This window comes from Pelodiscus sinensis, unplaced genomic scaffold (genome assembly GCF_049634645.1).
Source record: "Pelodiscus sinensis isolate JC-2024 unplaced genomic scaffold, ASM4963464v1 ctg39, whole genome shotgun sequence".
NCBI classification, from domain to species: Eukaryota; Metazoa; Chordata; order Testudines; family Trionychidae; genus Pelodiscus; species Pelodiscus sinensis.
This window is the reverse complement of record NW_027466048.1, coordinates 339,452-460,100: the sequence shown is the minus strand read 5'-3', so window position 1 is coordinate 460,100 and position 120,649 is coordinate 339,452. Positions and strand designations below refer to the sequence as shown.

The 120,649-nt window shown below is 56.3% G+C and overlaps 1 protein-coding gene across 1 annotated transcript; it reads left to right on the top strand.

The window, feature by feature from the left end:
• Positions 1–21,003: 21,003 nt before the first annotated feature.
• Positions 21,004–112,968, top strand: LOC102462598 (alpha-2-macroglobulin-like protein 1). The gene is made up of 35 exons (XM_075918666.1): positions 21,004–21,877; positions 22,428–22,617; positions 23,617–23,779; positions 24,269–24,321; positions 24,866–24,886; positions 25,659–25,812; positions 27,386–27,470; positions 27,691–27,811; positions 48,147–48,261; positions 49,008–49,123; positions 49,399–49,563; positions 50,103–50,333; positions 59,520–59,583; positions 59,701–59,846; positions 60,209–60,358; positions 72,364–72,567; positions 74,113–74,230; positions 74,670–74,814; positions 82,785–83,010; positions 83,262–83,388; positions 98,505–98,626; positions 98,765–98,816; positions 99,236–99,310; positions 99,645–99,821; positions 100,244–100,325; positions 100,879–101,035; positions 104,472–104,546; positions 104,932–105,091; positions 105,773–106,272; positions 106,385–106,509; positions 107,717–107,807; positions 108,221–108,289; positions 108,590–108,692; positions 109,667–109,708; positions 109,999–112,968. Exons 1-35 carry the CDS (start codon positions 21,807–21,809, stop codon positions 110,031–110,033), a joined length of 4,530 nt encoding a protein of 1,509 aa, XP_075774781.1. The 5' UTR covers positions 21,004–21,806; the 3' UTR covers positions 110,034–112,968.
• Positions 112,969–120,649: the final 7,681 nt, after the last annotated feature.

The following is a 120,649-nucleotide window of genomic DNA, read 5'->3' as shown; positions in this document are numbered from 1 at the left end:
TACGGCAAGTGGCACTGAGACCACTGCAACAGTTAAGATCAAGAGACCTCTACAGGATGGCCTGAGTGCCAGCTGGCTTCTAGCTCAGAGGGTAGAAGCTCCTGGAGTCAGCTCCTGAGGTCCCAGGTTCAAATCCCAGGTGTTGATGATGGTTACAATACCACACAATTACAGTATATATTCCAAATTAATCTCTAACATGGGCTGTGGAGGCACATGACCCCCACTGGCAGGGTCTGACCAGGTCCTTTTCCATGGAAGGGTTAATGCAGAAACAGAACCCCCCACAAAAAGAATCCAAACAGTGAACCCAGAGCACAGGGGGAGTTTGAAGGACTTGTTGCTGAGCTGTGGGGTTCAGCATCAAACCAGCTCCCACCTGTGGGGCCTGGAGCCTGGAATTGTGGGGGAACCTGGGGACCTTGCACCTGGGCACCAGCCAACAGAGTCTGGCCAGCCACAGAGACCCCACCCTGCTGGGCTGACTGGGCCTAGGCCCTGCAGCTGAGCCAGTTTCTCACCTCCACACAAGCTCAAAGGCTCAAAGGGGAGGGAGAAGCCCTGTTGTCTTAGGGCAGGGGAGGAAACAGGAGGCTGTCTGCACTTTTTGGGCTGTGTGTGCCTGGCTCTGTCACGGCAGGTCTGCCCCTCAGCACAGTTTGCTCTTCTTGCTGCTCCCCTTGGTTCTCTCTCCTTTCCTCAGAGAGACCCAGAAAATCCCAGCTCACACGGAGGACGGGACTTAGCCTTCTAATTCCCTCATTGATCTGTCCAACTTGTCAGTGAGGCTGACCTGGAGCATTGGTCTCTTCCCATTGTCCCTGGGGTCTGTCGGTCTCAGGGCCCTGATTTCTCATGGACCCTTCCCCTTTTGATACTGGGAGCTGGACAACCAAACACTCCCACTGTGTTTTAGTAAGTGGCTAACAGACCCCTCACATTCTGGCTGAGCAGAGGGGGGTAGTGGGTGGGGCTGCTAAAGGAAGCTTACAAAAAGTGGAAACTTGGACAAATGACCCGGGAGGAGTGTAAATGTATAGCTTGAAAATGCCGGGGGGTTATCAGGAAGGCGAAAGTGCAAATGGAATTGCGACTGGCTAAGGATGTGAAGGATAACAAGAAAGGTTTCTACAGGCATGTTAACAAGAAGAAGGTGATCAGAGAGGGTGTGTGGCCCCTAATGGATGAAGGAGGTAACCTAGTGACGGATGATGTAGGGAAAGCTGAAGTACTCAATGCGTTCTTTGCCTCTGTATTCACGGACAAGGTTGGCTCCTGGACTTCTGTGCTAAGTGACGCAAGATGGGATGAAGATGGACAGCCCGTGGTGGGTAAAGAACAGGTTAGGAACTATTTAGAAAAGCTAAACGTATACAAATCCATGGATCCGGACTTAATGCATCTGAGGGAGTTGGCAAATGTCATTGAGGAGACTTTGGCTATTATCTTTGAAAAGTCGTGGAGATCGGGAGAAATCCCGGATGATTGGAAAAAGGGAAATGTAGCGCCCATCTTCAAAAAAGGGAAGAAGGACGATCCAGGGAACTATAGGCCAGTCAGTCTTACCTCGGTTCCTGGAAAAATCATGGAAGGGATCCTTAAGGAATCCATTTTGAGGCACTTGGATGAGAGGAAAGTGATTAGGAATAGTCAGCATGGATTCACAAAGAGCAAGTCCTGCCTGACCAATCTGATTAGCTTCTATGATTAGGTAACTGGCTCGGTGGACATGGGAAAGTCAGCGGATGTGATATACCTTGACTTTAGCAAGGCTTTTGATACAGTCTCCCACAATATTCTTGCAAGCAAGTTAAGGGAATGTGGATTGGATAAATGGACGGTAAGATGGATAGAAAGATGGCTAGAAGGCCGGGCCCAGCGAGTAGTGATCAACGGCTCGATGTCAGGATGGCGGTCAGTTTCTAGCGGAGTGCCCCAAGGTTCGGTTCTAGGACCAGTTTTGTTCAATACCTTTATTAATGACCTGGATGAGGGGATGAATTGCACCCTCAACAAGTTTGCGGGTGACACTAAGCTGGGGGGAGAGGTAGATATGCTTAAGGGCAGAGATAGGGTCCAGAATGACTTAGACAAATTGGAGGATTGGGCCACAAGAAATCTGATGAGGTTCAACAAGTAGAAGTGCAGAGTTCTGCACTTGAGACGGAAGAATCCCAAGCATAGTTACAAGCTGGGGACCAACCGCTTAAGTAGCAGTTCTGCAGAAAGGGACCTGGGGGTTAAGTGGATGAGAAGCTGGATATGAGTCAACAGTGTGCCCTTGTAGCCAAGAAGGCTAATGGCATATTAGGTTGCATTAAGAGGAGCATTGCCAGCAGATCCAGAGATGTCATTATTTCCCTGTATTCAGCTTTGGTGAGGCCACATCTGGAGTACTGTGTCCAGTTCTGGGCCCCCCACTACAAAAAGGATGCAGACGCACTGGGGAGGGTCCAGCGGAGGGCAACCAAAATGATTAGGGGGCTGGAGCATATGATTTATGAGGAGAGGCTGAGGGAGTTGGGTCTATTTAGTCTGCAGAAGAGAAGAGTGAGGGGGGATTTGAGAGCAGCCTTCAACTTCCTGAAGGGAGGTTCCGAAGAGGATGGAGAGAGGCTGTTCTCAGTAGTGACAGATGGTGGAACAAGGAGCAATGGTCTCAAGTTGTGGTGGGAGAGGTTCAGGTTGGATATTAGGAAAAACTATTTCACTAGGAGGGTGGTGAAGCACTGGGATGGGTTCCCTAGGGAAGTAGTGGAGTCTCCATCCCTAGAGGAGTTTAAGTCCCGGCTTGACAAGGCCCTGGCTGGGTTGATTTAGTTGGGATTGGTCCTGCCTAGAGCAGGGGGCTGGACTTGACGACCTTCTGAGGTCTCTTCCGGCTCTATGGTTCTATGATTCTATAATGCCTGGGTGGGGTTAGTTGCCAGGGGAGTTAATGGCTGAGGTGGGGTGGGGGGAGCGGTTACAGGCCAGGAAGGTTAGTGGCTGAGATGGGGGGTGAGTGGCTGGGGGGGGGGTTATGACAGAATGGGGGGAATGAGCAGTGTGGGGAGCTACTAATAGCTGAGGTGTGCTGTTAGCAGTGGTTAGCAGCTGTGCTTTGTGTGTGGAGGGATGTTACAGGCCAGGAGGGAAAGTGGCTGAGGTGGGGGGGTAAGTGTCTGGGGCATTTATTGGCTACTGGGGAGAGCTAGAGATCAGAGGGGTTAATGTCTGATTTTGGGGTTTCGAGGCCAGAAGGATCAATGGCTGAGTTGGAGGGGGTTAGTGGCCGGGGGGTCAATGGCTGAGTTGGAGGGGGTTAGTGGCCAATGGCTGAGTTGGAGGGGGTTAGTGGCTGGGGGGTCAGTGGCTGAGTTGGAGGGGGTTAGTGGCCAATGGCTGAGTTGGAGGGGGTTAGTGGCTGGGGGGTCAGTGGCTGAGTTGGAGGGGGTTAGTGGCCAATGGCTGAGTTGGAGGAGGTTAGTGGCCGGGGGGTCAGTGGCAGAGTTGGAGGGGGTTAGTGGCCAATGGCTGAGTTGGAGGGGGTTAGTGGCCAATGGCTGAGTTGGAGGAGGTTAGTGGCTGGGGGGTCAGTGGCTGAGTTGGAGGGGGTTAGTGGCCAATGGCTGAGTTGGAGGAGGTTAGTGGCTGGGGGGTCAGTGGCTGAGTTAGAGGGGGTTAGTGGCCAATGGCTGAGTTGGAGGGGGTTAGTGGCCAATGGCTGAGTTGGAGGAGGTTAGTGGCCGGGCGGTCAGTGGCTGAGTTGGAGGGGGTTAGTGGCCGGGGGGTCAGTGGCTGAGTTGGAGGGGGTTAGTGGCCAATGGCTGAGTTGGAGGGTGTTAGTGGCCAATGGCTGAGTTGGAGGGGGTTAGTGGCCAATGGCTGAGTTGGAGGAGGTTAGTGGCCGGGCGGTCAGTGGCTGAGTTGGAGGGGGTTAGTGGCCAATGGCTGAGTTGGAGGAGGTTAGTGGCCGGGGGGTCAATGGCTGAGTTAGAGGGGGTTAGTGGCCAATGGCTGAGTTGGAGGGTGTTAGTGGCCAATGGCTGAGTTGGAGGGGGTTAGTGGCCAATGGCTGAGTTGGAGGAGGTTAGTGGCCGGGCGGTCAGTGGCTGAGTTGGAGGGGGTTAGTGGCCAATGGCTGAGTTGGAGGAGGTTAGTGGCCGGGGGGTCAGTGGCTGAGTTGGAGGGGGTTAGTGGCCAATGGCTGAGTTGGAGGGGGTTAGTGGCCGGGGGGGTCAGTGGCTGAGTTAGAGGGGGTTAGTGGCCAATGGCTGAGTTGGAGGAGGTTAGTGGCCGGGGGGGTCAGTGGCTGAGTTTGGGGTGTTAGTAGCTAGGGAAGTTAATTCCTGAGATGGTGGGGTTAGTGGCTGAGTCGGGGGGAGGGTTAGCAGCAAGGAGGTCCATGGTAGAGGTGGGAGGGGGTGAGTGACTGGGATGGTTCATGGTTGAGGTAGGCGGGGTTAGTGGCTGGAGGGGTCAATGGCTGGGGGGAAGGGTTAATGGCTGATGTAGGGGGGTTAGAGGCTAGGCAGGTTATGCTGGAGGTTGGGGGTTCAGCGGCTGGAGGTGGGGGGGTGGGTAATGGCTGAGGGGGGCAGGTTAGTGCCCAAGGGGGGTGCTCAGATGACGGGGAAGGATCCGGGCTCTGGGGATGAGGAGCGGCTGGATTCCCAGAAGGGGCGGCACGTGTCCTTCTTCCAGCGCTGCCTGCAGACCCTGCCCAGAGACCCTCGTCCCTGGACTCCCCGGCTACGGGCCCAGCTGGGGAGGTGATGGGAGCGGGATGCCGTTTCTGTGGGTCCTGAGCAGCTGTTAGGTGGTGGGTGCGAGGCTGAGGGGGTCACCAGGCGACACAGACCAGGCTGAGGGGCTGCTGGAGCTGTCTCAGGGCCTGTCTGGAGGGGTGTGAGTGGGGGGCTGTACATGAGTGTTCTGGGGTGTTCTGTGAGTTTCCTTCTTGGGTCTGTCCTGCAGGAGGTGACTTCTGGGTGCATGTCTGGTCCTGTCAGTCTGTGTCCTCCCCTCCCCAGGCGCATGGTGCAGTTTGCAGAATGGCTGGCCCAGACCCTGGGGGTGTCTGTCTCTGACAGACTGGAGCCCGTGTGGGTGTGTCTCAGGGCTTGGCGTTGGACATGGAGCATGTGATGGGTCCTGGATGGACGCTGGAGACACGTAGGAAAGTAACAAGGACGTGGGGTTTGCCCTTAAAAGTTGACGCCCAGATAAATCCATTAGTCTGAGGTGCCACTGGAGCCCTCATTGTTTTTATAGACACAGACTGACACGGCTCCCACTCCCCCAATACCTGTGTTTTTAATCTGGGTCTTATAGACACAGCCATTCATGGTGAGTAAGGACCTTGCCGGCCCAGTGCTCAGAGCACTAATCTGGAAATGGCTTTGTGTTTTCCCTTGAAGCCCAAGTTACGGTCGGACCCACAGAGACATGGGACCCTGCCAGCTGGTGCTGGAACACACTTGAAATAGGATTTCAGCCTGGGGATGGGGAGGCTTCCACAAAGGGTCCCGGCCCTTGGAAAATGCTATTTCAGGAGGGGGAAACTATGAGTGCTCATCTGCAGCAAGGCAGGATTTCGGTGTAACGGGGCGGCGGGAGACTCCAGCAGCAGCTGGACGTTGCCCAGAGGCTGCACGACAGGAGAGATGCGCCAGAGCTGGTCGGAAGGTGCCCAAGGCGGGGATTGCTCCTCGCAAGCTCAGCGTGTGGCGGTCGGAGTCCCTGCCCAACGGCCAACAGAGCCCGGGGCTTGGACCCAGGGTAGCGGGAGGGCCCGGGTCCAGCTAACCCCACTACCCGTAGCAAGGGAGTTCTCTGGAAGTTTGCACTCACCTCTGAGCTAGGCCCTATTGCTCCTGATAGAAGGGACTGACCTATGGACTGGACCTCTTGGCCATATGTCTCAGGAGGGAGAGGAGACTCACTTCTCAACGAGGCCTCTGGGCCTGGGAGCCTCTAACCGAGGGGACCCCTCTGGGTGCCAGGCCGTGGAGTCACATAGGTGTTAGCAGACACCCCTCGAGACGTGGCTGACCAGCCAGGTTAACACTGAGTGTGGGGAAAGGGCACGGCCTTGCAGTAAAGGCAGCACAACGCCCTTGGAAGGGCTCATCTCGAGGGGTAGCCACCCCCCGGCTGTGCCCCCGACACGGGGGCTCAGGCAACTGGGAGTCAGTGTGAGCGTTTGTGCTGCCCAGCTCCCATCCGCAGCCCTTGAACTCACGTGCGTGGGAGGAATTAGACCGGCTGCCCTGCGCTCCGCAGAGGGAAACGTGGGCTCCCCGTGCTGAGCGGCTCCAGACAATTCTTTCCCCGCCGTGTGGCTGGGGGCTCCGGCCAGAACACGCCTGCGCCGACTGATCCCATGTCTGGGGGTGGGAAGGGACTGTCAAGGGGGAGATGTGCAGAGCCCGTGGGGGCAGGGTGGACGAGGCTGCCTCCCTCTGCAGTGTGGGGCAGGGTCCCAGGCTGGGATCAAGTCGTGTCAATGGGGGATTTTCCATCCCTCCCCATCGCTGAGCCGTGACGTGAGGGCGTCAGTAACACAGCCAGGGAGAGTGGGGCTGGACCGGAGGGGTGGGTGAGGTTCTGGGGTCTGCAAGGTGCAAGGGGTCAGACCAGGTGCTCATGATGGTCCCTTCGGCCCTTCAAGTCTGAGCCCGGGAGACCGGCCTTTCAGCTGCTGAGGGACTCCTGAGCCCAGCTCTGACCCACAGCCCCTGCTCTGACTGCTAGGCATGACTGCTCCAGCCAGAAGTCTGGGAGGGCTTTGCCTGGGGAGGGGCTGTTGTCGTGGCAACAGAAACACCCCCGCTGTGCCTGTGGGCTGCATCCCAGTGAGGGGGCTCTGCTGGCACCGCTCTGTCCCCACAGGCCCTGGGGTGTAGCCGCCCCCTCGGCTGTCATGGGAAAAGTGTTTCAAGTCCTCCGGTTTGCAGGGAATGGCTGAGACGGACCCAAGCGTGCGCTTAGGGCCCAGAAAGCAAAGCTCATAAAAACATAATTTGTGTATTTCTCTGTAATGTATTTATTTGAAACCAATCTCACAATTTTTTATTTGGCTCCTGCTGATGCTACCCCTGAGCTGGGTGGAGATTTTGGCATCGAGGGAGCATCTCTTGGAGGTCTCGAGTCGCTTTTCTTCTTCCAGGCTACACAGGAAGAGGCAGCTGGGGCTCTCAAGTCATCAGGAGGCTGGATACATCTGGGCTGGCCCCAGTGGCCGGGAGACACAGAGTTCTGGGCCTGGCTGAGCAACAGGTTCCCTGCCGCGGGTGCTGCCGTGTGAGCCCTGCCCTGGCCCTGGGCGTTCCTGGCCAGGCCCTCCCTTTGCTCCTCCACTCTCCATCCAGGCAGATCTCTGAGTCGGGGAAACCTCCCCTGAGAACCTGCCGCCTCCTCCGTGGAAGTGGTGGGAAAGGGGCTGCCGGGAACTCCTGGCCGTGGTGGCCCTCGGGGTCGTAGAGGAATCCCCTAGTGCAGCGTTTCTCCCCCTGGGGGTCCCTGCCCAGAAGGGGGCGGCAAGGCGAGGGCAGGAGGGTCGCTCACGGGGGCACCGGACGTTTGGGCTTTCCCAGCCGTGGCCTCGTGTTCAGTCCCCAGGTCCCCATCCCGGCGGAGTTTGGAAATAAGAAGAAATGTCCCTGATCTCTCCTGGCCTCCCCAGCTGGGCGGCTGGAGGGGCAGCTGCTCTCTGCCCCCAACCTGGCCAGCAGCGGCGCAGACGGACGGGTGGCAACGGCATCGCTGCCTCCACTTCTCCTGCGCTGCTGCTGCTGCTGGCACTGACCCCACTGGGATCCCGCTCGCTCTGGCCACCCAGCTTGGAAGGGAGCGATGCCCCCAGCAGGGGGCAGAGGGAAGGATGCAATGGCAGCCACTCCCCCTTCCTTCTGCGCTGCTGCTGGGAGCAGAGCTGCCCTCCGAGCTGGGCACCTCCCCTGTGGCCCCTGCTCTGTGGTCCCCAGCGGAGAAGGCAGCCCTGCCAGCAGCAGTGCGGAAGGAACGGTGGCAACAACATGCCAGGCCACCCTGCCTCTGCGCTGCTGCTGGGGCGGCGTTGACTTCTGAGCTGGGGGACCCGTCAGTGACCACCCCTCACTCGCTGCTCAGTGGGGCCCCCTCCGAACTGGGCCCCACAACAGCAGCCGCTGCTCTGCCGCCGCCCAGGTCCAAAGGCAGCGCCACCGCCTGCAGCGGCACAGAAGGAAGGGCTGAGATACCAGACCAGGCCTCCCTTCCTCCTGCGCTGCTGCTGGCGCTGACTTTGCAGCTGGGTGTCCTGCCAGCATGGGCCACTCGCAGGCCACTCAGGGTGTGTCTAGACTACAGGGTTTTGTCGACAAAAGTGGACTTTTGTCGACACAATTATACCTGCGTCTACACTGCTGCTTAGTTCTGTTGACTCCGCTGTTTTGTCGACAGCTGTAAACCTCATTCTACGAGGAATGACGCCTTTTGTCGAGAGAGTTCTGTCGCCAGAAGGCGCTATTGCATCTCCACTGCCCTTTGCGTCTACACTGGCATGTTGACAAAGCGGCTTGCTCTGTCTACAGAACTGGACGTAGTCTAGATGCTCTTTGTTGACAGAAGCTTTGTCCACAGTATCTGTCGACAAAACTTCTGTGGACAAAAGCCTGTCGTCTAGACGTAGCGTCAGTGTGGCAGGCAGGGCTGCCCCCAGCAGTGGCACGGAAGGGAGGGTGGCTCTGCTGGGTCAGGCGGCCTTGTGCACATGGTGCCTGCGCTCTCTAGCTGCCCAGCTGAGAAGTGAGAGGCACGGCCAGCAGCGGCACAGCAGGGAGGGTGGCGATACCAGACCAGCTCCCCTCCCTCCTGCGTTGCTGCTGGCGGTGGGGTTGCCATCCAGGTTGGGCACCTGACACCTTATAACTGCCCCCAGCCATCCCGTTAGTAGGCAGAGTCTCTGCCCGCAGCAGTGCAGAGGGAAGGGAGGCACCGCCACACCAGGCCGCCCTCCCTTCTGCACTGCTGGTGGTGCTGGCGCTGCCTGCTCATGGGAAAAGGTGTGAAAAGGGGGTTCTCCAAAGGAGCAGCGCCGCATGGACCTCGGGGATGCCAGGGGTCTGAGTCCGCTGCTGACTCCAGGCTCCATGCAGGTGCTTCCACTCAGAAATGCACAAGAGCCTCCAGGATCCTGAGCCTTTCAAAGCGGAAGGACCCTCGTAAAGCCGAGTCAGTGGGACTTCCTGCTGGCCCCGGGCTGCACACGGAGTTCCCGTTTTGAAGTGCACAGGAGGCCCTGCTGGGGCCCTTGTCCAGTTCAAAGTGCAGAAAGTGCCCATCGACTAGTCGAGTAGCCAATGGAAATTCCATCGACTCCTCAACTTGTCCGTGAATCGTTATTTAACATCCTTACCCAGCAGCAGCGGCACGGAAGGCAGGGAGGCAAAGCTGCAGCAGCCCACCTGCCTTCTGCACTGTTACCGGAGACAGCACGGACTGTCCAGCTGCCCGGCGGGAGTGGCGGCGCTGTTGCCAGCGAAGGCAGAGAAGGACGAGGGGAGCACCGTCCAGGGCCCCCTCCCTGTTTGCTGGGGATGTCAGACAGGGAGTCACTGAACAATCATGTCACTGCATCAAACTGTAGCAATTCCACGATTATTCGATAGTCCCTGGTGCCTGAGTCAGCAATGAGGGGCTGCACCGGCATCCCACACAGCAGACGGAGGCTGCACCGGCATCCCACACAGCAGACAGAGGCTGCACCGGCATCCCACACAGCAGACGGAGGCTGCACCGGCATCCCACACAGCAGACAGAGGCTGCACCGGCATCCCACACAGCAGCCTCTGTGCGACGAGAGCTTGTGCCAGCCCCGGACAGAGGCTGCTCTGCAGCAGCCTCCTCTGGAGCGTGAGAGGCAGGAGCAGGCAGCTCCGCAGAACTGGTGCTCATGGAGAACTAGATCTCATCTCATGTCTGCCCTGCCCCCACGCTGATAGGGAGGCAGCAGTGGAGGGGGATGGGTGAGACGTGGTTCCACAGGAGCTGATACACATGGGGAGCTGTCTTAAAAGCTGCTTCCCGTGTGCACCAGCTCCTGCCTGACTCCCTCACCCTCCGTGTGGCTGCATCTCTATGAGAGGCAGCAGCCCATGGTGCGGGCCAGGCAGCTCCATGGGATCTGGTGCTCATGGGGAGGCAGCTTAATAGCTGGATCCCCGCAGACACCAGCTCCCACCTTCCCCCCCTCTTGCTGCTTCTGTTCCTGAGGCAGCCGGGGGAGGGGTGTGTGGAGGCGACAGGATTAACCAATAAGCCCAGACGTATCGGTTAATCGTGTAGCCAGCTACACACGTTGACACCCCTAGTTTGTGCTGCTGCTGGTATCGGCGCTGCCCTCTGAGGTAGCCCCTGGCCAGTGGCACCCGCTCTCTGGTCACCCGGTGTGGGAGGCAGGGCTGACACCCGCCGCGGTGCTGAAGGAAGTGCTGCAATCCCGCCCCTCCTGCACTTCCTGCTGCACCGCTCTTGGGGCAGCACTGACGGCCGAGCGGGTGACCAGAGAGTCGTGGCTGCTCCTGGGGTGCCCAGCTCGGAGGACAGGGCCCCCGCCAGCAGTGGTGCAGAAGTAGGAGTGACACAACACGGAGCCACCCTGCTTCTGTGCTGCTGCTGGCAGGGACGCCGTCGTCTAAGCTGGGCCCCTGGCCAGCAGCCACTGCTCTCCAGCCACCCGGGTCAGAAGGCAGCCCCACACCCTGCAGCAGTGCAGAAGGGGAGGAGGCAAGACCTTATCATGCCCCCTTCCCTCTGCACTGCAGCTGGTGCTGGCGCTGAATTCTGAGCTGGGTGACCTGCCAGGGGCCGCTGCTCTGCAGCCACCCAGATGGAAAGGCAGCCCCCCCGCCAGCAGCAGTGCAGAAGGAAGGGTGGCAACACCGGACCAGGCCTCCCTTCCTCCTGTGCTGCTGCTGTCAATGGGGCTGCCCCCAAACCGGATGGCCAGACAGTAGCCGCTGCTTTCCAGCCACTCAGCTGGGAAAGCCGGGAGAAATCCGACAGTTTTTAATATTTCCAAACATCTGCCCAGAGGAAGATTTGAGGCCGAAAGACGAGGTCATGGCTGGGAAAACCCAGGCGGCCAGTGACCCTGCTCGCGAGCCCCCTCCCCTGGCCCTGGGACCCCCTTTTGGGTGGGGAGCCCCAGCTGGAGAAAGGCTGCACTAGGGGATTCCCCAATGACCCTGGAGACCAACAGGGCCAGGAGTTTCTGGCAGACCCTTTCCCACAACTTCCAGGGAATACGCCGGAACTAGGGCCCCATCGCGTCCCCCTGCAACCTCGCCCATTTCACAGCCAGACCGTGTCCACGCTGCTCCCTGGCACACTCCCGGGGGCTTCCCTGGGAAATTTCCCGGCTCTCCGACCGGCTGGGTCCTGGCCCAAACTAGGATTGTGTGCAATGGGGGTGGGGGCGTCCCAAGAGTGCCAATTTCACTTCCCAGCAGCCTGTGGGGCAGAGCTTGAGCCGTTCCACCCTCACTTCTCCCTGCCCCTCAGGGTGGCTCTGATCTGCTCCCTCCGCGAGTGCCCGTGTCGGGGCAGGACAACTCCTGTCCCATCCCAGCCAGGTCAGGGAGCAGCTGACGCCCCAGGCCCCTCACCACGTGGGGAACTCAGACTCCCCTCGCCATTCCCCCATCCCCTCCTCTCCCCCCGTTGCACGTCTCCTGGCTGTGAAATGGGTGGGGCCCTAGTCAGGTACCCAGGGACCTTTACCCCCCACAGAGCAGGGGTGGGGAACCTTTGCTGGGTCGGGGCTAATTACCCAAAGAGAAATCTATGGGGGGCTGCCCACAAGTGAGAAACAGCCCCCCCTCCTCTCCCCAGCGTGGGCCCCCAATGCAGGGGGGAGCCCTGACCTTCAGGGGCCGGATCCCCGCCAGCCGGGGCTGCATCCGGCCCCCATGCCTGAGGCTCCCCACCCCCTCCATAGGGATCTGCACTGGATGGGAGTCTCCCTGGGAAAGGCCTGGCCAGACCACGAGCGCCCAGGGTACGGCTGCGAGGTGCCGGGTTCGCGGTGGCTTCTCTGCCTGAGCTTGTCTTCCGGGCGGAAGCGGCGCGACGGGGAGGCCCCTCCGTCTATTCCAGATTCAGCCGGTCCCCGAAGTGCAGCCTCCATCTGGCCTCTCTGCTCTGGCCAGCCGGTTTCCTCCTCCGCTGCCCTGGTCCTGGCCTCTGGGTGAGTTCTTCAGCTTTCAGTCTCTGCCACGACACGCCCCATCCGTGGGCTGGAATCGTCACCATCCGGCCCCTGGGTCCAACTCGCGCCTGGTGCCGAGGGGACGACAGCTTCTCTGGCCACAAAGCCTGCAGGCTCCCAGCTTCCCTCTGGCAGAGCCCGGCATAGGGCAGGGCAGCCTAGTGGGTGGAGTCCGTAACCGCAGTGTGGCCCGATGGCCAGTCAGTACCTTGCGCCTTTTCTAAGGGCAGTGTGGCCCAATGGCCAGTGTCAGTACCTTGCGCCTTTTCTAAGGGCAGTGTGGCCCAATGGCCAGTGTCAGTACCTTGCCCCTTTTCTAAGGGCAGTGTGGCCCAATGGCCAGTGTCAGTACCTTGCCCCTTTCCTCTGGGCAATGTGGCCCAATGGCCAGACACCACCTTCCCCTTTTTCTAAGGACAGTGTGGCCCAATGGCCAGGGTTAGCCCCTTGCCCCTTTCCTCTGGGCAGTGTGGCCCAATTGCCAGTGTCAGTACCTTGCCCCTTTTCTAAGGGCAGTGTGGCCCAATGGCCAGTCAGTACCTTGCCCCTTTTCTAAGGGCAGTGTGGCCCAATGGCCAGAGTCAGTACCTTGCCCCTTTTCTAAGGGCAGTGTGGCCCAATGGCCAGTCAGTACCTTGCCCCTTTTCTAAGGGCAGTGTGGTCCAATGGCCAGTCAGTACCTTGCCCCTTTTCTAAGGGCAGTGTGGCCCAATGGCCAGTGTTTTGCCCCTTTAGTCAGGCAGTTCAGCCTAACGGCTGTAGTCCGTAAGCTGGCCTTGACTCACGAGGCTGTGCAGGTCCCTGTCCAGAGACAGGAGATGGGTGGATGGTTCTATCCCCAGCGGTAGGGGGGGGAAGCCCCTCCCTCTCCCCGGTGCCCGGCCGCGGCTGCGGCTCCACTCCCAGCGTGAGCAGGGAAAGCGAGGTGCTGATATCGCAGGCGGCTCCCTCCCCAGCTGTCGTCACCTGCCCTGGGGCAGCCCCTGCCGAGCTGCAGGCACCTGGGGCCAGGGTCAGACCAGGGGAGCTGGCGTGTCCCCGTGGCCGGGCTCCTCCTGTCCCAAGAGAGCAAGGGCCTGTCAGACGCGGTGCCTGGGAACCAGGGGGTAGGGGGAGCTGGCCCTGGGATGGGCGTAGCACCTCTCTAGTGCCCCCCAGGGCCAGACCCCTCCGGGGCTATCAGTGCAGGAGCTGGTGATGCCCCTCTCCCCCGAGCTGTTCCCCTGCAGCGTCCAGCTGCCCTAGGGCCCTGGCTGGGGCTGGGTTCCCAGTGGGCTGCATCCCTGGCCCCACAAAGAGCAGGCGCCTTGGGGCCTGGGGAGGGGCTGGTCCTACATGGAGTGTGGGGGAGGGGAGAGAGACAGACTCACCCTCCGTGGGGCTGGTCCCAGAGGGTCTGGTGTGTAGCAACCAGGCTCCCATTCCCGGGGGGGGGGCAGGATCAGGGGGCTACACTTCAGCAGGGCCCCCGGCCTGGCGTCTGTCGGTGTCAGTGCTTGGGGGCCCGTTGCCCAGCGGGGTCCCTCACCTCTGGTGCAGCAGCAGTGGGCACAGGGGTCAGGACCCTCCCTGGCCGGCCGGCCGGTGTCCTCGGCTGGGCCCCTGAGGGACAGTCCCAGCTGGGCCCCAAGCTCCCTAGTGGGGGCTGTGCTGAGCTGGGATGGAAGGGAGGAGACGGGGCCCATCAGTGTCCTGCTGCCAGCTAGGGATGGCAGGTGTCCAGTTTTCTACTGGAGAGTCTGGTTTTTGACAGTCCTGCTGCCAGCTCCCAACCCCCCTGGGCCAGGCGCCTCCCTCCCCACATCCCTCCGCTGAAGCCACTGGGGAGAGGAGCTAACGAGACCCCCAGCTCCTGGGGCAAAGAGCGGTGGGCAAGGCCCTCCAGGGGGATTTGCACCCCCAGATGCTCCAGGGGGACAAGGAGGGACCCAGGTCGGGGCAGGAGTCTGGCTGGAACATGGGCCCCTAACGTCCCAGGGTCTCCCCTGAACTGGGCCTAAGTCTGGCTCAGGCCTGGGGTTGCCAGATGGTCTCAACAAAACTACTGGACACACTTGACATGACATCACAATCGACATTCCGTCTCCCCAGGGAAATCCCGCCCATTCCCATTGTCTCATTTCTATTGTCTCCATTTCTTTCCCACACAGAAACCTCAGATTCTGGCCTGTCCGGTTCCAAACCGGACACTGGCCACCTTGCTCAGGCCCGGCTCGGATTTGGCCCTCCCCAGGGGTTGCTGCCAGCCCGCAGCCCTACCGCTGCCGGCCCTGCGGGAGCCGCCTGCCCACCCCAGGGTCCGGGGCCGGCTCAGAGGTCACTCTCCTCCCATGCAGAAATGCGGGGGGGGAGGTTACAACCGGCTCTGTTGTTCCCTGGGCCTTGGCTCTCCCCTAGGACACCGTGGGCGTGATGCAGGAGCTGACGTGCTGCGGGGGAGAGAGGTAGAGCCGGGTCAATAGACCAGTGCCCAGGCTGTGCCAACAAGCCCCCTCCCCTCCCCGCCAGGTGTATGGGATTTGAGGGTCCCTATCCCAAAGCCAGCCAGGCCCTGACTTCAACATCCATCCCCTTCACCTGTCCCGGATGGAGAAAAGGCCCAACACAGCCCTGTCCTGCCGGCCCTGCCCCAGGGTCCCCATGCCCCCCTACCCCAGTGCTAAGGGAAGACTGCCCCCACACCCCTGCTCATGCTCACCTACCAGCTCTCCTGGCACCTGTGTGGGGCTGTGCCTGCCGGTCCCCCTGCAGGGCCAGCTGGAGGCCTGGACCCCGGCCGTGCAGAGCCTGCAAAGGAAGGGCCTGGGGGTCACACCCGGGAAACCTCCTCCCTGTCCGTGGCCCCCGGCTCAGCCAATCAGCAGCGAGATTGGGAGAGGGGGGCGGGCGAGAGGTCTCCGGGGACGTCCCAAGGGCTGGCCCAGGTCACCCCCAGCAGGGCCGGTCTCAGAGCGATTCCAGCCCCGCCTCTTTTGGGGGGCTCCCACACAGCCAGAAAGGGCTGGGGGGTGTCTCTGAGGCTGCCCTGCCGTGCAGCTGTCAGGGGATCTCCATGAGCTCAGCCCTTCCCTAGCCCCTCCCCTCCATAGGCCTTTGTGGTGTCATTGCCCCCCCAACCCCAGTCAGGCTGATGTCCTGCCCCCAAGCACCCCCTTAGGACACAGAGAGGCCTTCCAACCGGCCACAGCCCAGCCACCACTAATGGGCACCAGCCATCACGGATCATTGGGTCCAGCCCCCTACCCTTCCGGCAGGACCAAGCACCGTTAGAGCATCCCTGACAGGTGTCTGCTCTGAAATATCTCCCGAGTGTAACCCCCCTCACAGGAAGTTTTTCCTCATGTCCAGCCTAAACCTCCATTGCTGCAGTTAAGCCCATTGCTTCTTGTCCTCTCCTCGGAGGCCAAGGAGAGCAATTTATCTCCTCCTCCCTATAACCCCATTTTAGGCACTTGAAAACTGCTCTCGTGTCCCCTCTCAGGCCTGGTATATACTGCTGTATCCCAGAAACACGCCCCCCCCCCCCCCCCCCCCCACACACACCTGCCCATCCCCGCCCCCGCTACATCCAGGGAACACGTTTGTCAGCTGGAAGTGGAAACCTACTCTTTTGGAAGCCCAGTCTTCCTCCTCCCATCAGGAAGAAGGGAGCTTCCGAAAGAGGGCTTTTTGTGACATTTGGCCCCAGAAATGCCTCTTCAAAAAACAAAACAAAAACAAAACCCCGCCCCGGAAGAAAGGTATTCAAATTACGGTTCACAGTTTCCTTTTTTTCCCCTGGAAGTAGAACACGCTCTCTTGAAATGCAGTGCCCAGAACTGCAACAAAACTCCAACAGAGGCCTAATCAGCAGCGAGACTCCAACTGAGGATTAATCAGTGCACAGTAGAGCAGAAGAATGACTTCTCGAATCTTGCTCACGACATGCCTGTTAACGCCTCCCAGAATCATGTTTGCTTTTCTTGCAACAGTGTCACACTGTTGACTCCTGTTTCGCTTGTGGTCCACTCTGACGCCCTAGATCCCTTCCTGCAGGACTCCTTCCTAGCCATTCAGCATGTGTGAAATGGGTGGTTCCTTTCTAAGTGGAGCGCTTTGCATTTCTCCTCATTAAACTTCATCCTGTTTACTTCAGCCCATGTCTCCAGTTTGTCCAAAGCAGTTTGAAGTATGACCCTGTCCTCCAAAGCACTTGCCACCCTTCCCAGCTTGGGGTCATCTGCAAACTTAATAAGCAGACCCCTGTGGAACCCCAGGTGTTAGGCACTTCCCGCATGGCTGGGAACTGTTAATAATGACTCCCCGAAATCGGTTTGAAAGAGAACGAAAGGCTGCAAGTGTCCTCCGTCAGTAACCACCCGCTTGGCCATTCGGGAGCAAGACTCTGGGAGCTAGGAGGTGGGGGGTGGGTCTCAGCACACGTCCAAATGGAGGGCCAGGTCGCCTGCTCCGAGAACTCTGCCAGTCTGAGTTCTGTGTGAGGCTTCCCACTGTCCCAACTCCCCAACACTTCCTCCTGCTTGGTGGGGCAGGGAAAGGGAAAAAGACGCAGGAGAAGGCGAGACAGAGAGAGGGAATGGAGCAAAGGGGAACCAGACTGAGCAGGCTCCAAACCTTTCCGAGGCTCCTACCTTGTCACCTGGGACGACAGGACCAGCTGCAGGGAAGGAGAAAATGTCGACGAGGCTCCTGCCCCCGCCCCTCGGTCCCACTTCTCCATCCGGCCCCTGCAGAGACCCTGAGAAGGGGCCATGCTGCTGCCAAGCCGCAGGAAACTCGGCGTTTGCCCCGGCCGTGCACCTCTGTCCTGAGTGCTTGTTGCCAGAGACTCTTTGTGAGGTCATCACTGTCCCCCAATAGGCTGTGGTCATACAATAGGCCCTTTGTGATGTCACTGCCACCTCCCACCCATCCTCTGCTAGGCTGGTGTCCTGGCCCTGGCACCCCAGAGGCTGCTCCCCATCCAGCTTTATTTCCCGAAAGATCCCGTCTAGACTGGCGCTTTTTTCCGGCAAAGCCCCGAGCAGGAAAAAAGCGGCAGCCATGTTCATGCAAATGCCAAGGGAAAATTTAAATCCCTGCAGCATTTGCAATTCGGAAGTGTCTCATTAGCATCCCTTTTCCAGAAAAGGGTGCCAATGTAGACACAGCCTATATGTGTCTGTAACCCCAAGGAGATGACCTAGATTCCTGGGGCTCTGTCTGCTGGCAGCTCAGGGACAGGCGCACGGAGTTTGCCTTGGCTCCCCCTCCCTACCAGGGACAGAGTCTGCCCGGCAACCCATAGGGAGTGAGATGCCCCTCCCAGGGAGTTCAGGAGGGGAAGGAGGAGCCATTGGTGGGAGAGTCTGGAGCCAGCCTGGGAAGGGGAAGCTGGCTGTGTGGGAGCTAGTGAACCCCAGGCCTGCATGCAGGGTTCCCCCTGAGAACTAGCCTCTAGGGACCGGAAGGCAGGATCCCTCAGCTGGGTGTTATGTCTCCACTGTTGATTCCCAGTTTGTGGAGTTTGCTGGGAGGCTTCCCCAGCGAGGCAGAGCTGGCTCTCCCGCTCCCTGGGTGAGACCAGCCACCATGGTCAGCTCTTTCCCGTCTGCTGGTTCGGGGCTGCTGCCTGCTGTGTGTGTCTGAATGCTGGGCTAGGAGATTATAGTTTGAATTTTGGTGCAGTTGTGTGGCCTGCACCTTGAGCCTGGCACCCCTTTGTGGTGAGGGGAAATTCCGGGATTGAAGCAGCCTGATTCCTGCCTGAGGAGGATCCCTGCCAGAAGAGACCAGCCCCTCTGCAGTGACCGAGTCATCTCTGAACCTGAGCCTCATCCATGGAGTGTGTGAGTGCAGCATCTTTTAGTTAGTAAGGCAGGGTACGTCTACACTACAACGTTAGTTCGAACTAACTTAGTTCGAATTAGTTAATTTGAACTAAGCTAATTGGAACTAACGGATCCAGACTAAAAAACTAGTTCGAATTAGCGTTTTGCTAATTCGAAGTAGCATGTCCACATTAAGTAGACCCTGAACCAGGCTTAAGGATGGCTGGAAGCAGTGCCGGCAGGGCATCAGAGGAGGACTTAGAGCGTGGAGATGCTGTCTCAGGCTAGCTGAGGGCTGTGCTTAAAGGGTCCCGACCCCACCCCGGACAGACAGTTCTCAGGGGTGCCCTGCTAGCAAAGCAGTCCTGGCTTGGAGTTCCCGGACTGCCCACACTGGGCACATCACAGCACTCGGCCATCAGCCCGGCTGCACTTGCCGCAGGCTGCCATCTGCGGAGAGGAGGCAATTGGGGGGCTGCAGGAGAGCTTCCACCCCCAGAAGCCCGCAGAGCCAGCCCAGTCCTCCCCATCGGGAGCGCGTACCCCATTCCTCCCTCACCTCCTTCCACTTACCCTTCCCTAGCCCCCCTTCCTGATGTACAAAATAAAGGACAATTGTGTTCAAAAATAGAATCTGTCTTTATTGAACAAAATTGGGGGAGACTGGGAAAAGGAGGTGGGAGAGGGGAAGAGAGAGGCTGGGAGAGGGGAGGGCAACTACAGTGATCAGGGGTTGGGAACAGGTCCCATATGAAGAGAGGCTAAAGAGACTGGGACTTCTCAGCTTAGAAAAGAGGAGACGGAGGGGGGACAGGATAGAGGTCTCTAAAAGCAGGAGTTGGGTGGAGAGGGTGCATCTAGAAAAGTTCTTCATTAGTTCCCATAAAGAAGGACTAGAGGACACCAAAGGAAAGGAATGGGTAGCAGGCTTCAAACTAGTAAGAGAAAGTTGTTCTTCACAAAGCAAAGAGTCAACCTGTGGAACTCCTTGCTGCAGGAGGCTGTGAAGGCTAGAACTAGAACAGAGTTGAAAGGGAAGTGAGATCAAGTCATGGAGGTTGGGTCCATGGAGTGGTATTAGCCAGGGGGTAGGAGTGGTGTCCCTGCCCAAGATTTGTGGAAGGCTGGAGAGGGATGGCACGAGACAAATGGCTTGGTCACTGTCTTCGGTCCATCCCCTCCAGGGTCCCTAGGGTTGGCCGCTGTCGGCAGTAAGCTCAGGGTCGGGGGTCTCACTGGTCTCCCTTGATTTTCATGCACACCTGCTCCTGGGTGGCCAGGCTGGCAGCTCTCCTGCCCTAGACGGCCACTTTCCTGTGCCTAGTGCGGAGGTCGTGGACAAGGTCCACGATGTCCGCACTAGCCCAGGAGGGTGCCCGCCTCTTGCAGTCCCGGGCAAGCTCCCAGGAGCCGCCAGCCTGGTCCCGGGAAGAGGGGGAGGGCTGGGGGGCATCGGGTGGGTGGCTCGATCCGTGCCAGGTGCAGGGTCTGCTGGCTGGGTGCTGGCAGGCTTGCACCTGGCCCGGGCACCGTAGCCAGCCTGTGCCCCTTTAAGGAACCCGGGGCCGGGAGGGGGGCAGACGAGTTTCCCTGGTGTTGGCCAGAGTGGCCACCAGGGAAAGCTGGGGAGGGCTAGCCTCCCACTAGTTCGAATTAAGGGTCTACACAGCCCTTAATTCGAACTAGTAAGTTCGAACTAGGCTTAATCCTCATGGAATGAGGATTACCTAGTTCGAACTAAGTGCTCCGTTAGTTCGAATTAAATTCGAACTAACGGAGCGCTAGTGTAGCGCCTATGAAAGTTAGTTCGAATTAAATTTGAACTAACGGAGCGCTAGTGTAGCGCCTATGAAAGTTAGTTCGAACTAACGTCCGTTAGTTCGAACTAACTTTGTAGTGTAGACATACCCTTAGTTAGTAAGTCAGGGAATTTGCTTGGGGATTTTATTACCTGCTGCATATTAAACCTGTGCGGGATTTACCACCTTCTCCCGCTTATGAGTCCTTTGGGCTGTACTGGACCCAGTCAGCCCTACTGCTAAACCACTGCAGAGAAGAATTTTGTGGTCAAAAGTCATCAAGGGCCCCAACAAAGTGCACGTACCAACGGGACACTAACCTTACAGTTGTTGGGCACCGGTGAACTTAAAAATAGTGTTTTACCCTGTTCTGTTATATTTGTCTCCTGTTTAATATAACTGTGTTTATTATAGTGCATGGCTACGTCTACACTGGCATGATTTTCCGGAAATGCTTAAAACGGAACAGTTTTCCATTATAAGTATTTCCGGAAAAAGAGCATCTACATTGGCAGGATGCTTTTCCGGAAAAGCCCTTTTTCCGGAAAAGCGTCTGTGGCCAATGTAGACGCGCTTTTCCGGAAAAAAGCCCTGATCAACATTTTCCCGATCGGGGCTTTTTTGCAGAAAAGACTACTGTGCTCTCTACACTGGCCCTTTTCCAGAACAGTTTTCCGGAAAAAGGACTTTTGCCCGAGCGGGAGCAGCATAGTTTTTCCAGAAAAGCAGCTTATTTCTTACATTAGATCGTCAGTGCTTTTCCGGAAATTCAAGGGGCCGGTGTAGGCAGCTCGCAGCTTATTCCAGAAAAGCAGCTGATTTTCCGGAATAAGTGGCCCAGTGTAGGCACAGCCTATGTGTTTCTGGGAGTCTCCAACTATCTGGCAAATACATGGGGATTACCCTGGGTTAGAATTTTTCTCCCAAGCTGCCCTGGTGACCCTGCCAGGAAGGAGTGAGGGGGGTGGAGGCACCGCCAAATAAATCCATTGGAAAAAATAAAGTTGAGTGGGTGGCGGAATCCAGAAGAACCCAGACCTCTCCATCAAAACCTGTAAGCAGATTGGCCTTAAAGAAAGTAACCAGGTGGAGAGGGGCGCTACATGTATATTTAGTACTAAGCAATTAAAACAACAATACTTCCTGCAGTGTAGACAGAGCCAAAAGCCGAGTCAAGGCACTTCGACGTCAGCTATGCAATTAACGTAGCTGAAATTGCATATCTGAATTCAACCTTGCCCTGTAGTGCAGACCTACCCCTAGCAGACCTAGTTCTGGTCCCACGGGCAATGGTGCAATAAACATGGCTTCACAGGTCCCTCTTCTCCAGCACCCACCCAGACTGAGCTGTCTTGCTCCCTTTTGTGCTAGCCCAGCACTTGGAGCTTGCCCAGTGTGGCTGGGAGGGCAGGATTTCCTCAGGCCACAGTGGATGGACCCCTTCTGCCCAGAGCGGGGTGTGCAGCCCCCTCACAGACGTTTTCATGGGACGAGTTCAGCCCCCCCCCCCGTTCTCCCCATTGGCATGGCTGTCGTGGGTCACTGCTAGGGCCCATTTTAACAAACTCATTTCTCAGCGAGCTCCTCCCCCCACTCCTGCCTGGTCTGTCCCAGCATCCCGGCTACTGCCCGGCCACTGACCCCAGGGGTCCCGCCCCCAGGCCTGTAACCAATGCGAGGGGCCCCCTGGCCGCCTGGGCCTTTGCCAGCCAGAACCGTCAGACTCGGATCCAGCAGCTGGGTTGGTGGGTAAATATTGTCCTAGGTGCGTGTGCCAGCCCCTGCCAGAGACCTGACCCGACCCTTCTGTGCCCGGCCCACAGGCGAAGCTCCGGCCCCAGAGTCTATATCAGGGCCCAGCAGGCTGGTCCCCGGCTCAGAGCGTGGGAGGGAGGAAGAAGGACTCAGAGGGGCGTGACGTGTGTGTGTCCCTTGTCCCAGCACGTCTGCCTGCACCCAGGAATGGGGGCCCCGGTAACCCCGGCTGGCCTGCTGCTCCTCCTGCACCTCACAGCTGGGACGTCTGCAGAGCCGTAAGCCCTGTCCGTGTCTGTCTGTCTGTCTGCGTGGTGGGCAGTGTGGGGGGTTGGAATCAACCCAGGGCACTGGTGAGGAGGCTGCTTGACGGGAAAGTAAGGGGACAGATCCATTCTCCCCGGGAGCTCAGTCCCCGATGCTGGGACCCTCCTGTCCCCCCCCTTGTCCTACCCCCAGAGGCAGACACCCCCTCTCTGTGCCTCAGCCCCTCTGTACCATGGGCTGGTAATCCCCTGGGGCCACCGGCTCCCTCAGCCACAGATCCAGTAATGGGTCTGTTCAGCCCCAGCACAGGGGCAGCTGAGAGGCCAGGGATGGACGGGGACTCAGCTCCTCTCTGTGCCCTGGGGGGCCTCCAGGTCCGTGGGGGGCAGGATGTGTGTGTGTGGGGGGGGGAACAGGAGTGGAAGGGCCTTGCCCTGCAGCTAGAAAGATCAATCAGCCTCAAGCACCACGGACCCAGCTCTGCCTCCTGCAGAAGGGACCTTCTCTGGGCTCTCCCCTCCCCGGCTCCTCCCCCCTCCCACGGTGCTGCCCCCTCCCCAGGCACTATGTGGTGGTGAGCCCAGCCCAGCTCTACCACCCGCACACGGGGACGGTGTCAGTTCATCTCAGCGACCTCAACGAGACCGTCCGGGTGAGCGTCCGGCTGGAGAGGGGGGAGGGGCTCAGCAATGTCACCCTGCTGGAGAGAGAGGTCCAGGAGCCCCGTCTGCGCGAGAACCTGAGCTTCCAGGTGAGCCCCCCCCACCCAGCCCGGCCCTGGCCATGGGCACCGAGCCCGTCAGCCCTGGGCCTGCAGCCCCAGCCCGGCCTCAGGCCTCAGGCACAGACTGATCCCGGCCCTGGCCATGGGCAGCTGTAGCCACAGAGCGTCCTTCAGCAGCGACAAGCCGGAGGGGGCAGGGATGGGGGCGCAGACGGAGCCTTGGCTTTCAGCTCCACCGAGCGCCTGCCTGCTGGGAGGTCCCTGGCTGGGCGGGAGGGTCCCACAGTTTGGTGAGGGCTGGAGCAGGGACTCGCGAACAGCCCTGCCTCGGGTGACCAGACGTCCTGTTTTTAAAGGGACTGGCCCGTATTTCAGCCCTCCTGGAGGTGCCTGACTTTTTCTTACAAGCAGGCAAATTGTCCCGTGTTTCCTGTCTCTCTCTTCCCTGTTCCCACCAGCACCTGCTGCTGGCCAGATCCCCGTTTGCTGGCTGCTGCCCCCCAGGGATGGTGGGGTCCAGTGGTCGATGATGGCAGTGGGAGTGCAAACCCCAGCCTGCCGCTCCCCCTGCTGTGTCCTCTCCCCGTGGGACCCCTCGAGCTACAAAGTGGAGAATCCAGCTCCGCTGTGTGTGTGTTAACTGGGGCCCAGTCAGCTGATTGCTGTTGAACTCCCCTGAATACGAGTAGTTTCACCAGGCGTCCCATATTCAACACACGCTGCCAATGCCCCCCTGTGACAAAGTTTCATTCCCCTTGTGAGGCTGCATGTGAATCTTGAGGTGTTATAATAACCCCAGGCGTGTGCCTCAGTTTCCCTGGGCACTGCACCAATGACTAGATGGGGGATGGGTATTTTGGATGTTCTACGCACTGACAGAGTCACATCTGGCTGTGGATGGGGGGTGCAGAGACCTCTCACTCTCCATACGTGTCAGTGACACCCCCCACCCCGCGCAGTAGTGGGTCTGCGCCCCGACCGGCCCGTCACTGGTCACTGTGGCCTTGCTGGGGTTCCCCTGTGCAGGTTCCAGCCCCGTCTCGGGGGCAGCAGGAAGCCGCAGAGCTGCACCTCTCGGTGCGGGGGGACACCCTGCAGTTCTCGGAGCGGACGACAGTGCTGCTGCGGGTGCTGGAGCCGGGGACCTTTGTGCAGACGGACAAGGCCGTCTACAAGCCGGGACAGACAGGTGAGGGGCAGGGGCTGCAGGAGGGGTTTGGTGGGGCCCCAGGCCCTTGGGAGGGACCCTGGGCTGTGGGGAGGGGAGGGGGGCTCCGGGGATACGGGACTCTCACTTGTAGGGCCCTGTCTGCACCCGGCCCAGGGGTGAGAGGCCCAAAGCCTGAGCCCGTTTGGGGGCCTGCATGGAACCAAGGGTCTCAGCCCATCCTTGGTGCTGGCTGCAGGGGCCCCGATCGGCCTCCTCTGGCAGCCTCCGCAGGGAGGCCGGGGTCTGGCCGGGCCCTGGAGGCTCAGCTCCCGGCAGCCGCCCAGGGCAGGGCCCCGGCCCGTGGGCAGAGGCAGCGTGGGGAAGCTCGCGCCGCCCTGCCCGGGCTGTGCCCGTTGCGAGGGGTCACAGAGGCCGTCAGTGCCTGGGCGTCCGGCTGGCACCGTCCCCCGGGAATCACCCAGAGAACCAGGCCGGGGCTGACTCCCCTCTGCCTCTGCCCCTTTGCAGTGAAGTTTCGAATCGTCACTTTGGACAAAGACTTTGTTCCCAGCGCCAGGCCGGTGAGAGCGGGGGTGGGGTGAGAGCGGGGGTGGGGTGAGAGCGGGGGTGGGGCAGGCCGGTGGGGGCGGGGGTGGGGTGAGAGCAGGGGTAGTGTGAGAGCGGGGCTGGGGCAGGCCGGTGGGGGCGGGGGTGGGGTGAGAGCGGGGGCAGGGTGAGAGCGGGGGTGGGGCAGGCCGGTGGGGGCGGGGGTGGGGTGAAAGCGGGGGCGGGGCAGGCGGGGGGAGGGGGGAGGGCAGGGTAACAGGGTAACTCGTTACATGTGGCCTGTGAGGGTGGGGTGGGGCGGGGTGAAGGGGGTGAAGGGCAGGGTAACACATTCCACCAGGCATGTGAGAGCGGGGGCGGGGCAGAGCAGAGCGTGGGGGGGAGGCAGGGCGAGCAGGCCGGTTAAAGGGGGGTGGGGGGAGGTATGAGGGCTGGTGAGAGTGTGGGTGGGAGGGGGGTATCAGAGGCACTCGGGCCCTGGGCAGTCCCAGGCAGAGCCGTGGGGGGGGGGGGGGTCCTGTCCCTCTAACCGGCATCTCCTGTCTGTTTGCTTTGCAGCTGCCCCTGGTGACCCTGCAGGTCAGTCTGTCCCCCCAGCCTCCTCCTCCCGTCTGGCTCAGCCGAGGGCAGTGGGGGGGGGTTCAGTCGTGGGGATCCCAGAGGGGTCTGGGCTCTGACCACAGGGTCCAGCAACCAGCCTAGACCCCCTGCCCGTGGGGTGCACAGGGTCCCAGAGCAGAGGGTGTTTCTGGGCTGGGCCATGTGGGGGTGGGGAGGGACATTTGTGCCATCGGGTTACGTCCTCCCCACCCGTGTTTGCATCATCTGAGGCTGTCCAGGGGCTGGGGGGTGGGGCCCTGGCTGGGATCCCTGCCTGAATCACTCATCCCGAATGTTCGCAGCCCCCACACGCTGGGTCAGGCCAGTGGGGAACTAAGTGGGGGCTCCCTTGGGAAGGGGGGGTGTCTCTGGGAGCTGCAGAGCAGGGGGGTGGAGGTTTGGGGAGGCTGCTTGGGGGAGGGGAACAGGGAACGTTACACAGAGGCCTAGAGCTGAGATGGAGACGGTCCCTAGGGCTGTTCCCTGGGCTTTGTCCAGGCTGGAGATGGGAAGCCCACGGGAGCCTGTTCCCGAGCCGGTGCCCTTGGGTCAGGGTTGCAGGGTGTTGGTGGGAGGTACCGTTGGGGGTGGGAACTTGCCCAGGGCTACCCGGGGGTGCCTGCTCCAGGCTAAGGAGAAGATCTGAGGCCCCGGCCGTCGATCCAGCCCCGCCAGCAGCGCCAGGCACTCGGGGGCTGCCGGGTGGAGCCGTGTGCGGGCAGCGGCTGAGCAGGGCGTGTCCGTGTGCCAGGATCCCCACGGGAACCGCATCGCCCAGTGGCGAGATGTGACTCCGCAGCAGGGCATCGTGGATCTGTCCCTCCCGCTGGCTGCCGAGCCGGCCCTGGGGCCGTACGCCATCGAGGTGCAGGGGACCAGGCGTTCGTTCAGCGTGGAAGAGTACGGTGCGCAGCGGGGCCGGGGCAGCGACTGAGGGTGGGGGGGAGGATTCATGAGTCTCCTGGGGGTGATGTGTCTGGGGGTCCCTGGGAGCTCAGAGCCGTGGGACTGACCCAGCCAGCACCATGAGACCCTGCACCTCTGTTCTGGGGTGTTGGGATTCTGGGGAGAGGAATTCAGGGTTCTTGCCCCTCGCGTCCCTGCCCCATTCTGCTCTGGGGCCTGGAGGAGGGGAATTGAGGCTCCCTGTTCCACTCTGCAGCTGGTTTCAACTTCATTTCATTTGTGGACCCCTGGGGAAGTCTCGGGCCTGTGGACACGGTTGCCTTTGGTGCAAGTGTGAAGCGCAAACAGCAGAATGCAGAGCATGGGGCACATGGCTGTTGGGGTACTGACCCACCCCCGGGTTCGGCCTGCCAGGGGGCGTTCCTGAGCTTGGGACGGTCAGAGAAGCAGATCAACTCTTCTGGGCCTGTTCCCTTCCTAGTTCATGGACCCCTTCCATATAGTCTTGCCCCAGTTGGCCATAAGCCCTGCCGGAGGCCTCAGATGCTGCTGCTGAGCCTGATCCCTGTGGGTCCCAACCAGTCCCCATCGGCCTGCAGCCCCAACACCTCAGCGCTCAGACACCCGGCCAATGAGACCCCCAAGTGGCCCCTGCTCCCGGGGACATTAGGGATGTAAAAGTGTAACTGTGTAAACGGGGAACCAAGGAGCCTGGGCCCATTAACGTTTACGGTCACACGGGGCTCCCCACGCTCACTGGCTCCTGGGGAGCCTCCCGCTGAAACTGTAGTTACTTAATTACACACTGTAGCATCCCCACTAGAGACCTTGCCCCTGAGTCCCCAGCCCCCCCGCTCCCCAGACACCCTGCTCCAAGCCCCCCAGTGTCACTGACCCCAACTGTCCCCCTGCGGCGTAGAACAGACTTGTCAGCACAGTAACCGGGAACATGCAGTAAATGCCTTCTTGGGAAAGGGGAGCCCAGAACCTGGCCCTCCCCTCTGTGCCCAGAGTCCTCTCAGACCCCCAGCTGCCTGGTCCCAGCCCCTCCCCCAGGAATATCTCTGCCCTTTGTCCTGCTTCCTGGGCAAAAGGTGTCACCTGGTCACATCCCCTCCTGGGTCAGGTGACAAAGGCATCGGCCATTGTTTACATGCAGGCAGATGGGCAGCCTCTCTGTGGCAGTCACACCCAAAATTCCCATCACCATCTAGGCAAGGAGTAGTACCCAGGGAAACTGAGGCACACCCACGGGGTTATTATAGGACAGCAGAACTCACAGGCAAGAGAACAAGGTGAATAACATCCCCCCTTCCTCACATCTCGCCCCCTTCAAGGCAGAGCTGAGCGGGGTCACTTCGTCCTGCTCTTCCTTCTCCCAGTCCTGCCGGTGCTGGGGGCCGTGGGAGCAGCCAGAGGGAGGGGGCTGGGGCAAACAGGGCCATTAGCAGTGGCTCTCAGGGTGCCATTTCTGACAGCTCCCCCCACCCCAGCATGGAGCTCACATCTTGTGAGGAACCCCCCGAGCTGGGGCTGTGGGTCCTTTCCACCCCCTCCCTCTCTGCCCTCCAGAGCCGCCCAAGTTCGAAGTGACCCTCCAGCTGCCCCCCGTGGTGACGGTGCTGGACGAGACGCTCCACCTGCGGGTGTGTGGCCGGTGAGTGTGAACCCAGCCCTGCCGGGCCAGTAAAGGGGGAGTGACTCCCCTGGAACTGACTCCCCTCCCCTGCGGCTCTTTGACCAGGTTGTGACATGTCCCTGTCCCCCCCCCCCGCCTTTGTCTCTGTGCTGGGGGGGTCACCCTGCCACCCAAACCCCCACCCACCCCAGCAAGGGACCCTCTCCCACTTCCCCTTTCTCTTCCCTCTGCTGCACAGAGACACCGACGGGAAGCCCGTGCTGGGGAGGGTCCAGGCCACCCTGTGTCGGCTCAGAAATCAGCGGTTCGATTATTTTTATGATACGTTCCCAGGCGTGTGTGTAGATCTCGCGGGCCAGGTGAGTGCGACTGGGAGGCAGAATGTGCCGCGCTGCTGGCTGCCGGGGCGGGGGGGGGGGGGGCGAGGAACTGTTACTTGTGAGTCTCATGAACATTTCTCTGGGATCCTTCATCCTCCCTTTGCAGCCTGGGGCCTGATCCTGCTCTCATCTGCCCCGGGGGGTAAAATGGGAGGGGCCCAGGGTTGAAAATAGAGAGACCCTGGTGTAAGGCTGGTGTAAGTGCAGGTGAATCAGGCCCCGGATCCCTTGGGGCTCCCCACTTTGGGTAGGGGGCTGTCACAGAATCATAGAGCTGGAAGAGACCTCAGGAGGGCATCAAGCCCAGCTCCCCTGCCCAAGGCAGGATCAGTCCCAGCTATGTGGCCAGTGTCCCTGTCTATTTTCCCCTTCGTGGGTGGAATCACTGTTGCTTGTGCAGCACCATGTAGAGATGTGCCCCACCAGCAGACACACAAAGCCTCGAGTTCTTCTTCAGGTGATGTCCCCGTGGATGCTCCACTGTGGGTGTTGGGTCGTCCCGGAGCCACAGGTCAGAGCTTTTCTAGCAGTTGTTGGCACCTCATGCCATTTGTGCACTGGCACTTTACACACAGCCCGACACTCCCTCTCCAGTCCCTCACTTACTGCCCTCGGTCTCGTCTTTCACCTCAGGCGCTCATCCTCCTCACGTAGGTCGTTAGCTTAGTTTGTAGTTTTCTTAGTTAATTGCTTATTTGTTCTTTATTCTTGTTCTGGTTACCTATTTAAAAAAAAAGAGTTTTTCTGTTGCTAAGGGAGCTGTGGGGCAACTCCCAACTGAACGCCAACTCGCTTGACTAATCTCAGCCCTTATCCGCCACTTTTCTTTCCCCCATTTAAAGAAAAAAGTCTGAGAAGAAGCCGAGGGGGCCAATCCAGAAAATTAACCACTGGGCCCACCATCAAGCTCAACGGGGATCAAAAAATACAACACATGTCAGGACTGCAACCCTGTTTTGGATGGCCACTCAGCATGTATTCATTGTCTTGGGGAAGCTCATGTCCCTCAAAAATGTGAACACTGCTGCAGCCTCAGGACTAGGGTCCGGAATGACAGGGAGCTTTGGCTCTGCGTGATCCTCTTTGAAAAGGCTACGCAGCCCACTTGCAAATCACAGCCATCTAGACCTCCTGTGCAGGCTGTTGAAAAGAGGGCTGTCTCCTCCTTGCCGAGAAATCACTCAAAGAGAGCCTCTCCTGCAAGATCTCTCCCCCCCCACCCAGAGTGAGTGTCAAGGCTTCTTCCCCTCTCTGGCATGATAAGTGCAGAAGTGGGGGGCTGCAAGTACCCCAAAACCTTATCTTTCCAGGCTTTGGTATAAAGCTTCCCCCCTAGATTTTGGGGATAAAAAAATCCACTGCCACCACCTAAGTAATGATAAGGAAACCAGGGAGAGACCACTTGGAAATCTCAGCCCCAAAAGTAAAACCAGGACACAAAAATTAACCAGTACCAGGTTAATAAAAAGAAAAGAGAAAGAACTGTAATTATCACCACAATATTCCTGTTGCAAGCATAATGACTAGATGGAAACGTCACAAATTAATATACTCATGGAGGGTATGACGGGGCGGCAGGGGCCGCGGATGCTAGCCCTGCGCCCCGCACTCAAGCGCCGGGCGACGTAGCTGCCGGGGAGACGGGGTGGCTCTGCCGAGCCTGTTCGGAGACGACTGACCGCGCAGGCGCTGTCGGCCCCCGAACAAGCGCCCGGGGGCGGGGGAGCGGAGGACTCAGCGCGCTGGCGCTGGCATCCCTGGAAAGGGGCGCCGGCTTCAAAAGATGACTCCCGACCGGGAGCAGGGAGGTGGAGGAAGGCACGGCCGAGGTGGACCGGGCCAGCAGAGACCCGGACCAACACCGACAGGGCGCCGGAGGCACCAACGGCGGATCAACGCAGCGTGAAGAGGTGAATCCCCTCCCCTCCCCCGAGAAGGCGAGGATGGACAAGGAATAGCCGAGATGGAGGAAGTAGCCCAGGACAAGGTCAGGGAGACCCGGGGACCGGCGAGTTGTGGTCATGGCCCCCCCCGGTCGGGCAGCGCATCGAGGATGCCTACCCTTAAGGTCCTGGGCTGGGACCTGGAGAGGGGGAGGGCCCAGGTCCCCCTCCGCCTCAGAGAACCCCTATAAAGACTGACAGTGCAGTTGCGACCGGCGGCTAAGGGTTCCCCCCCTCCCACGGGGGAGGGCCCCCACACGGGCCAGACGGGTCGGTGTGTGACAGAGGGATTCCACCATGGGCCAAATCTTAGTTACAATGTAGAGGAAAACCCATTTTTAAATGCACAGACATCAGATTCCCATTCCCAAACCATAAAACAATAAAACCTAATGGATTTATCTAAACTTTACCCTACTTACAGTCTTTGAGAGAAACTGCTCCGAGACAAAGGAGGGAAAACCCCCAAATTCCTTTGTCCCAGTTTGAAGTTCCTACCTACATTCCTATTGGCTGACTCTACCTGGCTTAGGTAAGGGACATAGTTAACCCCTTAGTCCCCAGGCTGCTGGCTAACCCTCATGGTCATGACAGTGAGCAAGGGAGATACACTGGGCACCTCTGGTACTATGGCGCTGAGACCATCTAGCAGTGCTGCTTCTGCAACCTCCTGCACTGCTTTGGTGCTGACCCAGTCTCCTCGGCATTGGAAAGGTCCCGCTCACAGACTGTGACACCGGTGCTCGCGAGATCACAAGACTCGGCACTGGCAGAGGTGATGGCACCGGCACCCAAATAGCTGCCCCAAAAATCATTGGAGCTACGTTCTGTGACATCGGCACCGATAAAAGACCACCTGAATGACAAACGTGCAGCTCCGCTGAGACCTGACTGGGAATCCTTGGCACCGGGAGACATGACAGACGCTATTCTTCCCTCCCTCTATCTAGGGAACTCTTCCCGGTACCGTTTTCATCCTGTGCTTCTTGGGGCTCTGTGAGATCTCCAGTGTTCTCTGTGCATACCTCTCTCGGACAGGAAGCTCGGAGAAGTGTCTTTTCCTTACAACGCTCCTCCTGCACTACATCTCCCGACACTCTTCTCGCACTACAGCTGTTATTCTGATCGCAACAGACCTGGCCACCCGTCGTGGTAATCAGAGTGGCCACTTCCTCCACCTCACTGTCCACTCCACTGGCCACCATGGGAACACTGTGGTTCTTGTAGATTTAATTCTTCAGTTCCATCTATCACACCAGCCTCACCCTCTCACCCTCCCAACCACGGTGGATTCAGAAGAAGAGGAGGGCCAAATCCAGGATGAACAAACTGAGACACGTGCTCCTGGGGATTCTCCTACAGATAATTCTTCCTCGTCCCCTGATGAAGCTGTGATCCCAGAGGATACGTATCCCACCGATGACTTGAAACAGTTTACAAGAAGTTTTTCAAAGGGGAGCCTCGAGCCAAGAGGTGCAGCACCAGGAGCTGGAGGAAGAACAACTCGGCCTCCTGAGAAATATCAGCCCTGCTTCTCAGGGACAGATCGCGTTGCCCATCGATGAGGCCATTGATCACTCTGCCCATTATGGGGGTATTGGTCGAGATATGGCGAACCCCAGTTTCCACCCAACCCACATGCAAAGGAGTTGGCAGGAGTATTTTGTGCTGCCTAAGGACTTAGTCTTCCTTTCTTCTCATCTGCAACCCAACTCTTCAGTAATGGATGTTGTTAATCATCGCTCTAGGGTGTCATTCAGTAACGCGGCTGCTGGGCCCTATTTCTGTTTCAAAACTGGAGTGGAGCGAGGAAGCTTCAGGAGTCACTCCTGCCCCCAATGGGAGCATGTTTGAATACCAGGCAGTCAAGAAGAACCACGCCCCCCTCTTCTGGCTCAGTTATTCACTGAAGCACACGGCCAGGCCAGCAGGCAGGCTGGCTGGGAAACATTTTAAGCTCTGAAAACCTTAGCTCTGCAGGCAGGCAGGCTGGTTTGGCTGCTGGCTGATAAGTCTCCTGGCCACAGCCTGCCTCTGACACCCCAGCCCCTCCCTGCCCCAACCCTTTGCCCCTCACTCAACATATCCAAACCCTCTGTCCCCTTCTTGCACCCGTACCCCCTCCCAGATCAGCTGCCCCAATCTCCTGCTCCAAATCACAATCCCATTCTACCCTGAGTCACGTCCCAAACCCCTGCACTCAAGTCCCCTGCTCTAGGTCACAACCACCTGCTTTACCCAAACTCCTTCCCAGACTCCAGTCTCCCTTCTGCACCCCAATCTCCTACCTAAAGCTCCCCTCTGCACCCAACCTCCATCCCAGACTCTACACCTCCTCCATTAATGTCATGGAAGAGTGCGGCCCTCAACCGCTTTCCAAAATATTGGCATGGCTCCCTGTCATAAATTATTGCCTACCCCTGCTCTAAGGCTACACAATTCAAATCCGTTCTCAGTGACAGAGAGCACAGGAAGCTAGATTGTTTGGCAGGAAGCTACATTCCTCTGCCACATTGCAGCTTAGAATCACAAACTATTCGGCACGTCTAGTGAACCATGACTTTGAGAAGTGTTACAAACTAGCTGAGTGAACGGAACATTTCTCGGACTCCAGGAGGCCCGTACTCAGATCGGTCATCCACGAGGGCCACACCATTGTCCGTACCGCTTTACAATCCTCACGTGATGTGGCTGACACGGCAGCGAGGCCGACAGCTCCAGTGGTCATGAGGCCCAGGGCTTCGTGGCTTCAAGCAGTGGGAGCGCCCAGGGAGTTGCAGTCTAAGATGGATAAACAGAAGCTCTTCGCAGCCAAGATGGTCGATGTCCTCCATAGCAGCAAGGACTCCCTAGCGCTGGGCATGTGTGCACCACTGTATCGACAGGAGCGCTATACCCCTTAGAACAGGAACAAGGACAATTATTACAACCAACACAGCAAGGGTCATATGACTACAACGGACCTAGACAACGGCCTCAGAAGACGCGCCCACCCCAATTCCACTCCTCAGGCTCCCAGGCTGCAAAGCAGCAGATTTGAACCTTTGGTCGAGGGTCTGCCTGAGCTCCCCATGCATCCAGTGCCAACAGGCCAGTATCATCTTTTTGCCCACAGACTCTGGCCCTTTTTCCTCCACTGCAACTCCATAACATTGGACCAGTGGGTGCTAGAAATCATTCATACGGATACACCGTTCCTTTCACTTCACTTCCCTCTAATGTACCTCCGCCCCGTCCCTCTTCAGGGACTAGGTATGTTAAATATCAGTTAATTAAATAGTTGAGTAACCTCATGAATTGCTATAGGTTAGTCGACTATTCTATAGTCCCCAGGGGCAGCAGCGTGGAGTAGCAGCAGCCCCTGTCCGGGGTGTGGGGGAGGATCTGAGCTCCTGGACCTGGAGTGATCTGGAAATAAGCTGGGCTGCCTGCCTGCCTGGCCACTAATACACTTTAAATGCAGAGCTGCAGCAGGGGTGGGTCCCAGACCCAGTGTGAGCCAGGACTGAGCTGGGTTGTTGGCCAGCCTGTTAAAAAAATTACTGGTGGTGGTGGGGTATGTGTGAAGAAATGTGTATAGTCTATAGCATTGACCTATAAGCTTTTGCTTATCAGACATTACAGAGTCCTACCGCTTGGCCTATCCTCCACCCCCGGGTCATTTCAGAGGTCCTCACAGTAGTGACAGCTTACCTTCGACAGCAGGGGGTCATGATTTTTCCCTACCTAAATGACTGCCTCATAAAGGGCGGCTTATGTACAGAAGCAACCAGCATGGTCTTTAGGACCAGACACCTGTTCCATCATCTGGGATTCCTGATAAACAAACAGAAATCAACTCTGGATCCCGTTCAGGACATAGAGTTCATTGGGGTTCGCCTCAACTCCTTATCTGCCTGAGCCCTTCTACTACTGTACTTACCTGTTCTGAGTTGATGGTCCATATGGCCACTACCATACATTGTCCAACATGTGCACCTACATTTCCCTGCCCTGCATCACTGGCTAGCATCAGTCTATACGCCATAGAATCATAGAATCATAGAATCATAGGACTGGAAGGGACCTCGAGAGGTCATCGAGTCCAGCCCCCCGCCCTCAAGGCAGGATCAAGCTCCGTCTACACCATCCCGTCACCCCCTTCACAAGCTAGTTACCATCTCCAAGTACATGTTGGACTCTCTGAAATGGCGGACATCACCCGACAGTCTTCTTATGCGGGTCCCCTTCCCTCGACCCAAATCAACTGTACTGATCACGATTGACACCTCCCTGCAAGAGCACGCCTCTCAGGTGATTGCCACACAAAACTGTTCTACCCATCAATCTTCTTGAGCTCAAAGTCGCAAAGAATGCACTCAGACATTTTGTTCCCACCATTGCCAATCGCTTCGTTCACATATTCACAGACAATATGATTACCATGTTTTATCTCAACAGGCAGGGGGGTGCCTGCTCTCCATCCCGTTGTGTAGAAGCATTCCACCTTTGGAACTGGTGTATTCATCATGGGGTCACTTTACGAGCATCATACCTACATGGTGTGAACAATGCTATGGCAGATGCTTTGAGCCACAAGTTTCCACTGACCACGAGTGGGAGTTGCATCCAGTTGTGTTCGCCTCTGTCTTCCACCGGTGGGGCTATCCATCAATAGACCTTTTTGCAACCCTCCACAACGCCAAGTGTCCTTGCTTCTGTTCCCACACAGGACTGGGTGAGGGATCGTTGGGCAACACCTGCCTAATCCATTGGAACAAACCACTATATTCTGCTTTCCCACTGGTTCCACTTATCCCAAGCATCTTATGCAAGATTCAGTCCGATAAAGCTTGAGTCATCTTGATAGCTCCTTCATGGTCCATGCATATGTGGTTCCCATACTTCCAAAGCATGTCCATCGAACCACCATATCCACTTCCACAATGCCACAACTTCCTCTCCCAGAATCAAGGCAAATTACTACACCCTCAGCCTCAGACCCTTCACCTTCTCTGGTTCCACGGTGCTGAATCCCTGGGCTGGGAACAGGTGAGAACAGTTCTTCTCCCCAGCAGAAGGCCATTTACCAGAGTCATTTACCTGCAGAAATGGAAATGGTTCTCTTCCTGGAGTCAGCAGATTCAGTCTGATATTCGCACTCACTGCTTCCTTGTGTTCTTAACTACATGTTCCACCTGAAGGGTGGGGGCCCATCCATTTCTGCTGTCAAGGTACATCTCACAGTGATAGTGGCCTGGCACGAGTAGGTTGACAGATCATCTGTCTTAGTTCATCCTATCACCAGGAGGTTCCGTAAAGGCCTCTAGAAACTCTACCCTCTGCATAGGGCCCCAGCGCCCTCCTGGGACTTGAACTTGGTTTTAGATTGCCTTATGAGGCCCCCTTCGAGCCCTTGGTGACTTACACATCCCTTTCTTTCTAATGAAGGTGCTGTTTCTGATAGCCATTACCTCTGCAAGCAGGGTTAGCAAGACTGGGGCTTTGACAGTGGGCCTGCCTTATAGGGTTTTTACCAAGGACAAAGTAACCTTGAAGCCACATCCAACTTTTTTAACCAAAGTCTGCACCTTGTTCCACATCAATGAGCCCATAGTTTCACCTGTATTCTTCCCCAAACCTCATGCATCCCCCAGGGACGCTATGCTCCATACCCTGCATGTTGAAGGGCATTGGCCTTTCACATAGACAGGACTCAGGCCTTCTGTAAGTCTCCACGTCTTTTTGTATCTATCACAGAACACTCAAAGGGCACAGCGATTTCAGCCCAGCGGATTTCTAAATAGGTATCAGCCTACATAATACGCTGCCGTTCTCTCTGCAATAAGCTGTTGGCAGCTCCACCGAGAGCACACTATACCCGCACTACTGCAACTTCTATGATTTTTTTTGGACAATGTGGCCCTTAAGGATATTTACTGGGCAGAGACTTGGTCATCTGACCACACCTTTGCCAGGCATTACATCATTATGCCTCAGCTGACAGCTGGCACAGCAGTGGCTACAGCTGTCCTGATCTCATCCACCAGGCAGTGACTCCGAGCCCCACCATCCAGGCTGAGTTCTGCTTTGTAGTCACCCATAGTGGAGCACCACAGAGGCATCACCCAAAGAAGAAGAGGAAGTTACTCTGTGCAGTAACAGCTGTTCTTCAAGATGTGTGTCCCTGCGGCTGCTCCACTAGCCTCCCTGCTCAGAGTCTTGGCTACTCGGGACAGACAAGGAACTGAAGGGGAGGGTCAGGCCATGCTCACGAGGTGCCAATGGCACCAGGTGCCTTTTGTGCATGCATGGCCCAACTGACAACTGTAAGGAAAGCTCCGATCTCCAGCACCAGGACGCTGCGTCACCGACAGTGGCGCACCCGCAGGGACACGCACCTCGGAGAACAGTTGTTACTGCACAGGGTGAATAACTTCTTTATCGAGTTTCAACTGTTACCATAGGAACGAGCAAAATGGTGCATGTCCAGGGGATTGTAACAACTTCCTGGGGTCTGACAGTTAGGTACAGCCCCTCCGCTGGTTCACAGCAGCCACAAAGCCAGGGAACGATTTGGATTTACACCGGGGGAGGACAGGCCCCTCCCTGCGTGTCAGCTTAGAATGGCTTCCTCGTCGCTCCTGCAAACAGGGACTGATGCCGCAGGCACGTAACAGGCTGCTCCGAAGGACAGAAAACCATGAAGCCCCATAAAGTGCAGCCCGTATTTCAGCAGGCAGTTCCCTTCGTGCTGAATTGAAGCTGGTGGCTGGCCCTGCAGAGCTGAGTCTAACCCTTGAGTCCTCATGCAAATGAAATGGAAACTCTCTGGTGTGGTGCAGGCATTCTCCTTTGGTTACAGGCAGTGATGTGCGCAGGGGTGAATTATTACAGGCCCTGTCCTATCGCAACCCACCTCTCAGTGCCGGGGTTGGGGGCAATAGGGCAGTACCTGTGCGAAATGTAACTGTGGGATGGCTGTGGCGGACTCAGGGCAGGGGGTGGGGATGTGGGGCATGCAAAAGTCAGGGCAGCAGGGTGGGAGGCTCAGAGAAGAGGAGGCTGCTTCAGGGAAGGAGGTGGAGTGCAGGAGTTAGGAGAGGGGGTGGAGGGGTCTTAGGGCAGGGCATTGGAGGAGAGGCTGGGGGTGGAAGGGCACAGAGCTGGACCCTGGTGCTCTGTGGCCATACAGTGCAGGCCCACACTATCCAGAGCCCCACCCTCAGCCAGTCTCTTATCAGTGTTCCAGGCTGGGATGCAGTGGCTTACTGCTACCTGTGTATGTGGGGAGAACGGCAGATGTATGTGAGGGTGTAGGGGGGTGAAAGGCAGGTGGGGGAAAGGTAGGCGTGGGTGTGGGGGTGAAAGGCAGGCAGAGGCATGGGGGGTGAAAGGCAGGCGGGGGCAGGTGTGTGTGGGAAAAGGCAGGAGTGTGCAGAGGGGAGATAAGTAAGCATTTGTATCTGTCAACATTTGCTCAGTTATGTTAATTTTGAGGACTGTACTTGCTTTGGTGAGTCTCTTTTCTGTTTAGCTTTCATAAAATCCTAGAATCCTAGGGCTGGAAGAGCCTTAAGCAGTCAAGTCCCCTCCCAGAGCAGACCAATCCCAACTAAAATATCAACTTTGTCAAGCCAGAACTTAAAAACCTCTAGGGATGGAGATTCCACCACCTCTCTAGGGAACCCAGCCCAGTGCTTCCCCACTCTCCTAGGGAAATAATTTTTCCTTGTTCTGCCATCCATCACTACTGAGAACAACCTCTCTCCACGCTCTTAGGAACCCCCTTTCAGGGAGTTGAAGGCTGCTATCAAGCTCCCCGTCATTCTTCTTCAGACTAAACAAGTCCAAATCCCTTAGCTTCTCCTTGTAAGTCATATTCTCCAGCCCCATAATCAATTTTGTTTCCCTCTGCTGGTGTTTCTCCAATGCATCAACATCCTGTCTGCAATGGGGGACCCAGAATTGGATGAAAAACTCCAGATGTGGCCTTACAAGGGTGAAATAAAGGGGAATAATCATTTCTCTAGATCTTCTGGCAATGCTCCCCCTAATGCACCCTAATATGCCATTGGCCTCTTCAACTACAAGGGCACATTCTTGACTCATCCCCAGATCTTTTCCTGCCAAACTGCTGCTTAGCCAAAAGCTTCAGAGGGGTAGCTGAGTTAGTCTGTAACTGGAAAAGGCAGGCAGGCTTCCCTTCTTGGCCAGGCAAGGTTAGTTTTTTGGGATCCTAACTGCTGCACATCATGGTCGTGCAGAGGAGTCCTGGCAGCTCTGGTCAGGCGGTTCTTCCAGGTCTTCACTCCTTCTGCTTGCTGTTCCTTTCTTCTTTCCCTTCCTCTTTCCTTTTTTCTCTCCTGGTCTCCTTGGACCCCAGTTTATATAGTGAAACTTGAGTCCTGCTTAGCTATACTTCAACCAATTATTTTAGTATAATTTTAATAACCAATCATAAGCTATTGTAACAGAATTACCTAACCAGTCATGCACCACCACCTTAGTTGATTTACACCTAGCAAAATTAATTATACAGCAGACAGAACCAGTTACAAACCAGACAGAGATCATACAGACAAACAATAGGAAATTGAGGGCAATAATCATAGAATGAGGATTCCACACTCTCAACTATGGATAAACAGTTTCTTGCCAGATGAAATGCCGGTAAGCTAAGATTTCTCTACCCATCTTGAGATCTGTTTCTTTATCTGGTGACAATGGGAGCCGTTAGGACAGGATCTCCTTAGCAGCCAGGTACGACATTATTTTAATGCAATTTAGATGCAGTGTGAGTATGTGACTTCATAATAGAAGGCCATTAGCTGTAAAACTTGGTTACAGGCCTTCTAATATGGCTACAGAGAAAACATATTGTTACAGTCCCAAGTGCAGGACTCTGTGCTTGTCCTTGTTGAACCTCATTAGATTTCTTTTGGCCCAATCCTCCAACTTGTCTAGGTCACTGTGGACCCCATCCCTACCCTCCAACCTATCTACCTCTCCCTCTAGCTTAGTGTCATCTGCAGACTTGCCGAGGGTGCAATCCATCCCCTCATCCAGGTCATTAATAAAGATGTTGAACAAAACTGGCCCTAGAACTGACCCTTGGGGCACTCCGCTTGATACTGATCACCAACCAGACATCAAGCCTTTAATCACTACCAGCTGGGCCCGACAATCTAGCCAGCTTTCTATCTACCTGACAGTCCATTTATCCAATTCAGACATCCTTAACTTGCAAGCAATAATACTGTGGGAGATAGTATCAAAAGCTTTGCTAAAGTCAAGGCAAATCACGTCCTCCTCTTTCCCCATGTCCTCAGAGCCAGTGACCTCGTCACGGAAGGTAATCAGGCTGGTCAGGCACGACTTGCCCTTGGTGAATCCATGTTGACTATTCCTGATCACTTTCCCCTCTTCCAAGTGCTTCAAAATGGATTCCTTGTGTGTCCCCTCCATGATTTTTCCAGGGACTGAAGTGAGGCTGATTGGTCTGTAGTTCCCTGGATGGTATGTAGTTCTTCCCTTTCATAACAATAGGCACTTAATTTGAACTTTTCCAATCATCTGGAACCTCCCCTGTTGGCCATGAATTTTCAAAAATAACAGCCAATGGCTTTGCAGTCACATCAGTCAACTCCCTCAGCAGCATCGAATACATTAGATCCCAGTCCCATGGATTTGTGTATGTCCAACTTTTCTAAATAGTTCCTAACCTGTTCTTTCTCCACTGAGGGCTGCCCACCTCCTTCCCATACTGTGTTGCTTAGTGCAGTAATCTGGGAGCTGACCTCGTTTGACAAGACTGAGGTAAAAAGGTACTTCACCTTTTCCCACATCATCTGTCACTGGATTACCTCCCTCATCCATTAAGGGTCCCACGTCCTCCCTGATCACCTTCTTATTGCTAACATGCCTGTAGAAACCTTTCTTATTACCCTTCACATCCCTTGCTAGCTGCAATTCCAATTGCGAGTTGGCCTTCTTGATGACACCCCTGTATGCTCAAGCAATATATTTGTACTCCTCCCTAGTCGTCTATCCAAGTTTCCACTTCTTGTGAGCTTTCTTTTTGGGTATGTCTACACAGCAAAGTTATTTTGAAATAACTTTCCTAGTGTCTATGCAGCCAAACCGCTATTTCGAAATTAAATCAAAATAGCGGAGTACTTATTTTGAATTTGGTAAATCTCATTTGGTAAATAGCTATTTTGAAATAAGTGCTGTGTAGACACTTATATCGAAATAGGGGGCCTCCAGCCTTCCCAGGGTGCCCTGGTGGCCACTCCAGCCTCAACCAAGAACACTTCTCTCCCTCCCCCCTCCCTGGCGCCCTTAAAGGGGTTGACTCTGGCAACAGTGCCTGTGCCAGCTCCAAGCCTGCCAGCCCAGAACCAGCAGTCACTGCTCCTGACCCAGTGGCCCCAAAACATGAGCCAGCAAGCCACTGGCAGCCAGCCCTCCACTGATCCCCAGGAATAGTCTGGCAGCTCCCAGGAGCCTGCCAGGATCAGGAGAACGTGGGTGGTTTCCTGGTCCAGGGTGGAGATCATGGACCACATTCAGGTTTGAGGGGGATGCTCCCACACCACCTGTGCAACCATGCATTCTCCTTCAAGTGGTCCCCGTGGGTGCTGCACTCTGGGTGCTGGTGTGTCCTTGCGCCGGCGACCGGAGACTTTTTCTAGCAGTTTCTGCCGTGCCGCGCAGGCGCCGTAGCACCCTCTAGTGCCATTAGAATTGTTGGGCGCCTGCGCAGCGCGGCTCCTCAGTTCCTTCTCTACCGTCCTCGGCAGCAGATGGAGCCAACGCTTCTCCTATCCCTGTTTAAAAAATAGATGAAAAATCCGTGTTTAACCTATAGTTTCCTCATACTCCAAGTTTTTTAGCCCTCCTCTCCTCCCGTCAGTTTAAAAAAAAAAAGTTTCCTTGTTGCGCTTGCCGCTTTTCCCTGACTCCTCATGCCCGGTTCCCCAGGCTTCAAGAGGTGTGAGTCATGTCGGGATGCTATGCCAGCCTCAGACGGGCATTCCAAATGCATTAAGTGCCTAGGGGAGGCGCATCAAACTCAAAAGTGCCCCCACTGCTCAAAATTAACGGCGCGGGCACGAAGAGACCGAGCAAACAGACTGAAGACCTTGCTCTATGAGAAGTCTCTTCGCCCATCCCCGCAGGACTCTCCTACAGCCTCAACATCAACTCAGCCAAGTAAGGGTATGGAGAAAAATCCTCCCTCTACCCACTCTGGGGCCGCGACCTCAAAATGGGGTTCAACCCCGAGCCCATCACGGCCCTTGGCGCTGTTGGCCGCACGGGTTACCACCGAGCCCAGGCCAGGAACTTCAGGAATAGCGCTGCCTAAACCATCGGCACCGCACAAGAGAAGTCACCCTGAGCCGTCACTGGTATCGACGGCACCAACTGGTTCGGCACTGGAGACTCCCTCAGTGCCAACCGCACCGACAGGCGGCCACACAGATCGGCCAAAACACCATGGGAGGCCGGCGCTGGGCCCGGTGCCGAAGAAGCACCGCACCGACATGCCACCGCCTGGCACTTCGGCACCTGAGCGGCCCCCGGCACCGTCATCCCCGCCACCGTTGGGACTGACCCCGGCGCCGCCTACGCCGCACTGTGCAGCACCGACTGCGAGGCACGAACGGCACTGATCTCGGACCTGGAGCTGTACATCCTCGGCACCGCCTTCTCCTGGTTCTTCCATCCATTCAAGGAGGTCCCGTCACTCTTCGGTCATCTCTCGATCCCCCAGCGAGATTGGCACTGATTCAAGGAGCAGATTCTCCTCCCAGCACTCTAGTCCAGAGTATAGATCTCCCTCTTGGCAGCCTGCGATGGTTCAGTATGCATACCCTCCTCCTCCACACCCATGGTATGCCCAACAATATGCCTACCCACCACTACCATACGCCAACCCATGGCAACCCTGGGAGCGACGTTAGAAAAAGGACCACCATCGAGCGCCTTCAACCATTTCTAGACCTCCTCCTCCTGATACTCCTGCCGCCACTGAGGTGCTTTCTGTCACCGAGCCAAACTCCCCGACCCCCTTGGTAGCACACGACTCACTTTCAGAGGGAGAAACTAGATCGCCGCCTAACTTCTTGTCCTCATCGCCTGACGAAGCGGTCACACCAGAAGCTCCACCATCTGGGGATGATATTAGGAAATTTCAAGACCTTTTTAAAAGGGTGGCTGTAGTTCAACAAAGAGATCTCCAGGAGGTGCAGGAGAAACAATATTTCCTTCTCCACACACTACAACCTACAACTACCTCCAGATTAGCTCTCATCATGGACGAGGCTATTATGGATCCGGCCGATAACATCTGGCAAACTCCAGCATCCATCACCCCAACAAACAAAAGGGTAGATCGTAAATATTTTATTGCGCCAAAAAATATGGACTTTCTCTTTACGCACCCACCCCCGAATTCCCTGGTGGTGGATTCGGTTCGACACGAGGGCAAACAACCCAATCTCAGGTCCACCCCACAGGATAAAGACCATAAAAAAGTGGATATGATGGGGCGTAAAGTCTATTCATCAGCCACGTTACTCTTGAGAGTTGCGAATTACACAGCTATGCTAGCAGACTACGATCATTCCAACTACTCGAAATTACAGGATCTGCTCCAACAACTACCAGAGCACAAAAGGCCAACCTTGCTTAACATCATGCAAGAGGGTCATAACATCGCTCGTACGGCCCTACAGTCCTCCATGGACGTAGCGGACACTGCCGCTCGCGTGACAGCCTCTGTGGTGGTCCTCCGCAGAGCATCCTGGCTACAGGCATCAGGCGTACCAAGGGATCTGCAGCAAAAGGTTGAGGATCTACCTTTCTATCGAGCCAACCTGTTTGCTGCAAAGACGGATGAAGTACTCCACTCAATGAAGGACTCTCGCACGACTCTCAGAAGTCTGGGAATGTACACTCCCCCGTTCAAGAGAACAAGATATCAGCCATACCAACGCCAGAGAGACACCTTCAAGCAGCAACCCAGAACCGACTTCCACCCGAGACAAAGACCACAGAGGCGTAGACCCCAAAGACAGCACCAACAATGCATCACAACCCACCCACCAGCAACCAAACAGCAGGTTTGAAGGTCAGGTCAAGAGCCGCATAGCCAATCCACCATTATCGCCAACCGACACCGTTCAGTTCCATCAACCCCTCCGGATCTTTTTCCACCAATGGTCTCTCATCACTTCGGACAAGTGGGTTTTGGAACTGATCCAGTTCGGTTATTCGATCCCATTTATCTCCATCCCTCCCACCCACCCTCCTACCCTGTCCATTTTCAGGGACCCATCTCACAAGGCAGTTCTCCCACAGGAGGTGTCATGTCTTCTCCAACTCGGCACAGTAGAACAAATACCTCCTCAATTCCACGGCCGGGGTTTTTATTCAACCTACTTCTTAACCCAGAAAAAGACGGGAGGATGGCGTCCCATCTTAGACCTCAGATACCTCAACAAGCACGTGGCATACCACCACTTCAAGATGATTACTCTAGCAACAATCATCCCCGCTCTTGATCAAGGAGATTGGCTATCAGCTCTCGACCTCCAGGATGCCTACTTTCACATTATGATTCATCCAGCCCACAGACGTTTCTTACGGTTTACGGTAGTCGATCAACACTACCAATACCGGGTACTTCCATTCAGCCTATCAACTGCCCCGAGAGTTTTTTCAAAGACCTTAGCAGTGGTAATGGCATCACTGCGCCGACGAGGGACCATAATATTCCCGTACCTGGACGACTGCCTTATAAAGGGTGCCTCTTTCCACGAAACCAAAACCATGATGGACAACACAGTAGCCCTTCTACTCAGCCTCGGTTTTCACATAAACTATACAAAATCCACCTTACTCCCAACTCAGAGGCTAGAGTTTATAGGCCCTCTCGTTGACACAACTACGGCGAGAGCTACGCTCCCCGACCACAGGTTTGCCACCATTCGGGAATTGATCTCGTCAGTGTAATCAACTCCAACCGTGACGGTCAGACACTGTCTCAAGATCCTTGGGCATATGGCCTCCATGACCTATGTCATCATCTTGGCCAGGCTCCACATGAGAGCACTTCAGTCGTGGCTCGCAACGGTTTACAATCCCTCCAGAGACCAACTCTCCAAGCTCGTTGCTATCCCACCACGTAACCACAGTTCCTTGCTTTGGTGGACAATTCCACATAACATGCTGCAGGGCGTTCCTTTTCAGCGTCCTCCTCCCATACTCACAGTTGTAACAGACGTCTCCCTTATGGGTTGGGGGGCCCATCTAGGAAACATCACAGCCCAAGGGAAATGGTCTTTCACGGAGCAAACCTCCCATATCAACCTCCTCGAATTACGTGCAGTCAGATACTCATGCCAACACTTCAAACAGTAGATAATGCACAAGTCCATTACCATCATGACAGACAACACTACCTGCATGTACTACGTAAACCGACAAGGGGGGGCTCGATCCCCGTCCCTCTGCTCGGAGGCAGTCAAGTTTTGGAATTGGTGTCTCATACACCAAGTCACCCCATTGGCCGTTTACCTCCTAGGTATCCTCAACGTCACAGCGGATGCTCTAAGTCGTTCATTCCAAGATCAGCACGAGTGGGAGCTCGACAGGCACGCCCTGACTCTACTATTCTTTCGGTGGGGCCAGCCAGACATAGACCTCTTCGCCACGAGGAACAACAGGAAATGTCATCAGTATTTCTCCAGAGGAGCCCAGGGAAGACATTCCCTCGGAGTCGCATTTTCCATCACATGGAACGCCCCTCTCCTCTATGCGTTTCCTCCCTTCCCACTCAACAAAATAAGGACAGAGTCCTCAACAAAATAAGGACAGACCAGGCGTGGGTCATTTTAGTGGCTCCTGCATGGCCCAGACAGATATGGTACTCCTACCTTCTCAAGTTGATGCTGACAGACCCGTATCCCTTCCCTTTCCACCACGATCTCCTGTCCCAGAATCACGGCAGGACTCTCCACCCGGACCTTCACAAGCTTCACCTTCATGCCTGGCTCCTTCATGGCTCCAGGATGCCGAGATTACCTGTTCGGAACAGGTGAAGGACATACTGATTAACAGTAGGAGGCATTCTACCAGAAGGGCTTACTCATACCAGTGGAAGCGATTTGCCCACTGCTATAGTCGACTACATGCAACTCCTCCACAGTCAGCCTCTATACCTACTTTGCTGGACTATCTGTTATCCCTCAAGCAATCTGGCCTCACACTCAGCAGTGTCAAGGTCCATGCTTCCGCTATAGTGGCGTTCCATCACCCTACGGATGGCATGTCCTTCCTTGCTAATCCATTGACCAAACGCTTCTTTAAAGACTTACAAAACACATTCCCGTCGGTCCGTCCTCCTGTTTCTGTCTGGGATTTGAATCACGTTCTAAAAAGTTTGACAAAGCCACCATTCGAGCAGATGGCTACCTGTTCTTGGTCTCTCTTATCCATGAAAGTATCCTTTCTTGTCGCAATTACCTCCAGTAGGAGAGTGAGTGAATTGGCAGCCTTGATGGCGGACCCACCTTATACTGTATTTACAAAGGACAGAGTAATACTTCGAAACCACCCGAAGTTTCTCCCCAAAGTACCTTCACCCTTTCATGTGAATGAACCCATGTACTTACCCGCCTTCTTTCCAAAGCCTCATGCCAACCCAATCCAGGCAGCATGGCACACTTAGACATTCGACGCACTCTGGCGTTTTATGTCGACCGCACAAAGCCATGGCGGGCCTCACCTAGGCTTTTCATCTCCTATGCCAATAAATCTAGGGGACAAGCGATCTCGTCTTAGAGAATCTCAAATTGGATTACTTCTTGCATTCGAACTTGTTATACCTTGTACGACAAACACTTACCGAACAACATCACAGTTCACTCCACCAGAGCAGTGGCTTCCGCAACCGTCTTCCTTCAGAATGTTCCACTCCAAGATATCTGTAACGCCCCCACTTGGTCATCCGACCACACTTTTGCACGGCATTATGCACTCTCTTCTTCTATAGCTTCGTCCATGGCGGTGGGACACGCAGTCTTGTCCACAGTCACTACTACTCCAAACCCACCTCTGCGAGCCGACAGCTGCTCTGTAGTCACCCAGGGTGTGTCTAGACTACATGCCTCTGTCGACGGAGGAATGTAGATTAGACAGATCGGCAGAGGGAAATGAAGCCGCGATTAAAATAATTGCGGCTTCATTTAAATTTAAATGGCTGCCCCGCTCTGCCGATCAGCTGTTTGTCGGCAGATCGGGGCAGTCTGGACGCGCCGCGTCGACAAAGAAGCCTTTCTTGATCGGCACAGGTATGCCTCGTGAAACCAGGTTTACCTGTGCCGATCAAGAAAGGCTTCTTTGTCAACGCGGCGCGTCCAGACTGCCCCGATCTGCCGACATAAAGCTGATCGGCAGAGGGGGGCAGCCATTTAAATTTAAATGAAGCCACGATTATTTTAATCGCGGCTTCATTTCCCTCTGCCGATCTGTCTAATCTACATGCCTCCATCGACGGAGGCATGTAGTTTAGATGTACCCCCAGAGTGGATCACCCACGGGAACCACTCGAAGGAGAAGAAAGAGTTACTCACCTTGGTGCAGTAACGGTGCTTCTTCGAGATGGGTCCCCGTGGGTGCTCCACTACCCTCCCTCATTCCCCTGCTTTGGAGACTTGTACTCTAGCAAGTAGAGAAGGAACGGAAGAGCCATGTCGTGCAGGCATCCAACAATTCCAACGGCACTAGAGGGTGCTACGGCGCCTGCGCAGCACGGCAGAAACTGCTAGAAAAAGTCTCCGGTCGCCGGCGCGAGGACGCACCAGCACCCAGAGTGGAGCACCCACGGGGACCCATCTAGAAGAAGCAAGGTGAGTAACTCTTTCTTCACTTCCACGATTCGACGATCCCTCCCTGGACCTTTTCCTTCAACAGGGAGGATGGATGAGAACACAACTTGCACCTCAAACTCCTTGATCCTTCTTCCCGGTGCTACGTCATTTGCAGTGACCCGCTCAAGATCATTCCTGGCCGTATCGTTAGTTCCCACATGGAGAAGTAGGAAGGGGCAGAGATCTGAAGGTTTGATCAGTTTGGGAAGTCTCTTGATCACATCCTGAATTCTAGCTCCTGGTAAGCAGCACACTTCTCGAGATTCCAGGTCTGAATGGCAGATGGATGACTCCGACTACCCCCACCCTTCTTCTCTTGAGAGTGGTGGTCACGGAGCCCCCATCCCTTCATCTTCCTTGATGGAATGCAGGGTTGATACTTGGGCCTCTAGTCCTTTAATTTTCTCTTCCAATATGGAGACCAACATGCACTTTGTACAGATGAAATCACTTCTGCCTTCAGGGAGGAAGACAGGAGTGGAACATGCTGTGCAGGTCACACCAGCTGATCTTTCACTCTGCATCCTGTCTTCTTCTGAGAGACTCCTCCGAGGTTGTTTTTATTGCCCCTGGAAGCCTGAAGAGGAGAAGTTAGAGAGAAAAAAGAAAAGACCAAAAAAAAAGAAAAACACCAACCACTGTGGGGCTGCCCCCACTGTGAACTCCCAGGCAAACCCCCCTGTTTGCTGCTCACTAAGGGTTCAGACTAGGGATGAAAATGCAGACGAACGAAGTAGCTAATGAAGCCGGGATTTAAATATCCCGCGCTCCATTAGCATGATCTCGCCGGTGAGCTAGTTTGAATCACAGCTGATTCGAACCAGGAAGTGCGTGCTGGGACGCATTAATGTAAACCAAAGCCCTTGGTTCGAAGTAACGTTACTCCTCAATGAGTAATGTTTTGTTAGTCTATAAAGTGCTACCAGACCATTTGCTTGCTGGGTTTTTTTTCTGTAACAGACTAACTCGGCTACCCCCTGAAGCTCCATTTAGAAGGAGTTCTTGATCAATTAGGCAAGCGGACAAACAAACTCTAAAATGCAGACTAGATTAGATACAAGTCTGCTGATAGCTAATTGCTAAATTATTTGCCAGAAAACTGACATTTTCAGGTACCTAAGTAGCCCCATCATGGTTCAAGTTGGTCCCCCTAACAAAATTGGAAATGGTGCACTGCCACTAGCACCACTCCCCTTCCCAGGGCGCAGAGCGGAGCCCCACCTACCAAGGGCTCTGTGACTTGTTGGCCCAGCACTAAGACCCCAGGAGACTAGCTCCTGCCAGGGAGTATTTTCAGTTTCAGCTGAGACCCCCTGGGCATGAGCTGGCATCTTCTCTGTGAGTCTCCCTTCCCAGTGCTCCCCCGGCCCAGCCCGATTAGAGACCTGCTGGCTGACCCTGCGGGGCCTGGGGCCGGGCTGCTGCTAACGGGCTGCGCTTCTCTCCCTGCAGACTGAGAGCGACGGCTGCCTTTCCTGGGAGGTGGGGACGGCTCCCTTCCACCTGACCCGCTCTGGCTACCGGATGAACCTGGAGGCCATGGCCTCTCTTGAGGAGGAGTGGACAGGTGGGCCTGAACCCAAGCAGACCTGTGCACAGGCACCTGGAGCAGGGAGCCCAGAGGCAGAGGGGTCTTCCTGCACAGTGACAGGGCCAGTGCTAGGCCAGCCCTTTAGAGATGGGCCCGGGGCAGTGTTTGTGGTGGGTGCTGGAGCCCTCATGTGAGCTGAGATCTGGGCCCAGCCCTGAACTCCCCACAGCTTGGGGGGCTCAGAGCCGGGTTCTGGGCCCATCTTTAACACTGGCTGATACAATGAGCTTCTCCCCAGCCCTGCCCCCAGCCGGGGTCTGGACAGTTTCCCTGCCAAGGCACAGCAGGGCACAGCCCCTTCCCCGGACGTGTCCAGCCCCAGCTATTGCCAGTGACGGGCCCCTGAGCTGGGCCCATGCTTGGGTCTGGCAGCACAGGAGGTGGGATGCAGGGCTCCTGTGCCCTGTCACCAGACACACACAGGCAGGGGACTCTCTCCGGAGGGGGGGGGGGGAGAGCATGTCCCGGGTCAATGCTCTCTGGCCTCTGGATGGACCAGTTGCTCCAGCTGCTCCCTGGCAGACACGGGCTTGGCTTCCTGGAAAATCCATCCCTGCCTCATTTAACCCCCCACCCCCAATTCTCCCCCAATGGCCCCTGCAGCCCTCGGCTAGCGGGGTAGAAATGGCTGCACAGATCGGTATGGAGAGAAATCCGGGATTCAGCCTGAATTGGGGGGTGGCTCCCGGCCCCGTCTCCCATCGGCCTCCCTCTCCTGCTAGGGGTGGTGATCAATGCGACCAGGAGCTGCCACATCAACATCGTGTCTGAAATCGCCACGGTGACCTTTGAGGAAGCTGACGCTGCCTACAGGGCTGGGATCCCCTGCACTGGCCAGGTAATGGGATCCCTGGCAACACACGTGCTCACCCCAGCGCCCTGCTGTTCCAGTCCTGCCCCACACCCACCCCAGCTCTCCCCAATCCCGACCTCCAGCGGCCCCTGCTGTACTGTTCCTGCCACACACCCACCCCAGCTCTCCACAGCCCCATCTCCATTCCTCCCCGCTGTTCCAGTCCTGCCCCACCCCCACCCCAGCTCTCCCTGGTCCTGACCCCACTGCCTGGTACTGTCCCCAGAGTTTCATGTCTCTCCCTTTATCTCCTGGCTCAGATGCTCCTGGAGGCGGCAGACGGCTCCGCACTGAAGAATGAGACTCTGTGGCTGTTTGTTAGCTCTGGAGACATTCGTGAGAACCAGACCTTCCTGACGGATGAGTCTGGCAGAGCCTCCTTCGCGCTGGACACCTCCGGCTGGACTGGGACAGTCGATCTGCGGGTAAACAATGGGCCTCTGAGCCCAGTGGGGCCCCTGCCCTGCAGGCTGTTGTTGTTGTTCTGTGGCTCATAGTAGTTACTATGGAAGTGTCTAAGGAGAGCCAAGTTTGGGCCCTGAGGTGCTAGGTGCTGCACACACCCAGAGTATAAACCATCCCTACCCAGAGAGCCTGCAGGCTGAAGAGCCAGGGCAGAGGTGGGTGGGGAAGGGGCAGGACCCAGCATCAAAGCCATCAGAGGGGTGGTGCAAACGGCATCCTAGTGCTGCCACTTCTCTTCTCATGACCATGTGTGGTGCAGTTTAGTTAGGAAGGTCGCCCCCTTCGGGCTGCTCTGGGCACCCGCACCCACCAAAGACCCCCAGCCTGGGGCCCTACAGCTCAGGGCTGCCCCATTGGAAGCACTGGGTTCTCTAGGCTCCTGTTACATATGCAGGGCGCTGAGATCAGCCAGCAGAATCAGCGCCAGCCCTGCCCTGCATTATCCCTATCCTGTGCTGGCACTCAGCACCCAGCACGCCCCCTCGCTCTCGGTCCCCAGGGGCACTTCAAGCAGGCGGGTCCCAGTGAGGAGCATGACGGAGTCTCTCCCCGTTACCCGGATGCCCATCACCGTGTGGAGCCCTTCTACTCCCGGAGCCGGAGTTTCCTGAAGATCCGCAGGCTGGGCGGGGAGCTGCCCTGCAACCAGGTGCAGCAGCTCCACGTGGATTATGTCCTGGCGAGGGAGGCCCTGCGGCGCGGGTCCAAGAGCCTGGATTTCATCTTCCTGGTGAGCCCCAACCTGGGAAGCTAAAGTGTGTGTGTGTGTGTGTATCATGTGTGTGTGTGTGTATCGCGTGTGAGCATGAGTGTCACATTATTGGACTTTAACAGGAAAATGCAGATCATTGTTGCACCCACTGGTGTGTGTTTGCCCCAAATGTAGAGCAAAGTGAGGTGTCTAATGAAAGCCAATGCCATGCGGATTCTGTTTGTGCTGCTCATGTACACAGGTGATTTTTGTATGTAAAATTATGACATGGGCAGGTTAGTTGATCATGTGATCAGCTCCATTTTGGGAGGCACCATCACTCAGGAGAACGATGGATTTTCCTCCGCAAAGGCAAGAGTATAAAAGGATCGTGGGGATTCCTCCATCTTGGTCTTCGCTCCTGCCCTCTCCAGATGCACCTTTGCTAAGGACAGAGAGCCCGGAAGAATCCTAACATGGATTCTTTTTCAGGTGATGTCCTATGCAAAATCCCCTCAGGGCCATCCCTCCAGTCCTTTACCTCTGCAAAGGGGGGTGCCTTTCCATCCGAATCAGCCATCCAAACAGATTACTATGGACGCCTCACTGGGGAGCACACTTCCAACAAGTAGTCATACAAGGGAAGTGGTCCATAGACGAGTCCAGACTCCACATAAATCTGCTCGAGCTTTGCACAGGTCACAACACGTGCGATCACTTCCTCCCAGACATCCAGGGCTCTTCGGTGCATCTCCTCATGACAATATGACTGCTGTGCTTTATATCAACCCCTAGGGGGTTGTGAGATCCCAGTTGTTCTGTGCAGAGGAAGTCAGGCTCTGGAATTGGTGTATCCGCCACAACATAGCCATCACGGCAGCATGCTTACCTGGGGACGAGAATATTATGGCCGATACCCTCAGTGCAACTTCCTCACAAAACACAAGTGGGAGTTGCACAATCAGATCACCCGCGAGCAGTTCCAATGCTGGGGTGTACTGCAGACAGACCCTTCTGTGACCAGACAGAACTCCAAATGCCCCCAGTACTGTTGCAGAGCGGACATAGGACACAGCTCCCTGGGAGATGCCATGCTCCTCACTTGGGGGCCCATCTATCATACACCTTCCTGCCTATTCCTCTCATTCCCAGAGTCCTCTGGAAGATACAGGCAGAAGGGGCCTGGCTAATTTTAATTTTAATAGCCCCAATGTGACCTTGACAGACATGAGCGATGAGGAGTCCTGTGGCACCTTATAGACTAACTGAAGTGTAGGAGCATAAGCTTTCGTGGGCAAAGACCCACTTCGTCAGATGCATCTGACGAAGTGGGTCTTTGCCCACGAAAGCTTATGCTCCTACACTTCAGTTAGTCTATAAGGTGCCACAGGACTCCTCGTCGCTTTTGCAGATTCAGACTAACACGGCTACCCTCTGATACTTGACAGACATGGTTCCCCTGTCTTTATCAACTGTCTCTACGACCTCTCTACCCACTTCTGACCCACCTGGACCTACTCTCCCAGAACAAGGGCTCAACACTTCATCCCCAACCACAAGGCTATACTTGATGGCATGGTACCTATCTGAACATAAGAACAGCCATACTGGATCAGTCCAAAATCCATCTAGCCCAGTACCCTCTCTGCCGACAGTGGCAAATACCGGATGCCCCAGAGGGACAACCGGTAATCCTCACAACAGGTAATCCTTACATGATCCCTCCCCTGTCACCCACCTCCAGACAAACAGAAGCCAGGGACACCTTTCTGTCACGTTACTGAATTTGAGGGGAGCAGCCAGATCACTGCTGCACCCACAGGTGGGGGTGTTGGCCCCAAAAATGGTATAAAAGGGGGACATGTGGGGTGTTGAATAGAAGCTCACTGTCTGCTAATCCTATGTACGCTAGTCATGTGATTGTATAATGTCTGTGTGTATAGTTAGGAATATGTAATCTGTGTGGATACTGAATATTTCCCTGCAAGTGGTTGAGCATTGGGCAGAGCCCGGGCCTGTGGACATGCTAATCAGCGAGGCCCTGTGGGACAATGGCACTCAATGGGCCAAGGACACACCTAAAGAATGAGTGGTGACTCATACCTAGGTGCTACCAGCAGGGAACAAAGGGATAAGCCGTTAGCCAGGTGACCTGCTGTAGCCAAGAAGAGACCAGGAAGGAGGGATAAATAGGCCATGTGGTCAACTCCATCTTGGTCTTCAGCTCAGCACTTCATCCCAGAGGCAGCAGTGCAGAGATCGAAGAGCCAGGAAGAACTGTGGACCCATCCTGATCCTAGGATGCGCAACAAGGACTTTTAAACCAGCAGCTGTAACTAACATCTCTGCTAGAGCCTACATCGAGAACTGGGGGTATGTCTACACTACCACCCTAGTTCGAACTAGGGTGGTAATGTAGGCATACCGCACTTGCAAATGAAGCCCGGGATTTGAATTTCCCGGGCTTCATTTGCATAAGCCGGCCGGCGCCATTTTTAAATGCCGGCTTGTTCGAACCCCGTGCTGCGTGGCTACACGCGGCACGGGCTAGATAGTTCGAACTATCTAGCCCGTGCCGCGTGTAGCCGCGCGGCACGGGGTTCGAACAAGCCGGCATTTAAAAATGGCGCCGGCCGGCTTATGCAAATGAAGCCCGGGAAATTCAAATCCCGGGCTTCATTTGCAAGTGCGGTATGCCTACATTACCCCGCTAGTTCGAACTAGCGGGGTAGTGTAGACATACCCTGGGAGATTTGATGCATGTAATGTACTATTCTTCAACAACCTTACTCTCATGCTTTTCTTTATTGTAGTAATAAACCTTTAGATGTTAGATGCTAAAGGATTGGCTCAGCATGATTTGTGGGTAAGGTCCAGAGGGTAAATTGACCAAGGATCTGTGTCTGGTTTCTGGGAACCGGACAGAACTTGTTTGGGGTAGGTGGGATTGGGTTCTAAGACCCCCCACCGGTGTATGAGGCCTGGGGCCATCTGGGGCACGGATATTGCTGGGGTGTCGGAAGGGTTTTGCTCATGAGGCTTCAGGCAGGCTGCTGAAGCGCTCTGTGGGACTGGTTTGTGGCCTGTTTGGAGAGGTCACCAATCTGGGGACTGTAAGGATCCCTGAAGTTGAGTAATTTGCACTAAGTGGACGCCCTCAGCTGTGCCCAGACACGGCCCGGTCGGTCACACCTTCCTACCTATCCTCACAAGTAGCCATTGATGGTCCTCTATGACTCTATCTAACTCTTTTTTGAACCATGAGTCCTAGTCTTCACAACATTCTCTAGTGAGGAGTTCCACAGGTTGACTGCTCTGCGTGAAAAAAACTTTTTTTGTTTTAAACCTGCTGTCTATTGATTTCATTTGGTGACCCTTAGTTCTTATACTGTGGGAATAAATAAATAACTTTTACTGATACACTTTTTCTACACAAGTCATGATTTTATAGACCTCTATCATATCCCCCTTAGTCTCCTCTTTTCTAAGATGAAAAGTCCAAGTCTTTTTAATCTCTCTTCAATCTGGATCTCAGAAGCGCAGCAACAGTGCTCCCAAGGAGTGAAAAATGTCCAACTCATAGTAGGAAACAAATGACACGCAAGACTTACCTGTACAAATGGCAACAGTTTACACACACAGGGGAGTCCAGCCATCTATGGCACCTCTCCACCTAATACTGGAATACATTATACACCTGAAACAACAAAGTTTTCGGCTTTCATCACGCTGAGTGCACCTGGCCGACATTATGGCCTTTCACCCTCCCATTGATGGGTTCTCCATATTTTCCCACCCCATCTCTAAAAGATTCTGGAAGGGCCTACAAAACCTGCACCACCTTGGACACCCCATACCCCCCACGTGGGACTTAGACTTGGTCCTTCACTCACTCACAAAACCACCCTTCGAACCAATGGCAACATCATCACTTACCTGTCTCACCATGAAAATGCTGTTCCTGCTGGCAGTTGTGTCTGCAAAGAAGGTTAGTGAACTTGCAGCTCTCATGGCCTCACATCCATGCACGACCTTTCACTGGCATAAAGTTATTCTGTGGTCACATCCGTCCTTCTTACCCAAAGTAGGTTCTGAATTCCGTATCAACGAGCCAATAGTCCTGCCCATCTTCGATCCAAAACTGCACTGTCCCAGGGAAGAAGCCATATTACACAGTTTGGACATTAGAAGGGCAATTGTCTTCTATATTGATAGAACTCAGCCCTTTCAACTATCCCAGAGATTGCTGGTATCCCTGGCTGAAAGGTCCAAGGGAAAACCACTATCTTCTCAGCGCATATCAAAACTGATCACATCATGCATTACTACCTGCTACTCGCTCCAGAACAGGGCATTCCCAACGACTCCAAAGGCCCATTCCATCAGAGCAATAGCCACATCAGCTGCTTTCCTCAAATGGGTCTCACTCCAGGAAATACACAGAGCAACAACATGGTCGTCCAGTCACACCTTCATAAAGCACTATGCCATTCCACCATGCTCCACAACAGATAGCGCAGTAGCCACTGACGTTCTCTCCACAGTCTGCAGCAATTATCAAAGCCAACCGTCCATCGAATTGGGCACTGCTACAGTCACCAACAGTGGAGCACCCCCGGGGACATGACTCGAAGAAGAAAGAGAAGTTGCTGACTCTCTGCAGTGATGATTGGTCATTTGTGTGTCCCCCGTGGGTGTTCCACTCCCCACTTTCCTCCCCACCTCTTTGGGCAATAATAACAGTCCACAAGGGTATCAAAGAAGAAATGGAGGGGAAGAGGGCTGCGCGCGCTACCACACCACTCTCCCCTCATGCATGCTCAACTTGTCTGATCACTGCTTGAAAGTCTCCAATCCGTAGCGCCAGGACGAGCCTGACACCAACAGTGGAGCACCCACGGGGACACACATCTTGAAGAACAATCGTTACTACACAGAGTGAGTAGCCATTTTTTCAGATCCACACTCTATGACAAAGATCACAAAAAACTCAACCTCTTTGGAAGAAAGGTATGTTCCTCCACCTCGCTACAACTGCATATTATGAATTATTCAGTGTTCCTGGCCAATCAAAACTTTGACGGTTACTCAGAATTGAGCACGCTCCTTGAGCATCTACCAGACTCCAAACATCCAATTCTATGGTCCATCATCCATGAGGGCGACACTATTGCAGGTACGGCCTTGCAGTTCTTTCTTGCCGTGGCTGATATAGTGGCCAGGGCAACCACCACGGTGATCGCAATGTGTAGAGTATTATGGCTGCAAGCAGCAGCAGTGCCCAAGGACCTCCAAACTAAAGTGGAGGACCTTCCCTTTGACAAGGCTAAACTCTTTTCCGCCAAGACGGATGAGGCCCTGAACAGTAGTAAGGACTCAAGAAAGACTTTACATACCCTGGGCATGTACACGCTGCTGTACCATCAAAAGATATACACACTCTACAATAAGAACAGGGACAGTTATTATAATCAACCCCAACAGAGCTCTTACAATGTTAATTGCCCCAGACAACGCCTGCAGAGAAGATGTCTGCCGTAATCCCGCTCCTCCACTTCTCAGGTAACCAAAAAACAAATTTGAGGATGTGGTTGAGGGTCTTCCCAACCTCCGCATCAATCCAGTGTCAATAAACCATTTTTTCACCCACAGATTGTCTCTTCTTCCAACGCTGGGATGCCATAACATCAGACCTCTGGGCCTTAGCGATTATCCACACAGGATATACTGTCTCCCTGCTTTCACTTCCCCCTATTCCTCTCCCTTCCCTGTCTTTCTTCAGGGATGCCTAGCACGAGATCCATCTCAGACAAGAGGTTGACAGCCTCCTTCTTTTACGAGCAATAGAGAAGGCCCCAGCACATATCAAGTCGTTTTATTTGAATGACTTCCTGAGGCATACAGGTAGATGGAGATCTATTCTAGACTTCTGCAAATTAAAGAAATTCCTGTACGAACAATGTTTCAAGATGGTTACATTAGCATTGATCGTACCAGCACTGACCGAAGGGGACTGGCTTGCAGTCCTCAACCTACTTTCATGTCACTATATGCCCAGCTCACAGATAATACTTATGTTCCACCATTGGCGATGGCCACTTTCAATACAGAGTCCTCCCCTTGGGCTGCCATCCACCCCCCATGTTTTCTCAAAGGTCCTTGCAGTGATGATGGTGCACCTTCGACAACATGGGGTAGTGATATTCCCTTACTTAGACAACTGCCTCATAAAAGGTTGGTCCGACACCGAGGCAGCCAACATGGTCTGAAATATCAGACTTTCGTTTTATCACTTCAGGCTCCTAATAAATGACCAGAAATCAACTTTAGATCCTGTTCAGAACATAGAGTTAATTGGGGATCCTCTTGACTCTCTATCTGCCTGATCATATCTACCATAGCTCCGGTTCTTGGCCATCCAAGATCTCCAAACTGTGTTGGTCGTAGTTGCTTCCACCACCATTTATGCCTTCCTTCAGCTGATGGGTCATATGGCAGCCACCACATACATGGTATACTTCGCACAACTCACTTCCATGCCCTACAGCATTGGCTGGCAGCAGTCTACACTGCTGCCTGCCATCCGCTCTGCAAGCTAATCACCATCCTGAGGAAGGTATCGGACACCCTCCAATGGTGGATGTCTTGGGAAATCTCTTAGCAGGTGTTCTCTTCCACCAGTCCGAGCCTACAATACAAATCACTACTGATGCAACCTTACAGGGCTGGGGGGCTCACCTCAATCACCAGACTGCTCAGGACAGATGGATGCTGCATGGAATGATGCTACATAGCAATCTACTCAAACTCAGAGCAGTGAGGAATGCTTGTGTGCACTTCACAAACATCATTACCAACTTGGCCATCCACGTACTTGCGGATAACATGACTACCATGTTTTATAGAAATAGGCAGAGGGGAACCTGTTCCCCATCCGTCTGTGAGGAGGCCATATGACTGTGGAATTGGAGCATTCATCACGGAGTTACCCTGAAGGTGGCTTACCTCCTGGGGGTAAACAATGTCACACGGATGCCCTCAGCTGCAACTTCACCACCGCTCAAGAGTAGGAACTACACCCTGCCAAGTCCACAAGTATTCCACCTTTGAGGCCAGCCATCAACAGATCTCTTTGCCACCTGGCAGAATGGCAAGTGCCCTCGTTTCTGTTCCATGGCCAGTCTGGAACAGGACACCTTGGCAGATGCTTTCCTAATCTGATGGGACCAAGTGCTTCCACCAATCCCGCTTATCCCCAGGGTCCTCCACGAGATCCATACTGACAGGGCTCAGATTATTCTGACCATCCCATCATGGTCCAGGCAACTCTGGTTCCCATATCTCTACCGCATGGAGAAAGCTGCACCACTCCAGTTTTCTCACAGCCACAACCTCCTCTCTCAGAACCAAGCAAGCTACTCCATCCTCAGCCTTGAGCCTTTCACCTTCATGCCTGGCTTCTCTCTGGTTCCATGAACCTGAGTCCCAGTGCTCTGAACAAGTGAGATCTACAGTAGGAGGCCATCTACTAGACTTTCTAACCTGCAGAAATGGAAGCATTTTTCCCTGTGCTGTCAACAAGTTTGCCTCATCCCCAATACTACTTCACTTCCTTTTGTCCTGGACTTATGCTACATCTAAAGACCGCTGGGCTATGCCTCTCTTCCATGAAGGTACACTTGGAAACTATAGCAGCCTTCCACAAACCAATAGATGGGCCATATGTCTTCGCACATCCCACTATGAGGAGATTCCTTCAGGATCTCGTGAATCTCCCTCCTCTTCATAGGCTCCCAGCGCCCTCAAGGGAGTTGAAATTGATGCTAGATTGCCTCATGCAGCCTCCATTTGACCTGTGTCCACATGCCCTCTGTCCTTCCTTTATCATGAGAGTGTTATTCCTTGTTGCTATCACCTTGGGCTACCTCCAGACTGCATCCCTCTGTCGGCAGAGGGATGCAAATAAAGCACTTCTAAAGTGTAAATGAGCCTGGGATTTAAATATCCCGGGGCTTCAGTTGCATACCACGTTCCAGCACTGTGCCAATCATGCGCCATTTCAAAAGTGAAAGTGCTGTGTAGCCACGGTTCTGCCGACAATGGGGAGATTTTCAACGGATCCTGTACTCCTTACATCCACATTCTGCATCTATACCAAAGATTAGTACCTCATTCCATATCCATGAGCCCATAGTGTTGCCCATCTTTTATCTGAAATCTAAGCATCCCCTACAGAGGCAATGTTGCACTCCTTAGACATACGGAGAGCATTAGCCGTCTATACAGACAGGACTCGTGACTTTCCTAAATCTCCGTGCCTCTTTATCGATATCACCTAATGACCCAAGGGCACGCCGATTTCAACCCAGCACATCTCCAAGTGGATCTCTTCCTGTCAAGTGAGTTGTTACTCCCTCTGGAGTGAACCACTCATCTCCATTCCAAGAGCACACTCCCTGCATACAACTGCAACCTCTGTGGCCTTCCTGAACAACGTACCACTCACAGATATTTACTGGGCAGCTGCATGATCCTCTGACCACACCCGCACCAGGCATTATGCCATCAGGCCTCAATTGTCAGCTGATACAGCCATGGCTACAGAGGTGCTAGTTTCTGCCGCCAAGCAGAGACTCCAACTCCCACCTTCCATAGTGATGGGTTTATAACCCCTGATATGTGAAAGGAGTGGGACTGGTGGTGGCACATCTGGAGTGTCTAAGGGACTTATGAGACTTCTTGCTTCCCAGAGTGGCAGCGGAAGTGCTGGGTGTGACTTGTTTTGTGCTTTACAGAGGAGGACCCCAGTCTTGGGCTGTACGTAGGCCTGGTTCTAAGCAATTTGCCCTGATTTGACCCTCACAGCGATGCCCCCAGCCGCCCTATTGAATGACAAGGGGTGTGGAGTAGAATGGTTCCTTTGAACTCTGGGGGGGGATAGATCAGGACGGGGCTTTTCCTCCTTCCCCACTAGGGGCTCAGGTTCCAAACTTCCCCCAAAGTGGGGGCTGCCGGGCCCAGAGTGCTGGGGAACAGGACACGGACCTGAGAGTGCTCCCGTGCACCCCCACCTCCGCTGGCTCAGTCTGTGGTGGGGGAGGCTGCCCCCGCCCTGACTCCAGCCAGTGCGGCATCCCCACGTCGGGGCGTTCGCCAGCCCCTGTGCTCAGTGGCTCAGTGACTCCCGTCTCCTCAGCTCAGTGACTCCCGTCTCCTCCTCCGCAGGTCGTGGCCAAGGGAGCCATCGCCAGGATCCTCCACAAGGGGCTGGAGCTCGGCGAGGGGGCTGGTAAGTGGCGGGGGAGGGGTGCGTGTCGGGGATGGAGACCCTGGGCAGGGACCGGGTGGGGGGAGGGGCTCTGCTGGCTGCCCCTGACTGCCCCCCACTGTCCCCCACTGCCCCTAGGACTGAAGGGCTCCTTCTCCGTGGAGCTGCCCGTCGGCGCTGAGCTGGCGCCGGCTGCCAAGGTGCTGGGTTACACGGTGCTGCCCGACGGAGAGATGGCTGCCGACAGCGCCCTGCTGCGCGTGGCCAAGTGCCTCCCCAGCAAGGTGAGCCCGGGGCTCGGGGCCGAGGGGCTTTGGGGGAACCGCTCCTGCCCCGTAACCGGAGCCCTGAGCAGGGAGTCACTGGCTGCCCTGGGTCCTTCTGCCCCTCTCCCCTTCCCCCTCCCCTGCCGTCTGTCTGGGGTGTCTGTAAATAACTGCAGCTCCATGTGCTGTCCCACGGGGGCACTGAATGAGCCTGGGCTGCCTCAATCCCCCAGCCCCACCCCTAGCACCGAGTCCCAAAGCCCCACGGCCAGTGGGGCCTAGGGCCAGAGTGACACTCGGTGCCTGTAGCTCGTGTCCTGCCCCTTTCCTCCTGCCCCGGGGGTCTCTCTCCCCCACCGTGACACCCTGTGCCTCGCCAGGTGAAGCTGGCCTTCTCGCAGGACCGGGCCCTGCCAGGCTCGGAGCTCCAGCTGCAGGTGCAGGCTGCCCCTGGGTCCCTGTGCGCCGTCCGCGCTGTGGATCGCAGCGTGCTGCTCATGAAGCCTGAGGCCGAGCTCAGCGTCGACACGGTGAGTCCAGAGCAGCTCGGCCATTCACCCCAACCCTCCCCCGACAAGTCCTCCCCCCTCGCAGGGAGGGGCGATGCACGGCCACTGGGGGACACCCCTGGAGGCCACCTCTCCTGGTCACGGGGCTGCTCCAATGGCACTTGGCCCCCTGACTCTGTGGGGTTCCCACTTCCCTTGTCTGATCTCCCATCAGCCCTTGCAGCTCACCCTCCCAGTCCCCCCGCCCTCCCTCCGTCCTCCCGTCCTCCCGCCATAGCTCTCACTGGGCACATGGAGCTCGGAGCTGAGATAATGGTCAGGGTAACTGGAGCTCGCTTTACGGAGCAGAGCCGGTGCCCAGCAGAGGATATCTGGCCAGGGGCATTGTTGGTCCAGAAGCTGAGCTACGTGTCCTAACAAGGCCTTTCTGTGGCCCAGACAATGTTGCGGAGGGGCAGTAAGAGCCATTCTCTGCCCCACGGAGCGATGTCACCTCTCCTTGCCCTTCCCAGGTTCTCCCAGGGCATCAGGGGCTGCGTGTCCGTTTCCTTGGGTTGCAAGTCGGGGGGTGCAGTGACAGACACCTGTGTGACGCTGTGGAATTTGGGGACCCTTTATGAAAGTCTGTGTTCTAGAAAGGCCAGGGGTTGTGCCAGGTCTGCCACTTACGATATCTGCAAAACTGTTATGATCTGCCAAGAGGACGATCTCACCTGTATGTGTGTATCACCTTTGTACTGTGGGTTATGGAGATGTCTGTCTGTCTGTCTGTCCGCTCTGCACAACTTGTGCTGTGCTTCTGGGGGACACTCACAGACAATCCAGCAATGCACTGCCAGCCTGTTCCACGGACCATTAAGGACCTTCAGCTATTCAATTGTCCCATTGAGGGTGTGTCTAAACTACATGGCTCCATCAACGGAGCCATGTAGATGAGGCTGATCGGCAGAGGGAAATGAAGCTGCAATTTAAATAATTGCAGCTTCATTTAAATTTAAATGGCTGCTGCGCTCTGCCGACAAGCTGATGATCAGCTGTTTGTCGGCAGATCGGGGCAGTCTGGACTCTCCCCTGTCTACATGAAAGCCCTTTGTCGACCTCCCGGTAAACCTCATCCCACGAGGCATAAGGGGGAGGTCGACAAAGGGCTTTCATGCCGACGGGGGAGCGTCCAGACTGGCCTGATCTGCTGACAAACAGCTGATCATCATCTGGTTGGCAGAGCGCAGCAGCCATTTAAATTTAAATGAAGCCGCGATTATTTAAATTGCAGCTTCATTTCCCTCTGCTGATCAGCCTCATCTACATGGCTTTGTCGATGGAGCCATGTAGTTTAGACACACCCTGAGAGAAGAGACGGGCCGAGCCTTGTGCCTCAACAAGGCAAGGAGGGGTGTGTCTATGGACAGAACTCTGAGGCTTCCAGACCTTGTGCTCCATGAGCTGGGCAGCCTGTGTCTGGGACAAAGGAAGTAGAAGTCACATGGCAAAAGGACCGTGAAAGGCAGCTGCATCTTCTCATAGAACCCCAGGGCTGGAAGAGCCCTCAGGAGGCACCAAGTCCAGCCCCCTACCCAAAGCGGGACCAACCCCAACTCAATCATCCCAGCCAGGGCTTGGTCAAGCCAAGACTTAAAAACCTCTAGGGACAAGATTCCACCACTTCCCTAGGGAACCCATCCCAGGGCTTCCCCACCCTCCTAGGAAAATAGTTTTTCCTAATATCCAACCTAGACCTCCCCCACTGCAACTTGAGCCCATTGCTCCTTGTTCTGCCATCTGTCACCACTGAGAGCAGCCTCTCTCCATCCTCTTTGGAACCTCCCTTCAGGGAGTTGAAGGCTGCATCAAATCCCCCCTCACTCTTCGCTTCTGGAAACTAGACAAGCCCAAATCCCTCAGCCTCTCCTTGTAAGTCATGTGTTCCAGCCGTCTAATCATTTTGTTGCCCTCCGCTGGACCCTCTCCAATGTGTCCACCTCCCCTCTGTAATGGGGGCCCCAGAACTGGACACAATACTCCAGATGTGGCCTCCCCAGTGCTGAATAAAGGGGAATAATCACTTCTCTGGATCCATGGACAATGCTCCTCCCAATGCCCCCTAGTATTCCATTCGCCTTCTTGGCTACAAGGGCACCCTGGTGACTCAGATCCAGCTTCTCATCCGCTGTGATCCCCAGGTCCTGTTCTGCCAAACTGCTGTTTAGCCAGTTGGTCCCCAGCCAGCAGCAGGTCTGGGGATTCTTTCATCCCAAGGGCAGGACTCTGCACTTGTTTTTGTTGCACCTCATCAGATTTCTATTGGACCGATCCTCCAATTTGTCTGAGTCACTCTGGACCCCGGCCTTTATTCCAAAATAATGTCGAGCTGGAGGACTTCTTACTCCAACTCCTGTGACCCTCCTTCCACGAGGAGTAGGGGAAGTTGGAGGAGGAGTGTTCTTCCTTCGAGTCCCTGCTCTGTAGACAGCCCCAAAAGCCAAAATAAGCTATTTTCACTTAAGCGAAGTTGCATAGCTTAATTCGACTTTTGCCCTGCATTTTAGACGTGCCCTTACTGTATAAACTGACTGTTTGCTGTTCCCCCCTGCACCGGGGCCTGGGCCACATTCTGTGGGTTTTCCGCCCCTCCCTGAACCAGAGCCTGGGCCTTATAGAGCCTGGACTTTTGACTTGGCCTGAGTATTGACCTGAGCCCTGAAACTAGAGACTGCCAGCCCGAAGAGGGCAATTGAGTTATTAACTGCTGCTCTGGTCTGAGCACAGGTCTGAGACCAAGAATTCCAGGGACTCAGTGGAGTACGGTGGTGTGGCTACCCACTGACCTGGAGGGGGAAAAGCCCCATCGTGAGCCCTGATGGGCTACAAGGTCCCACACTTTCCCTGATCACCCTCTTACTGCAAACATGCCTTTACACACCTTTCTTGTTACCTACCCTTCACATCCCTTGCTAGCTGCAATTCCAATTGTGCGTTGGCCTTCCTGATCTCTCCCCTGCATTCTTGAGCAATGTATTTATACACCTCCCTAGTCGTCTGCCCAAGTTTCCACTTCCTGTCAGCTTCCTTCTTGTGTTTCAGCTCCCCAAGGGTTTCTCTGCTAAGCCAGTGTCCCTCTACTGTGCCAAGTCCAGCTTCACAGGTGATTAACCAGCCCCACCCAGTCAGAGGCTCAGGGCACCCTGCATGCAGCTGAATGACTGGGCGGGGCTGGTTAATCTCCTGTGAAGCTGGGTTCCCACACATCTTAGAGAGTCACTGTCACCTACCATCACATCAGAATGGTTTGTTCTTCTTTAAAATACTGACAACTCTCCGGGATTCCTTTCCCCTTCAGGCCTTAAAACCTCTAGGGAAGGAGATTCCACCGCCTCCCTAGGGAACCCAGCCCAGGGCTTCACCACTCTCCTAGTGAATAATTTTCCCTAGAGTCCAACCTAGACCTTCCCCACTGCAACTTGAGACCCTTTCTCCTTGTTCTGCCCCCTGGCACCCCTGAGAACAGCCTCTCGCCAGCCTCTCTGGAACTTTCCTTCAGGTAGTTTAACCCTGCTACCAAATCATCATCATAGAACCCCAGGGCTGGAAGAGCCATCAGGAATCATTGAGTCCAGCCCCGTGCCCAAGGCAGGACCAATCCCAACTCAATCAGCCCAGCCAGGGCTTTGTCAAACCGGGACTTAAACACCTCTAGGGATGGAGATTCCACCCCCTCCCTAGGGAACCCAGCCCAGGGCTCCCACACCGTCCTAGGGAAATAGCTTTTCCTGATATCCTGCCTAGTCCTCCCCCTGCAACTTGAGACCATTGCTCCTTCTTCTACCATCCATCATCACTGAGAACAGCCTCTCTCCATCCCCTTAGGAACCTCCTTCCAGGGAGTTGAAGGCTGCTACCAAATCCCTCCTCATTCTTCACTTCTGCAGAATAAACAAGCCCAGTTTCTTCTTCATAGAACCATAGAGCTGGAAGAGACCTCAGGAGTCACCAAGACCAGCCCCCTGCTCTAGGCAGGACCAATCCCAACTAAATCAACCCAACTCCCTCAGCCTCTCCTCGTAGCAGTGAGATTGCTCACATGCATTCCACTTTAGGTGTGCGTGCACCGTGTGCACAGTTTCCAGGAAGATTCTCTCTAGCTGGACACGGTAGGTCGGTAGGGGAGACCATTACAGTGGTGCCAGTATGGGTGGGTACATAGCACCCTGCCGACTGCCCTCTCCCTCAGTTCCCTCTTGCTGGAAGTGACAGTTGTTGGAGCTAGTGTCTCTCGCCTCGGGAAAACACGTTTTCCCTGGTTGCTTCATACTTAGGTAAGAGACTTGAGGGGTTGTGTCCTGAGTCAGAGCAGCCTCATGGCGCCTTGGGCTCTGACACCTCCCCTGGTTCCGTCGAGTCTGGTGCAAGTGGACTCCCCGTCCTGGGAGAGCCAGATGGGAGATCCACCTCCGAAACATGTACGGCTGCACACGACTTGATCAAGCTAATGTCTAGCTGGTCAGTGTCCCCCGGTGAGTCTCCGGCGGTTCCACTGATGCCATCACCGGTTCTGGGCCCAGTGCAGTCGAGAGGCAAGACTCCAATGTTACGAGGGTCCCTTTCACCTTAGCACGGTTCACTGAGCCAGGACCGTTCACCTCAGCACCGATCTGGTGAGGATTCCCGTACCAGGCGGCAGTATTGAGGTCATGAGCACTTGTTCGGATGGATGCCATCACAACACCCAAGTTATAAACCTCTCCCTTTTCTCCTCTGCTGCCATGTCTCCCACCTTCCCCCCTCTGCTTCCCTGGTGCCTGCTGCCCCCCACCCCTCACCTTCCTCTGCTGTCCTGGCTCCTGCCCTTCTCACTCCCCTCAGCCCTCCTGGGATGTGCCCCCTCCCCATCCTCTATGACCCCTGCACCTGCCCTTCCCCACTGTGCCCACTCCTCCTTTCGGTCTCCTCCCCATCCCCTCTCCTAACACCTCCCTCTACCCACTTTCCCTGCCTTTCTCCTCTGCCCTCTGGTGCCTGCCTGCCCCTCCACTCCCCTCTCTGTGTCTGCCCTTCTGCTTCACCCCCGCAGCTGCCCTGGTACCTGCACCTTTCCTCGCTACCCCTCTTTCTCTCTGGTGCCCACCCCCTCATCACCATCTGCCCCAGTTCTCCTCATGTCTTTCTGCACCCTGACACATTACTTACTCCAACCCACATCTTCCTCTTACCCCATTGCCCCTCCCCAAGCATCACCCTGTCCCCTTCCCTCTCCCACCCCCTCTGACACCTCTGCTCCCCTCCCCTCCTTCTTCCTCTTGCCCCCATTGCCCCTCCCCTCTCCTTACACCACCCTGTCCCCTCCCCTTTTCCACCCCCACTGACACCTTCCTATTCCCCCCACTCCAACTCCTCCTGCCCTTCCCCCTAATTGTCTCCTTTTTGTCCCCTGGCATTATCTCTCCTCCACCCTGCCCCTTGGTGCCTTCCCCTTTCTTCTCCTGTTCTGGCTCCCTCCTCTCCCCACAACACAAGCCCCTTCCTCTACTCACCCCCACCTTTCCCTTAGTTCTCCACCCTGCCCCTTCCCTCACATTCTGCCTTCCTGACACCTGCACAGTGAGGCAGCATGGCAGGTGGCTGCCCTGTGTGCTGGGATCTGAGCTGGGGCTGTGGTGCTATTTTTAGTACCACAGTCCCAACCCCAGCAGCTGCCATGCAGCTATGGCCCCAGCTGCTCCTAGGGGCTGAGCCATGTGGAGGGTGGCTGCCCCATGTACCAGGACTGGAGCCAGACTGTGGCCCAGGCTCCAGCTCCAATAGCCGCCACTCAGCTGCATGGTGGCTTCCCAGCTGTTCCTGGGGTGGGCAGTCTCCCGCTATGCAGCTCCACCCCTGGGAGCGGGGGTATGTCTACACTTAACTAAGATAATTCGAACTAACGCATCTAGAACTAAAAACTAGTTCGAATTAGCGTTTTGCTAATTCGAACTAGCACGTCCACATTAAGTGGACCCTGAACCGGGCTTAAGGATGGCCGGAAGCAATGCCGGCAGGGCATCAGAGGAGGACTTAGAGCATGGAGATGCTGTTTCAGGCTAGCCGAGGGCTGTGCTTAAAGGGTCCCGACCCCCACCCCGGACAGACAGTTCGCAGGGGTGCCCCTCTTGCAAAGCAGTCCTGGCTTGGAGTGCCCGGACTACCCACACTGGACACATCACACCACTCGGCCATCAGCCCGGCTGCACTTGCCGCAGGCTGCCATCTGGGGAGAGGGGGCAATTGGGGGGCTGCAGGAGAGCTTCCTCCCCCAGAAGCCCGCAGAGCCAGCCCAGTACTCCCCATCAGGGGCTCGTGCCCCATTCCTCCCTCACCTCCTTCCACTTGACCCTTCCCTAGCCCCTCTTCTTGATGTACAAAATAAAGATAACGTGTCTTCCAAAATGGAATCTGTCTTTATTGAACAAAACTGGGGGAGACTGGGAAAAGGAGGTGGGAGAGGGGAAGAGAGAGGCTGGGAGAGGGGAGGGCACCTAAAATGATCAGGGGTTTGGAACAGGTCCCATATGAAGAGAGGCTAAAGAGACTGGGACTTTTCAGCTTAGAAAAGAGGAGACGGAGGGGGGACAGGATAGAGGTCTCTAAAAGCAAGAGTTGGGTGGAGAGGGTGCATACAGAAAAGTTCTTCATTAGTTCCCATAAAGAAGGACTAGAGGACACCAAAGGAAAGGAATGGGTAGCAGGCTTCAAACTAGTAACAGAAAGTTCTTTTTCACAAAGCAAAAAGTCAACCTGTGGAACTCCGTGCTGCAGGAGGCTGTGAAGGCTAGAACTGGAACAGAGTTTAAAGGGAAGTGAGATCAAGTCATGGAGGTTGGGTCCATGGAGTGGTATTAGCCAGGGGGTAGGAGTGGTGTTCCTGCCCAAGGTTTGTGGAAGGCTGGAGAGGGATGGCACGAGACAAATGGCTTGGTCACTGTCTTCGGTCCATCCCCTCCAGGGTCCCTAGCGTTGACCGCTGTCGGCAGACAGGCTACTGGGCTAGATGGACCTTTGGTCTGACCCAGGACGGCCATTGTAAGCTCAAGCTCAGGGTCGGGGGTCTCAGTGGACCCCCTTGATTCTCTTGCACACCTGCTCCTGGGTGACCAGGCTGGCAGCTCTCCTGTCCTAGACGGCCACTTTCCTGTGCCTAGTGTGGAGATCGTGGATGAGGTCCACGATGTCCGCACTAGCCCAGGCGGGTGCCCACCTCTTGCGGTCCCGGGCAAGCTCCCAGGAGCCGCCAGCCTGGTCCCGGGAAGAGGGGGAGGGCTGAGGGGCATCAGGTGGGTGGCTCGATCCGTGCCAGGTGCAGGGTCTGCTGGCTGGGTGCTGGCAGGCTTGCACCTGGCACGGGCACCGTAGCCAGCCCGTGCCCCTTCAAGGGGTCCGGGGCCGGGAGGGGGGCAGACGAGTTTCCCTGGTGCTGGCCAGAGTGGCCACCAGGGAAACCTGGGGAGGGCTAGCCTCCCACTAGTTCGAATTAAGGGGCTACACAGCCCTTAATTCGAACTAGCTAGTTCGAACTAGGCTTAATCCTCGTAAAATGAGGTTTTCCTAGTTCGAACTAAGTGCTCCGTTAGTTCGAATTAAATTCGAACTAACGGAGCGCTAGTGTAGCGCCTATGAATGTTAGTTCGAACTAACTTTGTAGTGTAGACATACCCCAGCTGAGGCCACAGCTGTGCAGCTCTGCTGAGGGGGTGGGCAGGAATGAAATTCTTGGTGTGTGCTGCCAGGTGGAGTCCTCCCAGTTGGCATCAATCATGGAGGTGGGACCATTGACCTCTCATCCACTCTGGTGACAGCTCCTGCACAAGTTGGAGTCCTCACAGGTGGCACCAGTCAATCAGCGGGGATGGTTCCCTTCAGCACCGGTGCTGGGAGAGCACCTGTATAAGCAGCATCCTCCCAGTGACCGTATACCTGTGCAGAGACTTCTCCATGGTCCCCATGTTCCACATCCATGTCAGAGTCGGAACCTGAGAGCCACCGATCAAAGAGGAGGTGCTGCGCTCAGCACAGGTCCCTCTGGATAGGAGACAGGAGTTGACTCTACAATGACTCCTCAGTGGCACGTCTCGACTCAGTGGCCAGTCTGGACTCCCTGGGCCTATGACCAGACACAAGCTGGGGGCTCCAGTTCAGTCTCCATTGCTTCAGGGAGCAGGGGCCTTCCTTCAGAGGCTCTGGGTCCAGACCCTACCGTAGGGTTACAGTCGTCTCAGACTATGTTGGGGTCGCAGATACCTGCTATGCAGCTGCTCAGGGCGCCGGTGGAATCCCGTTCAGCACTGAGCTCCCAATCGGAGCACTCCCCACTCTGGGGAGGACCAATGGCACCACGTTGCAGGGATGTTTCTGTGTCCAGTGCTGCCCACTTCACTGCACTCTGGTGCCGGTGACCAAGGACATGTGCCCACAGTACCAGTCCTGGACCCAGAGGGGGAACAGGAAGTAGGGGAGCTGTGGCATCCCTCCTCCCCATCGTCACCTGATGAGGTGGTATCTGGGGTTGAGATGTTGCTGCCCCTTATACACAAAAGGGCACTTCAAGACCTACTGAGGAGAATGGCCCAGAATATGGGTCTACAAATAGAGGAGGTGGGGGAGGATGCACATCCTATAGTGAAAATCTTGTCTCCTCCACTATGAAAACCCATTGGCAGAACCCTCACTTCACTTCATTCCCCCAACCACTAATGGGGTGGCTTGGGGTACTTTGCCCCTTTGAAGGAGTAGGAGCACTTGTATACACACCCACAACCGGGAACCTTGGTGGTGGATGCAGCTAATGCTAAGAAACTCCAGGATCACCACGGCCCTACTCCCAAATCCAAGGACTCTAAGAGGTTGGACTTGTTGGAGAGAAAGTGTCCTCATCCGGTTGCCTCCAGCTGACGGTGGCTAATCAATAGGCGGTGTTGGCCCACTGCAATTTTAACATGTGGGCATCCATGAACAAATTTAAATACCTCCTCCCATTGACTCTCGGTCTGAGCTTGCCGTTCAGGTAGTCTAATCAATTGTTTGTTGCAATAGCAGAGAGGATGAAGGGGCTGCCTGTTACTGCCCAGAGGATATCCCCCTGGACCACAGGGTGTACTTGCACTTGTTACAAATTAGCGAAAGTGCCAGCCCCTTAGCTTTCTGCCCACTTGATTCGAGTACAGGCCTCATCAACAGCCTTCCTGGTGCACGTCCCCATCCAAGATGTTGGTCGAACGGCCACGTGGTCCTCGGTACACAGGTTTACATCCCACTTTGCCATTCAACATCATGCTAGGGAGGATGCCACATTTGGATGGATAGCGATGCAGATGGCAGACTGGTGACCTCTGACCCCACCATTGGATAGCTGCTTGGGAATCACCTACATTGGAGTGCTCATGAGCAATCCTTCGGAGAAGAAAAGTTAGATACCTTTCATAACTGATGTTCTTTAAGACGTATTGCTCATGTCCATTCCAAAACCTGTGGAAACAGAAATTTCCTTGCAATCAATGCTCAATACTATGAAGAAGGAAAAGATGAAGCTGTGGTAAAAACCTTGGTTATAATCGACACTGAAGGGCATCACAATTCTTCCTATGGGAAAAGTCAAGTAAAAGCTATTTTAGAAAAATTTGGGGTCCGTGAAATGCAAGTGCTGAGCATCTGCATTGACAATGCAGCAAACATGATGTGTGCCGTCAAAAATTTCAGTGAGGACAATGAAACCATTTCTACCTCTGAGAACTGAAGCTATTTTGCCTGATGAAGGAACTAAAGGAATGGATTAAATCAAACTCAGCATGGATGCTGCTGCTCAATATGCTACCCTAGTCTCATACTTCCAACATGGCTTCATGAGGACGACTCAAAAGTCCAACTGATGAGGTGTGGTATTCAGACTCGTCAGTTAGCAATCTGGGATGGATTGAACAAAGAACAAGCGAAGAAATTTCTGGCAAAAATTTGACAAGTCGTTGTCAAACTACGAACCTCAAGTATTCTAAGTGTTCTGCTTGATCTACATGGGGTAACTTAATCATTGGATACTGTGACTCGCTGGGGTTCAACATTTGTGATGGTTGATCGGCTTCTCGTTTTTCAATCTTACTGTGAACAAGTGGCTGCTGCTGGAACAAGAGAACTCAAGTTAACAAAAGCTGAATGGGACAAAGTGAAGGACCTGTGAGACCTCTTGGCAAAGCCAAACCAAACAACCGTGAATCTTCAAGCTGTTGATGTAACCTCGGGGGTGCGTCTAGACTGGCAAGATTTTGCGCAAAAACTTGCTGCCTGTTTACATTGGCCGCGAAAATTTGCGCAAGAACACTGACGTTCTAATGTATGAAATCAGTGGTTCTTTTGCAAATACTCTGACACTCCCACTCAAGGATAAGCCCTCTTGTGCAAGTATTATTGCACAAGAGGGCCAGCGTAGACAGGCAAGTTAATTTCTTGTGCAAGAAAGCGTCTAGACTGGCATGGATGCTTTTGTGCAAAAGATGTCTTTTGCGCAAAAGCATCCGTGCCAGTCTAGATGCTCTTTTGCACAAACACTTTTAACGGAAAAACTTTTCCGTTAAATGTATATGCGCGAAATCTTACCAGTCTAGACGCAGCCTGGGAGTTTTAATGAAGGAATGGCGAAAACTGTCAAAGTTCTTGCAAGAAAATGGTGGACAAATATCCTCCAGGCAGAAACACGAAGAGAAGCTTTTTGACAATATTAATTTCCTTGCTGGAGTTTATGTTGACCTGTGGTATCAGATTCTTCTTACGTCAAGGGAAATACCAAAGGCAAAAGAAGGGCTCCTTGATATTGCTCGATTACTCAAAAAACAAAATCTATTGCTACATTTGAACTCAGCGAATGAGGTTGAAGAAAATGCAACACAACAAAAGGAGTCATCAACAATCGAATTTGCGGTTTCAGAAACTTCACATTGTTCAGAAATAGCAAGCTGTTCTCAAACTTCCATCTCCACTCTGATCTTGTTCAAGCGTCCATCCCTGAGACTTCTTCAACCATCGCAGGGAAATGCAGATAATTTAAGCATCAATTCTTCAGAAGATGACGACTTCGAAAAGGAATTGGATAAACAAGAAAGACACCGGCGAGTTTTTGCAATTCATAATTGTAATGAAGCATTATTCGAGAGAAACTTTTGGGAAGATTGTGAGGTGATGGAGTCTATTGGTAGGCTAAAAGTAAAGTCTGTTTTTGAGGCCATTCACAGCTGCCTCTAGAATTGCTTCAAGTATGCCAACAACTCAAGCTAGTGTAGAGAACTGTTTTTGGCTTTCAAGTTACTTGTAAATGATCTGCGTCAGGTTATAAAAGACAAATTGATTACTGCAGTATTTTTTTACAGATTGGATTATGAATGATTCTAGTTTGTATTGTTGATGACATTTAAATTGTTTTAAAACTCTGAATAAAAATAGTGTTTTTTTCAAAATTTCAGGATACACTTTTTTATTTAGTTAAAAATTAATTTGAGTTGGAGTGTGGAACCTGCTAGGAACCTGATGACTTCAAGTCTTTTTACTTGTTTCTTTATAATAAACCTGTAGTTTAAGATGCTAAAGGACTGGCTGGATGGATGGGATTTTGGATAGGATGCAAACCCAAACTGACCTGGTAACAAGGCTGACTTTTTGGGATCCAGAGAACGTTTTGTATCATGAGCAGAGTTTTAAAATATCTTCTCAGTGTATTGGAGCTGGGTGCTAATGGTGAGCCAGAGAACTGGAAGGCAGCAAGGGGGGGGGGGGTGCGTGTAATGGATAGGGTGAACCAATGAGCCCAGGCTTATTGATTAATCATGTAATTGACTACACATTGACATCCCTAGTGGGAAGGGGCTGGGTGCTGGGCAGAGTGTGGGGGAGTCCAGGTTAGAGATGTGACTGGGAGGTTTGTGGGGTGATGTGTTGGTGAGAGGAGGGGCAGGAGCTGGCCATGGGGAGGCTCGTACCTTGGTCTCACGGCAGCCCTTGTCTGTGTTTGTCTTTAGGTCTATAACTTGCTCCCTGATTTTCGCCAAGGAGACTCCTATCAAGGGCATAAGTCATGTTACTGTCAGTACAATCATATAGTTCGCATTCTAACTACTACTTTCTACAATGTGCCAAGCGAAGTCTGGCCATCCCGGAGGCCGCGCAGAGGGACTAGTGATGGGCCTGACCCGCTGACAGTTTACCCCAAGAGCCTGTTTCAGGTAAGGTTGTGCCTGACTCTACCTCTGTTTTTGGTGTAGACTGAAAGGACTAAACTGGCTCCATCATGCCCAGGCTGCCGGCCTCCCGGGGTGACATCGCACCAAACAGTCCGGCCTGTTCTAGTGACTCTCCGGGAATGCTCCTCGCAAGATCAGGACTGGGCTGCACCTCCCCCGCCCCCTTCAGACCCATCTCAGGCCCTGGGACAGATCCCCAGCATATCCACAGAACAGGAATGTTACCCCCGGCTCCTGGGCGCAGGGATCTGACAGGCGGGGGCAGCGCCATGGCCAGTTACGGCTGCCTGGCAGTTCCTGTTACAACACATCCACACTATACGTACAAGAGACAATCCAAAAAAACTGAACTTAAAGTGAAATAACTTAATGTGGGGAATTATTTTCCCGCGGTTGACTCCTATTTGTGCAAATTGGTGTTTTTGGTGCGAATTACATGGGAGCTCTTTCACTGAAAAACTTCCTGCCTCAGAGCAGAGACTTGACCCTGGGAGGTGCCCTTTGCCTTCCCGAGAGCTTCAGCTCCCACATGGCTGGGAACCCCAGGAATGGCGCAACCCACATGCCCAGCAGAGGGTTGGAGTGCGGCTGCCTTACTGGGCGAGGAATCGCTCTGGGCTGAGCCTGCTCCATCCCCCCGACGTACCGACCGAACGTGCCCCTTCGCCACAGAGCGGCTGAGCCTGCACGAGTCTGGGGCCCCCGGGGCTGAGCAGGGTTCCTGAAATGGCCCCCCCCGCAGGTCCCCGCCCAGTGCGAGCCGGGGCTGAGCGCCTCCCCCACTGACGGATCGTGCCCTCGATAACAATGTTACTGACGACTCAGGGAGTGAAATGCTTCTTCACGTCCCTAGTCACAGGCAGCCCTGCCAGGCGGCCCGGCGAGGCCCTGCCCCGGCGCACCCAGCCGCAGCCACCGCAGGGCGCCCGGCCACAGCGCTGCCTCGGCTCCAGGCGTGTCCCCCCCAAGGGCCCGTCTCCTTGTCATTCCTCACGTCCCTGCCCAGGGCCCCCCTCGGGCACCGTCCCTGCACCAGCCCCGGGGCAGAGCTGAGGTGGCCCCTGCCTGACCCCTTCACTGCCTGGTGGTCAGGGGTTCAGGGCCAGGGCTCCCCTCAGTCTGGAAGGGCAGGGCCCCGCTGGGCAGCGCCAGTCTGTGCTCAGGTCATGTGGGGGCATTGAACAGACAGTCAGAGACGCCCCCGCGAGCTCCCAGTCTGAGCCCGCAACGGGAGGAGGGACCAGAGAGGGGAGGGGCCCTGCCCAGCTCCCCCAGCAGGTGGGTGGGGAGGGGAGGAGCAGAACCCAGGAGTGAGCGTCCCAGCCTCAGGCCCACGCAGCCTGGCATGGGCAGAGCGAGGAGTGCTGTAAGGAAGAGGGGGTGGGAAGGTGAACCAAAGAGTCTTTCACAGTCTTTGTGAATTCTGCTCTGGCGTTGGCCTGTCGCCCTGTGCCCTGGCCAGTAACAAGGGCCTGGCGCCGCCTCTGGTGCTTTAGCGGCTCCTGAGGCTTTTTCCTTCTCACCCAGGATTCAGCTTTGAAGCTTCTCACCAACACCCGCATCTGTGAGCATCAGTTCCAGGAATCAGACCATGACTCCAGAGACCTGCCTGTTGGCCTTGTCCGTGTATTTGCCCCACATTTTGGTCAGTGCTCCAGGAGCTTCCATCCCCCTTGGTCAGCAAATCCCAAACCCTATTGGCCCCCAGGGGAGATGGCCCCGCGGGCTCCTGCATCAGGCCTGGGTCCTGGGTTCTGATCCTGGTTCTGACAGTGCCCATGGCAGATCCATTGTTCTCCATGGACGGCAGAGGGGGTTCTCCATTGTCCTCAATGGGCCTCCTTGTCCCAGATGCTCAGTGTGGCTAATGACTGGCCTGTCTGGCTCGTGTCTCCTGGGCGGGCTCTGGAGGGCTACTTTAGTCCAGGCCAGACCTGGGCAGGGGCCAGTTCTCAGACCTCCTGGTGGCCACGTCCATCCCCAGAACGGCCCCAGGAATCGAGACTTTGCAGGTGCAGACACATGAGCCACGTGACCCCCAAAACAGCGTGGGGTCTCCTCACCCCCCTTTGGATCTTTGCTAGGCTTCGGTTGGAACGTATGTTCCTGTGGGGGGGAGCAGCCCCCACAGATCGTCGCTCAGCCGGAGCTCGTGCCCTGTGCCCAGGTGGAGCCGGCGCCGCGTGCGTACTTCCCAGAGACGTGGCTGTGGGACCTGGTGGCTGTGAGGTGAGTGAGGGGCTGTCACACACCGTCCCTGCCAGGCCTCTGGGCCAGACCTTGGGAAGCAGCTGCTCCCGGATGCAGCGCCCTGGCGGGGGGGGGGGGGGGGGGGCTGCCCACGTGGGGCTGGTTCCAGCGCCTGTTGCCAGCGGAGAGGAACCCAGCACAGCGGCAGCAATAACAGCCCAGCGCCGAGGGAGAGCGAGGCAGGGGGCTGGGAGCCTGGGGAGTCCCGGGACCCTGCATCTCACCAGCAAAGCAGGGTTCACCCCAGCTCCTGCCCTGCTGTTCCCTGCTCATAGACTTCAAGGTCAGAAGAGACCATTATGATCATCTAGTCTGACCCCCTGCACAGTGCAGGCCACAAAATCTCACCCACCCCTCCTAGAATAATCCTCTCACCTATGTCTCAGATATTGAAGCCTTCAAATACTTTGAAGACCTCAAGATGCAGAGAATCCTCCAGCTGTGACCCGTGCCCCATGCTACAGAGGAAGGCGAAAAACCTCCAGGGCCTCTGCCAATCTACCCTGGAGGAAAATTCCTTCCCGACCCCAAATATGGCGATCAGCTAAACCCTGAGCATGTGGGCAAGACTCATCAGCCAGACACCCAGAAAGTTCTCTAATAATTCCTAGCATCCCTCCAGTGACCTATTTCCCACTGATAATGAATCGTCAATTAGTTACCAAGATCATGTTATCTCATCAAACCATCCCCTTCATAAACCCATCTAGTTTAATCTTGAAACCAGATAGATCTTTTGCCCCCACTACTTCCCTTGGAAGGCCGTTCCAGAACTTCACTCCTCTAATGGTTAGAAACCTTCGTCTAATCTCAAGTCTAAACTTCCTACTAGCCAGCTTATATCCATTTGTTCTTGTGTCCACATTGGTATTAAACTTAAATAATTCCTCTCCCTCCCTGGTATTTATCCCTCTAATATATTTAAAGAGTGCAATCATGTCCCCCCTCAGCCTTCTTTTGGTTAAGGTAAACAAGCCAAGCTCCTTGAGTCTCCTTTCATAAGACAGGTTTTCCGTTCCTCGGATCATCCTAGTGGCCCTTCTTTGAACCTGTTCTAGTTTGAATTCATCCTTCTTAAACATGGGAGACCAGAACTGCACACAGTATTCCAAATGGGGTCTCACCAATGCCTTGTATAATGGCACTAACACCTCCTTATCCCTACTGGAAATACCTCGCCTAATACATCCCAAGATCTTATTTGCCTTTTTTTGGCCATGTCACAATGGCAGCTCATAGTCATCCTATAATTAACCAGGACTCCAAGGTCCTTCTCCTCCGTTACGTCCAACTGATGTGTCCCCAGCTTATAACTAAAATTCTTGTTATTACTCCCTAAATGCATAACCTTACACTTCTCGCTATTAAATTTCATCCTATTGCTTTCATTCCAATTTACAAGATCATCCAGATCTTCCTGTATGATATCCCGATCCTTTTCTGAATTGGCAATACCTCCCAACTTTGTGTCATCCGCAAATTTTAATAGGACACTTCCACTTTTGGTGCCAAGATCAGCAATAAAAAGATTAAATAAAATTGGCCCCAAAACTGATCCCTGAGGAACTCCGCTAGTAACCTTCCTCCAACCTGACAGTTCACCTTTCAATATGACCCGCTGTAGTCTCCCCTTTAACCAGTTGCTTATCCACCTCTCAACTTTCATATTAATCCCTATCGTTTCCAATTTAATCAATAATTCCCCATGTGGTACTGTATCAAATGCCTTACTAAAGTAGAGGTAGATTAGATCCACTGTATTTCCTTTATCTAAAAAATCTGTTACTTTCTCAAAAAAGGAGATCAGGTTGGTTTGGCACGATCTACCTTTTGTAAAACCATGTTGTAATTTGTCCCAATTGCCATTAGCCTCAATGTCTCTAACTACTTTATCCTTCAAAAATTTTTCCAGGATCTTACATACTACAGGTGTCAAACTAACAGGCCTATAGTTACCCGGGTTGCTTTTTTTCCCTTTCTTAAAAATCGGAACTATATTAGCAATTCTCCAGTCAAATGGTACAACCCCTGAGTTTAGAGATTTATTAAAAATTTGTGCTAATGGACTTGCAAGTTCATGTGCCAGTTCCTTTAATATTCTTGGATAAAGATTACCTGGGCCCCCTGATTTACTTCCATTAAGCTGTTCAAGTTTGGCTTTTACCTTGGATATGGTAATATCTACCTCCTTATCTTTAGTCCCATTTGTTAAGTTACCATTATCCCTAAGCTCTTCATTAGCCTCATTAAAGACTGAAGCAAAATATTTGTTCAAATATTGGGCCATTCCTAGATTATCCTTAACCTCCACTCCATCCTTAGTAATTAGCGGTCCTACTTCTTCTTTTTTAATTTTTTTCCTATTTATATGGCTATAAAACCTTTTACTATTGGTTTTAATTCCCTTTGCAAGGTCCAACTCGACCTGACTTTTAGCCTGTCTCACTTTGTCCCTACATGCTCTAATCTCAATAAGGTAGCTTTCTTTACTGATCCCTCCCATTTTCCACTCCTTATATGCTTTCTGCTTTTTCTTAATCACCTCTCTGAGATGCTTGCTCATCCAGCTTGGTCTAACACATCTGCCTATATTTTTTTTCCATTTTCTAGGGATACTGTCTTCTGACAACTTCTGCAACTTTAACTTAAAATAATTCCAGGCCTCCTCCACTTTAAGGTCCATAATTTCTTTAGTCCAATCAACTTCACTAACTAAGGGTATGTCTACACTAGAAAGTTAGTTCGAACTAACGGACGTTAGTTCGAACTAACTTTCCTATGCGCTACACTAGCGCTCCGTTAGTTCGAACTTAATTCGAACTAACGGAGCGCTTAGTTCGAACTAGGTAAACCTCATTTTACGAGGACTAACGCCTAGTTCGAACTAGCTAGTTCGAACTAAGGGCTGTGTAGCCCTTTAGTTCGAACTAGTGGGAGGCTAAGGCTTCCCAGGTTTCCCTGGTGGCCACTCTGGCCAACACCAGGGAAACTCTATTGCCCCCCTCCCGGCCCCGGAGCCCTTAAAGGGCCATGGGCTGGCTACTCACTTTGTGCCAGTTGCAAGGCTGCCAGCACCCGTGCCTGCACAGCCTGCACCTGCCACACAATGAGCCAGCCATCCGAGGGCTCCCAGCCCTCCACTGCTCCCCACGACCAGCCTGGCGGCTCCCAGGAGCCTGCCCGGGGGCGCAAAAGGCGGGCGCCCGCCTGGTCAAGTGCGGAGATCGTGGACCTCATCGAGGTTTGGGGGGAAGCCTCCAATGTCCACGATCTCCGCACTAGCCACCGGAATGCGGCCGTCTATGGACGCATGGCTGCCAGCCTGGCCGCCAGGGGCCACCAGCGCAGCCGGGAGCAGGTGCGCTGCAAGATTAAAGACTTGCGGCAGTCCTACTCCCGGGCCTGCCTGCCAGGGGCTGACCCGGAGGCCTGCCCCCACTTCCACGCCCTGGACCGCCTCCTGGGGGCTCATGCCGTCCCTGCCCCCCGGGACGTGATTGACCCCGGGGCAGAGGGACCGCTCCTGGACACCGAGGAGGAGCAAGAGGGCTCTGAGAGCCAGGAGCCTGCTGCCAGCCTTCCCAGGACCCGGGACCCCCGAGGCACCCCACAGAGCCGCTCGCCTGCATCATCAGAGGCCGGGGAGGCGTCCACCTGTGAGTACCCTCGTGTTCCCCTTATGTGTACGGGGGGCTGGGGCGAGAGGGAGCCCCGGGACCGTGCGCCTGGGCCTTGCCCACCACGGAGCAGCAGCTGGGGATCCTGCAGGGGCCCTGGCCTTGCAGAGGGGAGCTGGGTTTCACACACCTGGGCCCCTGGGGTCATTGACCGCTGGTCTTCTTGCACCACAGCTGCAGCACCGGGGACTGCAGGGCGCACCACACCGCCTGCAGCAGCCGCCCGCGCCCGGGCAAGCAGGACAGCCAGGAACCAGGAGGACTACCAGAGGCGGCATCTCCGGTTCCTGGACCGACAGCTCCGTCTCCAGGACCACTGGGTCCAGGAGGACCTCAGGCTGCGCCAGAGGAGTCTGGAGGCCCTGGAGGAGCAGGGCCGTGCCCTGCGAGGCCACCTCCAGAGCCTGCTAGACCGCTTTCCATTTCCTCCTCCCCCTGCTCCCCCTCTTGCTCCCCCTCTTGCTCCTCCTGCTCCCCCTCTTGCTCCCCCTCTTGCTCCCCCTGCTCCCCCTCTTGCTCCCCCTCTTGCTCCTCCTGCTCCCCCTCTTGCTCCCCCTCTTGCTCCCCCTGCTCCCCCTCTTGCTCCCCCTCTTGCTCCCCCTGCTCCCCCTCTTGCTCCCCCTCTTGCTCCCCCTGCTCCCCCTCTTGCTCCCCCTCTTGCTCCCCCTGCTCCTCCTGCTCCTCCTGCTTCCGCTCCTGCTTCCTCCACACCCCCTGTCCTCTCTGCCCCCCCCTCCACAACCATTCCCCACCGACGCCCCCGGACCCGCAGTGTGGCGAGACGGGAGAGGCACCCAGACTCCCACCCCTGAGCTTTCCTTTCCCTTCCTCCCTTCCCTCCCCTCCCCTTCCAGCTCCCTCGTCCCAGGTTTCCCCCTCCCTTCTCCCACCTTCATTCCTCCCTCCCCCACCCCAGTTCTGTGAAATAAACAGACGTTTTTGTTGGAAAAACAGGTGTCTTTATTTGACAGTAGGTAGGGAGGGGAAAGGGGAAGGGGGGGGTAGGGTGGAAGAAGGCCCCGGTGGGGCATGCAGGGAGAGGTCAGTCCTCCTCCTCCTCCACCTGGAAGCTCTCCCGCAGGGCTTCCCGGATCCGGATGGCCCCCCGCTGGGCTTCCCGGACGGCGGCGGTGCGGGGCTGACCGTAGTGTCCAGCCATGCGGTCAGCCTCAGCCATCCAGGCTGGCAAGAAAGCCTCCCCCTTCCGCTCACACAAATTGTGGAGCACACAACATGCCGCCACCACGGGAGGGATGTTGTGCTCGGCCAGGTCCAGACGGGTGAGGAGGCATCGAAAGCGGGCTTTCAGTCGCCCGAAGGCCCCCTCCACCACGATGCGGGCCCTGCTCAGCCTGTTATTGAAGGCCTGGCGGGAGGGATTGAGGTGTCCCGTGTAGGGCTTCATGAGCCAGGGCTGCAGTGGGTAGGCGGCATCCCCCACCAGGCAGACGGGCATGTCCACGTCCCCGACCCTGATGTGGCGGTCGGGGAAGAAGGTCCCGTCCTGCAGCCGCTGGCACACGGAGGAGTTCCGGTACACCCGGGCGTCGTGTGCTTTGCCGGACCAGCCCACATTTATGTCCGTCAACTGTCCCCGGTGGTCACACACGGCCTGCAGGATGACGGAGAAGTACCCCTTGCGGTTCACGTACCGGGACGCCTGGTGTTCCGGGGCACGGATGGGGATGTGCGTCCCGTCGATGGCCCCCCCGCAGTTGGGGAAGCCGAGGGCGCCGAATCCCCGGATGACGGCATCCGGGTCGGCGAGGCGGACCACCCTGCGGAGCAGCACCCGATTGATGGCCTTGACCACCTGCGGAGAGAGACACAGCAAAGCGTCAATCAGTGGGGCGCCCGGGTGGCTGGGAGCGTGCGTGCCCTGGCAGTGCCCCGCGCCCCACTCCCGGAAGCAACCCCCCTGGCGGCGTGTAGTACGGCCGGGACAGCCCGACCCCTCCGGTGCGGGGCGCTTTCGCCTCCTCCCGCCCCCCCCTTTGTCCCTGGGGCGGCCCATCCCCTCCTCGCAGCCCCCCTCCCCCCCGGCTCGGTGGCCGACGAGCGCCGTACCTGCATGAGCACTGCTCCGACAGTGGATCTCCCCACGCCGAACTGGTTCCCGACGGATCGGTAGCTGTCCGGCGTGGAGAGCTTCCAGAGGGCGATGGCCACCCGCTTCTGGAGGGGGATGGCGGGCCTCATGCGAGTGTCCCTTCTTTGCAGGGCAGGGGCGAGCCACTCGCAGAGCTCCAGGAAGGTGTCCCTCCTCATCCTAAAGTTCTGGGTCCACTGTCGGTCGTCCCAGCGCTCCAGGACGATGCGGTCCCACCAGTCGCTGCTGGTGTCCAGACGCCAGATGCGGCGGGGCACACCGGTGCCGGGGCGCCGCCGCGGCTCCTCCACGGCCCCCAGGGCGGCCAGGCGGAGAGGCAGGGGGCTGACGTTCCCCAGGTGGTGCCAGGCAGCCTCGAGCCATTGCTGGCAGGCTTGCAGCAGCAAGTCCAGAACGTGCACCAGAAGGTGCAGGGCGAGCCGTGGCTCCATGTTGCCACCTGCGGCGGTCCCCCCCGAAGGGAAGCACCGACACAGACGGGCACAGAGACCGACGCTTTGCTGTCCCTCGGCGAGGTTGGCAAGCAAGCAGGAAAAGCTGAGAACCGGCTGTCCAGGGGGGGTCCCTTTAAGCACGAGCCTCAGATAGCCTCAGACAGCAGCCACACAAAGCAACTGCTGACCTGATGCCCTGCCAGAACCGGTTTCAGCTGCCCTTAAATGCCCCCCTGCGTCCAATCAGTGTGGACGCGCTAGTTCGAACTAGCAAAACGCTAGTTCGAACTAGTTTTTAGTTCTAGATGCGCTAGTTCGAACTAGCTTAGTTCGAATTAACTAATTCGAACTAAGTTAGTTCGAACTAGCGCTGTAGTGTAGACGTACCCTAATTTCCTTAATTTATTAAAGTTAGCCCTTTTGAAATAAAAAACCCTAGTCTCAGATTTATTTTTGTTTATCCTTCCATTTAATTTGAACTGAATTAGCTCATGATCACTCAAGCCAAGGTTGTCTCCTATAACCTTTTCATCTATGAGGTCCTCGCTACTCACCAAAACCAAATCTAAAATAGCATCCTCCCTTGTTGGTTCAGCAACTACTTGATGAAGGAATTCATCAGCTATCACATCTAGGTAAATCTGAGCCCTATTACTATTACTAGCACTTGTTCTCCAGTCTATATCTGGAAAATTGAAATCTCCCATGATTACACAGTTTCCATGAATATTTACCTCATTAAAAACATTAAAGAGGTGTCTATCCATGTCCAAATTGGATCCTGGTGGTCTATAACACACCCCAAGCACTATCCCAGGGGAGGATCTGATAGTTTTCTTTCCCAATGTGATTTTTGCCCAAACAGACTCTGTCTTCTCCATTCCATCACTTTTTATTTCTTTACAATCTACCTCATCTTTGATATACAATGCGACTCCACCACCTCTACCCTTATTTCTGTCTTTCCTAAACAGCACATACCCTTCAATACCTGTACTCCAGTCATGCCTAGTATTCCACCATGTTTCTGATATTCCTATAATATCTGGTTTCACTTCCTGGACCAATAGCTCTAATTCCTCCTTTTTGTTACCTAGGCTCCTCGCATTGGTGTACAAACATCTTAATTTTTGCTGTTTGGCCTCTTTCCCATTCTTTACCCAATTTGGCATGGACGTTATACCTCCAATATGACCTATTAGACTAGTATCGACCCCACCCTTCCTCATGTTCATTCTCCTACCCCCAGCTATATCCTTTCTTACTTTGTTTTCCTCCCTCTCAGTGTTAAAATCTGGCGTAGAGATTACCTGAGCATCTCCCAACCATCTCCCTGACCCTAGTGCCCCTGTGGTGTTTCCATTCCTACTCACTGCCCGGATGTCAGTGCTCAGAAGGGTGGGGTTTGGACCCCTGGGGGCATTGAGGGTGAACATGAAGGACAAATGGGAGGGGCAGGGATCCCAGCAGGGGAAATTCAGGCTGGTTCCCAGGAATAGCTCCTGACAGAGAGTTGTGTCCAGCTGCAAAACGGGAGAATGCTCATCCCATGGGACACTGAGCCCAGCCCAGGATGCCTCGCTGACGCCGAAGACCAGCCTGTTTCTGGGCACTCAGGTCAGGGCCCAAGCCTAGGGGAGGGTCGGGCCGGGACGTCTCTGCTGGCTCTGCCTGGGTGCTCCCCCGGGGCGGCTGCGTCTGATGCTCTGTGTGTCTGTCCATGCCCAGCGAGGGGGGCTCGATGGACGTCCCGCTCTCGGTGCCCGACACCCTCACGCAGTGGAAAGCCGGGATGTTCTGCACGGCGGAGGGGGGCTTTGGGCTCTCCCCCACGGCCACCCTCACAGTCGTCAAGCCCTTCTTTGTGGAGCTGGCCTTGCCGTACTCCGTGGTCCGGGGAGAGGCCTTCACCCTAAAGGCCACCGTCTCCAACTACCTGCAGCAGTGCATCAAGGTGAGCACCGCCCGGGGTGCCATACTGAGCGCTGGGGCCGGCGAGTTGGGGCTGGAGGCTGCGCAGTGGCTCAGGCCAGCGAATGGCACCAGCAGCCCCTGGCTGTGACCCAGACACCCTGCAGTGACCCCTGGGCTCAGCACAACGCGGCGAGCGGGGCCTGAGCCTCAGGGGGTCCCCTTTCGGCCTGGAGCTGGTGCGTGTGAGCGCGGCCCCCCCAGCCCTAAGGGGCTCTCGTGTCGGGCCCACAGGTGCGGGTGACGCTGGCGGAGTCGGCGCAGTTCCGGGTGCAGGCGGGTGAGGACGGCGCCTACAGCAGCTGCCTCTGTGCAGACGAAGGGAAAACTTTCCAGTGGGAGGTGACGGCGAGCAGCCTGGGTAAGGGGCGCTGGGGCTCTGTGGTCGGGGAGGGGTGGGGAAAGCATGGGGAGGGGGGAAGGGAAGGGATGCTGGAGCCTTTGCTCTAGGCAGGCAGGTGAGGCCTTTGCAGGTGCCTGGGGGTGTTACCGGGGTTTGCAGAACTCACGGCAGCAGTAACGTCACCGTTTCTGTGGGAGCAGCGGTTCGTGAGATTTCCGCACCCACAGACACAGCAGCAGTTCTCCTTCAAACAGTGTCCCTGTGGGTATTCCACTCGGGTCTCCGTGCGTCCTCGCACTGCTGATCGGAGAGGGTATGTCTACACTACAAAGTTAGTTCGAACTAACGGACGTTAGTTCGAACTAACTTTCATAGGCGCTACACTAGCGCTCCGTTAGTTTGAATTTAATTCGAACTAACGGAGCGCTTAGTTCGAACTAGGTAAACCTCATTTTACGAGGATTAAGCCTAGTTCGAACTAGCCAGTTCGAATTAAGGGCTGTGTAGACCCTTAATTCGAACTAGTGGGAGGCTAGACCTTCCCAGGTTTCCCTGGTGGCCACTCTGGCCAACACCAGGGAAACTCTATTGCCCCCCTCCCGGCCCTGGAGCCCTTAAAGGGCCACGGGCTGGCTACACAGTTTGTGCCAGTTGCAAGGCTGCCAGCACCCGTTTCAGCAGACCCTGCACCTGCCACAACATGAGCCAGCCACCCGAGGACACCCAGCCCTCCACTGCTCCCCAGGACCAGCCTGGCGGCTCCCAGGAGCCTGCCCGGGGATGCAAGAGGCGGGCGCCCGCTTGGTCAAGTGCGGAGATCGTGGACCTCATCGAGGTTTGGGGGGAAGCCTCCAATGTCCACGATCTCCGCACTAGCCACAGGAACGCAGCCGTCTACAGCTGCATGGCTGCCAGCCTGGCCGCCTGGGGCCACCAGCGCAGCCGGGAGCAGGTGCGCTGCCTGATCAAAGATCTGCGGCAGTCCTACTCCCGGGCCTGCCTGCCAGGGGCCGACCCGGAGGCCTGCCCCCACTTCCACACCCTGGACAGCCTCCTGGGGGCTCATGCCGTCCCTGCCCCCCGGGAGGTGATAGACCCCGGGGCAGAGGGACTGCTCCAGGAGACGGAGGAGGAGGAGGAGGGCTCCGAGAGCCAGGAGCCTGCCGGCAGCCTGCCCAGGACCCGGGGCCCCCAAGGAACCCCACAGAACCGCTCGCCTGTGTCGTCCGACGCCGGGGAGGCGTCCACCTGTGAGTACCATCGTGCTCCCCTTATGTATACGGGGGGCTGGGGCGAGAGGGAGCCCAGGGACCGTGCGCCTGGGCCTTGCCCACCACGGAGCAGCAGCTGGGGATCCTGCAGGGGCCCTGGCCTTGCAGAGGGGAGCTGGGTTTCACACACCTGGGCCCCTGGGGTAATTGACCGCTGTTCTTGTTGCACCACAGCCGCAGCACCTGGGCCTGCAGGGCGCACCACACCCCCTGCATCAGCTGCCCATGCCCGGGCAAGCAGGAGAGCCAGGAATGAGGAGGACCACCTCCGGTTCCTGGATCACCAGCTCCGCACCCAGGACCACTGGGTCCAGGAGGACCTGAGGCTGCGCCGGAGGAGTTTGGAGGCCCTGGAGGAGCAGGGCCGTGCCCTGCGAGGCCACCTCCAGAGCCTGCTCGACCGCTTCCCAATTCCTCCTGCTCCTGCTCCTGCTCCCCCTGCTGCTCCCCCTGCTCCCCCTGCTCCTCCTGCTCACCCTGGTCCCCCTGCTCCTCCTGCTCCCCCTGCTCCCCCTCCTGCTCCCGCTCCTGCTTCCTCCACACCCCCCGTCCCTCCTGCCCCCCCCACAACCATTCCCCACCGATGCCCCCGGACCCGCAGTGTGGCGAGACGGGAGAGGCAGCCAGACTCCCACCCCTGAGCTTTCCTTTCCCTTCCTCCCTTCCCTCCCCTTCCCTTCCAGCTCCCTCGTCCCAGGTTTCCCCCTCCCCTCTCCCACCCTCATTCCTCCCTTCCCCCACCCCAGTTATGTGAAATAAACATACGTTTTTGTTTGAAAAACAGGTGTCTTTATTTTATAGTAGGTGGGGAGGGGAAAGGGGAAGGGGGGTAGGGTGGAAGAAGGCCCCAGTGGGGCATGCAAGGGAGAGGTCAGTCCTCCTCCTCCACCTGGAAGCTCTCCCGCAGGGCTTCCCGGATCCGGACGGCCCCCCGCTGGGCTTCCCGGATGGCGGCGGTGCGGGGCTGACCGTAGTGTCCAGCCATGCGGTCAGCCTCAGCCATCCAGGCTAGCAGGAAAGCCTCCCCCTTTCGCTCACACAAATTGTGGAGCACACAACATGCTGCCACCACGGGAGGGATGTTATGCTCGGCCAGGTCCAAACAGGTGAGGAGGCATCGAAAGCGGGCTTTCAGTCGCCCGAAGGCCCCCTCCACCACGATGCGGGCCCTGGTCAGCCTGGCATTGAAGGCCTGGCGGGAGGGATTGAGGTGCCCCGTGTAGGGCTTCATCAGCGACGGCTGCAGTGGGTAAGCGGCATCCCCCACCAGGCACACGGGCATGTCCACGTCCCCGACCCTGATGTGGCGGTCGGGGAAGAAGGTCCCGGCCTGCAGCCGCTGGCACACGGAGGAGTTGCGGTACACCCGGGCGTCGTGTGCTTTGCCGGACCAGCCCACATTAATGTCCGTGAACTGTCCCCGGTGGTCACACACGGCCTGCAGGAGGATGGAGAAGTACCCCTTGCGGTTGACGAAACGGGACGTCTGGTGTTCCGGGGCACGGATGGGGATGTGCATCCCGTTGATGGCCCCCCCGCAGTTGGGGAAGCCGAGGGCTCCGAACCCCCAGATGACGGCGTCCGGGTCGGCGAGGCGGACCACCCTGCGGAGCAGCACCTGGTTGATGGCCTTAACCACCTGCGGAGAGAGATACAGCAAAGCGCCAATCAGTGGGGCGCCCGGGTGGCTGGGAGCGTTCGTGCCCTGGCAGTGCCCCGCGCCCCACTCCCGGAAGCAACCCCCCTGGCGGCGTGTAGTACGGCCGGGACAGACCGACCCCTCCGGTGCGGGGCGCTTTCGCCTCCTCCCACCCCCCGTTTGTCCCTGGGGCGGCCCATCCCCTCCTCGCAGCCCCCCTCCGCCCCGGCTCAGTGGCCGATGAGTGCCATACCTGCACGAGCACCGCTCTGATGGTGGATCTCCCCACGCTGAACTGGTTCCCGACGGATCGGTAGCTGTCCAGCGTGGAGAGCTTCCAGAGGGCGATGGCCACACACTTCTGGAGGGGGATGGCGGGCCTCATGCGAGTGTCCCTTCTGCGCAGGGCAGGGGCGAGCCACTCTCAGAGCTCCAGGAAGGTGTCCCTCCTCATCCTGAAGTTCTGGGTCCACTGTCGGTCCTCCCAGCGCTCCAGGACGATGCGGTACCACCAGTCGGTGCTGGTGTCCAGACGCCAGATGCGGCGGGGCACGCCGGTGCCGGGGTGCTGCTGCGGCTCCTCCACGGCCCCCAGGGCGGCCAGGCGGAGAGGCAGGGGGCTGACGTGCATCAGGAGGTGCCAGGCAGCCTCAAGCCATTGGTGGCAGGCTTGCAGCAGCAAGTCCAGAAAATGCACCAGAAGGTGCAGGGCGAGCCGTGGCTCCATGTTGCCACCTGCGGCGGCGTCCCCGAAGGGAAGCACCGACACAGACAGGCACAGAGACCAACGCTTTGCTGTCCCTCGGCGAGGTTGGCAAGCAAGCAGGAAAAGCTGAGAACCGGCTGTCCGGGGGGGTCCCTTTAAGCACGAGCCTCAGATAGCCTCAGACAGCAGCCACACAAAGCAACTACTGACCTGATGCCCTGCCAGAACCGGTTTCAGCCGCCCTTAAATGCCCCCCTGCGTCCAATCAGTGTGGACGCGCTAGTTCGAATTAGCAAAACGCTAATTTGAACTAGTTTTTAGTTCTAGACGCGTTAGTTCGAAATAGCTTAATTCGAATTAACTAATTCGAACTAAGTTAGTTCGAATTAGCGCTGTAGTGTAGACATACCCAGATTGAGGCCAATTGCCTGGGGGCAATAGAACCGGTTCCCACCGATATCAGGGAAGAGGATTCTATTCCAACTACTTTCTAACTGCCAAAAAAACAGGGGGCAGGAGGCCAATTTTAGGTCTCAGAAAGCTCAAGAGGTTTGTCTGCAGCAGCAAATTCAGAATGGTGGCTCCTGCAACTATTCTACCAGCACTGGACACAGGGGACTGGTTCTCACCCTCGACCTTCAGGACGCATATTTTCATACACCCAGTCATCCTGCCCACGGGAGATTTCTCAGGTTCGTGGTAGGACAAGATCACTACCAATACCGAGTCCTTCCTTTTGGTCTGTCCACGGCCCCTGGAGTTTCTTCCAACACTTTAGCTCTGGTCACGGCCTTTCTTAGGAGGCAGAACATCATTATTTTCCCTGCCTTGACGACTGCCTAACCCAGGGCCCACACGCCAACACACAGTGCCCACGACAAACACTACCAGAGACTGCTCCTCCCAACTGGGCTCCTGATAAATATCCACAAACCTACTGTAGAGCCCACCCCGGAGACAGATTCATGGGGATGCTCCTCGAGGCAGAGGCAGCAGAATCCTCCCTCCCACTGCAACGATTCCAAAAGCCTGACCGAGGAGCCAAACGCCCCCTCCACACAGCTCGCATGGTGTCTCCAAGTCCTGGGTCACACGGAGGCCACAACTTTTTTTTTTTTGGAGTGGAGCCCCCATCAAAATATGTCGCCCGTCCCTTCCCTAAAGCCTGCTTTGAAAGCAACCCCCAGTGCGCGGTGCTCTCTTCTATTAGCACATGGGGCCTGATGCTCATGATATGGCTGCAACTGGCTGGCTCATGCTCTGGGGGACCCCCCCCCCATAAAGGCTAATGGAGGCAGATAGGGAAGAGGCAATAGGGTACGTCTACACTACAGCGCTAATTCGAACTAAGTTCAAATTAGTTAATTCGAACTAAGCTAAATCGAACTAACGCATCTAGAACTAAAAACTAGTTCAAATTAGCGTTTTGCTAATTCGAACTAGCGCGTCCACACTGATTGGACGCAGGGGGGCATTTAAGGGCGGCTGAAACCGGTTCTGGCAGGGCATCAGGTCAGTAGTTGCGTTGTGTGGCTGCTGTCTGAGGCTATCTGAGGCTCGTGCTTAAAGGGACCCCCCCGGACAGCCGGTTCTCAGCTTTTCCTGCTTGCTTGCCAACCTCGCCGAGGGACAGCAAAGCGTTGGTCTCTGTGCCCGTCTGTGTCGGTGCTTCCCTTTGGGGGGGCCACCGCAGGTGGCAACATGGAGCCACGGCTCGCCCTGCACCTTCTGGTGCACTTTCTGGACTTGCTGCTGCAAGCCTGCCACCAATGGCTCGAGGCTGCCTGGCACCACCTGGTGCACATCAGCCCCCTGCCTCTCCGCCTGGCCGCCCTGGGGGCCGTGGAGGAGCCACGGCGGCGCCCCGGCACCGGCGTGCCCCGCCGCATCTGGCGTCTGAACACCAGCAGCGACTGGTGGGACCGCATCATTCTGGAGCGCTGGGAGGACCGACAGTGGACCCAGAACTTCAGGATGAGGAGGGACACCTTCCTGGAGCTCTGCAAGTGGCTCGCCCCTGCTCTGCGCGGAAGGGACACTTGCATGAGGCCCGCCATCCCCCTCCAGAAGCGGGTGGCCATCGCCCTCTGGAAGCTCTCCACGCCGGACAGCTACCGATCCATCAGGAACCAGTTCGGCGTGGGGAGATCCACCGTCGGAGCGGTGCTCATGAAGGTATGGCACTCGTCGGCCACTGCGCCGGGGCGGAGGGGGGCTGCAAGGAGGGGATGGGCCGCCCCAGGGACAAACGGGGGGTGGGAGGAGGCGAAAGCGCCCCGCACCGGAGGGGTCGGTCTGTCCCGGCCGTACTACACGCCGCCTGGGGGGGTTGCTTCCGGGAGTGGGGCGCGGGGCACTGCCAGGGCACGAACGCTCCCAGCCACCCGGGCGCCCCACTGATTGGCGCTTTGCTGTGTCTCTCTCCGCAGGTGGTCAAGGCCATCAACCGGGTGCTGCTCCGCAGGGTGGTCCGCCTCACCGACTCGGACGCCGTCATCCGGGGATTCGGCGCCCTCGGCTTCCCCAACTACGGGGGGGCCATCGACGGGACGCACATCCCCATCCGTGCCCCGGAACACCAGGCATCCCGTTATGTGAACCGCAAGGGGTACTTCTTCTTAGAGTGCTGTCCCCGTGGGTGCTCCACTACAGGTGTCGGGCTCATCCCTGCGCTGCAAACCGGAAAGTTCTTACTAGCAGTAGCCCCCTCCGGAGGACCGCGCATGTGCAGAGCGTCCCGCGGTCCGACTCGTCAGTTCCTCCTAACCGTCCACGGCCGCAGACGGATTTGGAACACGCTCCTCTCCTGAGGAGAAATCGCATTGTTATTTACTGTATTCTTTCCCAGTTAGCCCCTTCCTACATAGTGTTAGTCAGTTATTGTTTTAGATTAGTTAGTTAGTAGTTAATAGTTTAAAAAAAAAAAAGAAATTTTCCCGTTATAACCCCTGAGGGCCACTCCGATGAGCTCCTCAAGTTGGTCTTTCCCCGGAGACCTCCGCATTAGACATGCCCGGCTCTCCGGGATTTAAGAAATGCGCTTCGTGCGGTGAGGCAATGCTTGTCTCTGATGGCCACTCCCGTTGCATTCGCTGCCTGGGAGAGGGCCACATCCCCCAGAAATGTGGTCACTGTGCCAAGCTGACTGCACGCACAAGGCGCGACAGAGAAATGCGCCTGAAAATGCTGCTTTTCAATAAGGCTCTCCAGCCCCCGTCGGCAGCAGAACGGGAGGCGCCGGGCGCGCATAAGTCCAAGGACGGAAGAGGCTCCGCTCCGTCCAAGAGCCTAAGTGCAACAGACGCACGAGGCTCGTCGGGCCACCCTCCCACACAGGGAGCGGACAAGTTACCGAAAGCCCGCAGCACATCAGCGCCAATCCCCGCACTCTCAGTGCTATCGGTCCCGCCAGGCCGCCCAGAATCGCCACCATCATCTGCGGCACCGAGTCTCCGAGCGGCACCGCAGCCAGATACGGTGCGGTCCTTGGCACCGAGGCACTCGGCACCGTTGCCTCATGAACGCTCTCAGGCTAAGCCGGCACCGGGAGCCGACCTGGCACCGAAGCCTAAGCAGGCACCGAAGACTAAGCCGCAACCACCTAAGGCACCGGATACGGCACCGAGAAAACACTCGGCACCTAGGTCATCCCATTCAAGACCTAGTGATGCGGCTACCCCGCACATACAGGGCATGTCTGCACCAGCCCGCACCGACCAACCATTGTTGGCTCCATCTGTTGTTTCGGCACCGGCCCCTACGGCCCTACAACCCCACGTCTCTGGGATTGATACGGCTCCACCATCCCCATCTTCTGCACCTCGGTCACCACACCTTCCGGGAGAAGTTTCTGACATTGCCTCAGTTGCCTCCATGCCGGGTAGCCCAGTCCCCCAGGCTCCCCCATCCACGGCGGTGCCGACTAAGGCGCAAAGGAAGACCCACCATCCTCGCACACCTTCTCCAAGTTCCGATAGGGCGACTTTTTCCCCTGGACCATCGCTCTCACCCCCTCAAAGACGGCGGGATCACCATTACGATTATTCCCCTACGCATCGCTATTACAGATCCCCAAGGCGATCCATTACACCGCCTCGCTATCACCGCACATACTACTCGAGATCTCCGTATCATTACTCGTACCGCTCACGATCCCCACGATCTCCTCCTCGCTCCCATTACTATCGCCACAGGAGCGTCGCTTCTTACTCTCCGCAATATTCACACCGTGGTTCTCGCCATCGTATATACACCTCGCCTCATTCTGATCGTTCACATTCAGTCACAAGGCACTCACCCTCGTCCCCAGACCGGCAACGATTATTTTCACCACGGCCGATTACCCAGGACTCTATCCCGCTGGCTCAACGCCCACCAACGCCTACCGGGGATGCGTCAACAACCTCTGCCCCACATGATGATATCACTCAGTCACCGGTAGCAGAGCACCAGCCTGCGGCCTCTCCGACAGATGCCGCTTCCTCTTCCCTGGACGACGCGGTGTTTAACGACGAACCTCCTCTTGCGGATGACTACAAGCAATTTCATGAACTTTTCAAACAGGTAGCACATTCACAAAACTTACGTACCTCTGGGGCACCACCAAAGCACCATGCCCTCCTTAGAAACTTACAGCAATCCAACAAATCAAAACTAGCTCTCCCTTTCGATGCCACTATCCTGGAAGTAGCTAATGACATCTGGCAAACCCCGGCATCTATGCCCCCTACCAATAAATGCACGGACAGGAAATACTTTATTGATGCCAAAGACGCAGAATTTCTTTTTACTCACCCCGTGCCAAATTCCATCGTTGTCGACGCAGCCCAACAAAAGGCAAGGTCCGCACAAGCGAGACATTCCGCCGCGGACAAAGAAGCTAAGCGTCTGGACTTGCTCGGCAGAAAGGTATATTCGTCGGCAACAGCCACATTAAGGATGGCAAACTACTCCGCCCATCTTGCCAACCATGACTTCGATAACTACTCAAAGTTGGTGCCGTTGATACAACATCTTCCACATTCCAAAAGGGACGTATTGAAATCCATTGTGCAGGAGGGTAGCCTGTAATGCACTCCAGATATCTCTGGATATTGCCGACTCGGCTTCCCGCACTACGGCGACATCGATCGTCATGCGACGTGACTCTTGGCTCCACCTGGCTTCTGTGCCAAAAGATCTACAGCCCAAGGTGGAAGACCTTCCATTCGACCGAGCCTCCCTGTTTGCCCAAAACACGGATCAAGTATTCCATTCCGGAAAAGACTCCCGAACCACGTTAAGAACCCTTGAGATGTACACTCCGCCTTTCAGGCGCAGGAGAGCTTGGCCGTATAACAGACAAAGGCCTCCTCCTTCTTCTTCTTCTTTTTATTCCAACCAACGCTTTAGGCCTTACGACCAACATAGACAAAGGCAGCGCCCCCAACGTCACCACCAACAGCCTAACAAGAATCACAACCAGCAACAACCTCGGCAGCAAGTTTGACGGACTTGTCGAGGGTCTGCGTACCATCCCCCTACTGGAATCCCCACCACGAGTAACCAAGCTCTTCCACCGCCGTCTGAACCCTTATTGCCTTCGTTGGTTCGCCATCACCACGGACCGTTGGGTCAGGGAGATCGTAACCTCTGGACTCACCATTCCGTTCTCCACTTTACCTCCCACCAACTCCCCATCCCTGTCCCTCTTCAGGGACCCCTCTCACGAATCCCTGTTACGTCAGGAGGTCATGCACCTACTTACCATAGGTGCGGTGGAAGTAGTTTCTCCCGAGTTCCGAGGCAGAGGTTTCTATTCCCGGTACTTCCTCACCGAGAAGAAGTCTGGGAGATGGAGACCGATCCTAGATCTTCGTGGCCTCAACCACCACCTGCGAAGACAGAGATTCAAGATGGTTACTCTGGGTTCCATCATCCCAGCACTACACAGAGGGGATTGGTTCGCGTCCCTCGATTTACAGGACGCATACTTCCATATTGCCATCCACCCAGCTCACAGGAGATTTCTGCGCTTTACTGTGGGAGACGATCATTACCAATACACGGTGCTCCCCTTTGGCCTATCCGCAGCCCCAAGAGTGTTTTCAAAGACCATGGCAGTCGTAGCTGCGTACCTCCGTCGAGCCGGCATCACCATCTTTCCCTATCTCGACGACTACCTCCTCACGGCCCCTTCGAGACAAGAGGCCGAGACCGCAGTTACCGCTACAAAAGGTATCTTCGAGACTCTTGAACTAATTATCAATCTTCCAAAATCTACTCTGGTCCCCGCCTAGTCCATCGTTTTCATTGGGGCCAAACTAGATTCTACCACCGCTATGGTGTATCTGCCTACAGACAGAGCCGACGCCATCCGAGACCTATCGAGCATCCTGCTTACGGCCCCGACAGTCTCATACCTTACCTGCCTGAAGCTGTTAGGCCACATGGCCTCCACCACGTATGTCATAACCTACGCTCGCCTTCGCATGCGATGCCTACAACATTGGCTTCTCGCAGCCTACAAACCCGGCATTACCGATATCAACAGTCTCACGCCTGTCCCTGCCCGTGTCAAGGAATCGCTCGCATGGTGGCTCCAACCGGCCAATACTCTGGCGGGTGTTCCCTTCCGGATCCAATCCCCGTCAATTCAACTTACCACGGATGCGTCCCTTGTAGGCTGGGGGGCACATATACTACACTATTGGGTACAAGGATTATGGTCCCACCAAGAATCCCTACTCCACATAAACTTCCTGGAACTCAGGGCAGTTTTCAACGCTTGTCGCCACTTCGTCCACCAGATACAGGGAACCACTCTACAGGTCCTTACGGACAACATATGCACTGTATACTACATCAATCGACAGGGCGGAGCCAGGTCCAGGACCTTGTGTGCGGAATCAGTGCGCCTTTGGAACTGGGCAATTCGTCACAGTGTCACACTCACAGAACTCCTACCTCCCCGGTAAAACCAATACAATTGCAGATGCACTCAGCAGATCCTTCCAATCCCAACACGAATGGGAACTCCTTCACTCCGTAGCCTGCAATCTGTTCCAGCTATGGGGCTACCCAGAGATCGACCTCTTTGCTACTCGCGAGAACAAGAAATGTCGCGCTTACTGCTCAAGAGCGGGCATAGGCAGCCAATCGATGGGGGATGCCTTCCTGCTCAGGTGGGGAACATACCATCTCTTATACGCCTTTCCTCCAATTCCACTGATACCCCGAGTAATAGGGAAAATACTATCCGACGCAGCGACAGTAATCCTGGTGGCCCCCTTCTGGCCTCGCCAGACATGGCTCACGCAACTCATGCAGATGTCGGTATCCAGACCTCAACGGCTTCCACGGCTCAGCAACTTGATCTCGCAGCAAAACGGCAATCTTCTCCATCTGGACATCGACCGTTTGCACCTGACAACTTGGCTCCTAACTGGCTCCAAGGCCTAGAGCTAACCTGCTCCCAAGCAGTCAGGGACGTTCTGGTACAAAGCAGACGCCACAGCACTCAACGATCTTACCTCTACAAGTGGCGTCGCTTCTTCGCTTGGTGCCAATCACAAACCATCGATCCCCTCAAAGCACATATTCAATGCATCCTAGACTATATACTTCATTTACATTCGCAAGGCTTGGCAGTTGCTTCCCTAAGAGTACACTTGGCAGCAATTTCGGCTTTTCACGCTCCAGTAGAGGGTTTTTCCGTCTTCTCTCATCCACTTACGAAGAAGTTCCTTAAGGGTATTCTCAATCTCTACCCACCGCATAGGCCTATCTCACAACCATGGGACCTTACCCTCGTGCTGGACACTCTTACCCGTCCACCATTTGAACCACTTGCAACTTGTGATTTACAGACTCTCACTATTAAAGTTGCCTTTCTCCTTGCGATTGCCTCAGCCCGACGAGTCTCCGAGCTCGCGGCACTCTCCGCCGATCCTCCCTATACAGTATTCACTCAGCAGGGAGTCTCACTGAGATGTCATCCAGATTTCCTGCCAAAGGTTAATTCGTCATTCCACGTCAATGAGCCTATAGTCTTTCCTACCTTCTACCCCAAGCCACATGCTACACCTGAGGAAGCCCGCTGGCACACATTAGACGTCAGAAGGGCGTTGGCATTCTATTTAGACAGAACGCGTCCCTTCCGAAAGTCTCCACGATTACTATTGTCACTGGCAAATCGCTCTAAAGGTCATCAACTGTCGTCACAACGTATATCGGCACATATCGTTAACTGCATCACTCGCTGCTACACCCTCAGGGGCAGGTCTCTACCCTGTCCACCAACCGCACATTCAACCAGGAGTGTGGCCACCTCCACAGCATTCATGAAGAACGTCTCGCTACGGGACATATGCCGTGCAGCTACATGGTCGTCCTCAACCACGTTTGCTCGACATTATGCCCTTGACCGTCTCAAAGCGGCAGACATAGCAGTCACTCAGGCAGTTCTTTCTTCTGTGCACAAGTAATTCCGAAGCACGACCAGCTGTTAGATGACTGCTTCATACTCACCTGTAGTGGAGCACCCACGGGGACATCACTCGAAGAAGAAGAAATTGTTACTCACCTTGTGCAGTAACATCTGTTCTTCGAGATGTGTGTCCCCGTGGGTGCTCCACGACCCGCCCTCCTCCCTGCTTCGGAGCTCTGTCTTGTCTCTTTCAGATGTTCCGGCTAGGAGGAACTGGCGAGTCGGACCGCGCGACGCAGAAAAAGCGCGAACGCCGCGGGACGCTCTGCACATGCGCGGTCCTCCGGAGGGGGCTACAGCTAGCAAGAACTTTCCAGTTTGCGGCGCCGGGGCAAGCCCGACACCTGTAGTGGAGCACCCACGGGGACACACATCTCGAAGAACAGATGTTACTGCACAAGGTGAGTAACAATTTCTTCTCCATCCTCCTGCAGGCCGTGTGTGACCACCGGGGACAGTTCACGGACATTAATGTGGGCTGGTCCAGCAAAGCACACGACGCACGGGTGTACCGCAACTCCTCCGTGTGCCGGCGGCTGCAGGCCGGGACCTTCTTCCCCGACCGCCACATCAGGGTCGGGGACGTGGACATGCCAGTGTGCCTGGTGGGGGATGCCACCTACCCACTGCAGCCGTGGCTGATGAAGCCCTACACAGGGCACCTCAATCCCTCCCGCCAGGCCTTCAATGCCAGGCTGACCAGGGCCCGCATCGTGGTGGAGGGGGCCTTCGGGCGACTGAAAGCCCGCTTTCGATGCCTCCTCACCCGTCTGGACCTGGCCGAGCACAACATCCCTCCCGTGGTGGCAGCATGTTGTGTGCTCCACAATTTGTGTGAGTGAAAGGGGGAGGCTTTCCTGCCAGCCTGGATGGCTGAGGCTGACCGCATGGCTGGACACTACGGTCAGCCCCGCACCGCCGCCATCCGGAAAGCCCAGCGGGGGGCCGTCCGGATCTGGGAAGCCCTGCGGGAGAGCTTCCTGGTGGAGGAGGAAGACTGACCTCTCCCTTGCATGCCCCACTGGGGCCTTCTTCCACCCTACCCCCCTTCCCCTTTCCCCTCCCTACCTACTGTAAAATAAAGACACCTGTTTTTCAAACAAAAACGTATGTTTATTTCACATAACTGGGGTGGGCGAAGGGAGGAATGAGGGTGGGAGAGGGGAGGGGGAAACCTGGGACGAGGGAGCTGGAAGGGAAGGGGAGGGAAGGGAGGAAGGGAAAGGAAAGCTCAGGGGTGGGAGTCCGGCTGCCTCTCCCGTCTCGCCACACTGCGGGTCCGGGGGCGTCGGTGGGGAATGGTTGTGGAGGGGGGGGCAGGAGGGACGGGGGGTGTGGAGGAAGCAGGAGCGGGAGCAGGAGGAGCAGGGGGAGCAGCAGGGGGAGCAGGAGCAGGAGCAGGAGGAATTGGGAAGCGGTCGAGCAGGCTCTGGAGGTGGCCTCGCAGGGCATGGCCTTGCTCCTCCAGGGCCTCCAAACTCCTCCGACGCAGCCTCAGGTCCTCCTGGACCCAGTGGTCCTGGGTGCGGAGCTGGTGATCCAGGAACCAGAGGTGCCGCCTCTGGTAGTCCTCCTCATTCCTGGCTCTCCTGCTTGCCCGGGCACGGGCAGCTGCTGCAGGCGGTGTGGTGCGCCCTGCAGGCCCAGGTGCTGCGGCTGTGGTGCAACAAGAACAGCGGTCAATTACCCCAGGGGCCCAGGTGTGTGAAACCCAGTTCCCCTCTGCAAGGCCAAGGCCCCTGCAGGATCCCCAGCTGCTGCTCCGTGGTGGTCAAGGCCCAGGCGCACGGTCCCAGGGCTCCCTCTCGCCCCAGCCCCCCGTACAAATAAGGGGAGCACGATGGTACTCACAAGTGGACGCCTCCCCGGCCTCAGACGACACAGGCGAGCGGCTCTGTGGGGTGCCTCGGGGGTCCCGGGTCCTGGGCAGGCTGCCGGCAGGTTCCTGGCTCTCTGAGCCCTCCTCCTCCTCCTCCGTCTCCTGGAGCGGTCCCTCTGCCCCGGGGTCTATCACGTCCTGGGGGGCAGGGATGGCATGAGCCCCCAGGAGGCGGTCCAGGGCGTGGAAGTGGGGGCAGGCCTCCGGGTCGGCCCCTGGCAGGCAAGCCCGGGAGTAGGACTGCCGCAGGTCGTTGACCTTGCAGTGCACCTGCTCCCGGCTGCGCTGGTGGCCCCTGGCTGCCAGGCTGGCAGCCATGCGTCTGTAGACGGCCGCGTTCCTGTGGCTAGTGCGGAGATCGTGGACATTGGAGGCTTCCCCCCAAACCTCGATGAGGTCCACGATCTCCGCACTTGACCAAGCGGGCGCCCGCCTCTTGCGTCCCCGGGCAGGCTCCTGGGAGCCGCCAGGCTGGTCCTGGGGAGCAGTGGAGGGCTTGGTGTCCTCGGGTGGCTGGCTCATGTTGTGGCAGGTGCAGGGTCTGCTGGCTGCGTGCTGGCAGCCTTGCAACTGGCACAAACTTTGTAGCCAGCCCGTGGCCATTTAAGGGCTCCGGGGCCGGGAGGGGGGCAATAGAATTTGCCTGGTGTTGGCCAGAGAGGCCACCAGGGAAAGCTGGGAAGGGCTAGCCTCCCACTAGTTCGAATTAAGGGTCTACACAGCCCTTAATTCGAACTAGCTAGTTCGAACTAGGCTTAATCCTCATAAAATGAGGTTTACCTAGTTCGAACTAAGCGCTCCGTTAGTTCGAACTAACTTTGTAGTGTAGATATACCCTTAGAGGCTTTGTGCTGCGAGTGAGAGGGAGGGATGGGAAAGGGTCACTCAGGGCTTGGTACTGGGGGGAGGGGAACAGGGGAAGAGCTGTGGGCTAGGGGGAGTAGACACCTCCGAAGAGAAACCCCTTCCAGCCTATGCGCCATTTCCCAGTCACCACCTCCCTCCATCCTTCCCTTCTCATGTGCCCGCTCTTTTCTCCCCCTTTCTCTCTCTCACCATTTTCTCTTTATTCTGCTTTTCTCACCCTTCTCCTCCACCCTCCCCCTTCCAGGCCCCTCCCTTCTCGGACCAGGGCCCTCTCTCATAACGGGTGTCTCCACCTTGCTCCGCAGGGGAGGTGAACTTCACCGTCAGCACGGAGGCCCTGCGCACCGAGGAGCTGTGCGGCACGGAGCTGACCGTGGTGCCGGCCCAGGAGCTAGTGGACACCGTGATCAAGCCCCTGCGGGTCCTGGTCAGTGTCTGCTGGGGCCGGGCTCAGCGGAGGGAGGTGGGGTGGCCAATCGGCTGAGAGTGCACTTGTGATTGACCTTTGTCAGGCTGTGACGTGCAGGGTCCTGTCTCCTGACTCTCTGATGCTCCTTCCCAACAGCCGGGGGGGATCGTGGAGGAGAAGTCGCACAGCTCCCTGCTCTGCCAGGAAGGTAGGAGCCCAGCGCCTGTCTGGGGCCCGTAACACAGGAGATGCCTGAGCAGTTATGGAACCAGCTGCCATGGGCCAATGGCCCGAGCTCCTCCTCCCGAGTCTCACTGGGCCCGTCGCACCAGCTCCTCCTCCCGTCAGCCTGGCCCACGTGTCCTAAGCTCCCTGCAGAGCTCAACACAAGGGCCCTGTGGGGCCGGGAGAGGGACCGACCCCACAGGCTGGGCCCTGCCCTGAGAACCCCGCCCCTCCCCCAAGGCCCTGGCGGGCCGCGGAGTGGGGAGTTTGGGACTGAGCGAGGGGCAGTGACCGGGCGAGACCCCCCCGAGTGGTGCGGAATGGGGGGATCTGATTGGCTGGAGGCCGGGGCAGGCTCCCATCAGGCCTTTCCGGTTGTGTCTTTGCCTTTGTGTCTCGCAGCGTCCGAAGAAATCTCCTTGCAGCTGCCTGCGAACGTCCTGGCGGGGTCCAAGCGGGCCCACGTGACTGTCCTGGGTAAGGAATTCCCCTGCCCCACCCCTGCCAGGGCGCGGTGCCTGCCCAGCCAGCCCGGCTGTGCCCAGCGCTCCGGTCAGAGAGCCAGGGCATCACGGACGGGAAAGCCCCAGGAGGTGGAGTGGGGGCCTTGGGCTGGGGCAGGACCGGTCCTGCAGTCTGTGCTCCAGGGCCTCGCCCAGCGAGGGGCCGCAGACTCTCACAGTGGTGCCAGGAAGCTGTGCCAGGGCATTGGCCTCTTGGCCATTCAGGCTGAATTGAACTAGGGGCTCGGAGGCCGGGCAGCTGTTGTTCAGCCTGGTCATTCTCTGCTTCCCGATTCCCTTGGTGACAGGAGACATAATGGGCGCGGCTCTGCAGAACATAGAGCACCTGCAGCCCACGTTCTTTGACGATGGAGAACAGAACATGGTCCGGTTCGCTCTCAACATCTACACCCTGCAGTACCTGGAGAAGAGCGGGCAGCTGAGCCCGGAGATCAGAGACAAGGCCCAGGGATTCCTGCAGAGCGGTGAGTGTCCTCCCCTCCCCCACCCCCAGGGCTCTGGGCCCGGGTTCCAGTCCAGCCCCAGCTCTGGGCACTGGCTGGCCCTGGGGTCAGGGAATGGGATCCTGGGCCTTTCTCTCTGGACAGCAGTTCCCACCCAGGTGCATGGGGAGTGTTTGGCTCAGGGGCTTGGGAAAGGGAGAAAAGCCTTTTCCCCTCTAGGAACACCGCGGTGTCCAGCCCCAGGCCAGGGAACTGCGGGGTCAGGGCATTATTCAGCCTCAGCTCTGTCAGTGCATTCAGACCGCCCCTTGGAGTCTCTGATTCTCAGTGTGGTGGTGGGAGGGGGGCTAGCGTGGTGGTGGGGGGGGGGGGGGGGCTGGGGTGGATTCTAACCCCTGCAGATGAGCAGATCCAGGACTCAGTGCATCTCTCCTGCCCTGCAGGGTACCAGCGCCAGCTTCGCTATAAGCGCAAGGACGGCTCCTACAGCAAACATGGGAAGAGCGACCCCACAGGCAACACCTGGTGAGGGGCTGCACGGGGGAGTCAGGGCTCCAGGTGGGGACAGGACATACATGGGCTGCAGCCTGGCCCCCAGCCCCACTGTTATTCCAGTCCTGCTCCCCACACAGCTCTGCCCCACGGCCCTCTCTCTGATCTCCCAGTCCTAGCCCGGGCTCCCCTGACAGCTCTGCTCATCCCCCTCCATGTGCTAGATCCCCCCAACCCTGGCCCTAAACATGCCTCCTTCTTGGCCCGCAGCCTCTCCAGCAGAGGGTCCCTCAGGCCCAGGGGCCGAATGCAGCCCCTGGCTTGCTTGGATCTGGCCCCCGAGGCTCAGCATTGGGGAGTCTGTGCTGGCACCCCAGCCCCCAACCCACCGGGCAGGAGCACACAATGTCTAGATCCTGCCCCCCACCCCCGGCTCTGGTGTAGGAGGGGAATGAGGGGAGGGTCTTTCTCCTTCTCTCTTTGCTTCTCACTTGTCCATGGCCCCCGACCGATTTTTCTGTGGGTCAATGACCCCCACATCAAAATGGTTCCCTACCCCTGCTGTAACGGTTCTCTCCCCGCCCAGGCTGACGGCCTTCGTCCTCAAGTCCTTTGGCCAGGCCAGACCCTACATCTCCATCGACGAGAAGCATGTAAACCGCAGCCTGCGGTGGCTGCAGCGTCACCAGCTGGAGAGCGGCTGCTTCCGCCGTGTGGGGGAGCCGTTGAGGAACATCATGCAGGTGGGATGCCAGGGGGATGGGCTGATGGGGTGGGAGAGGAGGGAGAAGCTGGGCAAGTCCCTGGGCCCCCCTATGGCAGCTGGTTTTTGTAATCCGGTTTCGCTTGGGGGTTTCCCTGGGTTTTAGTGGCGGCTGAATGGCCCGGAGAGCCGGGTGTAACGGACAGAGCCGGGTCTGGGCACAGCTGAGGGCGTCCACTTAGGGAAAATTGCTCCTTACAGCCCCTGAGTGGAGGTCCTTCCCAAATAGGCCACAAACCAGTCACACAGAGCCCTTCAGCTGCCAATCTGGCCAGCAAGAAACCTCACGAGCAAAACCCCTCTGATACCCAGCTCTCCCTGTGCCCCAATCAGCCCCGGGCCTGCACACAGGTGAGGGGTCTAGAACCCAATTTCACCTCCCCCGAACGGGTTCTTCTGGTCCCAAGAAACCAGCCACAGATCCCAATCGATTTACATTCTGGATCTTACCCACAAGATCACTTTGGCTATTATCTTTGAAAAGTCGTGGAGATCGGAAGAAATCTGACTGGAAAAAGGCAAATGTAGTGCCCATCTTCAAAAAAGGGAAGAAGGATGATCCAGGGAACTATTGGCCGGTCAGTCTTACCTCGGTTCCTGGAAAAATCATGGAAGGGATCCTTAAGGAATCCATATTGAGTCACTTGGATGAGAGGAAAGTGATTAGGAATAGTCACCATGGATTCACAAAGGGCAAGTCGTGCCTGACCAATCTGATTAGCTTCTATGATGAGGTAACTGGCTCGGTGGACATGGGGAAGTCAATGGATGTGATATACCTTGACTTTAGCAAGGCTTTTGATACAGTCTCCCACAATATTCTTGCCAGCAAGTTAAGGGATTGTGGATTGGATAAATGGACGGTAAGATGGATAGAAAGCTGGCTAGAAGGCCGGGCCCAGCGGGTAGTGATCAATGGCTCGATGTCAGGATGGCAGTCGGTTTCTAGCGGAGTGCCCCAAGGTTCGGTTCTAGGACCGGTTTTGTTCAATATCTTTATTAATGATCTGGATGAGGGGATGGATTGCACCCTCAGCAAGTTTGCGGATGACACTAAACTGGGGGGAGAGGTAGATACGCTTGAGGGCAGAGATAGGGTCCAGAATGACTTAGACAAATTGGAGGATTGGGCCACAAGAAATCTGATGACGTTCAACAAGGACAAGTGTAGAGTCCTGCACTTGGGACGGAAGAATCCCAGGCATGGTTACAGGCTGGGGACCAACCAGGTAAGTAGTAGTTCTGCAGAAAAGGACCTGGGGGTTACAGTGGAGGAGAAGCTGGATATGAGTCAACAGGGTGCCCTTGTAGCCAAGAAGGCTAATGGCATATTAGGTTGCATTAAAAGGAGCATTGCCAGCAGATCCAGAGATGTCATTATTCCCCTTTATTCGGCTTTGGTGAGGCCGCATCTGGAGTATTGTGTCCAGTTCTGGGCCCCCCACTACAAAAAGGATGTGGACGCAAAAAGGGGGCTGGAGCATATGACTTATGAGGAGAGGCTGAGGGACTTGGGTCTGTTTAGTCTGCAGAAACGAAGAGTGAGGGGGGATCTGATAGCAGCCTTCAACTTCCTGAAGGGAGGTTCCAAAGAGGATGGAGAGAGGCTGTTCTCAGTAGTGACAGATGGCAAAACAAGGAGCAATGGGCTCAAGTTGCGTGGGGAGAGGTCCAGGTTGGATATTAGGAAAAACTATTTCACTAGGAGGGTGGTGAAGCACTGGGATGGGTTACCTAGGGCAGTAGTGGAGTCTCCATCCCTAGAGGTGTTTAAGTCTCGGCTTGACAAAGCCCTGGCCGGGTTGATTTAGTTGGGATTGGTCCTGCCTAGAGCAGGGGGCTGGACTTGATGACCTTCTGAGGTCTCTTCCAGTTCTATGATTCTATGATTCTATGATCATGCTGAGCCAATCCTTTAGAATCTAAAAGCTAAAGGTTTGTTACTAAAAGAAAGAAAAGCATGAAAATAAGGTTGTTAAAGGAGAATACATTACATGCATCGAATCTCCCAGTTCTCGATACAGGCTCTTAGCAGAGATGTTACAAACTGCTCTCTTAAAAGTCTCTGGTTACATCCCATGTCAGGATGGGTCCATGGTTCTTTCTGGCTTGTTGTTCCCCGCAAGGCTGCATCTGGGATCAGGAGCTGAACTCAAGAGCAGACAGAGGGTGCCACATGGCACTTATATACCTCTCCTGGCACCTTCCTGGCCAGAGCAGGTCACTGCAGGTCACATGGTCCATCGACTTATCCTTGTGTCCCAAGGCAGCAACCATTATTGTGGCTGGTCTGCAGATACCCAGACATTCCTCAAGTGTGTCTCTGGCACTTGGAGATCTATTGTCTCTGGAGCCTTGCTAATTAGCATAGCCACTGGCTGACCATTCTTTGCCCATTGCTCTGCTCAGACAGAGAACCTTCCAGCATCACCACAGAGTCCATAATTATAACTCTGCAGACAGACATTACACAAGTACGAGAATAGCACAGACACAGTCAGTAGAACAGAAGCTTTCATGTGACACCTCACGTGGCCCCTTCTGTACAGACTTTTCTGACAACCGCCCCCCCCCCCCCCCACGGGTGCAACAGTGATCTTCAGAACCCAATAACGTCACACCGGGTCAGAGGGTTTTTGCAGGAGAGAGCAGCCCTGCTCCATCCACCTGAGCAGCCCAGGCTCCCCACTGGCCCGAGCAGACCCCACACCCATTGCATGGCATGGAGAGCCTGGTGGGCCCAGCCCAGCCCTTAAGTCACGTGACTCCCATGTCAGAAGGGCAGTCCTGGTGCATCATGGGAGATGTAGTCCGAAGGACCCAAGTCCCTGGGCATGGGCGCACAGGGCAGGTGCACTGAATGTGGATCTGGCTTGTGGTGAAAGGTTTCCACTCAGTCTCCGATCCCAGAGGCTGCGGTTTGGGCCCCGCTGGTCCCCAGCCGTTTCCAGGGGCCGGGTCTCTCTGGGAGGGCTGGGGCCGCCCCCGGCCGGTTGGGAGCTAGGAGGAGACAAATCTCAGGCACAGTCTGGATTCCCGCGCGGGGGACGATTTAACGAGCCGGAGCTCGCCCGGGGGGAGCGAATCCCTCAGCCGCTGCAGGACCGGCCCCGCGTCTCCACAGGCGTCTGGGGAACGTCCCTGCAAACCCGCTGCCCGGCCCTGGCGCAGGGGCTGAGGGAGGATTTCACACGGGGCCAGTGCAGCCGTGGCCATGGAGCCATTGCCGCCTCGCGCGAACTAGCCCGTGGGACTCACTGCCACAGCCTGGCCTCCCGGGCTGCTACGACCCACGTGGGCCTGACAGGCCCCAGCAGGAGGAGGGGCCCATGCAAGCCCCCCACAGCGCTGGAGCCAGATCTGCTGGCCCTACAGGCCTGGCCTGAGGCGGCTCCCAGTGTCTCCATCTCCCGCAGGGCAACATCATGGATGAAATCTCTCTCTCGGCTTACGTCACTGCAGCGCTCCTGGAGCTGGGGCAGCCGCTCACGGTGAGGCCAAGCCCTGCCTTCCTGCCGGGGCAGGGACCAGGGCACTGGGGGGCTGAGGGTGAGGATACGGGGGTGTCAGGGCGATGTTCGGGGCACTGGAGATGGGAGGAGGTGTTGGGGGAGGGGGTGCTGGCAGTCTGTTGAGTTGGTACCAAGGCCTGGGGCAGGGTGATGTGGGGTGTTGGGCTGGGGTAGGGCAGGGAGATTTGGCAGGTGGGGAGTGGCTGAGCTAGTTTGGTGTCTAGAGCTCAGTGGGGGAACCTGGGTGAGGCTTGTGGGGGTGCTGGGTGTAGGTGACGGGGGCAGGGACGGGCTGGGACAGGTGAAAGCTGGCTGCCAGGTGCAGCGCTGTGAGGGAGTCTGTTGGGTGTCTCCCCTGTCCCAGGACCCCACGGTGACCAGGGCCCTCCAGTGCCTCCAGGAGTCCTCGCGCACCAGTGACCTCTACACGCGGGCGCTGCTGGCCTACGCCTTCGGGCTGGCGGGGCGCACGGAGCTGCGGGACGCCCTTCTGGAGAGCCTGGCCCAGCACAGCGTCAGCGCCGGTACCGCAGCGCCTCGCTCCAGTGCCCTCCCCCCAGCGACCTCCAGACACAGGGCAGGGGGGCGCCCCACGGCCCTGCCCACCCACTGCCCCCTGCCCTGGTGATGGCTCTTCCCTCGGCCCTTCAGCTGGGCCCTGCTCCCCTCCTGCCCCCTTCCCGAGGACCCCGCACTCCGGCGCCCAGTGTCCCCCTCTACCAGAGGTGATCCCGAGCACAAGCAGGCTGGGCAATTGCATCCCATGGGGTCTCCACTTCGATCTTCCCCCACCAGCCGCTCATCTAATGCATGTGGCCTGTTCCCTGGGGGTGGGGCTGGGATGGATTTTGGGTTGTGGATAGAATACAGCGAATATTTCTAATGGGCTGGGTGGGAGGGATATACCTGCTTAGGGCAGTCGGTGAAGCACAGGGCTGGGCTTTAATCTCAGGGAACAGCAGCTCCAGGGTTTTGAGCCGGGGACCCTAACAATGACCAGCCCAGTGGCCTCCTGTTCTCCCTGTATAGCCCTCCAGTGCCCTGGGAACCAGCTGCTGTGTCCTGCCCCAGAGGTGGCTGCGTTCGGTGGGGGGCAGGAATCCCTCTGGCCGGGGAGGCCCCCGGGTCCCTTTGCCAGGCAAACAGGTGACCCGCTGTGTTGTAACTGCAGCCGTGGGCTGCCCTTCCCTCGGCCCCTCTCCTAGGGGGACAGCTCCACTGGCGGAGGCAGGTGAAGGGCCTGCCCAGCCCCGAGTCCCACTGGAACCATATGGTGGAGGTGGAGCTGACGGCTTACGTGCTGCTGGCCCATCTCTCCCTGCCCAACGTGTCTGCTGCCGACTTGGCGACCGCCTCCCAGATCGCCCGCTGGCTCAGCAAGCAGGAGAATCTCTACAAGGTCTCTGTCAGCATCACAGGAAATCCCGATCCTGCTGCAGAGAGTTGGAGGTGGGGTCCTGTTGGCCACTCGGTGACTCTCCTGCCCCAGGACACGGTGGTGGCCCTGCAGGCCCTGGCCAGATACGCAGCCCTGACGTACAGCGCGAGCGGGACGGTGTCGGTGACCGTGAGCTCCCCGGCCGGGGCCCGGCAGCAATTCCACGTGGAGAACGCCAACCGGCTGGAGCTGCAGCGAGCGGCCCTGCAGGAGATCCCCGGGCAGTACACGGTGCAGGCCAGCGGCAGCGGCTGTGTCTTCGTGCAGGTGAGGGCAGGAGCCCCTGGGGCCCGGCGGTGAGTGGCTGTGCCCTGGGACTGCCCCACGGCTGGGCCCCACGGTGCCAGGCTCCGCCCCAACCCTCTCACTTTTCTCCCAGCTGATTCTGCGCTACAACGTGCCGCCCCCCAAGAGCTCCGCCACTTTTGAGCTGCGGGTGGAGACAGAGCCGAAGGAGTGCAGCGAGGGCGCCGCATCCCGCTTCAGCCTGGCCCTGCACGCCCGGTACCAGCCCGGCCCCCCACCCGCTGGGTCCGACTCCGGGGCAGGGACAGGCCCAGGCAGCGGGGAAGGGGCTGGGCAGAGCTGTCTGTCACACTCACAGGGCACCCAGCGGTCCCAGGGGTAACCCCCTTCTGTGGGGATCCGCTCTCCCGCGGGGGCTGAGCCCCTCCACCGTCCCCCCACCTCTCTGAGCTCCAGCCAGCCTGGCTCTGCCATGGGCCCCTCAGGGGGTCCCCTCGCTCCGGGCCCCGGGGCCTGCACTCCCAGGGGGACGGCGCAGCCCTGTTCTCTAGTCCGCAGCGACTCAGCCAGCGTGAAACAGGAGGTTTATTGAGCATTGAACCCAGCACAGGAACTCTCAGGCCTGTGGGCCTGGCCCCCTCCGCCAGCACGTCTGAGTCTGCCCTGCAGCCTGGGGGCCTCTGCCTGAGCCCTCTGCCCCGTCCAGCAGCCCCCGTATTCCAGCCAAGCCGCCGAGATCCCTCCCCAGCAGCTCACCCCCCCCCCCCCCCCGCCTGCCTTCTGTCCCGGTAACCAGGGTCACCTGGGCCCCTCTCTGCTCCCCTCGCCCCTCCTCCTTCCTCCGCTCCCCTGACTGGAACCAGCCGGGCAGGTCACTGGGTCCTCTCTCTGCCGCCCATTGGCCTCCCGCTGGCTGGAACCATCCGTGTCATCCGAGCTGAGTCCGCAGGCCCCCAATTACTGGGGTCTGCACCCTCCAGCCACTGGCCTGGTCCTGAATCCCCTTTCACCTCGTAACACCAATAACCCAGGGACACCCCTTCAGCGTGGAAACACTTTGAACCCCAAAACCCCCCTCCACACACCGTCCTACTGCAGGGTTAGGGGGCTGGAAGTGCTGGGGGAGCCATTCACCCCCAGGGCTCGGAGCCCCTTGAAATCTTAGAATCAGAGAGTTGGAAGAGGGTCGTTGAGTCCAGCCTCCTGCCCAAAGCAGGACCAATGCGCCAGGCAGTGACGGGCAGGTCCTGGGGCTGATCTGGAGCAGTCGGCTCCCAAGCAGCTCCTGGGGCCACTGCCCCTTGCTCAGGCTGGCTGGGACACGGGGGGTTCACAGTCCAGGGCAGGCAGAGGGCCTGAGACGCCTGCAGGGCTGAGAAGATGTGAGGCCTCCCCTGCCCCTCCACCCCCCCCTGGGGTCTGTACCCAGGGCTGCCCCGGCCTCAGCCCCTGGCTCCTCTTGCAGGTACAGCGGGGAGCGCTCAGCCACCAACATGGCCATCATCGAGGCCAAGCTGCCGTCCGGCTACGTCCCCGCCAAGAGCTCCCTGGGGCAGGTGAGACCAGACAGTGCCAGTCACACAGTCCGAATCCAGGGGCTGGTCCGTGGGGAGAGCCCAGCCCCCCAGGAGAACACAGATTGCAGCTCTGACCCCCACAGAGCTACCCCTACAGCGCCCTGCCCCCCGCAGCACAGCGCCCCCTAACACAGCCGTGAGGTGCTGCACAGCCCTGGGTCTCCCATCCCGTCACTGAGCAGCTCCTGCCCGTGACTAGCTCCCCTGCAACAAAGCGCCCCTATCTAGACCCTCCCCCTCCCAGAGCAGCCCCCTAGTGAACTGGGGGGTGACAGCCAGGCCCCTGGGCCATGGAGGGTGTTTAGGGCCCCATGTCCCACCCCCAGCCGGGCAGTGACTCCGGTCCCAGCCCCTCCGTGCGAGGCTCAGCCGTTCCCTCCCCCTGCTCCTAGCTGGAGAAGCAGCCCTTGGTGAAGAGGCTGGAGGTGCAGAAGGACCAGGTGACCATCTACCTGGACCAGGTGAGTGCTCAGGGCTCTGGTGCCAGTGGGGAGGGTGTGTCCTGCGCGGGCTCCATCCCTGTTACCACTGCTCTGGTTGGCTGCACCACACTCAGGTGAAATCTCCCCCGTCCCAAGGGCCCCATTTCCATGAAGGATGGGGAGTTGGGACCAGCCTCGGCCAAACACCAGGGAGGGCGTGAAGGGGGCTGTGGGGAGCTCAGGGGTGGGGGAGCTGGGCCAGGCCGCTCGCTGGGAGGGGGCTGGAGCTGTCAGTGCAGACGCTCAGCCCGGGCGTTCGCTCTGTCGCTCTCTCGGCAGCTGACGAAGGAGGCGGCGAGTTTCACCTTCTCCCTGGAGCAGGATTTCCCTGTGAAGAATCTCAGAGTGGCCCCTGTGAGGCTGTACGATTACTACGAGCCGGGTGAGTCCCGCCTCGGGCCCTGCTCCTGTGGGCACGCTGGCACAGTCAGTGTCCTGCATGGGCCCCACCTCCGTTACCGCTGCTCTGGTGGGCTGTGCCACACTCAGTGGGGATGGGGGGGGAAGTCACTGAACTTGCCCCCGTCCTAAGGGCCCCAGTTGATTCAGGTCGGAGCCTTCCCAGGTTCACTCTGTGGGGCTGGCTCATGACAGGGTTTCGGGAGCCCAGTGTTTGTCTGGCCAGTGGGGACACTGCAGCTAGTGTAACTGGGGCCGTCCTAGCAGGAGCAGGAGGAATCCTGCCCCTCCAGGGCCTGTGAGGGAGTGAGAGGAGGACCTGGCAGTGCAGGGGCTACACAAGGCCTTTTTGTCCAATTAGCCCTGCCCCGTTTTACCTGCAGCCAATGCCAGGCCTGGAGGGAGAATAAAAGGAGGGAACCTGGCTCAGTTCAGGGCTGACCAGCAAAGGGGCAGGAGCTGGTTCTGTTGGCCACAGGATCTGAGCCAGGGCTGTTGGCTGAAGGAGGACACAAGTCTCTCTTCTCCGCCTGCCTAGGTGCAAAGGGGGAGAACCAGAAAGACACCACTCCCCCTCACAGGAGGGGGAAATTGGATTCTTGGGGCCACGCCCCACAGCAAAGGAGAAGACTTTTCTAAGTGGCTGAAAGTCCTGCACCCCGGGCCCCCAGCTACCACCAGGATCTCATGACCCAGCTACAGGGCCCCACGCAGTTGTTCTCCCTCCACCTCCTCAGATGCCCCCAGAACGCCTTGTGCTGGGCTGGGCCGGCAGGGTGGTGTCCCTGAGTGCATTGAGGGGCGACTCACAGAGCCCATCTGGCCAGGGGTTGGGGAGAGCGCTCAGCCCCACTCCGACAGCTGGGCGACCTCGCACTCCCTCTGGGGCTCAGACCCTGCCTGGGCGGGAGTGGGGGGAGGGGCTCTCTCCTCATCCCTCCCCCCCTTGCCTTGCAGGGGAGCACACAGAGGCTGAGTACAGCGCCCCCTGCGGCTCAGGTAGGTGTGACGCACCCACCCATCTCCAGTCCCTACACCTGTCTGGGGGGCAAGGCCGTGGGGGGGAGAGGTCTGTGTCGGGGGAGAAGGGAGCATGGGACCCACGAGGGGGAGGGATACCTTGGGGGAAGGGTCTATGTGGGGCACAAGGGACTCTGTCTGTGGTCTGGGGGTGACTGGGAGGGGGGAGTTTTTGGGGGTTGGGAGAGTTCTGGGGGCCATGTGGAGAGGTGTCCATCGGGCGGGGGAGGGGTTTGATCCTCTCTCAGGGGGTGTTTGTTTATTTAAAGCCCCTGATACCGAGATGTTGGGAAATTCCCGCTGAAGCCCCCACCCAGCAGCCCCCCGCGCCCGTCCTGAGAGCCGCCCTGGCAGCCGGACACCCCAGGATCTTCTCGGCTGCTGCTGTTCCCCCTTTGCACCTTCTTCAGCCAACGCCTCCCTGGTTGCTCTGGAAACATCCCCCTGCTCCCCCCTCCCACTCCCAGACCAGCTGCGGGGTCCCAGCTGTCCGTCACCCGTGGGAACCAGGGGCTGCTGTGGGGACCCCGGGGGTTTGCCATGTGTCCTGCTGAGACCCTAACACAAGATACAACCCCCGCCTGTGTGTGAGGCTGCTCTCTTGCTTTGTGCTGCTCGGCTGCTGCTCCTCGCACGGCTCCTCCGCAGCCTGAGAGCAGCCGCTCCTGGGCCTGCGGCTCTGCCCCCTTCCTGCCCTGCGCTCACTGGGGCGGGGTTTGGTTCAGAACTAATGTCAGGGCAGTTGGTTATTTCCCCCAGGCCCTACCCCAGTGGGAGATGCTCGCTGTGCTGCGCGGGAGGGTCGATTATGGACCGAGTGACGCTGCACCATCGTCGGCCCTTCTCTCCCGCCACCCGCCGTAGCTCGACCGGCTCGCCTGGGCTGAACCCGCAGAGCCTGGAAGCCCTGGCCTGAGAGAGGGAGGAGCAGCCTGTCCCACCCGCTGCTCCTGCCTGTTTGTGTTTTGGTGCCACCTGTGTAACGCCAGGGACCTGGGACCGTGCTGGGGCAGCGCCCCCGTGTGAACGGTCCCTCCCCAGCCAGACGGGGCCAGAGCCTGACAGACGCACTGTGGCCGCGCAGCCAGGCCTGCAGGGCCCCAGGGCAGCCCAGGCCTGTCGTTCCTGAGACCCTACACTGAGATCAGGTAGCAAGAAAAACCCACAGACCGTTCGACGCCGCCCCACCCCCGTCCTAGAGAAGCAAAACCCTTTTTAAAGCAGGAAGCTCATGGTGCAGTACGGTGCGGGGGGGTTATAGGCACCTGCTTCAATGGGCCAGGGACTGAAAGATTCATCAGTTAGGACACTGCCCCATAACCATTCAAGGTCATTTTCATCCCAGATCTCAATGACTCGGGAACACGTCGGACTCTCTGCTGAACAGGTCCAGACAGCAGGGGTCCCTACTTTAGAACCCAGCCAGCGTGGCATGGATTTCCATGGCAATGGCAAAAAACATTTCTCTTTCCCGAGCACAATCCCCTGCCAAACTTTCAGTGCTAGAGCTCTTCAAAAACTGCTCAGTAAAATGGACAGTCCAGAAAAAGCCAACTGTGCTGAGCTTGTGCACATTGTGCATGCACACCCATCGCACACCCGCCCCCTTCGCAGACCGAACGGGGGGGGAAGGCAGTCTTCACCCTTGAGTTCTGGTAGGGGGTTTGTTGATACATGATTTCATTGTTCTACCGCGTTACAATCTAATGTTATGACCCTGTTTAGTAACTGGGGCCACGCGCTGGAGTCTGTGACCCGACCTAGGAATCCTGTCGGATCTCCTCAGGCGCTGGGCGCTCAGGGACCGGCCCAAACCGGATTTTCCCGCCAAGCGGTCACGAGGGTTCCGCTCCCCTCAGACCCCCCCGGCGGCGTTACAAGGGCTGCGTTGCCTCAGCCTGGGGGCTGTCTGCCCTAGTGGCTGGAGTACGCGGGCCCCTCTGCTCTGCCACCTGCCAGCGAGGGGCAGCCCCAGCCACGCCTGCCGTGGAGGAAGGGGATTTTCCCATCCCTCACCCCCACACAACCTGCTTGTACCAGCCTGCGACTCCCCTTCACCCTTCAGTCCCGTCAGGACTTGTGGGGCTCCCCAGTGCTCTCCAGGGGCTCTAAATCAGTCTGAGGGTTAACGTCCTGGGCGCCTCCCCCAGCGCCACTGCCACGTCCTCAGGAGAGAAGGGGCCTGGCCCTTAGGGCTTTACTCACCGAGCCAAAGGGTTTGAATTACTGGGTCTGGGTTCAAGCCCCTGGTTGTTGCTGACACTGTCACGTGTTTGGTTTGATGCTTGTTTTATCTGCATCAGGTTCTCCTCCCCATTTCCCCCTTTGTAATCAATCCCTGAATAGCCTCTTACTTGGTTTGCAGCTGAACATCCCCTCCTCTCTCTTCATTGCACCTGCACCGGAGAGAGGGGAAGGTGGAGACAGGAGCTACTGCAGCTCTAAATCAATTCCTGGGTGATAGACCCTGATGGGGGTGGGGGGAGGACAAGCCTGTACTTGTGGGAAGGGTCCCGAGTGGCATTTTGGACTGTGTTTGCCTCTTACACCTTTGGGGTCACAGGCATTATCTGCAAATAGCCTTTCGTTAAGTCAATGGTCAATAGATACTTGCACCCTCCTCCTCAGGCATCCCAGGAGTTCTTCAGTGTGCGGCATTGGATCTGCTTTGCACCAGGATATCGCATTAACCTGACAGAAATTGATACAGAAATTCAAAGTGCCATTGGGTTTTGGTAAAAAGATAGATTCCTCCGTTCACTCTGTGACTCTTCAGTTACTCCCAACTTCAGCATTGCATTGAGTTCATGTCAGACGGCCATCCACATCTTCTGTGGGAGGGGGTGGTGAATGTCCCTCACTTTCTGCCCTTGACCTGTGTCAGTGTGGTGGGTTATAAATTTTATCCATCCCAGGTGAGTAGCTAAACATCCTGAAAGTTATCCCAGAGGTGCAGTATCTGGTTTCATGTGAAGGAGAGGGGGCGGAGGCCTTCCCCCACTTCTGCCAGTTTTGGGTCTCGGGGTTCGCCCATCAGGGGTACGTCTACACTACAGAGAAGATTCAAGCTGCCACTGTCGATCTTCCCTGGTTTGAATTAGCAGGTCTAGTGAAGACAGCTGATTCGAACTGAAAGGGGCTCTCTGGTTGATGCTGGCCGTCTGCTTCTGCGAGGAGTAAGGGAAGTGGAAGAAAGAGTCCCTTGGACACAAGGCATCACAAGCATTAAAAGGCATTAAAAGCAATATTTGAACGGAATAACAATCTACATCTACTCCTTAACCCAATTTAGCAGCTTAATTCTTAATTCAGTTTAACACACTCACACACACTCACCCTCTGGGGCTGGCCAGACCCCAGGGAATGTTGGGTAATTTGGTTGAGGTGGAAGTCCAATGTGCACATCACCCCAATATACCGAATCGATGGACTCCAACTCCTGGGGGGAAATGGTGTGGTACATATCCCCTCGGCAGGGGCCAGGCCGGTGGGATGCATCCACTGGCTGCACACAGTCCAGGTGGGGTGATATCCGTTAGTGACACCCCCTTCTTCTTACTGGTGTGTCCACGACCGATCCAGAAATATCCGGTTTTTGCACCACTTGTGTGACGTAGTGGGGGTACCTGGCTGGTTTCTATGCTGCTGGCTCTGGGGGAACCCCCACTGGCTGCCGTGGGTACCACGACCCAGCAAAACAGGATGAGTCACTATGCAAACCAGTGGCCAGACACCCCCCATGGAGAGGAACAAAGGAAGGTGGAATGCTGCCTTGGCTGGGGGGCAGGGCTGGAAGTTAGTGAGTTGGTTGCTGGCTGTCTGTGAGGATGGATGAGACAGCCTAGGGAGAGGAGCTGGAGTTTAGGGGCCCAGTCTCCCCCATCTCAAGGGGGCCTGAGGCATCCTAGCCCAGTTCCTGTAACCAGATTACATCTGTGCTGCGCTGTGCTGGAGGAGCAATAAACCACCCTCAATTCCACTGGCTGGTACAGTCTGTTTGTGCCATTTCGGGGTGCAGGAGACGGGGAACCCCAACGCGCCGTCACAACTTGCCTCACCACTAGTGAGAAACAATGGTCTGTCCTTGGTTAGACTCTTCTCTTGTTACTTTTCTTATCTGGCAATGCTGGAAACGCTGCCTCAGCCACATACACAGAGTTCTTTTATTTCCCACGGTCCTTCTTCTTAAAGTTGTAAACACGTCCATGATCCTCCAGGGGTTTTGTCCAGAACAAACAAGTCCATAATTCTCTGGGGCACTTGCCTGGACCTCAGCATGGCCTCTCTTCAGCTCACTTACTGTTGATTCACTCATGCACTCGTGCTAACCATTCACACTACCCATGATTCATGACACAGGTGACAGAGGAAGGCTGGGTCAGTGGTTAGAGAACTGAGCTGGGTTCAGCTCCCTGCTCTGGCCTGGTTCCTGGGACACTCGGGGTAAGTCACTGGGCTGGGATTCCCAACCCAACTCCCCTTAAGGTCAGTCAGTGTCAGGCACCTACATAGCTCTGTGAATCCCATAGTCGTGTCGTGCTTCGGTTCCCCCCACCTGTAGCACGGGGCTAATAGCCCTGCCCTGCCTCACAGGCAGGTGAGAGGATCAATACAGCGATGCCCAGGAGGTGATCACTATGGCAGTGGGGGCCAAGGCAGCACCCTGAGCCTGGTCCGCACCAGGAAGTGTTGCTGGGGCAGTGGAAACCCCCCAGTGTGGACACAGCTCTAGCCCTGTGTAAGTGATTCTCCTCCCCTGGCACCACTGATGATGTCGAGTGAAATAATCCCATTGGCACTGGACAAAGCAGCCGCAGCATTTGCCTGGCACCCACCACCTGACACGGACAGAGATGAAAACTGGCTGAGGAGTTGGGGGGGACAGTAGATCACTGCTCCTGCACCTGAAGCATCACAGCCCGTTAAACAGCTTCTCAGCCACTAAAACCATCGCCCCAGTGTCTGAACTTGGCTTTCCTGGGGCAGGCAGGAGGAGACCCGGCTGGGAAAAAAACGGCCTTTCTTCAACATGAAATTCTTCCCGGAACAAGCTTTGAATTTCAGCTATTCTAGGTGTGTTTGGAATCACCTTCTGCCTCCAGAGCCCTGTGACTGGAACAGGAGCATTTACTTCTCGCATTGGCCTCCTGCACACTATGTGACCATTTGTCGTCTTTTTCTCATGCATCCTGTGAACTTTGTCATTTGCTTTTCAGCCCCAGCTCCCAGAGTCAAGGGATTCAATGAGCCTCTCAGTTTCGTTATTAGTTCTCTCCAACCTTTTTACACCGAAGATCCCTTCTTCAATGTCAGGGCAATCCAAGATCTACTCCAAGCACCCACCACCTTTCCCAAGTACCCATCCCTTCTCTGAGGCCCCATCCTCTCCCTTCCCCTCCTCTCCATCACTTGCTGTCCCCGGCCCTTACGCACTCTCCCTGGGTTGAGACAGGAGGTGCGGGCTCTGAGGTGGGAATGGGGGATTTGGGTGTGGGAAGGGATGAGAGATGTGAACTCTGGGAGGGAATTCAGGTGCAGCAGGAGCTTGAAAACAGATAGATGTCTCAGGAAGGGGGGTGTGACATACTGGACCGGCCTGGGCACAGTTAAAGGTGTCCACTCAGGACAAATTGCTCAACTTTGGGGCTCCTTACAGACCCCAGACTGGAGACCTTCCCAAACAGGCCACAAACCAGTCCCACAGAGCGCTTCAGCTGCTTGCCCTGAAGCCTCATGAGCAAAACCCCTCCAATCCCCAGCAATATCCATGCCCCAGATGGCCCCGGGCCTCATATTCAGGTGAGGGGTCTTAGAACCCAATTTCACCTACCCCGAACAAGTTCTGTCCGGTTCCAAGAAACCAGCCACAGATCCCCGGTCAATTTACCTTCCGGAGCTTACCCACGAATCACACTGAGCCAATCCTTTAACATCTAACTTCTAAAGGTTTATTGCTACCAGAAAGAAAAGCACGAGAGTAAGGGTGAAAAGTATCATACACTACATGCATTGCATCTCCCAGCTCTCAATGCAGGCTCTGGCAGAGATGTTATAGCTGCTGGCTTGGAAGTCCTTGTACATCCTAGGTTAAAACGGGTCCTCAGTTCTTTCCAGCTCTTCGATCCCTGCACTGCTGCCTCTGGGATGAAGTGCTGAGCTGAGTACCAAGATGGAGTCAGCTACATGGCATCTTTATACATCCTTCCTGGTCTCTTCTTGGCTGCAGCAGGTCACCTGGCCAGTGGCCTATCACTGTGTTCCCTGCTGGTAGCCCTTAGGTGTCGGTCACCATTCCCGAGCCGTGTCCTTGGCCCATTGAGTGCTATTGTCCCACAGGGCCTCACTAATCAGCATGTCCATAGGCCGGGCTCTGCCCACTGCTCAGCCACATTCAGAGAGACTTCCAGTCTCCACACAGATTACAGATTCCTAACTACACACACAGACATTATACAGATATGTGAAGAGCAGATACAGAATCAGAAGAAAGCAAGCTTTTGTTTGCCCCCTCATATGGCCCCCTTTGTGCCACGTTTGGGGCGAACACCCCCCCATGGGTGCAGCAGTGACCCGGCTGCTCCCCTCACAATCCAATAATGTGACACTTCTGAGGTGCGACTGTGCAGCCGGCTGACTTCCTAGGAGGAACAGGCATTGAGTGGGGGGAGCACAGGGAATGGCTCAAACATCCCGAGGGGTGGCCAGAGGCAGGACACTCATCCTGCAGCGTGGGGGGAGGGGGCGGCCGTGACCTCACACAGGCCTTTGGCAGGCCCTCCCCATATTAGGCAAAGATGGTGGGGAGGTGGTGACCTCACTGAGAGATGGTGACATCAGCCAGGCACAAGAGGGGTAAGGCCGGGATGACCCCTGTGGCATTTGCTAAGGCAAGTCTCTGTCTCGCGATGTCTCTCTGAGGACTCAGAGCTTCCTGCTTCCTGCACGTGAGCACCTGGAGGAACCTCTGTCGAGCTTCCTCCTCCTTCTCCTGATTTGCCTATGACCCAGACATCCCTGTGGAGAAGGTAAGAGCCTCCGAGGGGGTGGGAACTGCTCAGTCTGATCCACCTGGTCCCGGCTGGATTCTAGGCACGGAACACTGGGTGAAAGGGTCGGAATTTTATTCCCCACCTGGGGCTTTGTCCCTTAGAACCACTGGGGCCGTGGGGGTTTCTCCTGTTTGGTTTCTCTTTCCCTCCGTCCCGCCCGCATTTCTCTTCTTTTCTTGTCTCTTTTGTCCTCTTCTGCTCCCCACCCCACATGAAGAGCTGGTCTCCCAGGAGTCAAACCAGAAAGGTGGGGCATAAATAGTGCTCTGACTGGGATCACCCCCATGATGCTTTGGGCTCTTTGGTGAGAACGTTCCACCGCCCTCCCTCAGTCTCTCCGATTGGCAGGACAGAGGCATTGATGGGGAGGAGTCTCAGGTCCTTGTCCTTGTGCAAGTCTGAGCCAGTACGTCAGACCCAAGGAGATGTTTCGCTAAGGTTGGTGGTTCTCTGTGTTCACTGTCTTGGGCCCAGACCCACTTCCTCAGATCATATTCTGGAAGACAGTTGGCATTACCATATACACCAAAGGAATAGAATGAAAAAAAGTGAACACATTATTAACCTGACAAATTAGATTAAGTACAGAAGGTGGGGTGAGGGAGAGGTAGGGAGGGAATAGCTGTTAATGAATGGCTAATCAGGGGCTGATGAGTGGGGAAGCTATCATTGTAATGGGCAAGGGAATTAGCATCTTTGTATCTTTGGCACATCTCTTATTTTGAGTTCAGGGAGCTGTGTAGACACACCCTAAGGTGCTACAGGACAAGTCCTTGTCTTTTAAAGCTACAGACTCCCAGGGCTGCCCCTCTGAAACTAGTTCTGTGACATCCTTTGGAAGCCCTTCCCACTCTGCTGTTGCTGTCAATGATGTGTTAAATGGGAGGGAGGGAGATGTTCTCTTATAACCTCAGCCCCTGATTTCCCCTCCTCTCCTCCAGCCAGGGCAGAGCAGGGCAAGGGCCCGGCCGGCCACAGGGATGGAGTCAGCTCCCTGCTGGGCACGGGGCTGTCCCTGCCTCCTGAGAGGAGATGCCCAGGCCCAGCCCCTGAGGAGCCAGCTGCACTGCAGGGGTAGGACCAGGCTATGGGGAGCATCTCTGAGTCATGAGCTCTAGCTGCTCCTTATCGAGTGAGGCTGAGTCTAGGCTGTAAGTTTTTGCAGCAGAGAGTATGCTAATGACTCATTAGCATGAATTGCGATGTCATTAGCATATTTCGTGCTGATGCTTTTTGCACAAAGGGTTTTTGCGCAAAAAGGAACAGCGTAGCCACTTCCGTTTTCCGCCATAAAGCCCTTTTGCACCAGATCCGGAGAGGCATAAGGATCTTGTGCAAAAAGGAGGTTTTGAGCAAAACAGAAACGACTACCCTGCTTCTTTTTGTGCAAACACCCCCTTGCGCAAAAACCATCAGTCCCTCATTAGCATACTCTCTGCTGCAAAAACCTCTCAGCGTAGACAAGCCCGAGAGCAGTAAAACCAGCAGCAAAAGAAGAACAGCAGCAGCAGCAGAAACAGCAGCAGCAGAAGGTGGCGGAGCAGCGGAAGGAGCAGAAGTAGCATCAGCAGAAGAATCAAAAGAGGAAGAAGCAGAAGAAGTAACAACAACAGAAGGTACAGCAGAAAGAGGAACAACAGGAAAAGAAGCTGCAGTAGCACAAACAAAAGAAGAAGAAGCATGAAAAAAGCAGGGGCAGAAGAAGTAGTAGAAAAAGAATAGTAGAAGAAACAGGACGTAGTAGCAGAAGAAGAAGAAGAATTAAAAGAAGCAGCAGTGGCACAAGAAGAAAAGTAGCAGCAGCAGGAGAAAAAGCAGAAGAAGAAGGAACAGAAAAAGTATCAGTAGCAGAAGAATCAGTAACAGATTGAAAGGAAGCAGAAACAGGACAGAAACAGCCACAGAATCAGCAGCAGCAGCAGCAGCAGAAGAGACAGCAACAGACTGAGGCAAAAGTGGCAGCAGCCAGGGGCAGATGACCGTTTTGTGGGGCCCCAGGCAGCATAATTTCGCGGGGCCCCCCCTTTGCCACAGCGCATGCGCAGTAATGCCATGCGCATGCGCGGTGGCGCCACGGCGCATGCGCGGGGCTTTTTGAAGCGCGGGGCCCAGGGCGGCCGCCCCGTTCGCCCTGCCCTATATCCGCCCTTGGCAGCAGCAGTAGCAATACTAGAAGAAGCAACAAAAAGGATAGAGGAGCAGAAGCAGATGAAGCATCAGGAGAAATATAAGAAGAAGCAGTGGCAGCAACAGAAAAGCAGCAGCAGTAGAAGTTGCAGCGGAATAAGAAACAGAAGAAGCAGCCTGAAAAGAAGTTGGGGCAGGGAAAGGTGCAGGAACAGAAGCTGATGAAGCAGCAGCAGAAACATTGGGAGAAGTAGCAGAAGAAATGTGGCAGGAGGAGAAGAAGAAATAGCAGAAGAAGGAGAAACAGCAGCACAGGAAAAGAGCAGAAGAAATAGGTGGTAGCAGCTACAGCAGTAGAAGAAACTCAGCAGAAGAAGGCAGAAGAAGAAAACTAGCAGCAGAATAAGTAGTAGCAACAAAGGAAGGAGGAGCAAAAGCAGCAGCAGAAGAATCAACAAAAGAAACAACAGAAGAAACAGCAGCAGCAGCAGAAGAAGAAAAACCAGCAGCAACAGAAGAAAAGAAACAGATGAACAAGAAGCAGAAGCAGAAGAAGCAGACACAGTGGAAGAAGCAGCAGCAGAAAAGCATGAGCATCAGAAGAAGAGCAGCAGCAGGAGAAGAAGGCAGAGCAGCGGAAGGAGCAAAGAAGCAGCAGCAGAAGAATCGAAAGAGGAAGAAGCAGAACGGCTGTGTCTAGACTGCATCCCTTTTTCGTAAAAGGGATGCAAATTAGACATATCGCAATTGCAAATGAAACAGGGATTTAAATCTCCCCCGCTTCATTAGCATAAAAATGGCTGCTGCTTTTTTCCGGCTCGGAGCTTTGCTGGAAAAAAGCGCCAGTCTAGATGCGGATCTTTCGGAAAATAAAGCCTTTTCCGAAAGATCCCTTATCCCTCTTCTCCATTTTCTGGCAAAGCTCCGAGGGAGAAGGGATCTTTCAGTGTCTTCTTTATGACTCGGCCGTGGCACAATCTAGTTATTTCGCGGGGAGGGGCAGGTATCTCACAATATCGCAAGCCCCAGGCCCCCCGCCACTCTGGGTCCCAGTCCAGGCTATTGGATTCTGCACCTGCTGCCTAACTCTCTTCTCCATTATTAAGGGCAAAGCAGCAGAGACAACACCAACAGCTGCCCTTCATAGCTCAGCCGGCAGCGTGGAGAGCGGTAGTGGGGTCACAGCAAGTTATCCCGACGTGGCTGGTTCGGCTTGAAGGAGAGTTTCTTTCCCCTCCCCTGGCTGAGGCAGGGCAGGGGAAGGAAGGCAGGGCATGCTGGGCCCTAAGGGGAGCAGCCGGGCAGGCAAGGTGCTTCCAGAGAGCTGCTGAAGGGCAGGAATTCTCCGCAGGCCAGGGGCACAGCTGTGATGCTGTAAAGAGCCCAGCCCTAGAGGGTCAGGGGAGAAAGAGCCCAGCCAAGCCCTGGGACTTAAGCAGGGGCCTTTTGCTCTTCTAACATGGGCCCAACTGAGCTACCTCAGCAGGAGCTTCCCAGGTGCTTTGGTCACCACCTCAGGTGACTGGGGGAGTCTCTCCACCGTAGCACACAAGGAAGAAGCTGTTGCAAGGGGCCCTGTGAGGCAAGATGAGTTTTGCCTGCTTCCCTCAGCTTGACTCGCTTCCTGCCTCATTCCTGCCTGGGGTCACCGGACCTGGAGATCATGGGTTTAATTCCACCTGGAGTAAAGACCTGCATTTCCCCCTGTCTACGGCAAAGTAAAGTGACGATTGAAGTGTGTGAA

Bases quoted from the DNA above. Each gene is read 5' to 3' on its own strand.
- LOC102462598 (XM_075918666.1), top strand. From the start codon at position 21,807: ATGGGGGCCCCGGTAACCCCGGCTGGCCTGCTGCTCCTCCTGCACCTC. The intron at 83,389-98,504 runs GTAAGGGGCGCT...CTTGCTCCGCAG, and splicing joins GGTGACGGCGAGCAGCCTGG to GGGAGGTGAACTTCACCGTC. The intron at 105,092-105,772 runs GTACCGCAGCGC...CCCCTCTCCTAG, and splicing joins CCAGCACAGCGTCAGCGCCG to GGGGACAGCTCCACTGGCGG.